Here is a 143090-nt window from a genome sequence, read left to right as displayed (position 1 = left end):
GTGTGTGTGCGTGTCTCCAGAATCTGCCAAACAGCATCATCCTCGGCTTCTGGAGGATCCAGTTTTTCTAGCAGCTGAATGACATCATCCCTCTCCACCCTCCTGTGACAGTGCCAGACAGACACTAAGACTGCCACCAATCTGACCTTTCTCTCTCTCTCTCTCTCTCTCTCTCTCTCTCTCTCTCTCTCTCTCTCTCTCTCTCTCTCTCTCTCTCTCTCTCTCTCTCTGTCACAGCTGACTGAGATCATGCAGCTGATGAATGCGTATTTCAGTGCCATCCGTCGCCAGCGAGGGAAAGGGGAAGATGCAGACATCACCAAAGCAGAAAGCACAGAGGTGGGATTCCATCACCTGGCCTCCACGCTGACGCCCACCCTCCTGGAGCTGCCCTCGCACCCCGTTTGAGTGGGACCCTCACCCAGACACCCCCAGCCCCCACCGCCCTCCTCCACGTGGCCCCTGCGAGGCCCAGCCCCGGTCCTCAGGACACCACGCCTCCTCCACTGGGAACGGCACGGCAGCCAAAACAAAGAGAGCGCTGTTTTCACTCCCCATCCGTGAAAATAAACCCTTGCTGAGCTTTCCAGCTGAAGGAGCTGGCCGAAGGAGGAGGGAGGCGGGGTGGGGAGGGGAGGGGACGGGAAGGGAAGGGGTTCTGTTTTGCAAGTGAGGCCAGAAACCCACAGAAACCAATGCGGTTGCTGATGAGCTGTCACACACCCTCCACCCCATCCTGTCACGCAACCACCTCTGTTACCCTACATGGCAGCAGCCCCCACCTCAGCCCAACCCCTCACCCCGCCCCCTCGACAATGTGAGACATCGGTGTGAGCTGCATCAGGGAGAGATAGCATCAAAAGAGTTCGGACTTATGCTAACAATAAGCTGTGGTACTCCCCTCGTGAAGGTATGACTCACTTCTCTCTCTAAGTGTGCCATATTTGTGCTGCCTTTCCTAGAAGGCAGCCGTCCCTCAAGCACTGCTGGAATAGTGTTGAGAACATTCAGTGACACACATACACACACACCCCTGTCATTGTCTCTCTCTTTCTCACACACACACTCACACTCATGCACACACACTCCCTCGCTCATGTGCCCTTATGCTGACATGTTCACCAGAGACAGTCAGTTTTGATAAGGTCCCCCGCCAGGCTTGCATTACCTGGAACTGTTGACGCAGTGAGCCATGTGAACTTGGAACTGGAAACAGATGTTGAACTCTGGATCTAAGTCACTTCGGCTGCCATATAGACTCTTACTATGGGATTATCTGTGTGTGTGTGTGCGTGTGTGTGTGTGTGTGTGTGTGTGTGTGTGTGTGTGTGGGCGGGCGGGCGGGTGCGTGCGTGCGTGCGTGCGTGCGTGCGCGTGCATGCACGATCAAGAAAACCATTTCCTGGATGACATTCAGGATCTGAGTTAATTGTGTTTCACATAAACCAAAGGATTTTGGAGCTGTTTCTACAATGTTTCCACCAAATGCTCTCATGCGTCCTTTGTTGTGCTGCTTGTCTTGGCTGTAATCCTTGACACGAAACTTGGTTAACACTTGACTGATTTAGATAATTTCGCTTATGTCAGTTATCACCCTAATGCAGCTCTACTCTGCTGAAAATAACAGGTGCTTCTCCGTTTAATTATTGTTATTTTCGTAATGTGTGCGTGTCTAAAGAAACTCGGAGTTCACACAAACCTCCCCAGTCTGTATCATTTAAGAAGAGACACCATGTTTGCCATGCAGATCCCAATCTGTCCCCTGCTGTTTAAACAGAAACCCTTTTAATCAGGCCATGGATGTTTTTGTAGTATTATTTATGCAAACTTTGTTTTTTTTTTACTGTTCTCTATGTCTTAAATGCAGACCCAGATGTGTTTTGATACAAGGTGAACCAGAAGCCGTAAATGCTTTTGGTTCTGCACCTTAAAGCAGTTCACGTGTAAATCCTGTGTAGCTCCTCCATTGTGTCCACTGTTTGACTTTTCTTGTGAAGCCAAAGTTTTGCCAAGTCATGGGTTTGAGCATGGACCAAAGATGTGTTTTGTTTTTTTTTAATAAGCTTTTATAAGAAGAAATTATCCCAAAGCAGACAGAACCCCAGATTTATATTTGACTGTTGTCACATTTACCCATTTTTCTTAAAACTTGAATGTCAGACAAATATGAAGACATCCGGTTGTACACCTTATGTTAATGTAGTAGACCTTTTAGGAGTCCGAGACCATAGGTAGGCTTTGTAAATATACGTTTAGAGTACTGTCTGCTGCACAACCCCATGCAATAACCAGCCTCAAGACTTAAATCCTCTCACCATGAAAGGCCTTGACGAGTCATTGCACAGTCAGCCCCGTCTCCTGCTCAGAAGCAGGTCGTTGCTTTTTCTACTGCAGCTGCAGGCAGCTCCGAGCTACATGTATGAAAAGAAAAAAAAAAATCAAACCGCGGATGATGTTGCTTTGTATTAAGCTTGTTTGTATGCTGCATGGTACCTTTTTATGTAATGTGTGTATAGTTAATTGCACTATTGTTTGTTTTTAACTAACTTGGAAGTGCAATAAAGACTATAAATACTGTATGTAATTAATAAAAACAGCACCATTTTACCATATTTAGACGTCGTCCAGCCTCAGAGCTCGTTTCCTTTGTTTCATTATCAGAAAATGGGCTTTCTTGTGTCTCGACTAGTGAAGCCGTCTAAGACTATTGTTTTCAACCAGGCACATTTTATAAAAGTCTGAAGTTTGGCGCCAGCAGCAGAGCTGAGAGCCTGACCTCCCCCGAAGCTTTTCTGGTTAAAAACAATAGCTGGTTGAGCAAGCGTTGCTAAGTGCCTTTACGTTCCCCTGCGGTAATGAGCCTTAACCGAGTTAGATGAACGGCCACCAGGACACAGAAGCTGCAGGTGAGAAAAAAAAATGGGTGTTTTATCATTTTGGAGAAGGGTTTGACAAATGGGAAGTTAAACGGCCTTTATATAAAACCTACCGAGTGTACCTTCAGATATCAAAATACACAATAATAGAAAATGTGTTTATTCATCATTTGAAACAGGTCCAACAAGCAAAGCAACAAGAAACAGTATATTCCTTTGAGACAACACAGAGAAGCAGCCATTCTTTAAAGGATATTTACAGGCATAGAGATGTTAAAACGAGATGTCGTCTGTGCAAACAGGTACTTTCTGTAGTGCTGTTAAAATGTCAATGCAGCGTCTACGGCAGGTATTTTGACATCATTTTTGGCTCAAGCCCAACTTCAACTCAACGTTCTTGCTGGCTATGTCAAGTGGAAACAAAGACGCGACGTGTGGCAGACAGTAAAAAGCACCACGTCAGAAATGTCTGGGATCTGAGAGCCTGCATTAACCATCATGCAACACGCCGTCAGTCCTCCTTCCATTATTCAAGGCCATCACGTCGTAGGCGGCGGATGATTTTACTGTAAATCAACTGCACAACAACTGAAGTACTGTACTCAGTATAAAAATAGACCAAAACAAGGCAACAGGTTGTCTTCAACTGCTGAAAAAATAGGCTACAGAGGGGGAAAGCTGAGTGTAGGAGAACGGAAAAAAACAACTCTTAACCGACATTTATAGATCGCTTTGTACAAGACTTATTGATGCTTTCTGCACAGCCCTGCAGGAAGTGCTCTTACTTTCACTTCACTGGACTATTAGGTAAGGATTGCTGTATTTAATCTCCAAGATGTGACACAGACCAGGAAAACACTGTCATTTTACCTTTTGGTTAATATAACAGTGGGCATTAACACTCGTCCTTCAGTCTCTTTTCAGCTCTGAGGCACAAACACTACTATTACATGCTATAACAAGCCAATAAATATTTTTTTTAGAGAAGCAGCTATAGCCAAATAACGGTCAGTTTTGGAGCACCTGTATGTAGGAGAAAGTATTTTGAAACAGGGGACATAAATTGGATTAGAATCAACTACTTAAGCATGAATGCTGACTGGTCTGAAGGTGAGACATGAGACAAAAAGTCCGGTCACTGTTCCTGCGTTCCCCAGGAAATATAGTCGGGCCGCGTGGCTGCGCTGTACTCGTCTACCAGCTGCTGGACCACTTCGCGAGAGTTGTCCAGCTCGTCAAAGTTGTCCTTGAATATGTCCTCTTTGCGGAACTGCTCCAGGAAGGCTTCGCGCTTACGCAGCTTGTCGTACTGCCGGCACGTCCGCTCGAACAGCTGTGGGGCGGCGACAGAGGGGGACGTCAAAACTAAATGTGACTCTCAGAATAAGAACCTGAAACTTGCACAGTCTGTTTCAATTTCTAAGTTATGAGAAAGGAAACTGAAATCTATGACTTCACTTCTTCAGATGACTAATTTCCACTTAAATTCAACACCTGAATAATAAGAAAAAAAGCTCGACTTGGGTATTGAAATATGACTGTCTGAGAAGATTATCAGATTAAGTCATTTCATGAGGATTTTCCCTCAACATCACAGCTCATGTTCTATTACCAGCAGAAGGCGGAAAAAAATATCATCCACGGTTTCAAAGAATTGTACCATTTGGGATGCTGATGACTCAAAACCTAATTTTTGTGGACTTTCCCTCAAACTGCTGCTGCGCTCCACTTTCGGATAATGCATATCCTCAAATATTGACTCGGAACAAACAGACACAGGTCTCTGCTGTATAAACACAGACTGGAGGAGGATGTAACTGAGCAGGCTGAGGCGACACTCGGAGAGGAGCACTTACAGAGGAGATACTGGTGTGGTTGGCCATCATCAGGCCGCTGACTCTGTGGGCCGAGGGCAGGTACGGGGACTTCCTGGACAAAGCCACCTGGATGCTGGCGGGACCCCAGGGGATGAAGCTGGCAAGTTTACGCTCCCGGATCCTTTGGAGGCTTTTGTGCACCTACAGCAGCGTCAGTCGAGACAAGTTTGAATACTCACTTAACATGACGGGACAATTGGTAAGCAGAAAGATGCTCTGCACTCGCACCTGCGTGGGGTCGACCTCTCCCTGGATGATGTTGAGGATGGCGATGTAGCAGTGGCTCGGCTGCCTCTCCCTTCCCGTCGACACCATCACGTTCTTGGGTTGCAGAAGCCTCCTCATCACATCCAGCACTGTGGTTTTCCTCACGCTAGCAACCTGAGACACAGTGCGTTTACTGATTCAAAGTCAACATTTTGGGGACACTTAACGTGAAGAAGACTTAAATCCACTGACGCTGGGTGAACATGAAAACAAGCTGCGCTGCTTCGCCTGAGCAGATTGACTGAAACGTCCCTCATTTTCACTTTATTTCATCCACCGGTCTGAACTCACCGACTGGTCCGTGGTAAGCGGTGTGTATCCAGTCATGAGGAAGTGGAGGCGGGGGGTGGGGATGAGGGACGCAATCAGGCCAATAAGGTCGTTGTTCATGTAGCCGGGGTAGCGCAGAGTGGTCGTGCTGGCAGACATGATGGTGGAAACCTGCGTGCACGAAGGTTCAGTTAGACGCAGAGCTTTATGTTAGACAGATTTCCATCCTATTTATGAGTGTTTTTGATTTTGCACGATGTGTACAATCATTATGAAAACTTTTATTACAACATGCACGAAAAGTTTCCTTTAAAAGCAACTTTTTGAGAGCTAGCAACATTAGCCGTCCTAAGTCAGGTGCACAAATAATGTAACTATTCATGTCACAATTTATGGGACCAATGACAGCTGTCACATGAGTGTGAAGTGAATTTAACCGTGGAAAAAAGACTGCACACTGCGCTGCTGTTTGTTGACAAAGTATTATCTGGTTACGGGAGTTGTAACAACAGTGCTCGACTGAAAAGATTCAACGCTGGCTCGCCAGCTGTCAGGCTACCATGTCGTCAAGAAATACAAACAGCAGGACGTGAATTGGTGTGCAGAGCTTTCTGCTTTGTGCTGATTATTAAACTGGACGCCTGCTCTCCACCTAGCTAACACTGACAGACTCTGGCTGTATGAGACCTGTATTTAGCATAATTACGACAGCCTTACACGCGGCGCAGGTCTTTCATTAGTCTTGCGTATAAATTCCTAAATCAAAAATCTCTAAGTGTGGCTCCTGTCAAGCCAGATGACACACCGTTTCGTGTTTGCAACCTTGCGTAACTCCTAAGAAAACTGAAATCCAGTTTGACGTGCAACTGACTGGCCAAACTCGTTTGTGAATCTTGTAATTTTCGTAGCAAGCGACGCGTGTCTCGCACCGTCTGTCTCGACGTTTGGCCCCGCAGGAGTACAGTCAGCTAAAACCTGCTGACTGACGAGCTGAGAAAACAACAGGAGGAGTTAGAGCCTTCAACTGAGTGATGCCTCTCACTCACCAGCTGATTGATCTGGGAGAACGAGGGGTTCTGGATATGCAGCCTGTCCGTGGCGATGCGATTTAGAGCCGTGTTATCCAACACCACCTGATAAACAACACACACGCAGACATCATTAGACAAATAAAGAGAAAACAGAAAAGAGGTTTCCTCGAGCATGACAACACAGCGAAAGTCAATACACAGGAAGAGTGTGAGGGCATCGGAGTCATGACGCAGTCAAGGAACCTCTTAAGGAGCAGCACAGTGTGCTGTTGTTAGGAGGGCTGAACATAAAAGACACACTGTACAGCTGCAACAGGGGCACCAGTTCTTGGGCAGATTCTATTAGCCCTCTGGCTAATTTAATCAACATGAGGGCCTTGTGCAAGATCCTGGAGGAAGTAGGTATTATAGAGGAAACACCATTAGACTGTCAGAGCATCTCAGACTAATACAATCACCAATTTAAGACAGAGGTTTATTAAGTTCGATTTGCAATGCCTCGATGCTGGCGCTGCAGTTTGCTTCTTTATTAGTCGGCTACACAAGCACTGACGCGGCCTAAAAAGTGAGATTTCCGACAAAAGAGCCGACAGCGTGACAACTACTTAGGCCAAAGTGTTGAGGATAAAGATGACTTTCAAAGCGTAACGCATGATATCGGTTCATTTAAAACAAGCGACAACTGGGCGGTCCCATTTCCAAACCGCACACTTCGGGGGAGAAGTAACAATTTCTGTCTTCATATTTGTGATTACGAGTTTCCTTTAATTGCTCAAAAACAACATTAAGTGCAGCCACAGCCGGGCCAGCGCAGTGTGGAGGTCTGTTGACAAAACCCAGTTTGTCACGGCACTGCGAGCGCAGGGTGTAACAGGCCTGCGAGACTTAATCAAATTTTATTCATGTACGAGTTCCACGTGTCTTTGATGTCTGAACACAGTTTGACTTGTGTACTAGCATTTACTTGCTTCGTTCTGACCCCTGCATTTACGTCAGAGCACACAAGGCCAAATGCGTTTAACAGTCTGACATCACGGCACAGTTTTATGGAGCTTTTTTAGTAAAAATGATTTTGTTTCCAGCTCATTGATAGTGGAAAAGTTTAGCTGCCATGTTGTATTTTGACTCGGGTTTGTACGCGGGCCACGGTTACCAGCGGGGTCGTTTTCATGCCATCTTGTGAGGTTATTTAGAGCCACGGCTGAAGCAAAGCGAGCCATGCGATGAATCAACATGCGTTCACGAGTGCTGCAGCTCACCACGCAGTCGGCGTTCTGGGTGAGCCTCTTCAGCGTGAGCAGCGAGTTGTACGGCTGAACGACCACGTCACTCATCTCATCCTGGTTTGGGAAAACCGAGTAAGTCTGCACCAGCTTCTTCGGGTACCTGGAGATCAGAAAAAGGACGGCGCATTTTACTCACACGACAACCGTTGATTGAAAATGTTTGGCAAAGCAAAAAGATCCCAACGAGCTGCATGTGTGTTTGTGGACCTGTCATTGAGCTTCTCCAGCAGATAGGATCCCAGTCCCGAGCCCGTCCCCCCAGCGATGGAGTGACACAGGACAAATCCCTGCAAAGACAAAGGGTTACTTATTCCACGAAGCTCTAATTTAGAGCTGCAGCGTGTGCCACGTGTGTAAAAAGCTTACTGTAAACTCTACTGATGCAGAAAGCTGGATGTGTGTGGGTGAGCAAATGCCTCTCTTCCTAGGCAGTTATATAAATGGGATTGCAGCCCCACCTCACAAATAGGCTCCCTCACCCCCCAAGACAGCCCTGTAATACCTGCCTTCTACGCTCGCCCGGCTATTATCACCAGACGTTCTACACGCCACACCCTGCCAACATACACATGCTCACGGCAGCTCGGCCCACCTTCCTATCCAACGCACACATGAGTGCACACACTAAATAATAATGTGGGGTCATAATGTGAATGAGTTACAGAAATTGCAGACCTTAGAGGGGAAATGCGAGTGTTATTTCATGGGAGGCTGGTAGCTGAAGAAAGTTCACTGAAAAAAAAGGAGGCTAAAAATAATAGTGAAGCACGGCTGGGGCTTTGCTAGTCTTAAGATGACAGACACTGGCCCAATCAAGTCACTCATTTCTGGATGCTTTTTACCACAACAAAGACTCAAGAGCCTGACTGAAAGTCACACAGGAGCACAATCAAAGTATTCCCTGATAGTATTCACTGTGGATGATTACTGACTGGGTCTAACGGCACAGGCTCGGGGGGCCACCTGAGCTTCGCCTGTATTATGTCACTGAAAGAGGCACAAAAAACACACCAAGAGACCCAGAAGATCACAAAGAGACAGACCAACCACAAAAAGACCACAAAGAGACCCAAAACGACTATGAGACACAAAGACATCAAAAAGATACACAAAATAACCACAAAAAGACAAAGTATGGTCGTTTAGTGTCTCTTCCAGTCTCAATCTGGCTCCTATGTGGGATGAGTGAGGGGCTTTAATGTATCCGTGTCCAGGGGCCTGTTGTCTTGTAATTTAGATGTAATCTGACTTTAACTTCAAACAGCTAATGACATTTTCTTGCATGTCTGAGGTTCAGGCTCCAGTTGCGAGCCGCTCTTGAGCAGTGTGTGAGGGTAGGTTGATTACGCTGTGTAATATTTCTACACACAGCAATATCACATTACTTTTAAATCTGTTTTTAAAATTCCACTTGGCCACAGCCCCGATCACTCCCAGCCCCAGGGACAGTCGGTATGTGATAAATGACACACTTGCCTCCAGACTGTCGCTGCCATCTGCCTCCCGGTCAATGATGTCAAAGATGTCTTCTTGGATTTTTTTGCCCTAGAGGAGCAGAATTTTAGATGGATTATTTATTTTCCTTTAATTTGTATTAAAGGCACAGGGTTAAAGAAACCAATTTCCTGTGATCACCTGCGAGTATCCGCTGGCCCAGTTGTTCCCAGCGCCCCCACCGTGCTCAGAGAGGTAGATGTTCTCTGGGTTGTACAGGTTTGCGTAAGGAGAGTTGAGGATGGAGTGGATCACCCTGGGCTCCAGATCCAGGAGCACTGCCCGGGGGATGTAGTGCTCGTCATCAGCCTGTGGAGATTTAAGGATAAGAGGGGGTTGATGCAGGGTCTGAGCTACTCCAGTTTACGCTACAACCACTCCACCTAGTGGCAGATAATGTTGTTGCACTTCAGCCACACACAAGCATCACCCGATAGAGCCTGAACATGCATTGTAAATATAATGTGCTGCAAATATTCGCCTTTTGCAGCTCATGGAGTGAGAGCTGGTGAAGTGAAGCAGTCAGTTACCTGATAGAAGAACACATCCTTTCTGTCGGTCCCTTCAGTGGCAAACTCCTCTACAATCCCCTCTGGGCTGATGCCATGCTCTGCACACAGCTGCTTCCAAAACTCAAAACCGACTGCAAACAGAGAGGAGCGGGTGAGCAAAACGTGAACGTTAGGTCAGGTTAATCAGCCGTGTGTGACATTACAAGCTCAGTGTTATTAAACAAACAGTAAACACGTCAACTACGATAAACAGCAGCGTTATCCGAATGACAGTACACATGTAACGTTAGCTAACGGTAATTTGTATTAGGTTGCATACGCTATGTTGGGACCACATTAGTTACAAGTCTGCTAAGATAGCCAAACCTGTCGCTGTTTGTTGTATTTTAACTAGATTTGATACTAGCACTTAGCTAACGTCGTAGCACAGCAGTAAGCTTGACAGACCATCTTAGCTAGCTAACTTGATGTTGGCTATCGTTTTAATGGTTCCGTATGAGCACAGGGACAGCACTGTCAACACTGACTTCGTCTTTCACGTACTTTGATTTCCACACTGTCCAAGCTGAAGCGTTATAATTTCCCGCGGCATGTTCAGGCTTTTCAGTTGGTCCTTATTTAGCTAGCCCGCTAGCTGCTTGCTAGCTAAATAATAGAAGAAAGTAGTCAGCTGCTCAAACCGCCTCTCCACAAGCCCGCTCCTTCCCGCTTGGTGCTGATGTGACGCTCAAGCGGACTTCTTCTTATAATTATTGACGGATATGCAAACCGGCATTAAAGGTCTATACCGCCACCTACTGTATCGGAGTGAGTCGAGTCATAAGGTAGGCTAAACGACACATTCAAAGAAGAAAAATCCTGGCGACATCAATTCCTCTCTTCTCTAAACGAAAATCACACGAATACCCCAATGTAGACACTCCTCTAGTTTGAGTTTGCTGTCTACCGTTATTTAATTTTTTTTATTTTGAACGTCTTCAAAGCCGGAAGTCTTAGTATGCTATTATTTCAGACTTGACATTCATTAGGCTGATGCTGTCTGATCATGAAAATTCAATGCCCTCCAGCGGTCACAATGCGTAACTACATGTATGTCAACAATTTGAAAGCTAAATTATTATTGTTGTTGACGTTGTTGTTGTTATATGAACTTTTTTATTTTCAATGTGTTCCTAGATATTTACCAGAGTGCTCTATTGTGCCTCAATACAAAAGAAGTTCGTTACTACATCATTCAGAATGGAAAAATAAATAAAAGCATATCACGTAAATAGGAATAATCATATAAGACAACATGTTAATTTATTAAAGGGACCGGATTTGGAGGGAGCTGAGTAGTTTTATGTTCTGCATTTGTGCTTTAATTGTGACATGCATAAACATCTGCAAATTTCTGCAGTAAGGTAATTTTTATATTGATTTTTATGTTGTTTAGAGTGTAATTCTTGATATGATCATGCTAATCTGCACCTGAACATATGCCTTTGTGTCGTCATTGCGCCAGTGCTGTATTTGTAGTTAAGAGTTTCTTGCCCTCTAGTGGTCACAGTCAGGTGTTACAATTGAAATCCCAGTAGTCAAGTCAGACGGAATAGCATGTTCTTTTTGTTCCGGTTAAGTCTTTAAAAATAAAACGTTATATTACGATATAGTTATACACTGTGCCCACCAGAGGGCACTGTAGATATATTTTAAAAATACTCTTAACCATCAACTGTCTTTTAACTTTAAGTCAGCTACCAAACCGAAAGGACGATGTACTATGACCGGTGAACACTCTATATCTCATACGTGTACAATCATTTCAAATAAGACAGTAACGATCTTTCATTGAAAGTCCTTGTGTAGTCAGTGCTCTGTTGCATTTAATGACTTGTGTTTCTAATTGACATTTTAAAGTGTCAGATTTAGGATACATAAAAAATAATGTATCACTCTCGTATTGCACATAAACCAACTATATACCAAACTGGAAAAGGACGGAACATTCAAACAAAAATTTATGTATAGTTTTCAACTTTATTTGTTTCGTGCAAAGGCATTCAAAACCACGGAGGATAAACAACAAAAAAAAGGAGAAAAAAAAAGAAAACTGAAACGTAAATATTTAGACCTAAAAGACTGAAGGCGTCAATGTTCCGTTGGCTTGCTGATTTGTTTGTCAATGTATTTTTAAAGTAAACAAAGTGAATGATTCCCATTCCACTGAACGCAGCACTGCACAGGGGCTCGTGCGGATTGTGATTGGGCTGCCGAGGGCTCAGAAAAACAAGTTACGCCATATTGTCAGTTTCCGAAGACAGCGCCACATTCCCGCAAAAATGACAAAATAGTAAGTGTCATATTATTGTCAAATGAAATATTTTCGTGTCGTCATTGATAACATGGTTGCTTCAGTTATGGGCAGATGTTTACTGTTAGACGCTGACACGATGATTCATCCGGGGTGGCTAGCTGATAGCTTAGTTCCGTTAGCATAGCGTTCGGTTAGTTAGTCGATGTTGTGAGCGGAGCTGCTCCGTGGCGCTGTGGTGCCCCTTACCGAGCGGTTTACCTGTTTCAACTCAAGTCTTTATTTCGCAGGCTTTCTTTACCGACGCTTGACGCTAAGATGGCGCACACTGGGGCGATGGAAGACGCATCCGTGGGGGATTGCTCTGCCAAACAGAGCACGAGTGTCTGCCTGCGAAGTCGACCCTGCTCCAGCGAGAGAGACGGTCAGGTACGGGCTGTCAAGGCTGCCCTTCAGTCCAGGTTGGGGCCCTACGAGCGCGTCCTGACCTACCTGCAGTCCGTCCTCGTCTGGGAAAGACCCTTTCAGTGTGTGCTTCTCTACACTGTGGTCAACGTTGTGTTTTGGTGAGTCTCAGCTGATGTTAGGTAAACTTAGTCACCTACACTTTGATGGCAAATTTCTGTTTTCTCTGGTTGTTTCAGTGTTAAAGCAGCCTTCATGCAGACAATACAGAGACTGTTTGGTCATTAGGGGAAAGCCAGCGTGACTGCAAGCAGCTGGCGCTTTTACACAATGCAACCTGTCAATTGAAGACACCACAGATGGCTGGCTAGTGGTGCTATTTATAGACAAACCCTGCAGACTCCTCTACCTTCACTCCCGTGTTGCTCCTAACCAAACTGTGTGTTTGTGTGGTATATATTTGGTTTCCAAATTTCATTGTTTCTGTGACTTTGGGAGGCTGCAAACTGAGGTTGAATCTGCACTTTATAGGTCATTGAGTTGTAAATGTGTCTGTTTGTACCAGGGCTGCAGCAAACCATTATTCACATGTTCAGTTTATCTGTTGGTTATTTTTTTCAATTGGTTGATTAGTTGCACAGGCTATAAAATTTTAGAAAATGGTGAAATATGTCCGTCGACAACCCAAAGATATTCAGGTTGTTGTCACAGAAGATTGATGAAACCAGATAATATATCATTACAAATTTAATAGTGGACAACTAATCGATTATTCCTTGCGGCTCTAATGTGTCCGTGGCTTTGGTGCAGCAAATAAGGCATCAAATTCAAAGCATGTGTCTGTTCACTGTTACATGCCTCAGTTTTACGACTTTAACATGAGGTTAAAGTCCCTAAACTAACAAAGTGGTTAAACAGGAAACACTAAAAACGAAGAACAGGAGAATTCAGTAGGAGAAAGTGTAGGACTGGGTCGGGTTTGGGGTAAATTAGGCGACCTTGATGTTGTTGTATGGGAAGAATCACTGACCTGGGACGCAGGCGGGGGCAGCCGGCCTGGCCAACCTGCTTTTGGAGCTCAGGCACTCAGCCTTCATTCGATTAGACCAGTGCGTTTGCTCGTCCGGCCTCCCTTTTACTTGTGCTTCAGCACACGCTCAGTGATGCAGGATAGTTTCTGCCCCAAGAGATGCATTCACAACCTATACTAATGCATGAGTGACAATGGCAAGTCACATGGAGGTGAGGAGGCAATATGAGCACCCCCCACCCCCACCCCCCCGACTGTGGGTCACTGAGGGTGTCTTGATTTTCCTTCTTAAAGCACCCAAAGGAAAACAGAACTGTTGTTGCTAATTGCACTGCTACCCCAAATACCAATATGCCCTGTTCTGCCAACAGAGTCTTTGTTAGGTTAATCTCTAACTGCTGATTGGCAGAATCCAGTAACATTGTCGTGGTCAACACATTTTGAAGTCTTGTGATCTGAAACATTATGGGATTGTGCAGGCCCTGGGAAGTGAGATCAGTTCGCGAACACACCTTCGAAGAGAGAAACCACCTGAAGCAACACCTGTGACAACACTTGCCTCATTTGTCAAGTCTACATTCTTTTTATATTACAGTAAATACCATCCGAGGGTGTAGCACACACCAAAGGGTGGGATAACTCTCTTTTTTCTGAGTTGTGACTAAAGGTTTTGTGGTGTCGCGAATTCTGGACTAAATTGCTGTATTGTATTATTTGTTTATCATCTTCTCCTGGGGTAACAGGCATTAGACGTACTGTCTGGTCATGTGTCTGCTGTGTTTTTATTCTCCTCCAGGTTCTTCGCCCTGACCTCGCTGCGCCTGCTGTTCCTGCTGGCTTCTGGTCTGGCTGTGCTTGTCTGTGTTGACACCTGGAGGAATAAGATCTGGCCGGAGATTAGAGGTGCTACAAGTTGCTTTTTATGGGGGCTTTTCCTCTACTTTTCTTTCTTTGTCGCATTAATTATACCTTGGGTCATTCCTCAGTTTATAGTGATTGCAACAAGTAATTTGTGAGTGGATCAGTCAGCGGCCATACACTCTTGACATTGCAAGTGATTTGTATTACACCTGAACGGTTAATCTCTCAAACCTGTTTGTGAACGTGTGTTACACACCAAGTGTACAAGGTCAAGCAGTAGAGACAAGCTTAAGAAGAATGTGCAACACAATTTGGACTCCTTTTTTCTGCATTATACACTCTGCATATGTGGCATTGACGTGTACTGTTTCTCAAACTGATGGATTTTCTTTCTCTCCACAGTCAGAAAGTTGGACGAAGCAGAAAATGAGAGGTTTGTTACTGTAACCGCCAGCCAGCATTCAGCAGTAATAAAGGTACAAGCAGAAAGCAGATGAAGGTGTTAATGATTTTCTGTTCTCTAGCTGGGGTCTGGTGCAGCCCGGCATCCTCAGCGTGCCTGAACTGTGCCACCACATGGCCGAGGCCTGGGTCAGTGCAGCAGTCCTCACATCCCGTGTGGTGCAGTACAAACGATGTAACCCTGGCAAGGTGAGGACCACGCACAGTATGAAATATACATGCATGTGATTTCCACATCCCATATTCTAATTATGGTGATTATTAGATTGATTGTTGTGACTTGATTCCCTGTGTGCTGTTGCTCTGTGTCAGTTTTGCATCCTGACCTGTGGAGTGTTCACCTGTTTGGCTGTGGTTGGACGCTACATTCCTGGATTGGTGCTCTCCTACTCTGCTGGTGAGTCCCAGAGGTGAAACCAGTTCTAAGTACAGATCCAGGTTCCTTAGCAGGACGTTGTTGGCAGGGAGACTCATCCTGACTGGTCCTAATTAAAAATGCATGGGTGGTGAAACCAGATCTGCGAGGCCTCAGTGCCACGGCCCGGGCTGTGAGGTGATTAAAGCCGCGATGAGGCACAAGGAAGGAGCGAAGGGAGCCAAGCAGAAAGCTAAGGCGGTCATACTGAGACCGAGCTAATCTCCTAACCTTCAGCCAGTGCAGCCTGGAGAGGCTGGCGGGGGGGGGGGGCCGCTGACGTCTGAGACAATCCACAGCAGCTTGTACTGTACATGTTAACTCCCTGCTGCTCCCTCTGCCTCACTGTGTGTGTAGCTCTACTGAAGCTAATCTGCACAGAGCACATACGAGCACAGCTTTTTTTCTTACCATAGGTCCTAAACAACCACACCAGAATCTCCTTCTTTTACAATGATGAGCACTCTTTTCCTCCCCTCCAGTGTTGGCTACTCTCCTGGCCCCTCTGGCAGCCTATCACAGGTGGTTTCAGCATGTGTACGTGAAGCTGGAGCCAGCCCTGCAGTGGCTGGACTTCAGCGGCTGTGGATACATGATGTCAAAGCCCATTGATAATCAGTGTAAGTAGTACAGCAAAAGTTAGTTTTCCCTCCTCTCCCAGTGAGTTTAGTAACCGACGATCTGCTCTGCAGTCCTGCGGAGGCCCATTGGTGGTGCAGCCTCAGGTGAAGCCAGTGACAGTGAGGAGGAGTTGGCTGCTTTCTGCCCAACTGTAAGTCTCTTTAACTTCAAAAGTTTCCCAGTATTTTAACGATTCTGTCACTAATTTTGTTGACATTGATGTTAATGACTATGGTCCAGTAGACATCAGGACCATAGTCACAAAATTCATGTGTGAACGCCTTTCTTCACATTGTGCTCTCACATAGTAGTGCTGCACTTAAGGCCCCTAAATCCAAAGTTAGTTCACATTTGTTCAGTGTGCACAATCAACGCCGATGATGATGATGATGATGTGTGTAGAGAGACATGTCTAAGCTTGTCTAAATTGTTTATTCTTTGAGGAAATGACTGTTGAGTACTCGCTGCAACTTAAAGTAAAACTCTCAGTCTGTAAGGTAGAAGTTAAAATATACCTATGAAAGCCGTAGGTGTATTTATTGTAGTATTTCAGCTCAGTGTTAGTTACGGTCGCACATCTGAGCCACTTCCTGTTGGGGTTAAGAACTTCACATGATGTGCTGCTCCCATCATGTGCTTCTTTATTTTTGCCTGTGTGTGTGTGTACGTGTAGTGAATCCACAGAAGGTTTGAGAGCAGAGAGAAAATATAACTACACAGAGAAAGTTTGCAGACAATAGTGAAAGTTTGTTCAAGTGAAAGTCAGATTTCCCCATGGAGATGATATCTTATCTACCTGAAAAGCTTTTGACACAACTTTTAACCTTTGAATCTGCCGTCTTTCGTAGTTTGATGATGCTGTTGTTGCGAAGGAACTCGCTCTGACTGACTCGGAGCACTCTGATGCTGAGGTGTCCTACACTGACAATGGAACATTTAACCTATCACGTGGCCAGACGCCGCTCACAGAGGGCTCTGAGGGTAAGCGTGCAGGTGTTGCAGATGTGCTTTTCTTTTCTAGCGCGTTCTCGTCTCTCACAGTGTCTCTCTCTGTATTTGGCTCAGATCTTGACAGACACAGTGACGCTGAGGAATCCTTTGCTCAAGACCTCCCAGACTTCCCCTCCATAAACCCCGATGCCACTCTGATGGACGATGACGATGATACGAGTATAGGTCTGCCCAGTCTGGGCCCATCCGGCCTAGCGAGTCACCGAGCTTCAGTGCTGGATGTAGATGCTCATCTGGACTCAGACCAGGAGGATCTGGATGCGGACCTCTCTCTCAGCGGCCTGCCACGTGCCTCTGATTTGACCGGAGACTTGGCCGGAGTCATCGCCAGCAACATGATCCAGGCGGCACTGATGGGGGCGATGCAACCTCGGCCTCCCGCTAGCCAGCGCAGAGAAGGCCCTCCCAGAGCCGGGGCCCACCGGAGCTACCGCAAGCAGTCCAGCTCCGAGCTGGACACAGACTTGGACGGAGAGGACTTTGAAATGCTGGATCAGTCTGAACTGAACCAGTTGGATCCCCTCGGAGGAGGAGGGGGTACTAGACGGGGAGAGAGCCAGGGGTCTAACTTCTTGTCTAGCCTGCTGGGTAAACCGCAGTAAGGTTTAAGTAAGTGTGTGTATGCGTGCGAGTGTGTGAGCGTAAGTCTGTGTGTGTGTGACAGAGATGATTTTAGGTTCCAGCAGCCCCGCTTCTGATTGGCATCAGTTTATCACTGTGAAGTATTTTATTTTTTCTATCTTTTCAAAGTTGTTTCTCCTGCACTTTGAAACCCCGATCATCCCGAAAACTTTTACTTTGTAGGCTGAGCAATAGGAAACGCAACAGTGAAAATAACACACATTCAGACATGAAATAAACCAGCATTATTGAGCCTTGTTGCAGTCTTGGGAGTTTATGCACCCGTAAGTTAAAGGGGTACTCGTTAGTGACTACACAAAGAACAGCAGTGCCCACACAATCTTTTCTACCTGGAGGTCGACACATACAGGGCTATTTAACATGGGACCAAATATGACATTCCTGTTGGTTGAGCTGAGCCATGTTGCTTTGATAACAACATTATAGAATAACATTACAGGTTCAAGTTCCTTTAGTTTTATGAGTAATCGTTTTTTCCGTCACAAGTAACGTGGCTGCGATCTGTCAGAGGATGATTTATTCAATGTTGCAGACATTAATGAACATTTTCCGGGCGCTTGTCCGCAGTTGTTGATTTGGACAGCAATTCTCTTCGATGATGAAGTTTCAGTTGTTTCTCTGTATGATTTTACTCCACTGCTGTTTAACATATGAAGACATTTTCATGCACATTTTGAAGCTTATTTTCTTTCAAGAATGTCACATTTCAGTCTTAAGATACCTGACCTGGAGGAACACTTGATGTTATGTTTGTTGCTCATTGTATTTATGAGAGTTTGCTCCAGGTTTGCCTGCTTTTTCCTGTGTGAGTAAGTTTAGGATCTTTTTCATTTTTCCTGCCCTTTAATACAGCTCAATAACATATTGTGTCCATGTTTAATACCTTGAATGAGCCCTCAGCTTTGTGTGTTTTCTTTTTCAAAAGTTATATTTAAACACATTTCTTCTTTTACCATCTTTGTATTTCATGTAGTTGACAGTCATGCTGAACTTTTTAAGAGAGAAAAATATTCTTCCATTCATGGATCTTTTACTATTTTCATGGGGAAACATGTTTACATGAAAATTGGGGGTAGAAAGTTATCCTTCTGTCCTTTTTTTAAAAAAAAAGTGTTAGTATATAATGATTTAAAGTGGCTTTTGCGTGCTGGTCGGCCTGATTTCCTTTCAATGGACAAACCATATCAGTATGTCACAACTTAACAGTGGAAATGGCACTTAAAACTTAAACGAGCAACAGTTGAGATTTATTAAAATCCATATATCAAAAAGTCTAAAAATGCGGGGGTTTTAATAGAGGAAGACACATTGCTCTCTTTAATTGTTATTTTGAGAGGAAAATCATAGCTGCAAAAGATTTAGCACAATAGAAAAAACTGCTGGATCCACGTTCATGGAGATGAAGAAGAAGAAATGTGCACTGGCAGGAAATCGCTGGGATTTTGAGGCTGTACGTAAGTTAGTCTCAACTGTTTGGCAACCTCAGTTTTACCAGAATGTTGTTCATTGCTGCTCCATGAAGAGTCAGTTCCTCAGTACGAGTGATCTGTAGTCAGATTGATTATATAATGTGCATATTAGTGTATTTTCTTCTCTGTACCTGGTTTTGATATGTTTTGATGTGCAAATCGTATTGAATAAAATGTTTGCAATGAAGTCTGTCCAGGTGTTATTTCATGTGAAAGGTGTACAGCAAAGAGATGGTCCTCTAACACGATTCTAAAGTCAATAAATTAATAAAACTTAAAGTAGGCCCATATGTAATGTGTGACCTTGCCTTTAATTTGAGCATTTATATCTTAATTTATTCTCTTCATGCTAGATAGAACATGCATAGACCATATGCAGGATCTGTCTTTTCTCTATCACTGTATAGATTATACTTGTTTGCATTTTATTTCCAAATAATTCCCGTAAATTTAGTATTTATTTTATTACCAACATGAACTACATTTTTGTATCATATCATAATGTTTTGGGCCAGGATCCGGAAGTAACTGTTGGCAGTTTGAGATCAGCCAAAAATACAGAGGTATCACTCAGCTCTTTTTGTCAAATATCGTAAATAAATTTTCCCAGACTGCGGCTCAGTCCTACTTTTTAAAATGTATTTACCCTAATTACCCTCTGGCTGTCAGAGGTATAAAAAAGAGTAATTAATTTTTTGGCCATTAGATACAGATCTGTTGAGCTTCTGTTATTGTGCGGAGACGGTTTTTGAGAGGTAATCAACGGAGAAAAGCTCATGTTCGAGGGTTGTCCACACCCATGTGTCAGAGCAAAGCAGATATTTCTACTACTGTGAAGCATCTTGATGCATAAACGATCTTTCCGGTGACGTATATTTCGCGCGAAACTCGGTTTGGGAAGCTAACGAACGAGTGGAAAAGTTAGAAATGAGTAAGAAAGACAACGGTAAGTGTTTAACTGTATGTCAGGGTGGGGTTTTTTGAATGTGGCGAGCTAGCTGCCGTATCTCACAGCGGCATCGAGCGACGGCGATCGTTTGATATCACAGATAAGTTAGAAAGTTTAGCTAAGAGGCTAACAACTAACGCTAGCTACATGGCTAGCATGGTAAGCTAGCTGATCTGAAGGCTATCAAACCTTTACGTTTACGTTACTCGACATTTAACGACTCGACATTTACACGTTTCATTTTGAATCATAGTATTGCATTAAGTTACACATAATATAACTGCATTGTTCACAAGTGATGAAAGTGTCTTAAGCTCACTGAGACCTAACATGTAAACAAAGACCATAACACTTAGCTATAGCACAATATCAGGGCACCATTAACCGTGAGGCACTGTAAAAGATTTGAAAGAAGACCTTAACAGTCTAGCTGTTGTTTCTGACTTAGTTTGAGGTATAACAAGTATAATGTTATATTAAAGTACCACTTAGAAATGTTTGAGTCAGCTCATATGATCAGACTCTCCTGCCGTCCCCCTCAGGCGCAGCACTCATCCTGGCCTATCTGAATGAGAAGAACCGGCCCTACAGCGCTCAGGATGTCTTCAGTAATTTACAAAAACAGCATGGATTGGGCAAAACAGTGAGACTAACGCTTATCCTTAACATGCAGTGGTGTGTGTGTGTGTGTGTGTCTGTCCTTCAATTCACAACTGACTGCATATTTCTGATTCACTAGGCAGTTGTCAAAGCCATGGAGCTGCTAGCTCTGGAGGGGAAGATAAAAGAGAAAATATATGGCAAGCAAAAGATTTATTTTGCTGATCAGGTTAGTCTGCTCATCTGAAATGTGTTGCTGTGGAACGTAGGCGCTGAAACCGTGTTTCAGTCGAAACTGATGGCTGCTAATCTCTCCCACAGGCTCAGTTCAAAGACGTGAACGATGCAGACCTGAAGGCCATGGACTCTCAGATCTCAGAGCTCAGTGCAGAGGTGCAGACCCTCACCCAGAGCTGCAGACAGCTGGATGCAGGTGAAGTGCACTGCTGATCTCTGCAAGTTCACATTGCACCAAAATATTAGAAGTCTGCACTGCTGTAGGCCGTCGGATGTTGCCGTCTCGCACAAACCTCCTGTAGACCGAAGGGGCCGTGCTTTTGTCATACTGTATTTCTTGGCGTGTTGTGTACATTTGTGGGTAATCTCCGCTCACAGAGCTGAAGGAGCTCAGCAGCTCCCTGACAACAGAGGAAATGGTGTCAGAGATCCAAGAGCTGAAAGCAGAGTGTTCTGGGTACAGAGCACGTCTGGAGAAGATAAAGTCAGCCACAAATCACGTCACGCCAGAAGAGAAAGAGAAGGTTGGTGATGCATTCATGCAGCAGACTGTCTTAGAGACATAGTGAAAATACGACTGTTGTGTTTTGTTGTCTATTTGCTGTACAGCGTGGTAGCACATTGCTCATAATATTTAAATTTACAGGTTTACAAAGAGCAGAGTGTCTACGTGAAAGAGTGGAAAAAGAGGAAGAGACTGGTAACGTATGCTGTATATATAGCTGCAGTGTCGGTAGTTGATTGATTGTATTACAAGCAGATGTTTTGAAAAAGCATCCATTGCATACAAAGACACAAAAATCTTAAACTTTGTTTCTTTCAGGCCTCAGACATGATCAATGCAATCCTGGAGGGGTATCCTAAGAGCAAAAAGGAGTTCCTGGTGAGTGAAAGGAGCTCATAAAATCGAACTTCATCTCCATCTGTGCGTGTTTTGCGCTACAGTACTAATGAATAATGTCCCCGGTGTCGTCCTCACAGGATGAAGCTGGAGTGGAGACTGATGAGGACTGTAAGGTGGTTGTTCCAAATACTTGAAGGACCACGTTCATCCTAATCAACGTGAGCCTCTGCAGTGCTGAGTACAGATGAAACATCAGGGCAGTCTGAGCCACAGCACGTTCTTTAGAAACAGCCTCTCTTTTGAACAGATAGTACATCATTACATTAAAAGTTAAATGGAAATGCAACTTCTGTCATTCAAAGTAAATTCATTCATTCAAAAAAAGCTGTCATTTGAAGAGCACTGAGGGATGCTCGTCGCCTCAGAGGCGGCATTGGTTCCCTTTCCCCCCTTTTTAAAGCCACAAAACTAATCCTGAGCCCATGATGAAAATGTGAATGGCTTTTTCATTGTAGCTTTAGAGGCTGTGCATTCTTTGTTATTCTTATTACATTCAAGTCCATCTTGCTTTTTCTTTTCTTTTTTTTTAACTGTACATAAAAGAACTGCAGTGTTTAAAGCATGGCCTATTATTCATGACCTTCAGGTGTTACGGGGGCGGTTGTCCTATTTTCCCCTCTCCTTTGTTCATCATCCTTTGTACTGTTTCTTCACGCCGTATTGGTGCCAAGTCATTAAATGTTCATGACAGTACTGTTTGATGCAGACACGCTAACACAATTTCTTCAACAAAAGTGGCAAACTGTTTCTCAGGTATCTTAAAACATTAGATTTTACAGGTTCATTAGCTGCACAGATGGGGACCACTGCCCGGCTATATTTGTCTTTTTCTGCTGTTGTCTCACCCACTTTATTTCACTTGGGGGAAATTAAACAGGACACACATTCAACATATTTCTTTACAGAGGTTGACGTCACTCTTTGGATGGTGATATACAGTCGACGGGTTTAATAAAAGAACTATCAAAAGGAAACACGTGAAGCAACAAGACAACATTTCCCTGTGATTAAAGCAACAACAGTAAAGCAACTCTGCCATCAGACAGATTAGCCATGTGTTTGACAGATCTGACCTGCTCGGATACTGGGAACAAAACTGTCACAAGTCAGCATAAAAATTTGCATTTTATCATTTGGTTATAAATCAAAGTATAAAAAAAACAAATCTCCCCGTGCATGTGGGTCTCAGCAGGAACCTGTGCATGCTGGGGGTACAGTGACTCATTTAATTTAAAGACTAAACTGCAACCTGAAAGGTTCATCACAACACTTTGCTTTTAACATCTCCAAATAAACACAACATGTATAACTGCCTGTATTTAACATTTAACACAATGTAATTATTGTCAAAGTCGAACTAAACAGTCAATCATAACTCTTACACCTTTATGCTGTCTGTACTGCACACCTGTCACCCGTGGGATTTCAGCAAACACCTACAGCTGCATTAAAGGAAACATTTTGTCCCACTACAGGTAGAAAAGTTTGTTTTAATCAGAGATAAAACACTGAAGCACCACAGAGCTTTCTCCTGGGGGGGGGTCACCCTGCAGTACTGTCCTTGTCTGCTGTGGTTCAGGAGTGGCATGGCTGACTCACAGTGTTTGTGCACTGAAGCTGAGCCGAGCCCTTTGGATCAGCATTAGGCTGCGAAGTTATGCCTGACGTCACGGAGGGGGAGGTGTGTGCTCAAGTGTTTTTCCATCACTGTGCTTTCTCTTCTCCGTTTCTGTTAAGTTGCAGGAGTAATAATAAACTCGATCTGTAAGAGGAGTCCTGGCTTTGATTTATCTCTACAGGGGCGACAGTTACTGCAAACAGAGACCACAAGTACATTCATTTGCAAACTCTTATTTTGACTTCTTAGCTTTTGTGTTCCCCCTGTATTTCTTAGCAGAACAACAGTAAGAAATCTCTACAGCAGAGGCTCAAAATTATCAGAGTGATCCTTCTTAAACATGCATCTGCTCAATTAGGGCTGGGCGGTATGCCAGTTCATAATTTTGCTATATGAATTTTTAATAAACCGCCACACCGGTGTATGTGATTACACGACATTCGCAGCGCGCCACACTCTTTCAAACGGGGCCGTTTTCAATGTTGCGCTTCTAAACACGCATGGTGCGAGGTGTGGTGAGGGTAAACTGTAGTGCTCTGGTGTTTTGTTACAGAGAAGATGGATGGGACAGACATTGAAAGATCCTAAATCGAAGCTGCAGAACTAGTAGAACATGATGACGCAGAAGAACTTGTGCCAAAAAGAGGAGCCGTGTCTGTTGTTTTTTTTTTTTTTCTGGTTTACAAAAAAAAAAAAAAAAAAAAAATCGAGCCAAATGTCACTTCAAGGCGCTTTTACTAGAGGGGCTCCCTACGACAGAAAAAGCAAACGGTGCATCGAGATTACAAACTCTAACACCAGCCATCTGGCCAAAGACATGGTCCCGTTTAACACTGTAGAAAAAGAAGGCTTCAGGCAGATGATCAAGACAGTGGATCCCAGGTATGAAATACTCAGCAGAAAATACTTCAGCCAAGTTTCAATCCCCAATTTGTACGAGCACCGCCTGGATGGGGGGCAGCATGAGATGCATGCAGTTCAGATGATCAATGCTCACGCTGGGAAGCACCAAGCCAAACTTTTAGCATACCAGAATGACGAGGAGAAACTCAGCTAAAAGCCTCTACCAAGCACTGCCACCCAAACGAAACATAAGTCATACAGCAATAAATTATATGCGCATGTAACAAAAAGACCAAAATAGCCAATGTCCAGTTCAGACCGTCTGCTCAGTTCACCACTTCACGCAAACCACACAAGCCCGGTATCACATGAAAGCAGAGAGTCTGCTGATGACAAGGATGTCTGCCTCCTCACTGTGCGACGGAAACTTGGCGAGCTAGCAGCCAAAGAGAAGCAGAAAAAACTTTGCCAAATCATAACGTGTCTTACGTGTCAAAAGTTATATTCCAGCTCTAAAAAACGCTGCTAATGTCTCCTCCAATGACTCTGCGTTAGTATGAGACCAATCACAAAGGTCCTGCTTGTTTACATAAAGAGGAGGGGGTTTCTAGAGAGGAGGGAGCGCTCTTCATGCGATAACCTATCTCTGGGGTTACTTCCTTCTGGATCGTCATTGGTGTTACTATTGTGGATTTGCCATCGAATCTCTTGACTCTGACTGGTTGATAGAGGTGTCGATCATCAAAATTGACCAATGGGTTGCTGCGCAGCCAGTTTCACCGCTCTGTCACATTTACGCATGAATAGGCAGAGCGCTCACAGAGGACTCTGCAAAACAGCCCGACGTGTTATTTTACTGTTTTATTTGCATTTCGTCCTTTTATGAGAGATAAGAACAACAGCAAGCGGAAAAAAGGCTGAAAAAGTGTTTTCAACAGAGGAGTTTCTCCATACGCTTGGACGAGATAACGGTACTCCGCCCAGATGAGCGCCTGGACATACCCGTGTTAAATCATCTGTCTTCCAGATGAAAGAAAAAAAAAACGTGAATAATTTATAATATATAATTTTGAAAAATACCATGGTTTACATTTTTGGTCATACCGCCCAGCACTATGCTCAATCCAATACAACTTTTCACCTCTGCCCTCCGTGTGGGTTGAAGTAATCCAACTGCAGCCAAGAAGTCGCTGATGAGCTGAAGTGTTTGTAAATACTGTAGAAGGCCTGAGGCTGACTGGAGTTTTTACTCCACCCTGAGAAGCCAGAGCAAGCCCAAAGTCAATTTCTGGGAGTTCAGTTTGGAGGTTTCAGTCAATAAAGCTGACCATTGAGCTGTCGGAGCACCCCAACAACAAACTCCCTCAGCGTCTGGGAAAGAACAGAAGAAGCACACAAACTCTAATTACCCCAGCGTTAACAAAGCAACACTGACCATCTTTAACGCTGCTGTCCACAAGGGTCAAGTATTTCTTACCTGTGGCTTGCAGTGCTCCTCGATCCAGCTGAAGACACAGGCGGAGAGTTCTTGGAAGCTGCTCACTGAAACCGAATTGCTGAAGGACTGGAACAGCGAGTCCATGATGCTCTGAAAGATGTTGAACTTCACCTGGTCAGACACCTGATCCTCTCCCTGCTGTGGGTTGTTCTGGTGGGCCTTCACTATGTGCTCATAGTTCCTAATAGGAAAGACAATCATCGTTCAGTGGCATTACAAAAAATACAATCAATATTTAAAGCTTTTAATTGGGGGCATTTTGTTCCATTTTCTGATTTTAGGACATTTACTTTATGCTGAGTAAGGGCAGCAATCAAAGCATTTCTGATTCAAGAGTTTTCTTTGCATTTCTTAAAAAATCTACATTGAAGTAGAGGTTTTTAGTTTGCCATTAATCAGAATCAGAATCAGAATTCCTTTATTGATCCCCGAGGGGAAATTGTTTTTTGTACAGTGCTCCACACAAAACAGAATTACAGATTAGAATAAAAAAGAGAGAAAGAACAAGAAGGAATAAATATAAAGGCAATATTAAGAAACAGAATATTAATACTAAAGATATATGTAAATAAGAAATATACAACACAAAATATGCAACACAATGAAATGTACAGTAATAAAAATAAGTAATATACTGAGTGAGTGGTAAGTAAGTAAGTGGGACTGCTGAGCAAATAAAGGAGAAAAATAGATTGGCTAAGGAAGTTGGTTATCTCACGTTTTCATGATCTTCAGGGCCATAACTTCTTTCCTCAGCACGGAAACTTCCTCCTCTTGCTTCTTCTTTTCTTTATGAAGAAAATGGATGTAGTCAATTGCTGCAAAAACAAAAACACAGAAATGCATGAGTCAGGGACTTCTTCGCACAGATTTAAGTCTACATCTTCCAGTAAAATCACGTCTTACTTTTCTGGAGTACTGTAGCCTTGCTGATCTTCTGTGCTCCAACTGCAAATTCAGACTGCTGCTGGCAGGTTGGCACTATGGACTGGAGGTCATCATAGCCTTTCTAAAGTAAGAAAAACAAGTCAATAATGATTACTGAGCAAATGAAAATTGAAGGTTGCGTGTGATGTATCTGCAGAAAGTCACAGCCTTACCTTGATAGCATCTCTACGCTTCTGCTCGGCCTGTGTGTGCGCTTGTCTCCGTCGATCTTTATACGAGTCTTTATATGACGTCTCGTGTCTGTAGTCGCTGTCTTCATCATCTATTCAAGAATGTGTTAACACTTACATTAAGAAGAAACATGCCAGCTGGAATACTGACAAATGCACTATGAATTATTTTGTTAAGTAAGACTTAACAGTGTAACAAAACAGGATTTTTCTCAGACTGGATTTAGACTTTAGTTTGCCTGACAAATTATGAATTTATAGATTTACTCACAATGTATAATCCTGGCATAAATCCTGAGTCTTTTTCTGTCTTGAGTTCTGTTTTGTTTTTTTCCTTTCACAGAAATTTAGCTAATGTTGGATCATTTTTGTTCTCAACAGGGTTCAGAGAAGCTGATTCATGCTTCAATCAAATTCTCTCGATCACTGTAATGCACTTTAAATTTGACTATGCAAGACATTATTCAACAGAGGCAACTGATAAAACCCTGCTGACAGTCTGAACAAAAGCCATAAAGCTGGAACACTGTTCTGCACACACTGCATTTTATTAAACGTATAATTATACAGTATATACTCCTCTAACTGGATTGTAAAGCTCTCTAAAATTGCTGTCCTTTTATATCCCATTCAAACTATGCGCCCTGTGATCTAAGTAGCAAGAAGAGTTTGCGATTTCCGAAGAAGCAGGAAGTAAAATAAAGGAAAGCAGGCTCTGCCTCAGCTTAACAATGTGCTTCTACTTTGAATGAGAGGTCTTTTATTATTAGAAATGCAATTTTACAGTACTGACAAAATTTAGACTACAATCTGTATTACAGGGAATGAGTCATTCAAAGTGAGACACAGTCAATGAAGCAAACATTCACGTCACAGTCCAAATGTGGCACAAATTCTCTCTTCAAACTGTCAACAATGTCAGATCCGCTCTGTTACAAACCCAATACCTGTATTTGGTACTGAAGAGGCACTTGTCGAGCCGATGCTGTTGGCCCTGGACACAACTGAACCCTTTCTGGCAGATTCAGCAAAGAAACCTACAGAGCAAGACAGCTGACGTCAAAGATCTTTCAAAGTGAGGCCAGAAACAGACTGACATGCACATTTCAGAGACCAGAAACACAAGGTCACCATCACAATGCCTAAATATGAAATGATATGACAACAACAGGATATGAAATGACTGAATACTCACTGGGGTCAAAGCCACTGTCACTGAAAGCACCGTCTGTCTGCCGAGCCATCACCAGACAACAGAAGATGGACAAGGGAGAAAATAGAGGCTTAGAGGCTGGAACAGCAAGGGCAAAATGCTCCCAAAAATACACTGACAATAGACCAATAGCTAGCCTGCCTGAAAGACCGTCAAAACCCCCACTGAGCATTGCCCTGATTTGTCAAATTTAAGCATGCAGGAGGGTAAAGAGCTGCACCAAATTACGACCTCAATCCCAGAACCATTGTTTGATCTAGGACACAACAACACAATGGTTTCCTTAATTTGTGGTTCCCTAAATCGGGTCCAATTTTTCTGAATGATTCCTGAGCACAAATCACAGAAAACCATGTTCATTTTCAACACTAAATCTTGAACGTTTACAGTGTTTGGCAATGTCTTTTCTAAGGTTTCACGATCTCTTCCGGAAACAGAATCTTATTAAAAGAGGATCCCTTACTAAAACCTAATATCAGAGGCTGTCCACCACAAGAGTTTCATATGTTTGTAAGTTTGTCAACAGCTTTATTAAGGGGTCCCTGACATGATCTCGTTTTAAAGACATCACATCACAAACGTGTTAATTACCACGACAACAGCTAAGTGAGAAATAGCTGCTTTTTCTACATTGGCACTTAGATTATCATCAGATACGACATTCATCCTTAGCTAAGTTTGACTAATGATTATACGCCGTCCTGAACAAGGCTTCGGTCAATACTTCTGATAAGAGAAAGTGGACCAAGTAATTTCCTGGTTAAAACCGGACTATTGTCTGAGGTTAGACCAGTGTTGTGGTGGGGCTGCAAATAACAATGAATTTGCAAGCTTACTAATGGTAGAGTTACCGCAACATTCAGGTGTTGAAATAAATTTAATTCTTCAACAAGTCTGCACCTCACTTTCACACTGCATGACGCTGTAATTTCAAGTGGGTGCAAATCTATTTTAAGCACATATTAATTCTACAAAAGGAACACAAGTTGCCCTCTTGTTTACTTAACAAGCTAACCGCTAACGTTATAGCTTTATGGCGTTAGCAAACGTCACCTAGCTAACGTTAGCTGCCAAGCTAACAAAGACCTGCTTCCCCATAGAATTTGCAAAACTTCAACTTTTAGGCAAAACAGTGTTTGCCGCGTATCACTGCTGACACGTGGCAGACGTGTGAGTCAATTCAGCAAAAAAGTTGAGATAAACTAACATCAGTTACTTACTTTCCAGTGGTCCTCTGGCGACGTTGTCGGGTCCGTCATTTTGGAATGCAAAATAACTACTAACGTTACCCATGCTGCATTCGCGTGGTCACCGTAAATTTCTTCTTCTTCTTAAAAAGGCTTCGGAAAAGTCAACTCATTCTTTCAAACATCCAAATACAAATTATTAAAGACTGCTTGTCGACGCAGATGTATTAGGTATAAAAGCTATGATTATTCTTGAACCTTTGATTCGATAACTTGTGTCCGCTGCTAACTTCATAATCATTCCCCGTATGAACGAATTCGTGCATCAAACACCCATGGAAGAATTTAAATTAAAAGTTAGCATTAGTTACTATTAATCTGTCTCTCCTTTGCTTCAGGGTCAATTAATATCCACTGCAACTGCAAACATCTTGAATGTCAAATGGATCTGTATGTTCTAAAATTTCCGAGGATACAAAAATGCGGCAACCTCACATGCAGTAGATGACTCTAAACACGGAGGGGCGCTGTTGGACAATCGTCGATCATCGCTATCTTGTCACTCAGGACTTGGCTAACTCTTACCTGACTGCCACATCAGTATGGCCTCATGTTGCGAGAAATAACCAAAACAAATGTTACTCAAGGGCCATGCAACAGCATGAACGTCTCGAGTGTAGTGACAGTGAATTCATGGTAAAGTTGGAGAAAGTTTCCTTTGCTTCTTGGTTTATTTTACATCTGCACCTGATTAGTTTGGGTGCTTCCTTAACCTTGGACACTCTTTCTGCTTTCTTTCATTCCTGTGCAACCTTATCTTAATAATCATTCACGTAATGCGTACAAGGTACGCCTAACAGTTACCATGTTTATCTTCCACCCTGTCCTCCACCCCAGGTTCTGTTGCTGTCATGCACAGGAAGTTACTCTTCTGCTTTTGTGCTGCTGTGGTTTCAGTCTGCGTTACCGAGTGTGTCACACTCCCTTCTCCTTCCTCTCACACACAGATCTCTGTACTTACCAGAGGGGTTATCAGTTAGTACAGAGAATAGTGAGCGACACTTAGGTGGCTCTTTTCTTCAAGCCTAGGAGGCCCCTACGAGGCTTATAACCTTATTCTCCAAGATACTTGTGGACAGAGAGGGATACATTGATGAGAGGACAGACATGAGGATAAATTTCCTTCTTTCATCATCCACCCTGTCCTCAGGACCAAGACGGATGGAATAGACCAGAGGCTTGATGTTCTTCTACATGAAGGCCCAAAGACTCGGTTTGATTTAGGCCTGCTTGTTCCTGTCATTTGGAGTGATCATATTTTGTCACTCTGTTTTGGAATACACTGATTTCTCAGGAGAAAGAGTTTGCGTAAAGCTGGATTACTTGTGGAGATTAGTTATGGGGAATGCGGCTGCAGGAGGCTTGGAGCAGGAGCCGAGTGAGGGCCGGGAGGCCAGGAACTCAGTTGGAGCAGCTTCTGGAATGAGTGACCCCACTCCAACCTTGCAGAAGAAGCAGCCGGCTCCCCCCAAACTGCCCATGCCTCCAGAGGAGGAGCTGGAGGAGCGCTTCAATGTGGTGCTGGTGAGTGGCAGCACAGGAGACAACAACGCACACACGCTTGCTACACATGAAAACAAAGATTATGCATTTGGTGTATTACCCATGGCAGCTTTGGTTTTGTGGTTGGGGCTATATGTAAAGGCTGGGATGATGCACACACACACACGTGATTCAGAGGCCACATTCAATTTATCATTCATCATTCAATTTATCAGCTGTAATTTAAAGTTGCCATACACTGAATGTCTTCTTTTGAACATTTATGCTCTGTGACTGATTTATGGCGCCAAAACCAATTTGAAGTCACAGACTGCACATGATGCAAGCCTTTTCTCATTTGTAGTCTCACAATCTTTCAGAATATCTAAATCCAGAGACCCGTTTGTCTGGTGGGTACAGAGAGCCAAACAAAATATCTGCTTTAAATGTTATCGCACAGAGAGTCGTTTGGGCTGTCATTTTGCGCAATCAGATTTGCGCAGAAGTCATCGACGACCACGCTGTCCGAAGAAAGGATTTCACAGTAAAAAGAGCGTTATCGACGTACTCCTTTCGCTGTTAGATTTGAAAATGTCAGACTCGGAATAGGGTGATTAGTGCATGCTAGGGCAGCTGGCCTCAAGGGGAAGTTGAGCAACACATTTACATGAGACCATAAGACCGGAAAGTAACTGTTTCACCATTCTTTCGACAGTCTTACAACAAGTTGGAAAACATAAAACCCTTTGATGAGTACTCTAAGCATTTGAGGCACCATAAAGAACAACATATCAAAACATATTGTTTAGTATCAGGTATGCTGAAGCACTTTAAATCTTTGATTCTGTTTGCTACGTACTTGTGGACGGGAAGAAAAAAGCTAATTCTTTTCAAGTGCAACATCTGACTTGTATTTCTTTTGCTGGTCTAACTGATGTCAGTGAGCATTAAAAAAAGCTGTAAAATTGAACCAAAGACAAATAAGACTATTAACTGTGATGGCACAGTGCAGCCTGCAGCAGCTCCATTAGCATCAATAATGAGCCTGACTTTATCAACCTTTACATTTGTCTCAATTTTTACACCCAAGTGGGCTTCATTTACTCCATGGTTAGAGCTATGCTCTCTGCTCAGTAGTAGTAACAAAAAAAAAAAATCTATCCCAGCTTTAAATTTCTGTGATGCTCCACTTAAGTGTGACATTGTGGGTGTGGGATGGAGCTAAATCCTTGTTTTTCCAGGTGAACAACAAGTGTCCAGGCTCTCTGCGGATGTATAAATGATGAGCAAACAGACGCTGGGATGTTAACATTAAACCAGTTTAATGTAGCCTTTGAAGGGCTTAAATTCTTATCTGCTAATGCCTTAAAAATAATAAATCTGAAACGGTAACATGCAAATATTCCTATGAAATTTATCTGAAAATGACTAAAACAGTAGGAAAAAAGCTCTGTGAAGGAGAGTCGTGATGACAGCGGAGCTGATGTGTACACAGTAAACATAAACACTGCCTTTATGTTAAAATTCAAGAGTGACTATTTCACAAAAGTTGTGTAAACTTCTTCCACAAATGGAAATGTTGATGTGTGATAAGACAGAGTGGAGTGAGGCTTTCGGGTTAAGTATTTCATAATATCTATGTGACATATTGTGCAGAACAAAGGTGCCATGTGCCATTTCATGCGTCCAACGCCCTCTCAGGCATGAAAAGTATGACCTCACTTCTTCTTTCGGCAAAATGTTTTCAGTCGTTTGCGTCGTGGACTCTAAAGGGAAACGAGAAAAGCGCTTTTTCTTCCACATTTTCTCTGAATGTAGGGAATTTACACTCACAGTGCATCATGTAATTTCGTGCAACTGTGCACATGTGTTTATGTAAGTCTTTTTTCAGTATGCATGGTATCATAAAACCCACAGCAGGACCCCTCCCTTTCCCCACCGAAGATGCGGCTTCGGCTCCCCAGAAGCGGCCATTTCCGTTTTTGCTTCTCTTTTTTTCCCCTAAGGTGTGACAAAGAAACTACAAGTGGCTGCTTGAATGTAAGATCAACACCCAGTGTCAGCCAAGATGATTTGGAGATCAGGTGCATAACCAGTGACACGGCTGAAGGAAAGCTGTACAGATAAATAAACTTAGAGCTGAAGAATGTAATATTCCACTGAGTCAGTGACCAAAGGGAGAGCATGAGCTCTGCCATTAAAGGCTTTTTATTTTATTTTAGTGATTGAGGACCATTCTTCTGTATATCTTTAATAACCTTTAGATTTCTGTCCCACACAAACTCCCCAATTAAGTTGTGAATCATTCATGAGACTTTAAATTAGTGTTCATTAAACCATTCACTTCTTAGATTATTTGAATAGGAGAATAACCTTTACAGCAGGAGTCATTTCGCTGTAGGCCGTGGGCGGTAACTCAAAGGGAAACTGCACTTTTTGGCCACAAATATGTCAGCTCCTCAGAGAGTTGAGTCAACCTGCAGCAGAGGGGTGTTTAGGTGGGGGGATTCGATCTGTGTAGAATCCTCCATGCAGCTGAGAGGATTATAGACAGTGTGTGATGGAAAGGTGTGTGAGAAAGTTTAACGTCTCATCTTGATAGAAAGTCTACACAAACAGTACTTATGGTCTGTGCTTAAACTTTGTGTAATTTAAATTAAAAAGTGACAAAAAGACAGATAAATAAAAGCAGCAGCAGAGAGGGTTTTCTTAATTTTCTACACGCAGTTTCATCTTCATTAAAGGTTGCGTTGTGGTGTAAAATTTGACAAAACATCATCGCACACAGAGGCTTGAAGGTTCGCAGAATAACTTCTGTGCTGTAACCAAAAATATTTCTCTTCTGACGTACAAGCTTCCTCCTGACGGCCATCGACACATGCATGTAAACACTGAGTCATCTTTGCTTCCGGCAGGTAGTCAACACCTTTCTGCTTTACATGGAAGCTACAAATATGTGGTTTGGGAGATTTGAATATTGTTGCAAAAGCAGGAAACATAAAGAAATGACGCTGGAGGCGTTAAGATGAAGTGCCCAACAGGAAGATTCTGGACTGACTGATATGAAACGGTGGTTTCTTTCTACCCACTCTTGCATGTAAAATTAATTCACATTTTTTTAGATTGAAACGCCTTCTCTCTCTTTTGATCTCTCTTTCAGAGCCACATGAACTTACCTCCAGATAAACTGAAGCTGTTGAGTCAGTATGACAATGAAAAGAAGTGGGAATTAGTCTGTGATCAGGTAAGATTATTTATTTTTTGGGTGATGAGCTGGTTTCTGAATTAAACCTCATCTAGCATCATGAAACTGAGCAGGATTTTTGCACCGGTGCCCTCCCTTGGACCGGGTTGACACAAAGTACATAAACACCCAAAATGGATGTGTGGTGAAGAGCTGAGTGCAGTGCGAAACGTTGCAGCACAGTTTCTGTGGTTGTAACCGATGAAGGCGTTAGCATGGCAACAGAGGGCGGTTTGTTTCTGTTGTGTTTACTAGCACAGCGTCACATGTTGTGTGCTGGTAAATGTGTCTCCAGTCCAGTCTTCTGTTGATAAAATTAAGTCAAACAGAGGCTACATTACTGAATAACTGTCCCCAGGAGCGTTTCCAAGTGAAGAGCCCCCCGTCCATTTACCTGACCAAGATCAAGAGCTTCTACCAGGATCAGGGAGGGGTGTCTCGCAGGGTCAGTGTTGAGCGTCGCTTTCCTTTCTTATCTGACTCGTCTGTAAGTTTCTGTCTGCGCAATCACGTCTTGATTCTCACCTCTTGTGCTTCTTTAGCTGAAGAAACGGATCCAAGAGGCCACCCAGGTCCTTAAAGATTTGGAGATATCCCTGCGCACCAATCACATTGGGTGAGCTTGTTGAGTTGGGCTGGGTCTCGCTTCATTATCTGCTGTTTAATGTGATTTTCTGTAGTTTTTGATGAGCCCTTTGATAACTTTTATTTTATAAACTTTTATTTATATTTTAGTCTTTTTGGAAATTTCAGTGTTTTTCATGTTATTCTTTTACATTTTGACTTTTTCTATATTTTGCTGTATTTTAGCTCATCCTGTCTGTAAAAGCACTTTAAATATACATAAAGCATTATTTAAAGGTTCCTAATTTGAGTTTTCTGCTCCGTGGTGCTACTAGTGGTCGAAACTCAACAGGGTACATTTAAGACAAATGCCAAAGAAATGACATTTCCAACTATTATTGTCATTATTATGACTCGGTTTCAGGTTGAGTTTGCTTTTACTGAACGTCAAGATCATTGTTAAAGTGAAAATGAAGTGTAACAGTTGAACATAAAGTCAGCAACCCGTCAGACAGTCACACAGCAATAACTATCTACAGTCTGCTAGCATTAGCCACCATAAGCTACTGCATCAGACTAAGCAAGGTTTAAACAGACAAACCCTTCAGTTCAACATTTCGTTCATGAGGGCAAGACTGTTTTTTTTCCTTCAAAAGTCACATAGTTTTGTTTGTGTTATCTGAGTGCAGAATATGTGATATATAATAGTAATAAAAAAAACATTTCTCTAATTGTATGAGTCTTTATTTCTTGTAGATGGGCCCAAGACTTTCTCAATGAGCAGAACAAAGGTTTGGATATCCTGGTGGAGTACCTGTCCCACGCGCAAAGCGACGCCTCGTGAGTACCAGCAGGGTGTGAACACTCCCTTGTGATGCTCTTACAGTGAATTTGTTTATCACCCTGCATGTTTATTGTGTTTAAACTCTTCAGGTTTGAAGTGGAGAGCTTTGAAAATGGTGGCACCCTGTCGGAAAGAGGAAAACCAGCAGAGAGGTCGATGGAAGACTTGACCAAGAGCTCCAGCAGCTCCCACTCACATGGGATGACCAGAGCTGCTCGTGCTTTGACTGTAAGGTAAGAAGCTCCACACGAAGGCTCACTGTGGTACAGCATGCATGAGAAACACAGACGTTCTGACACTTAAGTCAGTATATATATATATATATATGTGTGTGTGTATATATACATATATATGTGTGTGTGTGTGTGTGTGTGTGTGTGTGTATATATACATATATATGTGTGTGTGTGTGTGTGTGTGTGTGTGTGTGTGTGTGTGTGTGTGTGTGTGTGTGTGTGTGTGTGTGTGTGTGTGTATATATATACATATATATGTGTGTGTGTGTGTGTGTACAGGAGCACATATAGTTAGAAAGTAGGATCATGTGGGGGAGAAGTGGCGTGCTGGTGGCGTGCTGTCGTGCCACAGAGGCGACCAGATGCCATGGCATTTTGCTGAACTGTGTCAAACTGAACCTCATATGTTTCTGTCTGCAAATCGCTTTTTTTTTGTTGTTGTTTTTACATTTTACATATTTAGGTCCAAGTAACAAACAAACTGCATGGGATTTTTTTTATCTTTGTAAAATATGACACAAATAGTCTTGATAGCACTGTTTTTGTTTGCCCTCTGACTAAATGTCATGGCCATCTCATTGGTAGACAGCAGCTCCTCTTGAAACTGAGATGACAATCAACTCAATTTCTCACACCCTCATCCTCTCCTACCCTTTGCTCATTTGTTGACTATTTTATTCTCCATTTTTCTTTCCACCTGATGCCACATTTCAGCTGTCAGACAGACAGTCCACATCCAAAACAGTGCTGGAAGCGGCTCTATTTGTTATGATCGGCTAACATCTAACTGTGCTCTGGGCGTCAACTTCAAACCATTTGCACACACAGTAGCTTCTCTTTTCTTTAAGCGTTTATTTATGGGGCCATACGATTTCTCATCCCTCTACAGAATAAGCTCCACTCTGGGGAACAAGATGCACAGGAAGTCCCATTCCTCCAACCAGAGAGATGATGTGCATGTGTGCATCATGTGCCTGCGAGCCATCATGAACTACCAGGTAGAGCTTCAACATACTCTGCTTCCATTATGGTGCAAAAGCAGCCTGTCAGTAAAAATGTGCACATTTTTTACATTTATTTTATTATTTTATTTATTTTTTGCCTGTGAGTTGACATAATTCGCCCTTTCCCACTGCTGTTTCAGCTTCATGTTTTTTGCACTATATTTTTCTCCGATCAAACACACTTTTCCTGCATCTTTTAACACATGGGCTGTTGTTTGTTTGTTTGTTTTCAGTCTGGTTTTAACCTGGTGATGACTCACCCGCGCTGTGTGAACGAGATCACGCTCAGTCTCAACAGCAGGAATCCCAGGTGAGTGCATGTGTGTGTGAGAGCGGTGTGTGTGTGTTACCTGTCCGTCTGTATCCGTACCTAACCCCTCCGATGCTGCCACAGGACCAAAGCCCTCGTGTTGGAGTTGCTGGCTGCCGTGTGTCTTGTCAGAGGAGGACATGACATCATTCTCTCTGCTTTTGACAACTTCAAAGAGGTGAAATGAGTTCTTTATTAGTAATTTCACCACATTACAATGCTCCTGTTTGACTTTTGCCTGTTGCTCGTTCAGACATACCATTGTTCCAGACTTCCCCTATTTGGTTACTCATCTTATGACAGACACAATCCACCCCTCACATGCATGCATGAGGGCATAATTTTAGCACATGTAGGAGTCATGCATGTGTGTAAGATCAACTAGTCTCTGGAAAAGACTTACTTTGCATTTATGCCCCTCTTACGCCCCCTTTGGACAACAACTTTAATGCATATTCAGATAGGTTTCTATTTTTTCCTCAGGTGAGCAGAGAAAAGAACCGCTTTGAGAAGCTGATGGAGTACTTCATCAATGATGACAGCAACATTGACTTCATGGTAAGCCCACAAATGCAATACCTACATACAATGGATGACTGCTAGGCAAATCAAGGGATTTTTGACATTTAACTCTCATTGTGTCTGTCTCCAGGTGGCTTGCATGCAGTTCATAAACATTGTGGTCCATTCAGTGGAGAACATGAACTTCCGTGTTCATCTCCAGTACGAGTTCACTCACCTTGCTTTGGACAAGTATCTAGAGGTGAGTGTGCATAAGAATCTCAGTGGTCAGCGTAAACCAGGGTTTACCAGCAGTGTCTGCAGGTCAATCGTCATTGAGACTGAAAAGTCAAAGCTGCTGTAGTTGATTGTGAAATGTGAAAGGGGTCACAGACTCATTTTCTGCATGTCATTCAATGAGTTTGAAGTAACGTGTGGCGTCACTCAACCCTATCGCCCATCCTCTTCCTCATTTAGTAGGATGTGACTGCTGCATGTTCATCCAAATTCCCTTTCCTGTTTTGCTGATGACAACTTGTTTATAACACATAATAAATAAAAGAGCAATGCTCTCTCCATGTAAAAAAATCTATATGAATATGAAACAATTAGTTTTTTATTATTATTATTATGCCATGTGTATAGTATTACTTTAAAAATGCAACAATATATTATTCTATGTAATACTTATTAGAAGTTATGATTTCTCTCTATAATATGTCATTATTGTATGTGTTTGTGTTAGCGTCTGAAGCTAACAGAGAGCGAGAAGCTGCAGGTGCAGATCCAGGCGTACCTGGACAATGTGTTAGATGTAGGAGCCCTGCTGGAGGATGCTGAGAACAGAGGAGGGATGCTGGAGCATGTGGACGACCTACAGGATCACAACGCACAGGTCAGCCAAAAAGACAAACAAAAAAAGGACAACAGGAGTCTCTGTGAGAGGAAAGAGGCTGTTGTTGTGATGCTAAAGTGATGCTGTCTGTGTTGTAGCTGAATGCCCGGCTTGAGGAAATTGAGAATCGGACTGCAGAGAGAATATCTGAACTTGAGACTCAGCTCATGCAGGCCACCAAGGAGACCGAGCTGCTCAAAGTAAGTGCCGCTCCATGACATATGCAGTGTTTAATAAGATTAATCAGCCAAGCAAGGTGTGACATTCTCAAAGTGATTAGCTTTAATGAGGTCAAAAGAGTGGCAGTTCATTTTATTTTAGTAACCTTAATATGAAAGTAAAATCTAATCAACTTCAATATGAAATAAAAAGATGAGAGTATTTGCACTTGCGTAATAATCTGCATTTTAGCCATGTTAGCGACATGGGCTGTAGAGACGCCAATGCCAATATCTCAACAACTATTTGATAGATTGTCATGAGATTTTGTACAGACATTCATGTTTCCTTGAGGATGAATTGTAATAATTACGTGCAATTGTAACGGTGATTCTCTAACGTTTCGTCCAGGGCCAACACAAGGTCACAATTTTATTTTGTACTATACTATATTATAACCGTCACCTTTGGTTGTACTTTTGTCTTTTTTAAGAATATATCTCCTTTAAAACCTGAAGACTGAATTATATGTTCGTCGTGGAGATGTGCGTTTCTACATCTGTCTTTGTGTCAATAGGAAAGCCTGCGAGACTCCTGTTCCCAGGTTAGTACACTGCAGCAGAGAGAACGGGAGCGAGAGCTGGACAGGGAGAGGGAGAAGGACAGGGAGCGTCTGAGCACCTCCGCCCCTCAGACGTCGTCAGAGCTGGAGGAGAAGATCCAGGAGCTGAAGGAGAAGGGGCTGATCCGACTGGGTCGCAGCGCCTCCGGAGGTCTGGACATCCAGGTTGTGCCCGTCACCGTGGTTGAATACATCCAAGCTCCAGCCTCAGCCGCCCAGCCCAGCTCTCTGGACTCGGCCAATGATTCGGCTCCCCCACCATCCAGCCTTCCCGCCTCTGCCCCTCCACCACCTCCCCCTCCACCTCCCGGTGGTCCAGCGGAGGTTGCTTCTCCTCCTCCACCACCCCCTCCACCGCCTCCACCTCCCCCGGGAGGCTGTGGTGCTGTGCCACCACCTCCTCCTCCACCACCTTCCCCTCATCTTGGAGGAGGTCCATCACCTCCTCCTCCACCACCTCCCCCTCCTCTTGGAGGAGGTCCACCACCTCCTCCTCCTCCACCTGGTGCCGGACCCCCATGCCCACCTCCTCCACCTGGTGGTGGTGGACCCCCTCCTCCTCCTGGAGCACCAAACACTCAATCTGGTAAGGAGGTTGACGAAGAAAAGTAGTGAAAGCTGTCCTGAGTTTAGACCAACAGTAAATGTCTTATGTGTTTTATTATTTCTCGTGTTTTTCTGTTTCTTTAGGGCTTAAGAGCAAAAAGCCCATTCAGACCAAGTTCAGGATGCCGTTGTTAAACTGGCAGGCCTTGAAACCCAACCAGGTGACAGGCACGGTCTTCAACGAACTGGATGACGAGCAGGTCTTAGGGGTACGCATCATCCATTTTTCACTTCCACCGTTTATCCTGTCAGAAAACTGCAGTTTGAAAAGACTTTTTTATTGTGACTCTGTCTACATCAGGAGCTGAACATGGACATGTTTGAGGAACTGTTTAAGACCAGGGCCCAGGGTACTACAACAGACCTGTCCAACATCAAGAAGAAGGCAGTCCAGAAGGCCCCGAGCAAGACGTCCTTGATTGACCCCAACAAGGCCAAGAATCTGGCCATCACTTTACGCAAGGGGGGGATGAACCCATCTGCCATCTGCACTGCCATAGAGACGTATGCGCTTCATGGAAAATCTGTTGCATTGTTGACATTTTTTGAGCTATCCTCTGTTCTCTCTCTTGTATGCTAACTGGTGTGACTCTTTCCTACAGGTACGACCAGAAGTCTTTGTCCATAGACTTCCTGGAACTACTTGAGCACTTCATACCATCAGATTTTGAGAAGAAGCTGCTGGTTAACTATGAGAAGGATGGCCGCCCGCTGGAGGAGCTGACCAACGAGGACCAATTTATGTTACGCTTCGGGAAGATTCCTCGTCTGGGACAGCGAATCAACACTCTCACGTTCATGGGCAACTTCCCGGACACCGTCAAACGCCTGCAGCCGGTCAGTTTCTCAAATGCGTCATAACTTGGACTTAAACTCTGAACCAGGTGTGCTGATTTTATTTTTACTGCATCCACAGCAACTGAACTCCATCATTGCTGCATCCATGTCCATCAAGTCTTCAACCAAGCTGAAAAAGATCTTAGAAGTAAGTAAGGAGAATACGACTGATGCAGCGCTTGATGTAGCTTTCAAATTTGTGATACTGCATCGTCTCATGTGTTCCCTTCAGATTGTTCTCGCCTTTGGCAACTACATGAACAGCAGTAAGAGGGGCGCAGCCTACGGTTTTCGGCTGCAGAGTCTGGATCTTGTAAGTAGGCTTTGGTTGTACATTTAAAGCGCGATTATGTAACTTTGAAAGAATAAATTACATATTCTTCCAAATATCCACTTTACTCTTTACTCTTCAGCTGTTGGAGACCAAGTCAACTGATCGATCGCAGACGCTACTTCACTTCATCACCAATATCATCCAGGAAAAATACCCAGACTTGGTCAACTTCCACACTGAGCTACACTTTATAGACAAGGCAGCCCTCGGTACATCCACACAAAGAGTCAGGCTGTCCAGTGATGCAGCTTGTGATTTAAATTCGGAGTGGTATTAAAACTCAGTTCTGTTTCTTTGCCAGTATCACTGGACGGCATTCTTCAGGACATCCGCTCATTAGAACGAGGAATGGAAATGACCAAGAAGGAATTCCTGGTGCAGGATGACAGCCCGGTGTTGAAGGAATTCATCAAAGCCAACAGTGAGCAGCTGGAATCATTGATCAAAGACAGCAAGACAGCACAGGTTAGTGCTCACGTAATAGCAAGTGTACACACAACTCGGACCAACACCTTATTTCATGCTTTCAGACACACAATTCATGTTGTTGTCTCCCTCCAGGAGGCATACGGCTCTGTGGTGGAGTACTTTGGAGAGAACCCCAAAACCACGCAACCCTCCATGTTTTTCCCACAGTTTGGACGTTTTATAAAAGCCTATAAGGTGAGGATGTGTGGTAGATTTCTGACATTTATCCATCACAAGCGTCGCATTGCATGTTAATCCTTTTGCCCTTGATGGCGCACAGACGGCACAGCAAGACATTGAGCAGAAAAAGAAAATGGAGACTGAAAGCAGTGAGGTGAAAGAGCCAGCATCGCCCAACAAGGCTGGGGTACAAAAGGTGAGATATTAAAGGTTCAGTCAGAAATTATGTATCAGATATTGTTGTGTTTTTAATGATTTTACTTTGATATCAAATGCATGTATTTTTAATTTTTTTTTTTACTTTTGCTAGGGGCCTATGATGCCTAAGATGCCCCAGATGGACCTGATAGCTGAGCTGAAGAAGAGGCAGGTGAAGCCGCAGGTACGCGAAGGGAAGGACGGCGCCCTGGAGGACATCATCACAGGTACAGTAACGCTTCCTGGAGTCACATGGAGATATTTTAAGCGTGAGTGCTGCATGTTTGATGTTTACGCACTGCTGAACGTTGCTCCTCTTGTTGTTCTGCGTCAGATTTGAGGAACACGCCATACAGGCGGACAGATGGTCGACGGCCAGCGCAGCGCCAGGACACTTGAGCCACTTCTGGTCCAGCAGTTTTTACACATTTAACTGGAATCACACTCAAGCATACAAACAAAAGAACAAGCTTTAAAATGCTCTGTATATACCGTATATCAAAATATATAGTTAGCCATATGGCAGTCTGCATTGTTCTAATATTTTAGTGTGAATTTGCTGTGTAAATAGATTTTAAGTTGGAACTATCTGATATTTTTTAATGCAACAGTCCACGAATTTGACTCCAAAACAATTGTATTATTTCTGTGGCGCCTCATGGCCTTGTATTCTCTACATTTGCAGTGTTGCTCATTATCAAGTAATGAAAAAAAAAAAAGACTACATTATAAAATAAACGTATTTTTAGCCACCGTTTCTGCGTTTGCATTTTGTCCACAAAATGACATAAGCAGGTCATTACAAAGCAAGATCAGACGTCGCCACTGTACAAGAGAGCTGCACTTTATTGGACACACAATCACAGCAAATTATGTACAAAAGAAGGCAGGTTCAACTGCCTGCTGTCTTCTCACAGGAAAAACACACACATTTCTCACAGAATATCATGGCATCCACACTGATAAATTAGTATCTCCAGTATCAGTAGGCTTTTAAATTTATATATCATTATATTATAGATCTATTTTCTGTATTATTTTTGTTCTTATATCACACTACTCTACAAATGGGAGAATCACTCTGTGGAAAGAGTACACCATCACCGGTGACGTCTCTGCTTGGGGTGCGTTCAAGCATTCTGAATCCCTCTAGACATTCAACACTCTGCCACGATCGTCATCTTCATCGTCACATAACATCACAGTAAGACTGAACATGCCTGTGTCACAGATACCAAAATAACATCTCATTCTCCATGTTAGTAAACCTGTAACATACTGTAGAACCGCTGTTCTCCTTCCCTCTTTCTCATTTTTTTGAGAAAACATGTAGACAACATTTTTTTCGACTGCACCGTGCGATTGCTTGAGACTATACATGCATTGTTTTGTATATACCTTTGTACCCATCGTCATAGTTTATTAATAAAACATCTTTTGGACATAACAATTTGTTGAACTTGCTAGGAATGACTCGGCCTATTTACAAGTCAATTTTGTTTTTCTACTTTTGATGCCAAGATTTTTGAACATCCACACATTCATGTAAAAATCTCATATACATACTATAGAATGTAGGTTCATTATAAAAAAAGATATAATGGCAAAGGAAGAGATAAAACTTTAAATTCATACAGTTCCACACAATTCCCTTGCTGCTCCATCTTGGTGGTTTTAACAACCTTTGTGGTTTAGCTTGAATGCTACTTAAAGCAACTCGCTGCAAGCGCTGAAACTGAATAAGCAGCAAAATGTACTTCCACCAGTTGAACCTGTTGTCTCTGAACGCTTTCCCGCATTCACATTTCTACCGCTCTTGTTCACATGCAATCATGACACAAGGATAAATTTAAAGCCATTTAACTTACTTTTCTCGAAGCAGCGAGGCTCTATATGAAGCCTTTGGGCCCATAAACCGACCTCTCACAGTAGTTACCACAATATCTGTGTTTCCGACCATCGTCAACTCACTAATACCAGCTGAATCACAAATACAGGATGGGGTGAAACCAAAAAAACAGACCACAGGTACAGAAAACAACCCCCGAAAACAAAAAGATAGTAGCAAAATAAGCCCCTAAGCACAGGCACTGGTCCAGCCTCTTACACCTTAACAGTGACCCTTCACATGAGGAGGCGAAGGTGCAGACAAGCCGGACAAGCGTTTTCAGGGACAAGCTTTTCACAAATCAAAATTACATAAAATCTAACTCCGTGTTCGTAAAGAAAACCCTAGAATTTAAAAATGAACTTCAGTGTATATTACAGAGGCTAACTGTTATCTATACAGATATTTTTAAACAAATATAAAAATGTTCTGCGTATGAATAAATAATCTCAGTGTGAAATGTAATAATATCTCTTTCAATGAATTAAAAAAGAAAAATCTGTACAAAATGGTCACTAATATATAAAACTGAAGAGATGATGACATTTTACAGTATATAATTTAATCTAGGCCTATATATATATCACACTTTTCTTCACAATTATAATATCATACACAAACATCTCACTTAGATATATTTATATATGTATATTTCTTCTATGTTTGAGTTCAAGTTTGCATGAGTTTTTCTGATTGCCAGTGGCATCCTCTGTGAGTGTCTTCGACATGCCCTCGAAGCCTCCAGCCATGTTGAAATCACAGCCCACTAATACTTGTCTTGAAAAAATCATTCCAGAGAGCATTGTCACGCAATTCTGGGAGGTTTCATCTCAGACTTTACTTGGGGAAAGCGGCCAGGCGTGAATACTTCCTTCCCAGCGCTCACCAGACGCAAATGCAGCAAATTTACCTCTAAGAGTTATGGATTGGAGAGTGGAACAGCATGAGTAAGTGAATTTCTTTCATTTGACTGCACTCAATATGAAACCCAGGGCTTGAACCTGCCTGGCAGAGCTGCAGAGCACCCGGGGTGAGGCTTAATTCGCTGTGCTGTGAGCTTGCAGTTTTGCACATTGTTGGAGCTCGGGGAGTGTTTAGTCAAATGCCACCGCTGCAACCTGGCACACTCTGCATTTCAAGTGCTGTGTTCTTTCTTTTTCTGCGAAAAATTGGAACAAGACAATTCTCGCAGCCTCGTCTTTGGGTAAAAGTGTTATCCTGTTGCTGATCTAATACTGTAATGCAAGATCAACTGGGTATTTCCGGCATGAACAAAGTCTTAGAGGCACTGGGAAAAACATGGTAACAGGTCCTTGCAGACAAACAGGCCTTTCTCGAAGGCAAAGAGCACTGCTCTGGTGCTAATTACATACCGCACACACTGTTACTGGTCATGAATTGAGGCCCATCAAACTTTATCCTAAGATAAGCTCAACTGAGTGGTTTTCATTTCACAGACGCTCCACACCAAAGACAAAGCAAAGTGAAAGGGGCAGGGAGAGAACAGCCGCTTAATGACTCTCAAACCCTTCCTCTCATCTCTTTGGGTCTTTTATATCACAAGCACCCTCAATGGAGACAAGGCAAGTCAAAGCCAGCCTTATTAAAGTAGCCTTCAAACACATGTCCCCAAACTAATCCCCTCTCCTCAGGCTGCCTACTGTTTGACATGAGCCCCTTTGCACATGTTTTAATCTCAATGCCACCAAAAAGAAAAAAAAAATCGATTTCACACAGTCATTGTAGTGAATGACTGAAAAAAAAAAAATCACTTTGTCTGTGACTGTCCGTTCAACCTTGTCACCTCCCCAGTGGACAGCCTTAAGGCAATAACACAGAACAGGGAGCTTCACACTGGTTTCCTTGTGCAGGGTTTACACTGAGGGAATCACTGACAGGCCTTTGATGTGCTTTAAATAATGATAACTTCCACTACTGTCATTAAGGCACAGCAAAGGCCTAACATTCAGAAATGGTTCGTATTTCAGCATGCAGGTAATAAAACCAACTGAGGCAACAGCAGTATTGGTAACCTAACAGTATTTCAAATATTCAGGGAGGATTTTTTTTCATTATTCAAGAAACATGTGTAGCTTTGTGCTTGTCAGAGGTAACCAGATTCACAAGGTCAAAATCAGAGGAAAGGGTGTGAGAGGAAGCTGTGCTTGCTTTTTATTTCTGCATCCTCCTCTCAGAGTCGAGCTACATCTGATCTTAATATGTGCTGATTAACATTCTTCATCTTTCTAATCAAGAGTCGAAACAGTGTCACAGGCGCTGAAGTGCGATCAATTCACCGCAGTGAAAGATACATTTTGTTCTTCTCCAAAGAACGTATTATGTCCTACGCTAAGACCTGCAAATGGCTGAAAACTTTGTAAGCGGCTTCCCGGCAAAAAAAAACAAAAACTATTTGATCTGTCGCCCTGTAGATCAGGTTCCTTTAAAGGGTGAAATCATGTTATGATCGATGTGGCAAATTCTACCAGAGTGCTCTTTATCACCGGTGCGACAAGTGTGACTTTAAAGATGAATCATCGCACAAGATTTGCTGAAACAAAAGAGTGTGTGCTTCTACAAACAGCTTGGCTGCACAAGTGCGTGTGTGACAGAACATGTGTGTTATTCATCACTGTGTGTGCTTGAGTCTTTGGGAAGGTTTTTGATGTCAGGTGCTAAAATGCCACAGAGATGCTACAGTGGAAACATCCTGATTGTCATAATTAACTAGTCCATACACATATACAGAGATTCAACATATGTATACAATTCACCATCTGTATTTTTCCCTTCTGTTTGTGTCACTGTGACTCCTGGGTCTGTTTTAAACAGAAATGTGCTGTTATAACACTCCCCTACAATGTGCTTTAGTGAATACACTGTCAGTCGAAAATTACATTTTTTATTGAAATTTTTCTTTAATTGTTCCAAATTTTTTGATGCAAGAATTTCATTTTGCAGGGATGCATGTAAATGTTCGAACTGCGCAACATGAAATCAAAGACAGACAGTGGAATGTGCACTTGCAACAAAGCACAGGTCAACGATTGGAGAGCGAGGGCAATCATGTAAACTCTTTACACAGTGTGTACAAACGGAGGGGAAAATATAGCACCAGTTCAGAGTTTAAAACACAGGTGATGCAAGTAAATCCACAAATGGCCTTTGAACACAAAACAGCTTGAAACCACAATCATCACCTTGATCTATTTTTGATTTTTTTTTTTCTGAGCGAGCTCACACTCTGCCAGGTGACGCAGGTTAGTGAGAGCAATATTATCCTGAACACACACGATTACTGGACTCAATTGGTGATTATTGCAGCTCTATTTTCTATGATAAAAGTCACAGTCTAGAAATGATGCCTACTCCACTAACAACCCACTGAGTGAGGGTATATATGAGACTGCTACTGTCAGTACATCCATCCAGACCACATCAGCTTAAAGCAGGCAGCTGGTTGGAGGGGAGCCCCGTTTGTGCGCTCTCTATCTGGCAAACTGGCAGTATGAGTGCGTGGGAGGACTGCAGAGGAACTACGGAACAAAAGATAAGAGTAGGAAACTTATCCAAGAATCAGACTGTGACTCCATTTAGAGTACGGTAGTTCTTGCCATGGAAATATGAAGACTCTGCATACTGGAGTGAGGCCAAAAGTAGATAGGAAAAACAAGAAGAAAATGAAAGAAAATGACCCTAAAAAATGCTGGAATTTTCCATTATGTAGTTGTTTTCTCTTTATGGTTCATGATGTGATGGTGCTTGAATGCCTCCCATGTCCTCCTCCTCTTCATCACCGAGAGTTGCCGGGGGTGAAGTCCTTATTCACAGGCTCGCTGCCACCTTCCTTGCAGCTGTTGAGGCTGGAGCTGTCGAGGCTTCCAGCGCTGGACTTGAGAACCGCAGAGGAGAGGGTGAGGGAGCTCAAAGGGGTGGGAGAGGAGGGAGAGAGGGAGGGAGTCGGGGTGGTGGGTGAAGAGGAGGAGGAGGAGGAGGAGGTAGCGGGGGGAGTAGGGGAGGAGGACTGGCTGCTGGGTAGGGACAAGGAGGAGGCTCGCTGCTCTCGTAGAAGGCGGTGATGACGTAGGGTGGAGGAGAGGAGCAGGGCCTCGGCGCTCAGGCCGGAGGCAGACAGGCTCGCCAGGAGGGCCTTCGCTTGGCTGGAGGAGGCTGTCAAGGAAGGCATCGCCCCCTCCTGGGGGTACTTCCTCAGGCCAGGGACAAACGCTGCTGCAGGAGAGGGCACTCGGCCTGAGAAAATGCCCGTTTTGATGCCAGAGAGGTATGGCTCAATACTGCCACTGGTGCTGTTGGTGCGCAAGGCCTTCAGGTAGAGCAGGGAAACAGAAGACAGGAAGGGGGAGGGGATGTTTTCAGGGATCAAAGGGGAAATCATGTAAAATTAAAGTCTTAAAATTGGCTGGGCGCTGTCCCCTGCAGCACCTTCCCTTACCATTACAGTCAAGCATGCCCGTGCATGCATGCTTGCACACATACTCGCTCACACGCATCCACAACTGCACACAGATTGGGGTTCAGTGTAGAGTAAACACTGGAGATGTGAGAGAAGCTGATAAAGTGAAGGGGGCAGATGGATGTGTGTATCTCTCCAGTCAGGTGAACAGGAGGAGGAGGAAGCTGAAGAGGCTGGACACGGACAGGTCGCTCACTGCTGCAGGGACACACGTGCAGTAGGTGGGCAGGCCGTGGGGTGCAGGGCGGCACGGGTTCACACGGGGTGACGGGGTGGGTGAGGTTGACCGCAGAAGAAAAGTGTCGTGGAGGGGAGTAAGGGGTGGGGGTGTGGGAAAGGAAACAGAACAAGAGACAAACACAGGAGATTGTTATTCAGGTTGATATCAGCATGTGTGATGCAAGCCAAGTGACAGACTGCCATCTCCACATGATGACCAAACCACTGATAAACACACCTTCTGTCATAGGGTGCAACATTAAGTGACAATGTAAAATACACTGGTGTTGACCACCTTTATTTTGACACTTGTTTTAATGAAGGTTACTCATTAAAAAATGCAAAATATCCTGGTGGACAGACAGCGTCACACGATGTCCCTTCATGTAATGCTGAAAAGAGTCAGTAGATGGCACTGTTCCAACAGTATGAAGCTTGTGGGTAACACATTCCCAACAGGTATTTGTCTCTCTTTTGCAGGTGGAGCTAAGCTGAATGCATCTCAAAGAAACAGTTTATAAGTTTTCTGTGTAATGGACTAACTGAGCAAAACACACCAAAGCGGTGACAGGCTGAGATAAGAGCCAGAATCTGCTTTAAAGAGCCAAACCTTATTATTGCAAACAATTTTACACTCGAGGGAAGTTTTATTTTTTATGAGAAGCAACAGAAGTGAAGTTTTTCCTGTGGCTCTGAAAGTTCTGAAACGTGTTTGTTTATGGATTATGGGGATTAGTTCTATATGAAAGGAGAGCAGGTGCACTAGTCCAGACTCCGCTGCTGGGAGGCTTTCACCTGCTCTGTTATAGCTCCAGAGCCTGTGCTGCCAACCGTCCCCAGAGAGCGGGGCTGTTCCTTCTGCGTGAGGAACTCCTCTCAAGCCTGGCCGACACATTTATTCTGCTCTGTTAGTGCGGCAGAGCAACCGCCCTTCATCTCATGCACTCAGAGCTTCCTGCCAAACGACAGCCTCCCTGGATAGGTCTTCACAACCCCCACCTCATGCCCAGCACCTTTAACTAGCCTGTTTTACCGCCAGAAGTAATAAGAGGCCAAATGGGAAATGGAAATAGGGTTTTGCAGTGTGAAAGTGATTCACATTGTCATGCCCTCCTTGATCTGTGCCAAAGCAAACGGGGAGAAATTGTGGCTTTGAACTGTCTGTTCTTATCCAGCACATTGATTTGAGGGATCCTCATGCCTGGAATGCTCTAATACCTCTGAGTAAAGCTTTAGTGAGCATTCAGCCTGAGCACAGAGCACAGAGCGCTATCAGAAAGGCTCTGCTAATTTGAACGCTCATAATTAACACACGCTGATACCATCAGAGCCAAAACTAACAAAAGAACCTGATGCTGTTCAAAAACTTGAACATCAGTGTTACTTTTTTGCTCCAATGATCAAGTCTATTTAGACAACATCATTTGCATGGACAAGTCCAGGAGGGTTGCCAGGGGGGAGCCTTGAAATCTACCCTTTTGAGCTTCAAAGCCTGTAAAATCTGATTGGCCACCCCAATCAGCAAGATTTGGGATTCTGTAACCCCAAAACCCAAAATGATGATTAGCTGGATGGCACAACGTTCATTCGGCCAGCAAATTTCAATCTCAGAGAAAAAAAAAAACAACTTGAAATTGGCCATGCTAAATGCAGGACAGACATGAAACCAAAAAGTGGTGCCAGTGCATCATGTTTCCGCTGATTGCAGATGGTACACAGCGATGCCTTAAAATGCTTAACTGTCCCTCTGGCTGGCTTTCACAACATGTTGAGGTGCAGCAGCTGCCTTTCATCTGAACTGGTGGGACCTGTCATTGTCATTGTGTGAATGATGCTAAAGGTATTTATATACTTAGATCTATTCACCTACTAGCTGGGGTTGGCAGGCTGAGAGACTCCAAAGTGCTGTGCTCACGCCTTTGGTTTGTGCCCTGTTCAAAATGCCCTAGAAATGTCAATGATCATTTGGCCAGAGGAAACAAAAGAGGAAACACCAGTGGGAACTGGAGAGAGGGTAAAGGTTTGGGGTCATGTTGAGGGAATTATACCCAGGTGAGGTTTAAAAGAAGAAAACTTTTACCTTCATCTGTGGGCCAAGCAGAGAGGTCACCCAAGGAGGGCACGTCTGATAGTCAGAACAACAAGTCAGAAGTGTTATCAGCAGGCGTGAGTTTGAGGGTGAACTGTGCACTGCGGTGGTTCAAGTAGGGATCACTGTTTGTTTACAGCTCAATGCTGGATGACTGCTTTGACACATTATGTACAAATATATACCGCAAAAATAACCTGCTTACTTTTTAATGGTCAAAAAGTTGCAGCTCGTGTGTTTGTTCTTAGTGGCCATCATTAGGATTTCTCCTCAGACAGATCACAAATGTCAGTGACGGGTTAAAAAAACACCCGGTGAATTGAACACAGAGTCTGCAAAAGTTCTTAATCAGCTCTTAAAGGCTGTATGCAAGTGAGCCGGCCGCCTTGATAATTTGATGAGATGAGCTGCAGATAATCAGCGTGTTTTTCCAGAGTAGTCCGTGCTCAGCTGTTTCATCATTCTGAATTTAAAATGATTCAGTGGACAGATTTTGCTCCATCCATCTGTAGGCTAAATAATCAGGCTCTGTGCTGCTTTTCTTGCTTTGACATTAAAGACATCAGGAATCTGACCAAGAAAGCACGATTTCAAAGGTAACAACTCGTGGAAAGCAATGAAACAGCAGCAGATTCTCAGCATCGTGCTTCGTTAAGGTTTGAACAGGGTGCTAAAATATTTGTGCTCGTATTTTCCACCAAGTTCATGCTACAGCACACTGAACAGTTTGTACTTCAAGTTTATGAAACCCAAAAGTCCTCAATAATAAATAAATTAAAAAAACACATAAATTCATACGAATAAATAATACATGTTTTTCTAAAGTTATGTGGCGGTGTCCAAAAAAAGGCCCTTTATTATACTTACTTAGATAAATATCTATATTCATAGTTAGGCCATACATATTTACATTCAGCGTATCCATACTTATACTGAGGCTATATATCTTTATATTAAGGTCATTTACTACATTTTTCATTTCAAACCCTGCATAATATCCCTATTTGCACTGAATTCCTTGATTTTGCTGTATAATACACATTTAAGGAGCACATCCTCATTTTCAGAATTCCACTGGCTATAAGAAGCACCAGTCATCTGCACAATCGGTTGCAACTGGTTCGACCTTTACGCAGAAGAAGAGAACGAGGCACCTCCTTTCAGCGCAGACTCGGCTGTGGACTTCATATAGAAGATCCTAACTCATCGATCAGATGTCAATTGAAAGAGTCAGAGTCCAGTGGGCATCTTGAGACCAACATGTCGCCCTTGCGCACATCTGGAGTTAGAACAGAGTGTGTGCTTTATTTATGTTTACACAGCGTCCCAGCTCTTTTGGAACCAGGGTTGGACTTCAAAATGCAGTTCTGGGCCGTTCTGAAGACTGCCGCAGCTGACAGTTTAGTGTCTTGGTTTGTCAGCTGGTTCTTTGTTTCTCTCTGTTAGTAGTCATGCAGTTGTGGTATGCCACCCGAAACAGCTTGGAAACAACCTCCCACGCTGACAATTACTGTCCACTGTCCCTCTGAGGATAGCGCTTTCACACATACAGCTTCTTTTCACAGTGACTGTTTTGAACAGTTTGCGGACAAAGAGAGCGCGCCGTGTGTGTCGCACTCAAATAATGGGATTAATTTTGCTTTCACTACGCAAGTGTAGGAATCCACTCTGCTTCCAACTCACAGGGAACAAGAGGCTGACAGGGGAGGAGTGAATAGGAAAAAGGGCCAGGGTGCGTAAATTGCGGAGTACAGAAAGCGGAAGAAGGAAAGAGACATAAAGAAGAGGAAATGTGAAAGACTTAATGGTGGGGAAAAGAGAACTGTCCTCTTCATATTGAATAATCAGTGATTGCCTGTGACTCAAGGGGCGATTATTACATTGCACTGCAGAGATTCCTCCCAATCTTCTCTCGGTTTGAGGCAGCCAAAGCTTCATTACTCTCCCCATCTCTCCAATCTCTCTCTCTCGGCCTAACACATTCATTTGTCTGCAGTCTTCAACACTGAATTTGTGTCTGAATGCTCTGTCAAATTCTGTGGGGTACGGAGGTTTATGTTCACTTCACTGCTCCTGTTATTTTGCAAATTACATTGACATTAAGCTTTTTTCCCTGTGCACCGGGATGGCGCAAAAATCTTCTCTTGGCTTTACTGGCCGGACATGCTTCAACAGTTCAATTTCCTTGCCTCCAGAGGCCATCTAGCATCCTTACATCCAGTACTGTACCTTAATTCATAACGCTGAACTGATAGCAAATTTATAGGAAAAAAAAATGTTGAGCCAGCCATCAGGCTACAACAACAAATGTATAGATAAAGGCTTCAGGAGGAAGTTTGCAAGTTTTATTAAATTAAACTTAAGTCATTTTAAGTTTTTAATGCTTGTAGACTTAAACATAGAAGGCCACACACTCCAGCTATACACTGTATACTGATTTCTCATCTAATCAGTCTATTATGATGAGACATAATGTTAAGTAACTGTGTTTTTTATAACTTTTAATGTGTTTAGACACTACAATTAGAGATAGTTTAAGATTTTCAGGCATAAAAACAGCACTAATCCTCCACTACTGTAACCTGTGTGACACACGTCTCACTGTGGGACAAAACACCTGCAGGGGATCCTTTGATCTATGTATATCATGTATATCATTAACTAAAGTGGTTTTAAATTTAGTCGTGGAGCTGACTTTTAGATGATATATTTTAAAATGACATCGTGCAATTGACGTGCAATTGTTCTGTGGGGCAAGGACGAGTGGAGGTGAGGAGTGATGGTAATTTATGCTTGATCTGGTGTGTAACATACAGAGGGGCTGCATGGCTTTTCTGGAGACTGTCAGCGTGCAGAGGTCAGGAATTCAAACACTCCTGTTGGAGCGGCGTGAAGGTCACCCCCTTCATAACAAATCATGTTTCTATATGAAGAACAAGGTCAAATTTCCTTGTATACTGTATGTGAAAGAAAACTTAAAAGCTCTTCCACATCCAAAGAATTTTCTGTCCCATTTTTCTTGATTTATAGCCAGCACAGATCATTGCCTCTGCCCCAGTTTCAGAGGGCATGGTAGAACACTTTTATGACTCTTATACCTCTAATCTGTGCAAGTCTTTTTTAATGTGAAAAACCGTAATGGCATTGGTTGCCACCACCAAAAAAGAAAACGAATACTGAGAGTGTCTGGAAAGTACTGCACAGTCCCGTCTGCACAGGCTCTGCAAGATGAAGCATGCATTGGCCCTGACAGTGCTAAATATATATATATATATATATTACCTGCTGCTGGTCCTGGAACTTCAGGAAGTCCTCTCTTTTGCCACTTTTAGTCTTGTCTGTGCTATTCTGCTGCAGGTGCTTCAGTTTGGAGGCAGCTGAGGAGTGGAGAGCCTTGCCAACACTAGAAATATTCCCTCCCTGAGAGGAGAGAAGAGGAGAAGGGGAGGAGAAGTGTGAATCAGACCATGGACACACAGTGCATGGTCGCGTATTTCATTTTTCCTCTTCAGTGTCTTTGGTTTACGCTTCAGACACACATCAACTCCGTACAGTTTGATTCCAGCAAGCTAGTCTGCCTCCTGAGACCAATGAGGTTTTCGAGATCAGAGCTCGTAGCTGATATAACTGAACAATCCACTTTAGTGAGGTTCACCATCTATCAGTAAAAAACGACAAAGAGAAAAATAAAGAAATGCAGCATCAAAACTGACGTTGCATAGCCTCGTCTCACCGCAGAATCCATGAGACATGTGCTTAATGATCCTTCCCACTGAGTTACTTTGTCGACTGTCTCTAATACATACAAAAATAAATACTTATTGAGTCAAATTCCCATCCAACTGTGCCTCTTGTGCATACAGAGACGTTAGCTGAAAAGAAAACTAATAAAAGATTAACTGCGGTAGCGTCAAACAGTCAATATTTCTCCGCTAGAGTAATCCAAGGAAGAGACACCTGGAAACTGCCAGTCTTCCTCGTAAGCCCTTTCTTCTCTTCATGTGAATTTTTGAAATGCAGACATAAAATACACAGTATATTTAACGCTTGAGGCTACATCCATATTCTAATGTGCTAATTAAATGCTGCAATGTGATGGGGCTGGAGAGCAGATCGCGTGTCAGTCTGAATTTGGTGCGTACATGGGCAAACGTTGGACAAGAGTAGGAAGAGGGGTCATGTTGAAATGATGAACGTGGTTGGAGTTGGAGTGATGAAATAATGTGTGAAGACTCTGTAATCCTCAGCCAGGCCCACGGGAAGGCTCCCTGGTGCTGCTTGAGAGGGCTGAAACTCACCATGACAGTGTGACTGTCAAATATTGCAGCCTTGCCCTGAGTGGGAGACTACGCTCAGAGCAACGGGGAATACTACGCAAGCTGTCAAGGCACCTCACTGAAGTGGCAGCTGACACAGAAACGCAATAAGGCTTTTGATTATCACTAATCTTTTGTTGTGTCACGGTCATCTGGAGGTAAGTTGAAAGCAGGATACTCGCAATGTCTGGTAATAGAGTTCAACACGTGGTCATCAGATATTAACAAGAACTGTATTAGAAGTGATATTTGGCTTTGTTATAGGAGACAGATTTCTGTCCTCATACAGGTTCTGAGTAGGAAAATTGATACTGAAATTGCTTGCTGCTTTTATGTCTTCCTGTGTTCACCAAATCCCAATCCACCAGGTAACTTTCAGTGTGTGCAATTGTAATGTGACAGAGTACATAAAATATGCTTTTAGGTTTGTTACTATCATTTTGATTAAAAGCATTTCTGAAGGAAACAGTTGGTTTCCAGACAGAACAAACAGGAAGACATTAACATGGCAGAGGTGACAAGTAAAGAGGAGGGAAAAAGAAGAGGAACTTAGATATTCTTGTATTATCTATGCATATATTTTTATTGCATGTTTGGTGTAACAAAAGTTTAACTAGATTAACAGACAGAAAATTGATGTTGGACAGATCGATAAATAAACAATTAACGACAAAGGGATAGCACCTCCAGCACTAATCACTGACCAGACAAGTAGGAAGGAAGTCTGCTGTCTGTCCCCAACGACACATTTTCGATTTCAATCACAATTAGATGCCGATTTAGTCAGGGAGCAGACATCAGACGCTTGAAAGTGAAATTCCAACAGTCACCCTGAGAGAAGCAGCGAGGAAAGAAAATAGAGCATGATGCTTCAGAGCAGGAATCTGCACAGCAGGTGTGAGAACTGAACCTGGATCAACGCTGGACTCAAAGAGGACGGCTTGGGTGGGACTGATGGCTTCTTCTTCTCTGAGGTCGGGCTGCCTGTCATCTGCACAGGGCTGCTTTTGGTGCTTGTCTCAGTGTAGAGCGGATCTGCGGCTGGATGGCCACTGATCTCTATCAAGGTGTTCTCCAGCTCCCGAATCGTCTCCTCCAAGCTGTCCAGCCTCCTGTAGGTGCTGTGTCGGATATCTTCTATCGTTTTCCTCTGGCTCTGGTTGGACAGACTGTCAAATGAACTAGCTGACCCACTGGACTTAATAGTAGTGTTCACTGGATTCTGCTGCACCTCTGAAATCGTCTTAATTTCAGTGCTGGGCTGAAGTGTCAGCACTCTATCCCCTGTCTCTATCCCTCTCCTTAGAGCCTCCACCAGAGAGCTCTGCTGGACTGAGCAAAGGGAGGATTTCATTCTGGGCTTAGGCATCGGCTTCGATGACTCCAAAAGGGAATGCAGCCGCCTGTAGGCCTCCCTGACTGTTTCTTCCTCCCTGAGGAGCACTAGGAGAGGTCGGTCACTCAGCTGGACCTCAGAGACTTCTTTGGTCTGTGGTGAGATGGACAGAGTGTGCAGAGCTTCACCTGAAGTCCAGCTGAACTCCTGGGCCTCAGCAGGGGACACCACCCTCACCTCCAGCTCTGTCAGCAGCAGGGCAACTCTCTGTTTTAACTCCACATCCTCTTTATCGTGACACTGCTCTCGCTGAGGAGGGCTTCCAAGTGAATCCCTTTCTTTTGAAATCTGAGTCTGGTAGACAGCGTAATGACCAGGCCAACCCTGTGATGGACCCTCATCTCCAGGGTGATTTGCGATATCTCTGACAGGATCCTCTGAGGCAGCGGGTGAAGCGGGCAAGCACTCTGTCAACACGATCTGGGGAACGGGAGACGAGCGTCTTCCCTATAAATGAGGAAAGCACTTGAGGTTTAAAATTAAACACACTGAAGTGGTCTTAGCTTTAGCACAATCCAACAACTGCTGCGTGAGATCACTGCATAATTAGACCACCAACCAGATGACTAAAAAGGCAAAGAAAAGAGCCATTTTATCAACTTGAGTGTAATGTATGTCTACATAACTTCCTCTTAACATAGAAAGAGAATATAACAACTGTTAACCCACGACAGAAAACACTCCATCCGTCCTGTGAGGGACTGATGCATTTATAAGCTGCAAAGGAAATAAATGTGCATATCTGGTTTGTGTTTAACTGACTAAATTAGCAATAAGCTAATCAAGAAAACTGAGTAACTAGCAAACTTAGCTGCTAGGTTTGCTAGGTGAGAACATTCTTACATTTATCGAGCGGACAGAAACATAACTCCAAATGAATGCTAATGTTGCTCCTTGTCTGTCGGATGTGTACGCAGGCAACTGTCCGCTAATGTTAGAACAAATTTATAAGGCAGCAATATGGTGGTGGCTAAATATGTCAGCTAGTTTTAATGTTTTGCTGCCACCCAGAGGCTAAAAAATGATTCAACTGATGACATTTTATTGCTCCAGACAGTTGAAGCCACATAATCCAATTACGAAAGTGCAAAGTTGATTACCAGCAAGCTTGTGTTCTGCATATCTGTGGTTGGGATTCTTTAAACACAGCATGTATACACATTAACAATTGGTGAGAAATACTATCTGGCGAAGGGAGATTGTGGTAGTTTGAGCTTGAAGAGGTGGGAGGAGGGCATGAGTGGATGTGACTGGAGGCCAAGCAGTAGCTGGTGTTTTCTGTGCGTGGTAGAGGGGTTAAGAGCAACAGAGACAGAGGCTTAAGAAGGCAGCAATCCACAGCACTCAGACAGAGTGTTACCTCAGTGCCTGGGGCCTCAGATGGCCACAGGTCCAGTCTGCAGGGAGGTACACTTTTCCTGCAGCGAGCTAATGGGCTAACGGGTGGGGGAAGGGAAGGGGAAGGGGGTAGGGAGAGCCTGAGCGGGACTCTCTCAAACAGCTGGGGAGGGAAAAGGGAGGTTCAGATGCTGTCATAAATAGTCTGTTAAACACACAACAGCGACTGAATAATAGAAATCAGTTCTTGTTGACTGCGCGTTCCATCAAATTTCAGGCAGGCCATCTCAAACACAGTCCAAGCAGCCATCAGGGTCCATCTGTCTGGCTGTGATCTGTGAGCCCTGGGTGATGATGTGTGTGACTGAGCAGTATGTGATCTTTGGGCTCTCCCAGTGCCAGGGGCAGGGGGACATATGGCACCTGCTGCTTGAACATGTGGTAATGATGGTGAGCATGTCTGCTTGTGAGAGCGTGCGCATAAAAGCCAGTGGCAGACTGCGGACGTAACATAAATGATAAAGAGAGTGCAGTTTTCCCGCCTGTTGAGGATAAAATCAACACGCTACACAAACCATGTTTAAGTTTACCTCCAATGCTGCAGCAATTTTCTCCTCCTCTCTTTCCTCTTTGTCCCCAGAGGCGAGCGTAGGGGGCGTAGACGCAGGACGAGGGTTTTCAGACACGGCCCTCCTCAGTTTCACGTGAGGCTTCTGGCCTTCAGTCTCTTCAGATTCAGACTTCTACAAATCACAAATGCAAAAAAGCCAGCGTCAGCAGCCTGAATGTTTTATTGATAAGCGCACAATGTTTTGATCTCAAAGAATATTCCTTAGGTTTGCAAAACAATCGAGTGGCACAGATTATCTTCTCTCTTTGTGATGTTTGATGTTGATACGGTATGTAATCTGAGGAAGATCCTTGTGCAATTAAAACACTGTCTATTTGTCAATTAAGTCTTTTAAACACACGTGACGACTTGAATTTTCTCTGTCTCACCTTGATGCTTTTCCCAGGAATTAGTGGCTCTCCACTGCGGGTGGTTATGCCTGGAGAGGACGGGAAACTGCGTCTCGGCGGCGGGGGAGGAGGAGACTTGGAGGGTTTCTCTGTGCGATACCGTGGTACTGTCAGCTCATCTGGGGAAGGAATTAATTCAGGCAAAAAAGGAGTCACACTTGCATAATACATTCATAGTGATTTCAGAGCAGGCTATGAGGCATTTGCAGGCATTATGTGTAGTGTGTATAACCTGCTTTACTCAATATTGAATGCTATGTTGAGTGACTTACTGGTTTCATAAAACTGACTAACTTTCTTAAAATTCATACCGCATCTCCAGTTTTTCATATTTTATGTCAGTTTAGGGAACATTTTCTTGAGAAAATCTGCTGACCTGCAGGGCTTGTGAACCTATTAAAACTAATTGGATTAATTTTAAAATGCATGGTGGTTGCCCTGAAAACAAAGCCGTTTTTCTTAAGTCTTGAAAAACTGACAATTTGAAGAGGTAAGGTTTTCCCTCGACAATGATGCACGATAATGATGCAGACTGAAGCACTGAACGCTCCATCTTACCAGAGCCACGCCTGGAACCTCCCTCTTTCCCAGAGAGCTTGTGCTGGGGCTTGCTGACACGGTGCTCTGGGGTTCCTGCCCCACTTTGGGCAACTTGTGAGGATGGTGTATTGGAGGAGGGCTTGATCTGTGTGGCAGCAAAGTCCAGGTCTGGAATAGCTTTCATTAACTCAGCCTGGGTCTCCTCCAGCAACCGGTTGATGTCCTGGGCGCTGTACTGTGTCAGACTGGCCCGCTTCTCCTCCCAGTCCCGCTCTGCTGCCTGTGAAGTGGAGAGAGGGAAACACGCAGCCAATACGGCGTTGCAGCACTGGTTGTAAATATGTAGTGATGTGATTTGTAATGCAGACTATGTGAGGTGTGAAAACAAAGAAGATGAAGGTGGAAAACACCAGAAATTATTCCTACCAGCCGGACCTCCACGGACAAAGCTTTATCAGCAGCAGCACGGCGTTCCAGCTCCTCCAAGGCCTTGCCCTTGTGGGGAACAGGAGGATGATTGTCCTTGTGTGGCCCAGATGGGTTTCCGTGGCCACGGCTGAGGCTGGTGTGGGGGCTCCAGTTGGACAGGCTGTTGCCTCCCCCAAGGTCATTGATGGTGAGTGGTGGGCTGGTGGGGATTTCAAAGTCTGCAAATTTTCGCAAGTCGTCGTTGTGCTTTGACGAAGGGCTGGAGAAGTCCTCCTGCTTCTTCCACACCCCCTCATTCGCTTGTCTGGTAACACATGGAAGACGAATTCATTAATCAACCCTCTGCAATGTAACACAAACCAAAACATGAATAATGCATGACTCGAAGTGAAAACAATTGTTGGGGGAAGCCAAAAACATCCCAAAAGCTAAAAACATGGTGAAGGGTGCAAGCCATCGCCACTACTGAATAATTTTCCAACTCCCTTTTACCCACAAAGATGACAGAGAAAAACAAATTTGATGAGTTGTTTTGATCAGTGAGGTTAATTAAACCAGAAAGTGAGGTGCTTTTTTGAGGTAAGGCTGATTGGATAGATAAATGACAGAATGCTGAAGGGCACATTTTAAAATAGTCTTTATTCATGTGAGTGAAAAGGGCCTTCATCACAATGTCACATTGATACCAGCTGCTTGAATGAACGCTTCAGGACACCTTTTTTTTCTACATAGCCTATGATTTTAAATAATCTCTCGGTCTCTGCCAGTTTTAAGAGCTTTGGCATGAAACAATAAATGTTTAATGGCGGAAATCTCTGATCTGAATCATCAACATCGAATCAATTTTCCCCGGTCCAAGGCCTGTGTGTCCACCACGTTTTATGAAAATCCATCATGTTCTGCTGACATATAAACAAAGAGGGCCGAAAACATAATCTCACTGGCAGAGGCACAAATGGAAAAGCCTTGAATTGATTAAAAATGGGCAAGTTTTCATGTCAGCTAATGCTGGACATATTTCACTCTGTCCCTATTTCCTTCAGTATTTATAGGATTCAATCTATACAAGGACAGTTCATCAGAATTCTGCTTCTTTAATTTAACACAAATTCTTTAACTGCCATGTAAAGTACAAAGGTGTTCTGTTACTCTCAGGCGTCATACCTGCGCATGGTGGCAAGGGTGTCCGTTATAGTCTTGCAACGTTTTAACAGGGCATCAAGCCTGTGTGGCTCTTCTTTCAAGAATTTGACAGCCTCCACCTCCACCCTGAGCACCACCCGCATCTTACTCTGCAGGCCTGGGAACTGATCTGCAGGAGAAAGCAGAGAAGTAACACAACCATGCTCCCCTAAACAAATTAATTCTGCTTGTCAAAGACGCTGAAAGCCATTTGTGGTAATCAAACAAAACATTTTTGAACTACTGTAAATGGTCAGGCAGTTCATTAAGACAATGAGCAATCTGAGCAATCTGAGACTGATTAAATGTTTGACAGACTGGCTGTGGGTGACTAAAAGATAATCAGTGCCTTGGTGAGTAATTAGCGCATTATAAACTGTCTGCCAGAGCAAAAGACTGTTTTCTGTTTTGTGCCTGTGCGCAGAATGTGAAATGTGCCAGCATGACTCACTTTTCAGTTCTGTGAGTGTTTCTCCCAGCTTTCTCAGAACAGTGGCCTTCTCCTCCAGCTCCTGCACTGTCACCAGCTTGTGGTTGACAGACGACTCCTTCTGGATCTCCTCCACTGACTTCTCCAGGTCGCTGAGATGGAACAGACAGCAGGCTGAACACCAGGGATTCCTCTGCTACACTTAAATTTGACTGAATATTTATCCCAGAGTTATGCTATTTGAATTTCCGTAAAACGTCTGCCAATAAACTGTCTCTCAATCAAGTGGCAGCTAGAGCAACAGTTCTGGACAGCTGAACTGGAGGAGTACGAACGGGTATCTAAAAGTTTCATGCAACAAATGAGGGAAAAAGTGGAACAGAGAATCTATACCAATGTGAGTTTGTTCAGCTAATATTGAGTGTGTGTCTGGTCTGGTCAGACTTATGTCACATAAATCTGCCTTAAGTTATGTAATAAATCAAAGTTCCGTGTATAATTAACCAAAATAAATTGGCCATTAGCCAGACTGAATAAGACGCATTGATTAGCGGAGATCATCTAACAGTTCAGCTAATTGGTCTGCAATCAAAATGCCGCTCCGAGTGATTCAGGAACTCTTCTGCCGCTCACAGACAGATCCACGAATCATTATCACAGTGAACATTTCCACATATGAGACAGAGGCAACTTATCTGATTATTAAATCTCAAGGTAGCTCTCAGCTCTGGTTTTGTAGTCGCTTCAATTAGCTGCTGGACCGTCTCATACCTCAGATCTTAATAAGCATCTTGCTTGATGCCGGGCTTAATTACAGTTACAATTTCATCACATCACCACGTCACTCTGTAAGTCATCTAATTATAAAACAGATATGTAATTTTTCATGTTTAAAGCAATAATGAAATGATAAAGTTCATCTTAAACCAGATAACTAGCATCTTATATATCCAATACACTAACCAAAGTCACTTATTTTGGTACAAATGCATGTATTTTATGGTATTTTATGCTACGCTGTCACTGACTGGAGCTGCTGGATGATGAGCTCCTCCTCGTTGAGGTACTTCAGTCTCTCTTCCTCCACCAGGAGGCGCTGTCTTTGCAGAGGATCTTCCTGCTTCCTCAGGGCATCTGCCACACGCACGTTCAGCTCCGCTTCAGTCCGCTTCAACAGAGTTCGCACCGAGTCCTGGTTCTCCAGCTGCACGCGCACACACACATTCAGACATGTTAGAGATAACATTGCTCAAACTTCAGCAGGACATGCTGTTCACTGAGAGAGTGTTTGGAAATGAACTGTATCAATGTTAACCCAATATCCTCATGAGAATAGCTTGTTGTAGTTATGAAATCACAACAACAGCACAACATGGAGGAGAACTGACGCCTGAGGCTTTTCAAGACAGTGTTTCAGTCTGTTTTGTCTTATCCTCGAGAGGGCAGACTGTGGCCTCTCGTTTCACTGCACGACCTTCTCTGCCTAATTATGCCAGAAAAACATTTTGCTCATCCTTTACTGATTATATGCTTTTCAGTCATCGCTTTTAATTTTTTTCGCCTGGTAGATGCAGCCTGTAGTTCCATCTGTGGTGTGTGTGCGTGTATCAGCATGTGTATACAGTATAATATTCCCCCTAATACAGAAAGATGCCCCGAGGAGAACCAAGGATGTCCATGACAGAAGCACTGAGTGTGAACTCGGCTCCCTCTCAGTGTCATGAATGGAATATTCTACAGAACTTCTGCATGTAATACAACTCCCTGAGATGAAAGCACCTGGTAAGCAAGAAAAATTAATAATTGATCAGCCTTATGTTCCAGGCAGTGAAACAAGGCAACAAAACCACCATTATTTAAAATTACCAAGCTTCTCCATTATATTGCAGCAGGTCAAACACAGGGAATATGATAATATACTTAAAAATATTTATATATCCAGTAAAATAATTGAGATTTTTTTTTTTATCTTTCAGCACTGTGCTCCCTCTCTCCCAGTTGCCCGTCTCTGCTGCACGCTCGCTCTGTATAATTCATAAGCCACATGTAAAATTTAAGCTGCTGGCCATTGCCACGGGCAGCAATATGGGTCCAGGTGCAGAGGTCACACTTGAGTACACAGACAGGTAAACAGCAAACTGTACTCTGTGCGTACAGCGCAGCCTCGGCTGTTTGGCCGTCTCAACGCTGCTTTGCCAGTTCAAGAAGCCCCTGTGACTGCTGTCAGAGAAGAAATAAAGCACTGCATGCCCATCATCTGTCACTCCTATTTCTCTTCCTTTCCCTCTCCCCCCCTGCAAGAGACCTGAATCCTCTCCCCTGCCGCTGAAAGCATTTAACTCAGCATCTCTTCCTGACTCCTCCTACAGTAACCATGGCATCGCTTGCATCAGAGATAAATGGAATAAATGAGGGCCTCGTCTCCATGCTTCTGTGAAGCCTTCCTCTTCATTTGGTTCTGCATATACAATGGCATTCTGTATCTCTATGAAATATCATGCAGCGTGAACTCAGCTTTTATCTTTCACACGTTCAATTTCATTATTAATCTTCAAAAGATACAATGTCCTCAATGTGTCATCGGTACAGCTACGTGTGCAGGCGTTATTTACTGTAGGTACAGTTTTGAAGTGAAGATCAAATAAACATCAAAGCCACTGCTCCTGCACACGTGCGTGCTTAAATACTGTAATACAGTATACACTCTGCATCACAAAAACATGAGATAACATACAGAAATATTAAAATATTGGGGACTGCTTTCGCCGTTTTCTGTAACTAACAATGTGTGAACCTCAAAGCAAAGCACATATAGAGCGCATAATGTGGTCTTACACCATATTCTGTCTTCATTTGCATATCAACAGTGATATATAGGGGACCCTGCAAAGAACCGTTCTTACAGTTATCCTACTTTATTCACTAAAAAAGACTGGATTCATCGCAACCTGTTGGTTACTCTGGACCATCCGCTGAACATGCAGTCAACAGTTTTCACAGGGAGCACTAGTGACTCACAGTTAATGCTCAGTCTGTGGATTATGCAGAGCAATCATTGTTTCTGAAAGGACACACTGCTGAGGAGTGAAGGAGGCCATTTATGTAAAATATAGAGAAACCATCTCTCAAGAAAGGAGGAGGTCTACGGCATCACTTATCCCCCACCTACAACACTGTCCCTCATCCTTTAACAACTTTTCTCAGCTGGCCTCATGTGACAACTTTAACGGCCACACCCACCACGATAAAGACCCTGCTGGGGTTAAATCTGAGACTCCCCAACAGCAAATTAGAGCAGAAGAAGCCCCACATTAAGGTCCAGTAGCCCTTGATTCAACCCTCCTTAGATGTGCATGACTCAGAAAACTGAAAATCTTTGATAAATGCACTTTTTCAATGATGATTTGAGCACCATAAACAAAACTACATTCACCTCTACTTGATCAGTGTGGAGCAAGAAATCTATGGAAAGCCTATCATTAGTCCATAATTTTGTCTCGCTTTCCCTGCTGTTCGATGTGTTGTACCTCTTGTAATATAGCTCCATTATCACCATCTGGTGTTCATAAATGTTGCAAATGGCGGTCTGCATTTACAAACGCTGCTCGCAGTGACTGTCATATGGCTTCTGTTCTGAGAATAAAACTATGGAAACAATTTGCAGTATGACGGCACGTTAGTCCAACATTTCTTTACATCAATTGTGACAACCACGGTTTTATTTTCTTATTTTAATCATCCTTTGTTGGGTATTTACATTTACTATGTTCTGCTGCCCATATTGTGGCTTTTCACAGTATATGAACTTAAATCACTTAACTTCTTTGCCTCTACTGACACAAAGGATCATGGGATACAGGAGGAGTAGAGGTGCCAATGTAAATGATATGCAATCGATATGTAAATCTACATTTCCTTACATTTCACCAGAGTAAAGAGACACACACAGGAATGAATAAACAGCAGTTGGCAACAAGTATCACTGAACACCTTCTGCCAGCACGTGTGCAGGTGCAAAATAACTGTTGTTCGCAGCAGCGTTTATAAAAGCCAGCTGGTGATATAAAATTATATTAAAAGAGGTTTAAAATATGGAACAGCAGAGGAAAAAAAACATCTATCAGCATGATTCTGGGAGGAAAGACTCTTTGAGAAACATCAGATTAATGGATTTCATGGATGGATACACCGTATACCTGCGTCTTGCGTAGCTGGGTGAGCTGTTTGCGCAGGTCTGTGGCGTTTTGCTGGAGGCCGTGCAGGTGGAGCTGCATCTGCAAGCGGCCGATGCTGTTCACCTGGCTTGTGTTAGAAGGTGGCGGCGGCATCAGAGCTAGAGGTGCTGATGGTGTATTAGCTGCCAATCACAAAGTAGGACACGGGGGGTCAGCAGGACATCTTTCGGAAACAAATTGGTTAGTTTGCTGGGCTGTGCTCCGGTGAGGTTTGCAGTCGGCCAGCATGACACAAGGTACAAAAGGTAACACACACACACACGCCCACAGCATAAACGGCCAAAGAAATTTACATATACAGAAAATCTGGACACAAACACACACTGGAACAAATACAGTGTGTGAGTGTGAAAAAGAAAAAAGTGCCATATTCACAAAACTCTAATAGCCCACTGGGAGAAATGTGAGCTCATGCTATTAGTAACCCATATAGAAGTGCAATTAGTCTATTCAGTAGTGACACACAGGGGAATAACCATGCTCTTATCTTACAGGGCTTTGTGAGTATGGCCATTGACTCCCCAACTGTTCTGCCACACATATATGCCTCCTGAACACACACACACACACAGGAGTGCCTAGTCTGTGACAAAACAGCCTTCTGAAATTCCCAAAGAAAAAAAAACAAGCAGAAATTCAAAAAGTAGAGACATGACGAAGGGGGATCCGCACTCCAGGAAACCAACCGGGAAGAAAACGTGAGGATAGACACCGCCAGCTACCCAGCAACAGCACACACCCATACAGAGAGCAGAGAGCCATGGGAGATGTCTGATAGGAGAAATAAAAAGGGAAGAAGGAGATGGCAACTACCTTTCTTCTTCAGCCGTCCAGCTGGAATATAGAAAGAGTGAGCCAGTTACAGAGAGATTAATGAGAGGGTGATAGAGAGACAACGAGGGAGAGGAAAGTCTTAACAGTTAATTTTTACAGAATGATGATCATTTTTATTGACTACAGCAGAGGAAACGACTCTGGTGATGGCTTGGTCTTTTGGCAGCGCATCAGTTTGTGAGGAAGTTTCAACTATGTCCTTGCGCTGGCCTTGCGAAGGTCTGGCCACAGAAAAGGTTTGTTTGTGCCAAAATGCTGCTGCAAAATTATGGACGGGAGGGAAAAAAAAGGACAGGAACAAGGATGAGAGGATTAAAAGGAGAGCAGGGAGGTAAATGGTTTATTCAGAAATGCGTCAGTATGTATAGGCTGCACCTGTTGAAAGGTACTATGATGAGCAATGTTTTGTCAGAAGTGAAAGTCTGTGTACATCCAGTACAGAGACAGTCAAAAGTGAAAAAATAAACCCTCCAAATACTTCAAAGCTGGCTGTCTTATTACCTCGCTAAGAAGGTTATGTTAACCGTCTTGTACGTTTGTTTGTTTCTATAACACCTTTCAACAGCTCAAAGCCGCTAGATGCTATATTTTTTTCATTTTTGACAGAGCCCCCCCCCCCCCCCCCCCCCTCCTGTATTTCTGCCTAGTGAGGCTAAAACTGTCTCCTCACTGGACAAATTGATCAAATGAATACTTTTCTCATCTGACTGAGCAGGACAATACTCAAGTGTTTTTGTTTTTCGAAGCATGCTTTAAAGTCACGTTTTTTAGTTTGAGTCATTTGAAATGAAACTCCTCAGCCTCAGTAGCTGGAGAAAGACAAAGACAGCAAAAAGAAAGAAAGATGAAAAAGGCGTGTGATCACACCGAACCTGATTGGTTCAGTTAAAATGAACTCTGGTGTTTTTGCCTGTTTACTCGAGTTTGTTTGGGCTGGTGTGAATGGTCGATTTGTAATCTAATAATGCTCGCGATCAGTTATTTCTTCATTAGCTTTATGTGACAGCAGAGAACATAAACATACACTTCAGAGGAATTTAACATGCCATCAGTCACCAGAATTTGATTCCACACGATGGAGGACCACACTCGCCAAAACTGTCCAATCAATGAGTTACCTGTGAGTCTGTATTACTGCATGTTTACAGCTTTTGGTTCATTATTTAAAAATCAATGAACTGGTCCAGAACTTAAAGGCAATAACATTTATTTTCCTCTGGTTTGGACCAAATGACCAACTCCTTAACTTTTAACTAAACCAATGATGTGATAAAGGCCGCAGCTTCCTGGACTGATGACATGTCGTCCTCCCTCCCATCATGAGAGCATTGTCAGGTAAATCTGTCATAAAGCAGGAGCTCACACCACTGCCTTGTGTCCATTATCCTGTATAAATTCCAGTGCATAGATTAGCATGGCAGCAGTGTTAGTAAGAAGAAGGCTTGTGAGAAACCGGATCACAGTTACGCCGCTGTACTCACTTCCAGTGGCGGAGCCGTCGCTGTTGGTTTCGGTCTTCTCGCTGGAAGAGAAAGGTAATGGCCGTGAGAACTCCGTCCCTTGGTCCGGAGGGCAGCCCGCCATCATGCAGAGACGCAGCAGGCCACATCTGAGGATCAACGGCCACAGGGCAAGGCAATTACAGTGCTAACGCTAACAGCACTACTCCTGGACACTATCAGACTGATTGCATTAACAAGTAATCTTCTTGTTAATGAGCCCCTATTGTGTTCATGAGGGTGACGTGCTAACAAAGCTCAATGCAAATGAGAAACTCTGCTGAGCTATCTTACTATCTTACACATCTCTATGTATCAATACATAAATCAATAGCACCGTGCCCTGCAGCTAACGTTTACTGCTCTGTACTTGTGCTGTGCTCACACAAAGTAATGTAGCACTTGCTATGGAGCTGATAATGACTCTGATAATAGCCTGCTGCTGTTCCTGTCGATAATGCTGCCTACATGTCTGAGCTGAAGCTGTGTCTGTGAGTTTTAGAGGTTTAATGGGGTATAATGGAGAGTCTTACGTGCTGTCACTGTCTGGTGCTCTGGTCAGCACACTCTGGACGAGACCAGTAAGGCTGGCTATCTGCTTCTCCATTGCCTCCATACGCTCCAGACGGTGATCCCTGCCAAAGCAAGGACCACATGTCACCAAACTCTGAACATTTTAAGGTAAAGGCAGATGAACACTTGGATTATGTGAAAATTGCATTCAAATTTTCTTTGTAAAATTAAATATGCACCATCAAGTAAGTCACAATAAAGCTTAAGTGAAAAAAAATCTGATGATCCTCCAAATTAGGATTGCATGAGTGTGGTTTTGTCAAATTTCATATAGCAACAAAACAGATTTGAAACTGCACATGGCAATCAACTTCCCAAAATAGCTCTGCCCACTTAAAACCAGCAAGAACAAAACAGCCAAAACACAAAATAACCAGCATTTTAAGTAGATAATGTTGTGATTATGGAGGATTCTACTGATCAGAGGCTAGTTAAGGAAAAAAAGTTTTCAGGACCGTCTTTAAACAACACAACACACCTTAATGAAATTCACCACACAGACTTACACTGACCTGCTGCTGTCATCTTGTCCAGACATCGAAGAACCAAAGCCAGGCGTAGCCCGGCCGCCCTCCCCAGGCCCGGCTGTCAGACACAGAGGCTCTGAACTGGAGCTTGGCCTTGACTTTGGGCTCTCCACAAACACAGAGGAGGAGGCCGAGTCCTTGCGGAAGGTCTGCCTGACAGGTGAGGCTCTGCTGGGTGAGCTGGAATATGAGTCCCTGTCTCTCAGCTGCATGTCTGGGATTTTCTGAGGGGACGAGGGCGGCATGCGAAAACCCATGCCCAGTGTGGCTGAGTATGTGTCAGAGTAGAGTGAACCTCCAGGCTTGTAGAGGGAGTCTTCCAGGTCCCCCTGAAGAGCAGCAGCTGAGTAGGTGCTGAGTGAGCGCACAGAGCCACGCCGGTACAGGCCACTTGAAACAGGGAAGCTAAAGGGGTCTCCGATGGCAGCTAACGACTGGGTGGAGGCGATGCTGAGGCGGCCCTCGTGCATCAGGCTGTAGGGATCTGCGTACAGCCCCTCGTTCTTCATCAGGGCCATGTTTTTCGCCGAAACTTCCTCATCAGGCTTGACATCACGGCGCTCCAGGATGGCGCTGGGCGATGGAGACAGGCCAGCATTGGCTACGTGGCCAGCCGCGGGATGGTGGGGATGTCGAGGCTGTTCATGCTGGGGATGGGACCCGGCGAAGGAAGGAGGACGACCCCCGCTGTAGGAGAGGCGCGAGCGGGATGGAGAGCCGGAGGACGCTGAGGCCGTAGAGGAGGGGAGGGTGTTGAGGCGGCGAGTTGGGGAGGAGTCACGAGAGGAGTACACCATCTCCCTCTGAAACGAACGAGCAGGGAGGAGGGTTACCATGGAGACCTACGGATGAGAGCACCGTGTTTCCAATGTGTCAGCTTGACGACTGAGATCTGGCTGAAACTCGACAGCCTGGGACAGTCAGCAGATGCCAAAAGGAGATGAGGAATTTCTCATAAGACCAATTATTTGTCCAATCGCAGAATTTTGTCTCTTAAATCTTATTTGGTGCTGATTGTGCTATTATTTCGCCAGGTCACACATCCCTAATTGTAACATTGGTGTACTGTACTCCTTCTCCTTCTCTTATCAAAAGTTACTGGCTCATAATTACATTACAACATCTGGGTATTCAGTACAATCTCAATCTCAAGTACGACTGACGTCTGCTTCTGGTTTCCACCTTTTGTGACTTTTCTTGTTTGTGCAGCTTTCAAAAGCCGAATACTCTGTTTTCTTTTGTCTCATAACTTTTGTTGCCTAACTCATCTCTGTTTTTCTTCTTTTCACTGGTTTCTCAGCATCCCGGCTATCCTTGTCATGCGGAACAATGTAATACACAGAAAAAGCTGGAGCGTGACAAAGGAATTTGTGCTGCTTGTGCCCAGAGACAAACTCACATACATATTGTATATTCACACAGCTATACGAGGTGGTTTGGTATGTATGAACTATATGGACACAATTCAAACAAGCAACAAAAGGGATAACAATATAGCTTAAACCCAAGCTGCTCCATAGGGCAGCATTCAGACACACAACGAGCACAGAGAAAAAGAAAGGCAACATGCTTGTTAAAATACAGCCGTTTTTTTTGGTCTCCAGCAGTGATAAAGAAGAGATGGGCTGTGCAGCTCATGCTTGATCGGCAACTTTGATGATTCTTGGTTTTGCCCAGTAAAAGTATTCCTCAACATCATGCCTTTAGGATTTCTGGGTAACAAACTCAGTCTGAGGGTGTATGTGCAGGTCAGCGGTGTTTTTACATCTTTTTCCTTTTATGTTTCTTGTATACACAGACACAAGCGAGCATGTAAGCATGCGCAAACACACAAAACATACAGCTCAGCACCTGCACACAGTGTACACAGGCAAAACTGACATTTTTCACTACCTGTTTGCATGGTTAATAGCAGTTGTATTCTCAGTATTGTGTGAATAATGCAGATGGTAAGTAGGGTTTTGTCTAAAATAATTAGAAAAAAGGTCTCCCTCAGGCTTCCTTGATCTTCACTGAAGCAGAAATAGCTTCGGATGTTAAAATATGCTCATTTCACAGAGGAACATTGTTCTCTGGTGTCTGCACAGCAACAGATGGCCTACTTGAAGATAAGAAAATACATTTCCAGGAGGAATACCTGTTAAATTACTAACCCACATACACGGCAACTACCTGTCAAAGTTACCATGAAATATTAAAAAAAACGCTATTAACTTGTCAAAGGAGCACACTGCTCCTCTTCATGTAGAGGCGCAGACTTTAGTAGCTTTCACTGACAGCTCAGTTGTCAAACATCAAACTAGCAGAAGATCAGACAGCATTCTTTCTCTAAAACAACCCAGTTTGCCCTCTTAACCCCCCCATGCTCCCAGGTCCCTTCTCCTCACCCTCAGGTCTCCGTTAGCCAGGTGTGCAGCAGCAGGGTAGGAAGCGTAGATTGGCTCTTTGCGGTAAATCTTGATGATGCTGCGGTCCTGGATGTCCCGGACATCCTCCAGTTCGTAGAAGACATTGCGCGCCTCGTCCTTGATCAAGATGGCCGTGTTGGGTGACTTCAACATACCTGCCGTCAACTTCTGGGGGAACATGTGCACGATGAGAGCGTGCAGCGTGTCCAAGCTGCTCAGCTCGTGGGTGATGTGCACCCGACGGGTCTCATCTCCATACTGCAGGAACAGCACGCCTAAAAGAGAGGGATAAGGGAGAGATGGTTGAGTCGATAGCTTTAATCCTGTCAAATCTTTTTTTTTTGCCATTTTCAAAGATATAGTTTGACTTTTGTCATACGCAATCCAGAAGATGATTTTTGTAATCAGAAATCAGCAGGAATGATCGCTGACAAGAGTAAACACCAGTTCTTTCTTTATGAATGTGAAAAGAGGGTTGTGGAAGCTGTGTGGGAATTCACAGCTAAGAAAAACAACCTTGTAAAGGTTCAATTTTTACCACTACTTTTAAAAAAAATAAAATGTTTATCTCTACAAAATATCAATAATGGATATCAAATTACCCCCAAATAGCCCCAGTTCATGGAAAACTTTGTCAGATGCTGTAACCCTTGATTTTATAGGTAAAGATGAGTCTGACGCCTGACTAACCTGAATATTCATCTTCATACACCGTGGGACAAACAAAAAGAACAAACAAAGCAAAGAAAGACCAGTCATTAAAAATACTGCACACGAGTTGGGGAGAGAAGAAAACAGATTGGTTAGTAAAGAGACATGGAGAGGAGAGACTGGCGATTAGCTGTTCTACTTATGTCTGAACTCATCAGTCACTTCAGCCACTGTCACTTTAGTTTTACAGTCGCTTCTTTTTTAATCTCACTGTACCTGACGTAACACTACACCTTGGTCTTTATGAGTCTGGACCAGCCTCACAGTAATCCGCTCTACACTCCCAAGGCCCTTTTGTAGTAAACCTGTCCTCGACTCTGTTTACTCTTGCAGCTGCACAAAAACAAACCCTGACTCCTGTATTAATTAACGCAGGCGTGTTAGCAGCACTACAGTAAAATAAAACCACCAAAAGAATTCCTAAGCAAAATAGTCAGCTTTGAATATAATAAACTATGCTTTAAAGCTCACAATACACCATGAAACAAGGTTTGCTGACACATTCTGCATGAATTTATTAGGAACATACAAGATTGTGTCTGCACTGAAAGAAGATCAACTTATCATAAGTTCTCTGGCCATTTAAGGATGTTGTGTTATCTGAGGAGTCACTACTCTCCAATTCTCTGTAGCAGAGTAATTAGACCAAACTAAAACTGTTACGGTAAATGAGGTGAGAGTGTAGCACTCCATCCCATTCTTTGCGAGCTCAGCGGTTCACATCAGCAGCTACATGAAGTAAACAGACAGCTGCAAATCTGCCTTGAGTCCGAGCAGCATGTTGTGACAGAGCCTGCCAGCAGTGCTTCAGATCTTAACCTGGAGATCGTAGCTTATTCTGGCTGGCAGAGCGGGACAGCGGCAGGCTCTGGCGAAATCGGTTCATCCGGTTGAACCCAAGGGGGATGTCGGCTTCTGACATGGTCTCCAAGGATTCGGCGGAGGCAAAGGAGAGCTTGGCGGCCTGGTCGGCAAGCCCAGACTGGGTAGACTGGGAATGCCGTGGACTGCGGCTCTGCGGGAAGAGAGGACACATGTAGGCACAATCATTTAGAGGCGACATCAAGGCGGAAAGAATGGATTGGACAGGGCCAATGAAGTAAGACCAACCGGAAAAGAAACAGTGAGCAGACAATGAGAAATCACACAATGAACCACATAACAGGATTAACAAGACCTTGACAATGCTTCAGCCACCAGCCATTCACTAAAATTTACTAGTGCCTCAGTATCTGACATCAATTGAATACTGCAGCAGGAAAACACACGATGGTTCTCAAAAAGCACTCCAGGGCGTCAGCCTTCATGAATCACCTATAGTGGGTAAGGAGCAAAATTCAGCCAGAAATTGTGCTGCAGCTTAGCATAAGTTATGCCGTGTTTGCGCTGCACACCTCCCACACGCCCTCATCCAAACTCTTGTCCCTGTGTTTCTGCAGAATTTAAACGAGTGCTTGTGGGATGGGAGGAGAAGCTCATGCAAATCCTGGGCTGTCACTGTGGGTTTATCCCGCCGGCCTATGCCCAGGCGTCTCTCGCTGAAAGACTGTTAGTGCAGCTGGGGCTGAGCTCACTGAACTGGCTCCCTGATCCCCCACCGCTGTAGCGTCTCTCCCAGCTCAGAGGCTGCTGTAATGAGCTCCCAGAGTGCTGTCTGCTGATTGTTTGGATGGCAGAGGCAGACACATCCTTAGCCACAGTACAGTAGCTTTGCCTGTCTCCTCCTCCTTGCACCACGAGCACCCCAGTTTTCCACCCTCTCCAAGCTTTTCCCTCTCTACCTGAGTCAAACTGCAGCATGGCTTGACTGTAGCTTTCACTAATGTAGTACTTCATTAATGTGACAGCCTGCCAGAAGCTACACAAAGGGCCACCTCTGTGCTCAGCTGCTCTCAACAGAACCACACAGAACACAATCATACACTCATATGTAATTCTGCTAATTGGGCAATAAGACAGGAGGCCATACTGCACAGTAAACTGGGGCTGCAACTACAGATTACTTTCATATAAACTTTCTTTTTTGACAGAAATCAGAAAAGTAGCAAATAGTCACACTGAACAAACTGAATCTAGCGGTTTCTTTCTTTACTGCATTACAAAATTACACAAAACACTTTTTTATTTTCCATATCTTCTATGTGCAATTCAAATATTCAAGGAAATATTATTTTTATACTCTTGTGTATAATGTACATTTCTATAAGGTTAATTTCAATTTTGTATTCTGTTTCATTGTCTATTTGTTCTTTTTCAACACCACCTTTTTATTCTTGTTATTCTTCCTGTCTGTAACATCTTAATTTCCCCAGTGTGGGATCAATAAAGTTATATATCTCTTCTTTTAAACCTGCAACCAGCATGACCCTATGGAAGGCGATGCCAGTCTGTTGGTCCACCATTTTGGTCAAAAATCTCAACTATTAGATGGATTGCAATGAAAATTTGCACAGTTTCCTGGTTGGCCGACGTTAGCATTTAGCTCAGAGCACCACTGAAGTCGACTGAGACCTGACTGACACTCGGCAGCCTCTCACAGTCAGCAGATGCCAAAAGAACATGAGGAATTTCTCAGAAGACCAATTATTTGTCAAATTGCAGAATATTGTCTCTAAAAATCTTCTTTGGTGCTGATTTTTTTCTAATTAGGCCAATGACAGAAAGAAAATGGACCGTGTCGGGCTTAAATGAAAAGATTTCTTGAGCTCACACATCCTTTATTCCAACAGTGGGGTCCTTCTCCTATCCACATGTTATTGGCTTATCATTACATTACTGCAGGTGGGTATTCAGGACAATCTCAAATCCAAACATATGCACTGATTCTATTAAGTACTAAGTACTGACAGGATGCAGGAGACAAAGCTTCCCTTTTAAACAGTGAGAACAACTGTATATATCTTCATCAACCACTTTTGTCTTTTGTTGTCCTCCACCTGCTGCAGAGCATCACTGCTATTGTTAAACACCCTCTGCGATTAAACTTCTGCCAATCAATCAATCAATCAACTAGTTCTTGCTGCACTACAGTGAGCTAAACTAAATGTGCTGTAGCAGCATGGAACTATTGCTGTCATTGGTGATTTGTTCTTTAAATTGCCTGCTTTGCAATTGCATGTGTGTTTACAAGGCAAGTTACAAATCCCCATCAGCACTCAGAGGCGGAACAATCCTTTCTATAATGTACGCTCCTTCTGTCGCTATCTTGCATAATTCAGTCACACACACACACACACACACACACACACACACACACACACACTCACTCACAAAATGATAGTGGCGGTGTCCAGTGATAGTGGTGGCAGACAGTGTCTGGGCACGCAGAGAGAGATGGTGATGCTGACAGATAACCCCCACCGTGTTTTCTAAGAGGGTCATTTATCAAGCTGTGACCACACTGAACAAAAACACAGGCAACAGCACCACAGAGGAGTGGCACACATTGCAGTGTGTCATATTCTGGCCAGCTACAGCGAAATATGAAAGGCATTACAGGGGCATATACAGTACTACAAAGCTGGGGGTTTCAACCTAGTACTAAATCCTCTTAATGATTCTTTGAATTCCCTGTTTTCATTCTCTTTAGGTTTCAAGATAAAGTTCTGAATGCAGTAACAATACAGTAGCAGCAACAAGAGTGATACCACTTTCTTGCCTGCATAGCAAATATGAAGCTACCACGAGCAGCCTGTTAGCTTAGCTTAGCAAAAAGACTGGAGGCACGGGGGTGACAGCTAGCTTGGCTCTGTACAAATCTAAAAAACTGACCATTTCCTGACTCTGAGCAGTGGGCAGGCAACCAGTTGAGACTCCAGGAAGTTACTGGTCAGAATCAAGGACCAGTCCAACCCTTACACCAGTACAAAAGAGCTAAGAGCTGGGTTTTTACAAGGATTAAATAAACAGGATGTGACGTGCTAATTAGTGAGCTTCAGAGGTGTTGCTTTTGTTACCTTTGGACACAATTAATTGTTTTCTTCCTGTTTCCAGTCAAGATGCTAAGCTAAGCTATCTGGCTGCTCATGCTAGCTTCATATTTACTGTACAGTGAGTGGGACTGGTATCTATATTCTCATTTAACTTTCAGCAAAAAAAAAAAAAAAAAAAATTTAACTACGCAAACTTCCTGAGGTGTCAAATTATTCCTGCAAAAACTAAAACTCAATTTTTCCTTCATAGTCAGCAGACTACACATCACACTGTCAATGCTAAGAAAAAGGTAGCTGATAAAAGATTTCCCTGGATACCTTATTATTCAGGAGAAATAACACCCAGAAATAGATGTGGCATAGAAATGTGCGATAATAACTTTGAGCATGAATGGGAACAGCTGAAAAGACCACCAGGTCTAACACATACCGCGAGTATCTGTTCATGTTTTTTCTGCACGGCTGAGAGAGAAACACAGAACAACTCTGCGAGTGCATGAAATAAAGAATATCATTTCAAGGATAAACAACCTAGCTGGAGCTTTCTATGAAAAAGGGAATTGAGAATTTGGTCCTGCAAGACTGTGCTCGCTTCTCACAATGTTGGCAAACTCAAATCTTAAAATTCTGAACCAGTGGAAAAAAATGTTGGGAAAATGAGCGACGCTCTTCTCCGATCAACTGCTATGAACGTGCTGCTGAACAAGACAATGAAACCACAATTTATGTACATGTATAAGCTTACCGCAGCTGTCGTTATATATGCACTTAGTCAGCGTGCCTTGTTACAACAGGCTCCAAGCATTGACTTCCATATTGGTGGTTTATGTGATATGAAAACTGAAAATATATCTCTGCAGTAATTTTACATTGTAAACATTATATGTGAACTCACCATCTGGTCATGCATCTGGTCCTGCTAGTCATGCCAGTGTAATGCATGATGGTGTTCAGTCTGCTTTGAGGGAAACTGGTTCTGCCTCCTTCTTATTTTCCTCTTCAGTCCTCCCTCCACACCTCCCTCCCGCTCACCCTCCACCTCCACCTTTTCTTTTAGAGCGATCCAGACTTTTTCCAACAGCACTCAATTACTGTTGAGAACTCTACACTGTTATAAGGGCACGGCGGAAAAGAGGAACAAGTAGGGAACAGGATGATCTTACACGGCACAGAAGCGAATGGAGTGGAAAGCGGGACACGGCAGCCTGACAGCGGACCTTAGGCTACAAACTGCATTAAAGTCAACCCAGGCTCCCACCATGTTGTTTCTTGTTACACACAAACACACACATAGACACAAATACGGATGCTCTGCTTTAAGGTCAAGTGATGGTAGCCTCGGTATACGGCTTTTTATGTTTGGGAACATCTCATCAAAATTATTCTGACACTTGAACAAGAGGCAGCTGAGACTTTCTAAGCTTCTCTTCGGTATAAACTTAAAAATTGATTTGCAGTTCATCCGCAGAACGTCTTGGGGGGAAAAATGCAGAGGAATACCAGGGGAACCAGTTTACAGTTTACATGCTGTACTGCCTCTTGGCCAGTTAAATGTAAATGTATCTGCAAACTTTAGAAAAGATGTTAGGTGGTTTTCTAAGAATGACGTATTTTACCTATAAAGCCAGACAGCATATCATGCACAAAGAGGACCAGAGGAGCAAACGCGTACCGCCATAAAAGTATGCAAGCAAGTCTGTAACTGTCTAGACTGTGTTTTGGTAGTTGGTGTTAAATGTGACAGCTACATCCTGAAGTCCAAAGGTATGCTGATCACATAATCTCTGCGAGGCTATTCGTTCTGATTTTTCCCCTGAATGGCATTTTGCTGGACTTGAGCAAAGAGAGAATATGTCAGCCAGAAATGTCGAAGACAGCAAGACGCGTGTGAAATGACAATGAAGTGACTGGCTCCTGGGTATTACTGAAGAGACAGGTGTTAAATGGTTAATATCACAGCCCTCACGCCTTAACAGTATCTCTTCTCCTTCTAATGATATCTGTTGTCTGATGTCTGTCTTTGCCTCCAGTTGTCTGTCTTCCTCTCCTTACTACGACGCATTTATCCCCTGTCACTCATTTGTCCTCTCCCACCCCTCCCAAAGCTTACTTCTCTGAGCTGCTTTACGTCAACATCTCTGCCTCCGCCTCGGTCTCTAGCGGCGGAGGCCAAAGCCGCATCCAGATGCCACGCTTGTGCTGTTGCTGTCTGCATTGGAGGATGTTGAATTTTCTCCCTCTCCCCATAAACTGGCTCTTTTTCAACATAAAAAAAAAGCTCACAGCTCTCACTTTTAGAAAATGGAGAGAGAAAACAGCTCCCTCATATCGACCCATCTCTCACATCCGTTTGTCTCTTCCCCCACTATCATTATTTCTCTCCATCTTTCCCAACTCTCAGGGCAATCTTCTGCCTGGACACACAGTCCCCAAACCCCAACACCCCCCCGAGGCCTGTCTTTTTAAAATACCAGGCGTCATCAATGCATGGAACAAATTGCTCTGCCAAATTGCTGTGAATTGTGCGCAGATGAAATCGGTTTGTTCGGAAGGAGAAGGAACAAAATAGCGTTCTCTTCCGGAGGGGAGATGATAGCCGAGATTACTGGGAGAGATTCTCTGTTCTGATAAGAGCAACAGTGGCCTCGAAACAAGGTGAGGAACCGCATGTTCCAGATGTCTTTAGATACACACCTAACTGTGCGTAGTTCCACGTCCAACACCTGTAACTGTCATCACTGAGGTTCAAAAAGTGTGTGCATGTATGACGCTGTGACATACGTATTTTTCCACAGGTTAAAAAAACAAAAGTGTAGCGCAGTCCTGGTAGCAGTTTCATTTAGTGTCTATTTTCGGCAGGCAGGAGAACCCCCAGTCGAGCTTAGACTAGCGCTGGTGAGACGAGGGAGTGGGACGAGGCTTTCAGAGGCTTTAGTGTGAAATGAAGAAAATTGAGCAGGATGAGGTGTCAACATAAAAGGTGTCCACAACAGAGTGTGTTCTGAAAGCAAATACTTTCAGATCTTTCACCACGTGGACCATTTTGGTTGTTTCAGTCTACATTTTATTACCGCTGCAGCAACTCGTGGGGCCAATAAATAAATTCTAACTCTCTCTGCGCGGTGATTAAACAACACCTGATGCATTTTTGGCTGCCGAAGAGAAACAACGAGTGATTAATAGAACAGCAACTCCGTGTACTTACAAGTGCAAGCTTACCAAAATAGGAAACTATTGTTTTGAGTCTTGCAGCAATTAGTCCAGCAGTTGATTAGTTGTTGCGGCAAAGAATTAATTAGCAATTATTCTGACAAACACTTAATTATTTCAGTCAATTCTAAAGCAAGAAAATTTCAGGTTCCAGCCTCAAAAGTGTGAATATTTGCTACTTTTCACTGTGTTTTAATGATTGTAGACTGAACAGCTTTGAGCTTCGGACAGCTGGTCGGACAAAACAAGACTTCAGAAAAAATAATCGTTAGCTGCAGCTCTGCTATTTTTAAGCTTGGCATTTCACATTGTCAGTATAGAAATGCTTTTTCAGGTCTGGTTCTCATAACAACAACAGCATCAGAAAGTAACTGATGTTTAGAGTTTCACTTTACCTGCAAACAATGTTTTGCAGACCACCTGAACGTTGTGTCATAGATTTATGTGACGGGACTCTAAATTCTATTTCATATCACTCTCGTTTGAGGTTACAGTACTTGTGGGAGTGAGGGATGAATTGCTTGGCCTTCCCCATGGGTCAGGGCATATGGCTATTGATATTCAGTGACATTTCCACCCTGTCCAAATGATATTGTGAGCAGGGATTCAGGGAAGACTACAGCACAGATAAGCCCTGGGCTCTTCCCTCTCTCTCTCTCAAACACACACACATCAATACATTCTTCTTTCTGTTTGGATAGCATACCTCCCTGTCCGCCACTGTGAGGTGTAACGCCACAACAAAGCGATAGCACAATGCATACCATCCAGAGTGCAGCTCAGGCACTCATGCTTCCCTGTCTACACCCGACCTAACTCTGAGAGAGCGGTGATCGAGAACGACCTGAACCCGTCAGGCATTCTGCTTTTCACGTCCAAACCTGACCCGAGCCCAAACGCAGCTGATGTAAGCTGAAGCGCCGAGTTTGTCACACGATTGTTGTTAGTCAGCCTGCATCCTGGAAACGCCCCGTCCACGTGTCGCTGCGAGGCTGAATTCCCAGCCTTCTTGGTTCTTGCTGTCATATCTCATCGGAGCCACACGTTTTACATTTTACATAACCGACTGCTTCGTTATCATCTGCACTGAGGACTAAATCAAAAGGCCTCCGTGTCGTTGATTTTCCTGTCTCCACAATAGGCTATTTACTGCTTGAAATAGCCTATTTATTGTGTTCATGTATTGTCACGTAAATAATGTAGTCAACACAGACGTTCAAAGAATCAGGCTAGCCCAGCCGACGTGACCCAACCCGAACCCGAAAATCATTTCTAAATGAGCCCGACACGTCACGTTCCGACGTGTCCCATCAGGCTCGGGTCTGGGATCCACACTCTAATACCAGCTAAGAAATAGGCTCAACTCTTTAAATGCAGTATAAGTGATATACACTTTCAAAATGTCTTTATTCTGGCCTTCTCTAGTATATACAACCCATATTTCCTCTCTGCAACCTGCGGATAAACCACATTCAGCAGGCCAGCCGTGACTCGAGCCTCTGTGCTAATGTCAAAGCATTATTTCAGTAATGCCTCAGCAGCACGTCTGAAATGTCTTCTTAATGTCTCAGTCAGTCTGAGTAATACTTCAGCAAGGTCACATGGCTTCTAGCCATTAATGCTAGCTGACTGAGGTATCATAAATCCCGAGAGAATCGTCTTCTGCAGATTAAATGGAGCTGGAGAAGTTTAAGCTGTCGCCACCCCTGACACCTCTGCCACCACAACCCTATGCACACACCACAAACACACACATGCGTGCGCACACACCCACACACACAATGCCCTTAGAGCTGAGAGATGCCAAGTGAGCTGGGTGTTGGATGAGCCAGAGGAGTGAGGAGATAGGCTGGTGATGCTCGAGGAGTCTGACGTGATCCCACAGCAGAGCACACACGCAGACAAACAAACACACACGCACACACACACACACACACACACACACACACACACACACACACACACACACACACACACACACACACACACACACACACACACACACACAACAGACAGGAGAATAACAAACGCACAGGGACACTTAGACACGCAGCACTGACCTTAAAGCTCCAGTAGTTGGGCTGTTGCTGTGGAGTTCATGAAGGACAAAAGAAGGAAGGGAGGAAGACAGACAGAGAAAAGTTAGATACTTACTTCTCTTATAATGCCTGAAGTTCACAGACAGAAAGAAAACATTGGAAGTAGAACAAGCTGGACCAGAGAGTCTGAGTGCAGGTGTCTGACACAAAAATATAATGCATCCTCCATAAAATAAAAAGCATTATTAGCTGCATTTCCTGAATTGTTTCTTTTCCGACAGGCCATTTATAAAACTCATTAATATTGTTGACAGCTTCATGACTATATAAACCACAATCATTAAGTTTGATTGGTGTTAATATAGTGGGTGGCTGTGCTTTGCAGGCGTCGGGTTACAGCGCACCTGAAACAAGATCATGCTGTTGGCTGTAACGGGCGAAGGGGAGGAAATGAAAAGAGTGAAATCGAATCAAACAGCAGCCCACTCAGTTGCTGCGACGTTGGCCTCTCTCCCAGACTTCTGCACCACAGGCAAAGCAACCGCTTCGTCTCCTCCTCGCTCGCTGCCGACTCTTTCGCTCTCGATGCACCTGCCGTAATGTTTCTATCTGAACCTCGCCATCTCACCTGCTTATTTTCGCCAGCCCCTGCTGTATCTCTCGTCTGACCGCTACCCTTCCTGCGGCTCTGCCACGTATGAAAAGCTGCCCGCATGTTGGACCGAGGCCTCAGGAAGTGAGCTTTCCATTAAAACATAATTACCTAACAGTCAAAACCAGGCCAAGCCACTGATGGCCCAGAAATACCTCAAAATGACATGGAAAATTAAAAAAAGATTGCACAGAGTTCATGAATTTTAATTCTAATCCAAACTCTTATTCTAGTTCTTATTCTTATCTGCAGGCAATTTTCAGTCCATTCAGCCTCCGTTCTGCAGGACCCGCATTACTCTCCTGGCGCGTGGATGAAAAAAAAAAAAAAAAGTGACAGCCGAGTTTTGATTTATGATAGTTGGTGGTTTTTCATTATACGCTTTCCATTTTAATACTGTCTCAACAAAACCTTAGATTATTTCAGTAAACACCAGCATCAGACGGAGCGTTTTCAACTGATCATTACCTTATTGTAATCTAATCTCTCACTTTACGTTGCCTCATTTGGCCCTGATGCCTCTCTGACAGCCTCTTTCACTTAATGCTCTTCTCCCGCTCTCGATGTCTTTCTTTTTTTTTTAATTCATGTATTGTGGTGAAACGCCTTGCTTGGTTTTGATACAATATTCAGCGTTATAATTACACTAATCCAAAGGCTTTCCTTACCAAGAAGAAACAGAGCCATCATTACTGGTCTAACACTGTGTAACCATTTACAGACTGCATACAGGGTACAGCTGTGCCTCAGTTCCATATTACACATAGTATGCTGCATGTAGTACTTAATAATTGCTGGCAGTTAATATGCAAGAAATCAATGATTTTGCAGTTTTGCAGACTGGAATGACACTTTCTGTCTGAGCTGTGGGCGGCTCCTCTTTTTACACCAGCCATTACATCATGGGAGAACAGTGCACAGTACATTAGCAGGATGCTCACAAATCAAGACTTTTGAATACGCTTTGCCACTTTTCTAGTGTGAACACACTACAACAACCTCCAAACCTGCCAGATTAGTAGAGTAACAGTAAGGGAAAGGAATGCAGTACAGTCGTAGTAGTAGTGGTCGGACACAATAACAGGAACATAATGCAACCCATTACAACTCTAATGAGTTGAATTAATAGTTGTGTGAAACTGCGACCAGCAAAGCTGGCTAAGAGCTATTCCAAGTCATTTTATCACCTCCGCTGAGGAGGTTATGTTTTGTTTGTTTGTTTCACAGTTTACCAGCAGGATTACACAAGAACTACCAGCCCAGTTTTCATGAAACTCGGTGGAAGGGTGTAGCATGGGCCAAGGAGGAACCCTTAAAATTTTGGAGTGGATCCGAATCACGTTTGTTAACACTGTTAGATAGATAAACCCAGCAGATGGTGGTAAAGTTCAACAGTGACAAAATATCGCCAGTTCTAGAAATATGATGAGTCCATATCACAATACACATTCACGGGTATCAGTAATCCTCTGTGGAGTCATTATGGAGCACTCAGGGACAGCGTTTTCATTGGATAAGCAGCACAACTGTGACATCACCTCAACTGTAACAACACTTTTTTTCTACTAACTAAGGAAATGTAAATACACACATATCACGCGACTAACTGTACTCTGTACTGTTTGCTATGAACTCCACCAGAGACGTTAAGGAAAAATGTTTGAACTTAACGCTCCATGAGAACGAATAATGGACCATGAAGTTTGTGTTTGCAGATTTGCATACCACAGAAGAGTGGACCACTGGCCTGTTATTCTGTCCGCCAAGTAATGTCTGGCTGGTGGAAATTCTAAATGTTAAAAACCAGCGGGAGCGCCTCGCCTCGCCTCGCTGGCACTGAGACAAGTGGGACACTCAAAATGATATGGAGCATAATCTCAACCCACACATCCTTTTCCCCGTAGCATATGAATTTCTACCAATGTATGTCAATGCAATTATTATTAAAGACAACTCTTTGATCTGACGTTGTGAATTTCTGTCTCCCAGCGAGCTCTTCTTTTTTATTTAATGCCATATATTGTTGCTGTCCTGTGAAAACCACGTATGTCTAAAGTGTAAAGGAATCAATTCTCCACAATAAGTTAATTTAATAATAATACATACCTGTGATAATCTCAAAAATGCACCATCACATTGTTTAAAACAAGGCTGTTTATCTGACTTCAAGGGACAGTGAGATCTGAAACTATAAAACTCTGCATGTCCTCTGTCAGAAAGCTCATTCTCAGGCACACAGGGGTCATGGGTAATCTGGGTTTCTTTCAGGGATAATACAGGTTTTTTCTGGTTGGACTCACACTGGCCTTGACCACCTGATCATATGTCAGTCATTTATTCTGTGTAGCCAGCCAGTAAAGCATCGCCCTTGACAATCTGTTGAACCGGCAGCGGCTCAGGGGCACTATTGGTGCGTCATAAATAATTGCTGTTCACTTGTTCAGACAACATTAATGATTTTATTTTCCCACAAAGCTAAATGACTCTGAGGGCCGGCTTTAATGGTGCAGAAGTGATTTGTGGTTGTGTGTGTCTGCATCTGCCAGTGTTTCTCTGTTTGTTGCTTTAATGAGGCTTACTCACAGTTGCCAGGTAAAGTAAACACATTCATTTCAACACCGCCTCGTGTTGTTTTAACTGTTCCTCCGCAGATACACTGAGTCTGGACTTTGAGTTGCAAATACTGCACTGAGAGGGTGTGAGAGCAAACTAAAGGGGGGCTGTTTCAACATATGTTATTACCCTTTCACAATTCTCCATCCTGACAATCATCACTGTAATCAATGCATTCATTCTAAGCAGAAATTGTATTCAAGACACTGTTTTATCCTGTCAGTCGTTATCATCTGAACTCGTTTAGCCATAATCCCAGATGACAGACAAAACTCTTAACTGAGGCTCTACTACTTAGATCAAATGTACATCATTTCTAACCTCCTGTTGAATTAAATATGCTGTGAGCCGCAAGGAGACAGTTTTACTGATGTATGTTTGAAATGTCAGCTTAAACTTGGGACTGAGGGGCTGAATGCACTCCTGACTGACAACTAAAGACACCCATGTATACACTTACACACAGGCGTGCATGTGCACTCATTGGAGTTGGCCACAGAGCTCCAACAGAAGGACGTAGCCTCGCAGAGTGGAGCGCTACATTACCTGACCTGCATGTAAAGCAGGCTGCACTCACACCACCCCTCCTCCACCTCTCTCTTTCTCATGTCGTCATCCTCTCTGCACCCCCCGCCCCCCCATCTCAATCATTCTTACTCTTTCCCCCTTGATCCGCCTCCGGTCTTGTTTGGTGTCTTGATGTTACCGCAGCCTCTCTCACTTTCTCTCTCGGATTTAAAAACATCTGCACAGAAAACGAACGCTCACCCAAACACACGCACAAAAGGCTCCGTGTGCAGTTTCCAGAATCGTCCACTCAGCCTTCGTCTAGCCTGGGCTCCTGCCTGCTGAGCATATGCACACCGTCACCACAACAACCACAACAAACACAACAGGCGTGGAATCTAATCCCAGCTGGCACATCTTCATCCCACACACACACCTCTTTACAACAGCCTCCGGCTTCCAGTTTCAAGCTTCCAGTCCCATCTCACCTGCAGTGCACCTGTGCCTGTCCACCACTCCAGTCATCCCAGGCTGTCCGTCAGGTGCAGCGAATCCTCATCGCATTTTTGCCAGTCTCTCCCTCCCTCTGCTTTTCTAACCCTCCCTCCTTTACTCAATCTCCCTCTCTCTCCCCGCCTCGCTCTCCAGTAGCACATGCGGCGGAAACTCTTTATTTAATTCATTACAACACCAGCCGATTAACTCTTTCGCAGATGGGTGGCTGGCTCCTGCTGGTGCTGGCTAATTGAGCAGTGGGCTGCTTGACTGGCTGCTGCGCTCCTCTTCAGCTCCTCCCCACCCCCCTCCCTCCTTGCTCGCTGTCCATGCGCTGCACATCCACGAGACGACACGGATTCCTGGGCTCTGCTGCTTCCTCTCCCATGCGGTGAAAATGCCCTGTCACTTCAGGATCTGTCCACTCTCCTGGCTCCTGCTTCAAATCTTTTTTCTGCCTTCCACTCGTTGCTGTCTCCTCTCTGTCTTCATTATTGTACAATTCCTCCTTCTCTACACAACCTGACCTTTGCAATGCGATATCCCTTCTTGCCATTTATGGGAGAGGTTGCCACGGCAACTATGGACTCCACCTGTCTTTCACCCGCCCACCCTCGCTCATTCGCTCTCTCTCCCTCTCTCTCTCTCTCCCTTTCATTTTCTCCCCTGTTCCCTTTTGTGAATCTGTCACGTCATCACACCGAATTTCCCCCCTTTTTTTCACACACACACACACACACACACACACACACACACACACACACACACACACACACACACACACACACACACACACACACACACGTACAGCAGTGGCGCTCACACAAAGAGTGTGTGTGTGTACAGTACAGTATATGCATGTGTGTGCGTGTGAGTGAAACAGAAAAGATGGACAGAAAGCTACAGAGGTGGTGAAACTGGTCAAAGCATAAACATTTCCAGAGGGAGAAGAACTAATAAAATGAGCAAAACAAGAACATTATCCCCCTGGTGTTCAGAGAACTGCATTAGCATGTGTGCAGTCAATACATATGTGTGTCTCTTCCTCCTCAACAGCGCCAATCTTTATAAAGTTCTGCAGGTTCTAGCAGCAGAGAAACAAAGAAAAGCTTGGCCATGACAAACCTCTACTAACACAGATACAAAGAACACCTGACAGCCTCGCCTTCCAGTACTTATTTCTCTCCCTCAATTACAATGTGTAGCATTGTGCTGCTTTCACTCTGGAGCTGACAGGAGTTTTTTTGTTGCCTGACGATATGTGTGACACCAGCCAAACTTTTAAGTGATACGTGATGTGCTTTTCTGTCATCATGTTAGCATTACTGACCAGTTTTATTACCAAAAGAAACATGTACTGAGCACAGAAGGGAGCGTCATACACGTCTCCAAATAGTGATAAAGCAGACAGATTAAATGCATTAGTATTGCAAATCAACATTGATTTGACAGCTGGGCTGATTTATTGTCCTAATATGAGGAGAATTACATACCTGTTCTCGTGCAGACCGCTCTGATGTACCCCTCATGCTGGCGTGGGAGGGTGAGGGCGATGGAGGGTTGTGGTGTGGGCTGTGGTGCGGATGCTGCAGCTGCTGCTGCTGCTGATACTTGCTCTTCAGGTGATCCATGAAGGCGTCCCGCTTGCGTTCCATGTCAGCCTTATGCAGGTTGGTCAGGGCCTCCAGGCTCTGGGCGGCGCTGACGGTGTGGCGGTGCTCTGATGTATGCACCAGGCCCACATTGGAGAAGCGCCGGGCGCTGTTCCCCAGCGTCCGGTACTCCCGCGGATACTCCAAGTCATCTGTGGAGATCATGTGACTGCCACCACGCTCGGGATCTGAGGGACGAGGACAGAAGAAAGGAAGGGAGGATGAAGGAAAAGAGAAAGGAAGGGGTGGAAAGTGTGCAAGACAGAGGTGAATCACCACCCACACAAACATGCAGAGAGAGTTCAGGGTGGAGACGTACATACACGCAGAGCAAGCACACACAGGTGGAAACAAATGGAGCAGAGAGGAGGAGAGTGGAAAAAATAAGGCACAGAGGACGAGAGAGAGAGAGAGAGAAGGAGAGAGAGAAAGAAATGGGATGGGATGTTAGACTATTTGCCACCAGGACAGAGCGGTTCCCTGCAGAATTATTGATTTCAAGTTCTGAAGGGAAGAAAAATGAGAAAAGTAAAATGCTTCTACAATAGATCAAAGGCAGAGGCTCAGACTGAATTTGTTTTGCTGGATATTCCATTGTGATATGCCTGCTTGTCATCTTAAGTAGTTTGCATTGTTTTCTTCGGAAACAGAGAACAACAAAATACCGAAAACTGAAGTGACTGAAAGTCAGATGGGAACACGAAGGAACATTTCTTTCATAACTGCCCTTGTTCTTGCTCTTCCTCGCCAACTCCCGTCCATCTCTCTGAACTTTCCCTCCATCCCTTGACACCCACTGACACTTTCTCTACATATTCTCACTGTCTCTTGTCTGGAGGTTACTCGTTCTGGTGTCCGTTTTTAAGGAGGCGCCTCACTCTTGACAGCCCCTGGCCTTTTATCAGAGCTGTAACTGACAGACACCACAGCCTGAGGTGGAAGCCATACAGGAAGGGAAGGAAGACAGCCAGGAGGAGACGGTATGGTGACACAAAAAATATGAGAGTGGAAAAACAAATGAACTTAAAGCGTGATTAAAGAGCAGGGAGCCATTTGCCCGGTGAGTTACCTTGCTTAGGAAAACAGGCCCCGGCGTTGGCTAGAAGAGAAACATGCCAAGGGTTAATTTGTGTGTTTGTGCACAGGTGTGCAAGCAAACGCACCAGAACACGTCAGATGACCATCAGAAAAGAGCTATTGTGGGGAGGATAGCTCTTTCTCTGAATTACAATTACTTAATGCATTATATATGCATTATTATGTATTCATAAGGGTTAACACATGGGAAAATGGTTTTCTATGAATACTAATAGTGTCTTACAATAAACCGCAGAATGGTAAATGAATATTGTACATCATGCACACAGAAATAATTCAGAGATAATGTTTGTTAAAATCACAAGACATTTACTCATTTTCGACCACATAGCAAATTGACTGTGGGAGAGAAATAATCAGTTCAGATATGGATAATAATAATAAAAAAAAAACACACTGGTTAAACTAATAGCATAAAAAGTGCTGAGGCTTAATAGGTCTGAATGAAGTGGACCATCTGTACATTAAAGGCTCATCAGCAGCATTAGGACGAACTGAGCAAGTAAGCAGCAGAGGGAGGCTCCTCGGGGCAGGAGCAACAAATGGACTGTTAATGAACGCAGAGGAAGACAAGAGGAAGTTGGCCAGATGGAGGCCCAGCAGAGCTGTAACGCTCTCCAGTGGACAAACCTTAACACAGAGGAAGCCTGTTAAGGGCAGAAGGTCCACGATCATTTAAACACAGCGGCAATCAAACTGCGCGCTCGTTGCAAACCCATTTCTCACTCTGTTCATTTTCTGAGAGATATCACACTCAAGTGCGATCTGCTGTTTCAACACCGTGCCCTTACATCCAACACATTATGAAGTGCTGATAAACTGAGCAGGGGTGAACCGAAATGAACTGACCTCCTGGCTAATAGCATTAGCATTGAGCTCTCTGTCGTGCACCAAGGCCACCGGCCATTTTCATCTGGCCTCGTCACAGCCTCCCAGATCTGTGGTTTACACTTCATTAGGCTGGAGCTTATTGTGCATCAGCTAACAAGGACCTGACTCAAGGGCCCCATTACAATGGCTGGCAAAGCTGAACATATGTACTACGGCTTATTATTCTGAGAGAGCATCCAGAACGACAGTGAAAAGCTGAGTTGGCTATGCGGCCTAAAGCTGCAAAGCGAATGAAAAAACAGTATCAGTAACATTTATAGGTGTCAGTGTAAGAAAGTTTAAGTCCCAACAGAAGTTAAAATACTAAACAAGTTAATGGCTTCCAAACACCTGCCAAAAAAAATGAACTCCATGCAAATCTTTGTACCAAGGGTTTGGAATAAAGCCCAAAAACTTTCCAAACCGCCGTTGGTGGATCCAGATCCAGTGCAGGGTATACAAAGCTCTCATCCTGAACACAGCAGGAGTAAAAGTTGTGTGGGTTGGAGAGTAAGAATAGGAAATGGGAACAGGTTATTCATCTTTACTTTCGTCATTCACAGTCAAGATATTTCCACATAAGCTGCCAGACAATAACCCTGACAGCCAAAACAATCTGTGCAAGCCCACGCAATGCCAGCATCATTTAAACCTACATAAAAGAGCCTTGATGGGTGGGTTTCTGGTAAACGCTTTATCACGAGAATGCAACGTGCCTGTCAGCAAGTGTGGGTCTGCTGCAGACCAAATTGCAACTGCAAAGACACCGAGCCTCCAGGAAAAGGTGCAGCATGTTGGTCAACGAAATAATAGAAGACCTGAATGACAAGGGGAGTCCGTAATCACGGCCGATAAAATCTGTGAGCCCAGCCAATGAGGCCTGGGCTGCACTGCCCAGATAGGGAGCACAGTCAAGAGCATTAACCTGCCTAAATAAAAAGAGCCCGCTGCAGTGGGCAATGAGAGATAAGACAAGGCAAACAGGCAAGGAGAAATCACCTGTGCAGAGAAAAAGATACTGCAAGACAAAACAAAAAACTGCTTTTAACAGCCAATACAGCCTGATGAAGCAGTTCAACTCCATTTGTGGATTTATGCAAAAAAGATTAAGCCTCAAACATCCTTCCACAAGAGCAGGTTGGTCAACGGATTGAAGTTGAATTTAGTTTTGTCATATACTGTAATTATTTCCCCCTCACAGTTAATGGAGATCTGTCCTGCATTTCCCTGAGCCACAGTCTCAACTTTTCACTTTTTGAGTCACCCGGCTCCACTGCCTTCACTAGGTTATTCATATATGTAGGGAAATTCAGTCCGTGACATGGGGTATTTGCCAAACCACCCACAACAGCCATCAACACATATATAATAATATTCAATATCACTTTTTTTTTCTCCTCTTCAGGCACCTGCTGAACCAGACTTTCTAACTCAGGAAGGGAAGTCGCTGCTTATCATAAGCATGGACATATGGAACGGAGAATCAGCAGGTCAGAGGGAAAAGTGGATTGGGTGTGCTTTGATGGACTTGGAAGAGGCAGGCGCTGTAGCTTTATATTTTGGGCATGTTAAACAAGTGGGTCAGAGGGAGTGGAGGGGGTAAGAGAGGCGTCACAGAAGGGAAAGAAAGCTGCAGACTATGCAAACAGAGCTCTGGATTCTTTAACAGCTAAATCAAAATTCACAGGAACTTCAAACACTTTGCACTTATGGTCACATACAGCTACAGCTGGAGGTTGCATGAGTCACCCCAGTATTAACGCTACAGTGGACGTGCATGTAAATGTTGTTTAGGAGGCAAATATGCATGTACTTTCTGCTGTGAAATTAAGTGGGAAATCATCATTTACATTATCGATTAATCTTCAGATAATTAACTCTCTCAGCATTATTTATTTGGTTTATTTGGTCTTAGGAGATGTCTTCAAATCTGTTTTTATTCAACCAACAGTCCAAAACAAAAAGTGACTCAATGTTTCAGCTCTGACATCTATAAAAACTTGAAAAAAGGTTTGTAAAAGCAGTTTCTCAGAAACCAAACAGATTGTTATTGAGGGCTTTGTGACTGCAAAATTAATTACCTATGCGTTTCATTTCAAATGTAGCTCTCTGAATAGTGTCTGGCTCACCTCTGTGGCACATACAAGGTCTTCTCTAGCTGTGATTTGAATAGTCTCGACAGTATACTGTTCGACGTCGAGGAAAAGAAGCGGCGTGACTGTATAAATAACTAAGAGGGTAATACACTGAAAAGCGTAACACCAGTTAAAAGAAGTCCCTGAAACAGAACTCTCTGTCCAGAACATCATGTCAAGACAGCTATGAGGACAACTAATTATCAATCAATAATGTTTAGTAATGCCATTACTGCTTTCCTGTTTTTATGTACTTTACTGTGTTGTGTCTCACAGCTCTTGTAGAGATGTTCTCATCACTCTTTAAATTAATGTAGCAGCATCTGACATGAATAAAATACACGTGTTTATTTATTCATATAGAGAGGAAATATGGTGCCCACTGCCTTTAGCCTCTGTGTGTGGTTCTGTTGCTGATTTTGTACCCAATCATCTTATCTGAGCATATATTTTCATTACTTTTCTTTTGTCTGTTAGCTCATTTCTATCAGATCACCCCACAATGGCCTTTAATGTTTCACTGTTAAGCACAATTAAACCAAGCATTCAATCATCTATCCTTCCAGTCATCTCTCTGTGCTGTCATATTTATGGTTTTTTTCCTCTGCAAAGGAATTATTCTTGTGATTACTCTTTTATTCTTCCATGTTGAGTCGTGTTATTAAATGGAGCCAGGTCTTTTTTTAAAAGTTCCTCTGATAGTGCAGTGTCCTCCGTGGAAGGTCTGTCGTTATGCAGATGGTTTGGGAAGGCAAGGCGAGCTCTTCCCTCTGATACACAGCCTAATTTACTGCAAGCGTGGCAGGGCTCATTGTGGGATGCCGGCTGTGACAGCACAGGGTGGATAGACCGGCTGAATAATAACCAGCAAAGAAGGATGGAAGAGGTAAAATCGAGCCGAAGCAGGTGAAAACAGCAAATTTGGCACCAGGCTATTAAGGCTACAGGCAACAGGAAATAAGCCAATCAGTAATGCCTGCAGCTGTTGGCAATTGTAAGTCTGTACGCTCCAGTGGGAACAGTTAAGACAAATAACTAGCAGGAGAGAGGGGCGTGGCTGGATTAAATAACACCATGTGGAAAAACAACCAATCGGGCCTCTAAAAAGCCTGCAGGTCACCACTCAAGAACCAACTGGGGGGCTGCAGTTCAACATGTATTAAACTTTAAAATGACAGCCGAGGGCCATATTACCTGCAGCCATGAGGACAGTTAGAAAACCTGTAAGGTTAACACACTGACAGCATTTCATGTGCAGGCTATCTATGATGTCCCTGCTATACAATTACTAATCCTGCAAAAAGAACAAGTCGCTGACAAGTGACTCTCTCTGTATTCACGACAAGCTGTCAAACAACCCTTGAAATGTGCTATCACAGATGTATTAAGGCAGACATTTGGATTTCAATGAATAGCCAGCAAAAAAAGTGACTGAACTTGAAAAAGGAACTTTTGTTTCTATCTCTATTATCTCGCTCTTTCAGCATTCTCACTGGTTATGCGTGCTCTTCACTTAAAACGATGAGACTCCGGGTATAAAGACACATAACCCAGCGGGCATGTGCACTTCACTTTTTTCTCTCCATTAAGGCAATCTCTGAAAGCTCCGAGGCAGTGCTGTGTGAGGAGCGGAGAGTTAAAAGGGGTGAAATTGACGGCCGGGCGGCGAGAGCAAGCCATCAGAAGAAGGTCAGCCTGAATGTCTGTGCTGCTGGACGCAGGAACAGGCCGAGACAATCACAAGGCTCCAGGCTGCCTCGTGTAAAACTGACACAGACAACTGCAATCTGCTGCCCTGCACACGCTGATGGGAACGCCCTCTTGATCATTAAAAATGTACAACAAGACATGACGCGCCCATCTTTTCACCTATTGCTCTCCTCTGTCTATCCATCATCAGCCTCTCACCCACCAACCCTCCCACCTCCAAACTGAGCTTCCCTGAGCAGCACTGGGGAATACTGTGGAGGCAGCCAAGTTTAAATTGCAGCAGTAATATGGATCCAGCAAAGCACCTGTTAATACACAATGGCACGCACTCAGACAATTAGAGCGTGCTACGGCTCCACTGCAACATCTCTGGGGCCCTCTGTAGCTGAAAACAACAAGTGTGTGTGCACTCAACTGAAGGATAAATGCAAGAGATGATATATAAATGTGACGAACAGAGAGGGAGCGAAGGGGAGGTACGGGTGGAGGTAGCAGGCATAATGCACCTCTGTTTCGCTTGTCAGCCTGGTAAAAGCTGCCTGTCTTTTTCTGGAATAACAGCAGGCTAGCAGCAGGTGAAAGAGCCTCTTAATTACAGCCTGTTCTCGAACCAAGTTAGTCAGCACATGACCACCACCACCGCTGGGTGTGAGGAAGAAGACGCTCCAGCCACACCTCATTACATCAGTGCTGCTCAGTTTACCTCACTGGGGAGGCCGATGCTACCCTCAATAAGATGCTAGACGGAGACAGGCAGAAGTAATAGAGTTTAAGAGATGGCAAAGTGAAAATAAGATGTTTGGAGAGAGCGGAGACTCCATGCCTGCCTGTATACAGAGAACCTTCACCTCGTCTGAGAGTGGTGCCTGGACCTCTGACCTGCAGGGAGCAACACTGATGGGTAGTCACAGGCAGAAGATGCCTCAGTCAAAGACCTAAACAGCACTGCATGGAGAGGGAAGCGGTGCATGAATCATGACTCAACCTTCAGCTGTTTCACTCCTTAAAGCACAACACCAGTGTTTTTACATTGTTGACAACAAAGCACACACACTTACAACAGTCACTGTTGTTATTTCAAGTAATTTCATCATGTAATAAAAATAAATATGCAGTTATACAGTGTCGTACAGTTTGATTTGAAGTCTGCACCCAAAAAAATGACCAAACTTTGGCATTATGACGAATTACTGATCCACAGAAGGTTCTCAAAACAACACACACAAAACAAAGCTTGGTCCATAGTTGCTTATATTACAGCCCATAAACACAGGTGGGGGCGTCAGACACCCAGTATGAATGGCAGAGACAGAGGACTCCAGGCCTGAGTCATCATAACATCACGACAAGGCTGCTGCTGACAATACAACCACATACAGGACAATGTAATAAGCCAGGCCCGCTGCCATATATATGTAAATATCGACCATAAACAAACACACACACACAGAAAATTACGCACACATACAAAGCTTGGTGCAGATGGAAGATAAGAAATGTGCAGACCTGTCAAATATTTCCTGAACTACTTTCATATGTACATGCTAAATGACCATCCATTATTATTGCTGTTATGTGATACCTTATTGATCAGTGCTGGAAATGTCTCTTCCTGCCCTCGTGGAGATCAGAGCACAGTGCCAGCTACAGAACAGTCTCTAGAGATGTTAAGTTATTCAGCATCGACAGGGCTGAAACAAACGCTCAAATCCAGGTCCTCAAATGTATGCCTCTGTCCTTTTGTGTGCAGTATTACTGTACCATCTCCTGTATGCAGAGTGAAACGCAGCAAGGCCGAAGACACAGCAGCAGGAGGACAACAAGACTGGTTTGATAGATGGGATGCTGCATTTATTTATTTCATCCTCTGTTACTTTACAATCTACATGCACCACTTTAAACCCAAATTGGACTTGTTGCCTTTTCATACACCCCCCAAAACACTCACAGTGGGACACGCGGAAACAACACATGTCTATCTGTACATGTTAAATTCATCCTGCAGCTGTCAGAGATGGTTCTGCTTCCGTATGAGAGCAGCGGCTGGAGAGCTTTCAAGTTAATCTCAATGGATTCAGCAGAGCAGCACGATGCAGCGCACTGCTGAGCCAGTGATGAAAGCAGCAACAAAACAAAGCATAAAAGACCGATTTTGCAGTTGGGATACGCCGTCACCTGTGGTACCATCCAATTGTTTTTTCTTGTCCTACAAGATGTACACAGTGAACTCTGACAAGCATGGACGGTGTTTTATAAATACAGACTTTCATTTAGACATTTCTTGTGATTTGAAATAATCGTTTTAATTATTAATGCTGTTTTTTTCAACTGTTGTCAGGAGTTTTTCCCCATCGCTACATTTGCTATTTAGAAGAGCTTAACAGTCCCTTTCTCAAGTATAAAAAAAACACTAATTTAGCATGCCCAAACAAAACAGCCAACAAGCAGCTGTTTATTATAATGAAATAATTACCGCAGGTGAGAAAACAAGTAAATGTGGCAACAGAAAAAGAGACTTCAGGTGAAAGAGAGGGGACGGAGGCAGAAGGAGGATGAAAAAGCCAGACTTTCCTGAGGGGCTGACTGTGACTGTTTATCATGCAAACAGGCCAGTTCTGGTTGAGGCAGGTGGATAAAAACACTTGTCCAATCAGAATCTGCCAGCTGTTCTTTTATCTTGCTCACACATCGCCACAAATCTCCCTCAGAGCAGACATGAACCAAAGGCAAAGCACTGACTCTTGAAAGAAAAGGTGCACACACTGAAGGCATTCGAACAACTGTTGTGCACCACCTCGCCTGACAGACAGGGGGAGCCACAGTCGATTTAAAAAAAAAACAAAGTGGGCCGAAAGAGACTCAGGTGGAGGTCACTCCACCTGAGTACTCCTGTTATGACTGCAAAAGACTCCATAGTGATTCGCTCAAGTCCAGTAGGTCACTACTAGTCCCACAGGGCCTACAATGTTAACAACAAACCACATGCAAACCTACATACACACATGCACACACACGCACACAGACACCCAGATGCGTGTAGGAGCATAAAATTCTGCAAAGCGGCCGCTAACTGAAATACGACTGACGGGGTGAAATTTGGTCGAGCCGCTTAAGCAGAATAGAAAATCTTGGGACATAAATGGAAGATTTAAGAAGCCGTCTCTATCTGAGCTGATACACAGAGGGTCTGCATATTCATGAGATGAGCAGGGTTATTATGAAGGCGGGGGCAACGGCGGAGGAAGAAGGCAGTGAGGGAGCTATAAATCTTCTCACAATGGTGTTTCTGCCTTGTGTGTACAGTATGACGCAGAATCTTGCTTGAAATGCATACTATATTGGTGTGAAAATGACATAAAAAGTCTTTAAAATGAATACTTACAGCTCTTCTACAGTAATCTATGTTTTTTAATGGCAATGAATCAAAAACTACATATAATGTGAAACGGGTAACTTGCAGTGAGGAACCAATTGAGAGCTACAGCCCACCGAATGCTAATTTTTCTCCTCGTCTCCACAATGTGAAAAATCGGCAATTGTTCAATTACACATTAGGCATTTGTAGCAAGTCTCCACACAAGAGATGTGAACTCGGACGCAAGACAAAGAGGCAAAGCGGTTGAGAGCAATCAATCATTGACTTGTTAAGAGTTCAAAGCAGAGTTTGGCAGCAGGCAATCAGTCAGCAGGCAACAACAGGAAGCGAGGTGGACTGCTAAGACTGAGAGAGACAATCTGGCAAACACCTGGGGAAAGAGGGTTGGTGTATATGCAGGGGAGATAATGAGGAAATGAGACTGGCGTGCTGATGGGTGAGGGGATCAGGCGGCTGAGACTGGTGGATCCCAACAACAGGGCAGGTGGGGAATGGTAACTATCTGAAATGAGTGGAAAAGAAAAAGAGCAAAAATGTGCACAGTGACTAAGCAGAAACATTCAAACTCCATAATGAGATGTCAGGGCCGTGTGTCTGTCAGCATGTTCTTCTAGTAGCACTATGACGCCACGTGTTTTGCATACACGTTGAAGCCAATGGTTTCACATTATTCTTCCGCTCTGCAGCACAGGTGGCAGTGAGGCACCGAGGTCAAGGACAAAAGGCAGGGAGGAAAAGGACTGCTCGCAAATAAACATGGATGGGAACAATGCTGATGCAAAATGTTTAAAAAAGAAAAAAAAAAAAAAAATCTTGTGAAAATGTTTTATGAGGAAGGAAAGAGACAGCTACATGTTTGTAGGATACACACAATGTGGTTAGGTGAATGAAACTGAATGTTCAAAGACACTGGTTACAGAAGCAGTCCACGGGCACTTTTAGGGCAAAGCAAATACACCTTGGTAGTAATATCGCCCGCCAGCGAAATCAAGACCAATCACAGTTATTGTTTACGAATATAATAAACTGAGACGGTGCTCTGTAACTTCAAGAGCTCAATAATCGGCCTGCTTGAGATGGCTTTCACAGAGCCTGCACACTGTCTGCTGTCTGTTTTATTAATGTATCTGCCAGTCCCTGTTACTTTCTGTCATTTCATTAAACTGTTAAGGGGGCGTTGCTGCCCAGCAGACGTGGTCTGTATACATAAAACAAATAAAGTTTAAACACTAATAGAGTAAAAACATTACATTTCCTTTCAAAATGTAATGAAACAATAAAACAAAGAACAAAAAAATCATTTGAAAGGGAACGCCTGAGCAAAGCACAAAGTGCATTTTGGTGCAGTTAGACAGTATTTCTTGTTACTGTACATCACCCACTGCAGGTTCGTTAAGGCGGCTCTGGACAGGTCAGAACCTCTTACTGTTTCCTGCCTCTAGAGGCCAACATACTGACAGCATCCGGCTGATTATACAACAATATTTTGCAAGAATGCTGCAAAGACTGTTGATAGGAAACCAAAGTGTCAAAACTTCCAGACTGCATGTGCACGAATGAGAGCTATAGGATGGCTTTTTAATGGTACAGCAGGAACCAACTTTCAAGTTCAAAATCGCTTAAAACGCTCCTCTGGGCAAACCCAGCGAATACATAATGAGAGGTGGGAAATAAGAGACGTAACATGAAAACTCGGGATCGAAGCGTTAAGTATTTTTCTTCTTCTGGGAAGAAAAGTCAGCTTATTTTGCTGCGACGACCAGACAGGGTGGATAATAGATGAAACATCCCATCCCATCCCATGAGACATCCCATCCAATAACAACTGTGGACGTGTCCAATCTTAATGTGAGGCTGCCACTCGACCAACACTGAAGACCTGACACACTTTGGTCTATTATTTACTTGTTTGTTTATTTACTATTGAATTAACCCCTATTAACTAGCAGGTTCAAAAGCCAAAGACACAAACACAGCACTCCATTACAAATGCAAGGTAATTGCAAATGTCATCTTTTTCTTTTTTTTTGCTCTTGTATCTAATTAAACACCAAGCATCAAAACAAGATTATTATTATTCTAATATCATTTCGGCAGAGTGAAAGCCAAAACCTGATTTGTGCTGCTCAGATTGGGAGCCTAAGGTTTTCTAATGATCGTGTAATGATGTGTAATTTGCAGTAAATCTTGTCATTGCTGCTGGTTAAATAAGGGGATCTCAGCTGCTGGTGTAGCAGCGCAGTTAAGGTTACTTCTTTTACGGGGCAGGATTACTGAGCTGGCTCTGACATGTAGCTTGTTGCCTCCACTCCCGGCAGACCTGCTGCCAAGCCTCTTGTAGTATTAGCACGCTGCCATTCTCATTCCAGACAGAGCCAATGGGCTAACCTAACAAGCGCTCTCCCACAGGAACACATCTGCTGTCAGATTAGTTAGGCTCTGGCCACGGGTTATCAATCAAAGTGGCGAATTACATTACATACCGAAATTCATTCATCACTTACATCAGCTGATTAAACGATTTACCTGAACAGATGCGGGCAGGAGCGACGGGGAGGTGCAGAAAAACAAGGGAAACGTTAAAGAGAGGACACCTTCAGCTCCACGAGCCAAACAGGAGCGACCGTGGGCAGCGAAACCGTGAAAAATGAGTTTGGAGTTCATCTGCCGCTGTGACAAAAGCACTGCTGGCACAGACTTCGGCTGCATTTCACTCAGCTGCATTATCATTTAATGGGATTATAACATTTGCAAGTGCCATTGTACTTGATATGATATTAAATCGAAGCACCAGCCTGTATATTTGACTTTTAAAACAGACAAATGTGCGGTAGCTGCTTATGACAGCTCTCGCAGTTGACTAATAGGCATAGAGCGTCTTTTGGTGGCGTGTTTGCTGCCGACAGGTGTGCGGAGGTATGTAGCTCGGCGCCAAGTGATTAGACCTTTAAACTGTGCAGCAACAGCTAAGATCCTTCAAACAAGGCGAGTGAAATGGGGAGAGTGGTAAAGGTTAAACTGAAGAGCACAAATTGGGATGGTACTTGGTGAAGACACGGACAATGAATGACCTTAATAGCCTCAGAACACGCCTCAACTGCTAGAAGCAAAACACAGCCCCTCCAGCAGTTGTCCTTATCTGTGCAGGGTTTTCTGACCCTGGGAAAGAAGCGGGGATCATACCATTATCTCTCTGGGCTCATACCTGGCGCAGGAGACAGGCACAGTAACAGAAGTGCTGCCTTTCTTCAAATAATAAGGAGCAATTGTCCTCTTTGGCGGGAATTACCCCGACAGCGTAATTGGAATAAAACTGCCAGAAATCAAAAGAGCAAGCGCCAAAAAATTACCGAAAAGAAACTTAAAAAGAAATAAATGGGATCAATCAAAACAGCCAGTCATTAGCCGAAGCAAGTATGACAGCCGCCGTCACTGCAGATCGGTCGCCTTGACAACAGGTCAGCTGTTTTACAAAGCTGTCTGCAGTTAGCCTGCCCCCACCCACACACACACACACTAATATGTATCTGACAAGCATGCAGTGCAAGGTTGCGCAAGCATGTTGGTGAGAGACACAGCCAGTGACAGATGTGGCACAAGCAGGGCAGCAGAGATTACAAGTTGTCGAGTCAACATGGCACAGATCTGTGTTATGATGCTGATAGTCATGTGCCACAGTACAAACTGCTCTCTGTCAGCTGGCATCAGATCAGAGAAAAGACAAATGGAGAATCAGAGGATGGGAGGTAGGTGGTGGATTTTCCTAAGGCTGCCTTGAAGGAAATGGCTTTTCCTGCAGAGGGCTGTGAAGTTAACAGAATCCAAATTAAACTCCACTCGCTTTTCTCTGCCAATCATGTTTGGAAAACCCCGATCAGAAAATACACATGTTGAAATAGAGTCACAAATACAAAGATGCTACATATATTTGAAGTAAAGGCACAGATCTGTGATGAAATCCCATATCTGGCATTCCGGCCTGTTTTGTCACGCCTCTTGTGATCTCAAAACGAGTAGGGAGACGAGCGGCACACAGCAGTCCCTAGTGGGGTGTTGGAGTAATTGCTTGTTTCACCAGTCCCAGGAGGATATCACAGAGTGGGCTACAGAAGAGCTCGTCTAAGCTCTGCAAAACAACTGCTCCACCTCCCTGCCACCTGCCTGTTCGTCTCCGTCAGAGAGGAGAAAGGAGAAAATGACGCTACCTGACAGACGTTACCTTTTACTTCACCATGTGACCCCGAGCAGAGTCAGAATGTCAGCCTCTAAAAATAGAAATTAGATTATAGCCACTGCCAGAACATTATTGAGAAACACGGTGAGTGAAAAGAGTTTACTTTGCTGCTTTCTGATTATGACAAATCTGCAGACTACAGGTGCAAATTTGGAAGTTTTAGACATTATTGCAGATTCTGCATGAACATCCCTGAGATTAGTGATGACGAGTGATTTATTTTTCAAACAAACTGCAGCAAAATATTCGTGATTCTCAATGCAAATTATTCCCGATGTATAAGGAAAGATGGTCTGTCGATGTTCGCTACAAACCGAAATTGAAAACACGAGTTTCCCCTGATAAATATTTGTGTGTTGTTTTACTCAGTTGCAGCATTGTGCTGTGATAACGGCACATTTTCCACCATCATTCCCTGTCCTTGTGCTTTTGAAATGTCTTGAGTACTGTGCTGTCGTATAACCTTGACCTGACTTAACTCCATTTGTACGTCCTGCTCATCCATTACTGCTCCACCTCTTGTGTGTGTCATTGACTCGCTGTCCTTCTATTCACATAAGTCCAGTAATATATGCCGGCATGCCATGTGTGCATCTATGTTTGGATGCTGGTTTTTCCATTCAGTCATCACAGTCCATTGATCTTTGCGCAGACTATTCAAAAGGTATCAGCTCATTTGTTGTCTGCTTAAAGGCAGCTCTGCGGTCTCATCCTCCTCCTCCTCCCTGTCATGCCTCTTTCCCTCGTCTCCGAGGGTGCTGCATGTGTTTTGAGCCTCTGATTTGGGTTGATGTGCGCAGGGATGAAGGGGCGGGGCAGCCGTACAGATAGATGCGTGGGCTTCTATGTCGATGTGGTGTAGGTGAGCGGGGACGAGCAACCAGCTGGCACGAAAGAGGAGGAGGAGATGACGAGTTAGACGTTAACAAGCTGTCACTGCCAACACAACACAGCGCCCACTGCAACAAACAAAAACAGCACAGACAGCCCCCTGACGGGCCCGGTGTTATAAACAACCACCAAACAGGCGTACACTGGTTCCACCCACAGAGGAGAGGTACAAAGCGCAGGTCAGGCTTGAACAAGTTACATGAAACCGAATGCATTGAGACGAAAATGAAACCTATGAATGGATCAATAGAGGTTTCTGCTGGAAATTGCAGTTTCACTTGGTGAAAGTCAGAAAAACAGCAGCAAAGTTTCCGTCCCCTTCAAACACGCCTCGATGTCTCACTCCCAAATGTCTTACCACAGTAGGACAAGGATTAGCGAATGTCACCATGGCTGCTTCAGAACTTTCCTTCAGCGGTCAAGGTAGATGAAAGCAAAAAAAGAGGGAAGTTCAAAGGTATCCTGAGGCAACTTTGCTTTGTTTTTGAGTACAGCGATACTGTCAGGAAATCAGCAAATCACTTAACACGAGCTTTCCCTTTCCCGTGGCTGATTTATCTTTACAGGAGACCCATAAAAGCACTCAAACATCAAGAAAGGTTTGATCAAAATGCACTTTTTGCTTCCTTAAGTCATGAATGATGCATCGCTTTTAATCTCTAAATGCTCCCACAATGTTCCTGCTTGTATATTTTTAGTTATTGTATGATGTGATCAACGGCTGTGGGGCTTTGATGCACGCATGCTAACATTTCCACTTCACAGATACTCAGAGCGCCAAGTAACATTTACCCAAGTTAAAATGGCATCTATGATGAGTCCTACGGGAAATCTGATTGGATGTTTTCCTTCATGTTTTTCCTTCAGGCCCCATGCTGTCAGTCACATCTGCGGGAGGGCTGCCTCCCCGGACACACAGTCACAGACCGACTATCACGCCTTAGGAGCTAAAGCGGGACTGCTTCGGAGGGCTAAAACTCTTTAACAATGAGAATACGGCACCATTTAACATAAATGGAGACATCAAGAAACCTCTCTGTTTCAGTGATACTTCCTCCCCTTTCTTCTTGCCACCTACCGGCTGAATGAAACTGAAATCTGACAATTGTTAAGTGTTCTGCCCCACAGCCCCAGAGCACTTGGCAGAGGAGCCCATGGCTAATCCAGTAAGCACTAGCACTGACTCACAACTAGCTGAGAGACAGAGAGAGATTGAGATTGACAGAAAGGGAGACTGAGAGACAAAGGCGGCTACTGAAGGAGAGAGGCTGAGAATAGACTTAGACGAAAATGGGAATACAGACGCTGGCAGAAAGAGGCTGGTGAAGGGGAGACAAATTGATGCTTTAAGGGGAGTACTGAAAACAAGTCAAAACTGGAGGAAGAATGGGGAGAAGTGGGGCACGAGGACGTTTGGACACAGGGAATCAGGGTGAAAGGGAAGGAATTAAAGAAGAAGTTGGCATCGGGGCCAGGGGCTGGATGACTGATGGGGGAGGAGGGAGCAGAGTGAAGGAAGCTGGTGCGCAAGGTGTTCTCCAAAACCATTTGTCACCCTGAGACTCATTAGTGTTTGTGAGTGGGCGTCTGGTTATAAATAGGCTTTGGGGCGTGTGTTTGACAGGACGGAGTCTAGGATTTGATGGCAGGACATTAATCTCAGCGGAGAACTCCCGGAAGACGGACGGACTGACAAACAGATGGATCTCCCAAAAACAAGCACTATTTTATCAGTCAGCCTCCCCATCTACTATCTCTCACTCCAGCCTCTTTGACTCTTCCTTATGCACACCCAACACTTCCACCAAAATGACCTTGAGTCATCCTCTGAAAAACATGGCTGTTTTTAAGCGCTGAAAAGCAAAACCTCCCTCCACTCTGTCTTTCCTTCCCTGCTCCTTTTTGGCCGCCTTTCCGCTTTCTCTCCGAGTTCTGACTTTAGAGCTGTTCATGCTTCGCTAGACGCTTTTGAGATATTTCCAGTTACTGCTTAAAAGCTTGTGAGTCACTCACGGCATGTTCTCCGACTTCTTTGTCCCTATTAGACTTGCTCTGCTCGTATTTGCATCCCTTCCTTACAGCCCTTAAAAATGCAACACTCTCACTGCCTTTAATGAGAAAAAAACTCCCTCACAGCTCACATCTCCAGCTGACATCTGGTGATATTCTGTTTCTGACCTGCTGTTCCTCTCACCCCGTGGCCAGTTGGAGCAGATGTGCACAAATGCTCCATTTTCTCCGTCTGTAGATGGCGCCTCTAGCTACGGCTTGGCCCTCATGTCAACCCCTTACGACCACCTTCTGCCACACACAAAGTATTTCAAGCCCCACAAAGCCAGTCTATCCAAGCATGAGCACAGATCAGCCAAAACCTATCTCCCCCAGGTGCCCCTCCCGTGACCTCAGCAAGGCCCTTTGGCCCGGCTACACTGTGGATCACTGGGACATAAAGCTGTCGCTGAATGAATAAGGAGGCTCAGAGCCACAGCTCAATCATGATCTGAAGCCATCGGCAAACAGCTACCCCAAGCTGCTTTAAAAGGACTGATCATTACCAATGACTGGGTTAATGATTCAGTCTGGTCCCCTCAGTCCTCACTGCCACCCAGTCTACCGATAACTGATTACAGTAACATAACTCACATCAACACTGACAAATTTCCACCCACAAAAACACCAGTGACAGAAACAACAGTGGTATATACAACCATTATCACAACAAGAGTAACTTGTTCGGCTGCAGATCAAGGTGTTAAAGATCCTTGACACTTACAGCGGCAGCAATCTATATTTTTTAATGCATCACATAACAGCGTGAAATCAATGTGGCGATGTGAAAGGATTAGCTCGTAGCGTGCAGCCAGTCATCACTTGAATCTATAGTGAGTTTTAACTCATTTAACTGTCGGCTGCGACTTCGCTGTTTTGTTTCACTCTCGCTGCTCTCGTAGTGTCAATTTCTGCCACAGCAGGCAGGTGTTTTCAGTGGAACGCCTCTAAAAATCCACCGCACGTTACCTCCTGCTCATTACTAGACAGACGTAGCTGAGCAGGTGGACAGGTGTTTTTTTTAATCGCTATATTGGCATGCATGGTAATTTCCAGTGAGAGACACATGGTGCAACAACAATCACCTGCAGGTCAATATCACATAAACCAGTGAGCCTGTGGTGGACTTTGACCTTCTGGATATAAAATGTCATCACTTCATCATTTTCCCTTATTGGACGTTTGTTTGTTGAGTCTTCAGAGGACAAAGTTTTGTTGATTTGTGTGTTTTGCTGCAAATCTGAGGATGGAAGTCCTTCTTATTGAGGCTATCATACCATATGTTTTAGCTAAACAAATAATCTAAATTCTCATAATTCCCTCTTTGAGAAAGGCTGGTTTTGCTTCGACATGATTTAGACACTTTCAGTCTAACAGCTTGTAGCAAACACACCCTTGTGTGTGTTCATGGACAGAAGAGAGACACAGTGAGATGAAAGCCTGTCCTTTAACTAGAGGACCTGGGTTTGAGCTCCACTGCTGGACAATATTCAGCTTCACAACTACAAGCTTCAGCCATGTTGCCCTGTGGCTAAAGCTGACCTCTGTCCTCCTCGTGGAGGACGGGCAAAAGACTTCCTAACGCAGATCAATGAAGTATCATGTGAGTGCTGCGAAAAATACATAAACATGATGTTGTTATAATAAAAACGCAGGCACGAGGACATTTCCATGCTTTGGAGGTAAAACAACAACTGCCACTGCTGATATATTGGAAATGCAGCATGAACACTCGTGGTGAGAACACATCCCCACTGAGAGCGAGCGCCAGAGGTCGACTGTTCGTGTCGTGTCAATGTGACTGCGCAGGAAAAGGGAAATATATCAAAAGGGAAACATCACTTTGAGGGTAAGATGGAACTCTCAGAAATACTGCCACAGCCCTTCATCTCCTCTCTCCCCTCTCCTCTCTCTTCACGGCCAATTTCACCCGCACATCTCGCTGCTCCTCTCTACGGTTGTGACAAACAGTGCAGATCCGGAGTTTCAAGTTCAACCCTCGCCTGCAGAGAAGCGAGCCCGAGCAAGGATGCATCATTTATTACTCGGTACCACACAAATAATCATTTAGGCTATTCACATTCTGCAATTTATGAAGGAACAATCCAAACCATTCACTGTTTCAATGTCAGAAAATGCTGCTTTGCTCCATTTTTTATCCTGGCAGACAGAATGTATTTGTATTTTCACCTGTTGTCGGACAAAACAAGCAATATGAAGACATCACTTTGGGATCTGGGATCAGACAATTTATAGACTAGAACAAGTAATTCACTCTAAATTTGCTCCTTTTTCTCTGTGCTTTAAATGAGTTTTGTGTTTATTGTAAAGCACGTATAACTGTTTTGAAAAGTGCTATATAAGTAATTCACAGAGCAACTCCTGAGGAAAACAATCAGCCACAGTGGTACAGTAAATGTTTACTATAAGTTAAAGTAGGTAGGGGGTAGTCACAAAATAAGGAGCCCCACAAGCTTCCTCCGTCACACCTACACCAACATATCCACAGAGCGCGAATGAACAATTAACACACTAAAGAAATCCCAGCACAAACGCAAGTGTCAGCTGCTCACTTTTGATCTCCCACTGCATTTTCTCTGGCTGTCTCGAATCTTTTAAACTCATTTTATGAAGACAACAGAGTGCAGGTGTGTTGAAAAGAGGTGGATGAGGAAATCCATTTCTGAAGAGAGACTTGGCCTTGTTTTAATCTCTGAAGCCGCTGCTTTGCTAAAAGCGTACGCCTCTAAGTGTGTGTCTTGGATGGTCTGACTCTGTGCACCCTGCACCCCTCTGGCATTGATCTTACATGCACACACATACACACACACGTATTAACTCCCTATTCAGTGATGAGACTGAACTGAGGGCATGATGAATAAATAATGACTTAAACTCTGGAGGTTCACTCGACTAATTAACAAGGGAAAAGATTCTTCTGGAGACGCAACAATACAAGAGAGCCAGAAAAGGCCAAGTAGTAAATCAAGGATCACTGCACAGGCTTCATACACACTGATACATGCACACTTGAAATATATATACACACTATGAACACACACATACACACATACACATACACATACACACACACACACACACACACACACACACACACACACACACTCGCACATCCTAATTTGCGATTCAGTGCTGTGAAGAGAAAGACAAAAGAAGAGAGGAGAGGTGTTGGCCTCTATTGACTCAAAACCCTGTGGGCTAATGAGAACCACAACACACACACACACACACACGCACACACACACACACACACACACACACACACACACACACACACACACACACACACACACACACACACACACACACACACACACAAAAACACCCTCAACACACACCCATTACTGTCATATCTCTGTGTCGGAGTGTGAAGGTGGTGCGTTAGCGTCTCACCACAGTCTTCTTCATGCAAGTTTATCATGAAGGGATATCTAGCGAGAGACATCCCTGTTGCTCATCGGTGTCCCTGTCGCCCTGTGAGCATCGTCACCCGACCACGCACTCACACACACACACACACATGCTGTCAGTCAGGTCATTAGAGTGGTATAATTATGAAGAATAACCAGTCTAGCTGGCCCAGCTGTCCTGCTAACCTCATCCAACTAGTTCCCCCCAGATCATACACTGTCACTAAATATGAGCAGACAGCAGAGGGACAGGGAAATGAAAATGAGGCATAGTTGGAAAATGGAGTGACTGACTGAGGGCTTTTATTTTATCATGCTGACATCTCCTTGGAAACAGACATGTTCGATATACGAGGGGTAGCTGGAGCCCTCACAGAGGAGCTAAACAGTAAATCCAAATATGCTTCAACAGCGACAAAAACATTTCCGCTCTCGCAATCGTGCAAATATGAATCAGCGTGGCAGCAGAAGCAGCAACAATAGAAATCAGATGAACTAAAACTGACTGGCTACAAATGACTTAAAAAGTCCCAAAGGGTGCACAGGAAGCCATGACACAGTTTGTGAAGAAGCCTGTCATGAACGAGGCAGCGGCGGCGGCAGCAGCTTGAGTCCTGGAGGAGCCACCGAGCTCCACAGCCTTTGAACATACAGGAGGCAGGCAGAAGCAGACAGCAGAGCTACGTGACTCTCATGACAACAACCACAATCACACAAATACACAAACACACTGTCACACACATGCAGAGAGTCCCTCAATGCTGCAGGTTATCAAGATTAAATGCCACAAGCATCCAAGCAAATGCACCAACTCAAAGGATGCCTTGAACACAGAGTGAGAGGGGAGAAGGAGACAGAAAATGGAGTGAAAAGACAAAAGCGAACAGGATTGGGACGCACAAAAGAGGGAAGAGGAGAGAGGGGACCACTCCGAGCGCCCACCTGAGGGTTTCCCAGCATTCTCCATCCGTGCTCCTCTATCCCTCTTTATTCGTCTAGGTCATTCCATCCCTATACCCATCTCCCTGCCGTCACCACCTCACTGGGACACTGGCTTAGGCAGAATATTGTGTGTAAAAAAAGAAGAAGAAAAAAAAATCAAAGAGAGGGAAGGCAGGGAGGGACAAAAGGATTGTGAAAGAGGTGGGAGAGAGGAGGAGTATGGGAAGAAACACAGCGAGGGAGAGAGATACAGAGAGCGGGAGGGCGAGAGAGAGAGAGAAGTAAGGCTGCCAGTTCTGAACATTGTCTCTTTTCTCTCTTTCTGATTGTGTGTCCCTGGCTGTCTGTCTTGCTGGCTCTCTCTCTCTCTCTCTCTCTCTCTCTCTCTCTCTCTCTCTCTCTCTCCCGCTCTTTCTCTCCATTTCCCTCATTATGTCCATCTGAGTGGTCGTGCCAAGCTAGCAGGGCAGCAGGAAAAAAACATGGCTCACTGTGGCCTTCAAACACCTTGCAGACTGGTCACCTCCTGCTGGCAACCTCCCGCAGACCTGTGTGCACTGGTTGTGTGCTGGGGGCCCTTGAAGAAGTATGTGTGTGCACCTGTGTGTGTGTGTGTGTGTGTGTGTGTGTGTGTGTGTGTGTGTGTGTGTGTGTGTGTGTGTGTGTGTGTGTGTGTGCATTTTTTTGACTGTCATGTCAGCCAGCCAGAGCAGCAGATTACTGACGCTCCACTGGCACGTCCCACTTCATCCTTCTCTCCTGTCACCCCAGCAAACACCTCCGCTCCCTGCCCGCTTCCCCCCAGTCCTCCGCTCATCAACCTCCCCTCCTCCCCCTTTCTCCACCATCTGCCTCCGCTTCGCCCTCCCCACCTCCTTCCTTCACTCACTCGACGTAACCTGAGAAAGACTCTTTAAATTTAATTTCATCCATCTCTGAAATCCATAACAGCAGAGCTAGTGCCACGCAGCCCACAGGAATGGAAAAGATCTCGTCAATCTCTGCGTCTCGATCTGCTCTAATGAAAAGAGCCCCATCAAAGTGATGTACATATATACACACACAGGCCCCGGGGTGCTTCCTTGCTCAGATAAAGATAGCCAATCACAGGCTGGGGAGGCGAGAAGAGTGCTGTGGTAATTAACACCAGTGGGCCTGTGCTTACGTCTATGTCAAGACTCGGCGGAGCTCAGAAGCTTCACTGACCAACAAGCACGGTTAAAATCAGAGGTGTATGAGGGTGGAGGCTTTGCTTTCTGCTCCGCAGAGATAGCTACGATGTTTAATTAACATGTTAGATTCAGTCCGGATCTGCACCTGAGAGCCCTTCATAAAAAGCAGGGAGAGGTCAGAGCAGCCCTCAAGATGAAGACTCCCTACGGATCGCATCGCAGGAACTAATCTCTGCAGTGAGACAGGATCTGCTTTGAGTGAGTGAGTGTCTGTGAGGTTAGGGTCACGCTTAATGCTCAACTGTGACTTTTTGCCAGTCTGTGAGACTGTGATGAGAGTGAGAGAGTGTCACAACTTTGATCAGACAAACTCTTCACATGCAAAATGTAAAATTCAGAGAATCACTGACTGAAAGATAAAACCGAAGTCATGAAATGAAACAACTGACGTCACTGTTTCACACTAACAAGGTGCACTGTGGAGAAGTTACATTACATCCTGTAAACATTTTGTGTATCACTGAGGCCCGATAAACATGAATGAATTTCATTCATCATAATCATTACAGAGCTGCTATATAAAGAATTCAGTATCCTGCATTGCTTCACGCTGGCTGCCTGCACATGCACAACGCAACCAAAACTCCAAAAGGTTCCTTTAAAGCTGAATGGATGCCTGCTGCAAGTTCATGACAAAAAATAGTAAAGAGGATCACACCAAATGTGTCACTGATGCTGAACTCTGTCCGCCGAACACCACATTTTTTCACCGTCATCACAAAAATCTGTCATTAGCTGCGGTCTAACCACAGCGTGAGAGTGTGTGATCGTGAGACAAAGGCCACTTTGACTGTACAGTAAACCAGAGAGCAGAGGATGACACCCACAGATATCTTACCCTATGCAGAGCTGCACACGCTGAGCAGTGCAAGGTTAACAATGGCCACATAGGGCTTGACAACTGCTGAACACGCAGTTTCACTCCCCACAGAGTTCACACACATGCACACACACACACCCCTATTAAGCATTTACTCCATATCAGCCTTTGCACATGCATGCGTCTTGAGGTGTGTTGGCGTGCACGCTGTCTAAGATTGTGCCTGTGTGGATAAGTGACACACAGAGAGCGTGTTAAGCTAAAGCAGTGTGCTTATTCCTCACAAGGACAAGCAAACAACAAGTAAACAAAACAGCGTATCCTCTACCTTTGAAAAACAACCCTCTACCCACCAAGCAATTTAGCACCTACAAATACATACAGATGAGATATTAATGGCTTACTGTGTCCTCTTTGACCTTTTAATTATTCTGATTTGTGTACAGAGCAAGCGTGCCGTAATTGCATTAGCATCTCTGCAGGTTTACTTAATGTTCCAGTAGAGAGGGGACTGCGATTCAGCAAGCAGATAGGGTAACACCCATTCTTTTTGTGCTCACTAAATGATCCACTGTGAGTGTGTGTGGCTGCATGCGTGCGTGCCCGTGTGCTTGCAGTAAATCATCTGAGATTTATTAGTTCAGTTACCACTAGTCAAACCCTGTGACGTGCAATTATGCTCTATCAGCAAATAAATGATTTGGCCATTACGTGCCATAATTGGTTATAGAACAAAGGGTACAATATATTGTGCGTCTCTTTGCAGCCTTTTAGCACCCTATCTGGTCTTCGTGGTTGTATTACTAGAGAACTCTACTTGCCCCCAGTTTGCCCCCTCTTCCTATTCCCCACTTCCTCTTCTCCCTCCTCGAGCATGTCCCTCGAGAGGACCACTGCTCCTTCTTTCCCTTAATCTTTCGAGCGAGGCATCTGGAAAACAGGCTCTGTCTCCGCCGCTCTCTATCACATTCAATCATCCCCATGTTTATTCAGCTCTCCGCCCTTTCCACCATCCCTCCACCTCCCTTTCTCCCACCTCCTGTCCCACCCGCCTTCCCCTCCACGCTTACTATGTCTCAGCTCTGAACCACAGCATCGCTTATCACCGTCCTGCATCTTTCCATTTCTCTTTATCTCTCGCCAATTGTTTTCCTCCCCACCATCTTGCCCCTGCTTGACGCTTTTTCCTCTTACATTTCCTCTCTGCCAAGTGTTTTTGTACCTGAAGATGCTGAACCATTTGTACTGTATGAGGATGGAGGATGCAAAGGCAAATCTGTGCATCTTCCCTCATGCATCATATATGATGTAGGAAAGTTTAAAGGCATCTACACCCATTTCTACAGGACTGTAGTGATTGTATTGTAGTGGTGACTCAGCAATAAAGACAGAAAGAACAGGAGAAAAGCTACTCAATGGCTCACTTTGAACCTTTCAATGCACAAACCTAATTGAATTTTCACACCGCATTTGCATGTTTAAGTCTGAGTTGAACTTGTTAACTGTTTATTGGATCCATAGCATGCTTCCCATCACTTTCTGCAAATGGTGGTGTATACCAGCTGAAACTAAGCACATACATGTCTAGTGGACATTCCTGCTCATTGATTTGCAAGACTGTAGTATCCCACAATAGCCTCAGACACCCTGGGACGCTTAAAGGATCGCTACCACATTATAAACGATAAAGCAAAAACAACTGTAGACAAGTCTACATTGTCTAATGGTATAAACTGGAATAATACCCAGCACTAAATACAAGAACGTCACATAAACATGCAAATGATTTTCTTTCTTTTGTTATTGTTTTCTGACTGTGGACAAATTGTACCACAGTTCAACTGGAAACACCTTTTTCAGGTGGTACACTTTACTGGTCTGCTCCACAGTTTGTTAAATGTATTCATATTCCTCAATCTTTCAGACAACCCACTCCAAGATTCAGTCTCTACTGCCAGTGTGACAGGGTCTGAAATCCAGATATCGGGGTCAGAGCGAAGGCAGCATCGGTAGGCTGGTCCGTGGAGGCAAAGATGAGATAAAATGCCAATCAGACGTGGGTGAGGGTGATTGGTGCCTAGCTACAGGCTAAGTAGGAGGAGATGTGCCTGCCTATTGCTCCCACTCTGCAGCTAATTAACGCTGGCTTGTTCTGGTTCAACAATCTCTGTGCTACTGTCTTCCACGGGGGCATCCTGAGATGAGACAGAGAGGGAGTGTGAGGCAGAGAGAAACTGTAATGTCAAGCCAGCAAAAACAAGTGTGACCTTTGGGCCAGATCTTATTTTGACACTGCACATAAACAGTCTGTCCCACACAGAGATACAGCGTTGGTGGAGGAGGGATAAAGCTAGTATCTCTGTGCGAGAGGGTGGCTGAGCACCTGTGTCATTATATCCTGGCTTGGCCGCACAGGACAACTCTCTACCCCACCGGGCTGAGGTACGCTGCAGATAAGAGGAAGCTGAAGAAAACGTTGAGCCGATAAGAACTGGTCTTAGAAAACGCAGACACTGACAAAATGGAAGAAGAGCTTGACAGAGGTGAAGGGGGAAAGAGAGCTAAAAGAGCTGAGAGAGAGGATGGATGGATCTGCTGTGTAAATGGCTGCGAGCTAATCATGATGCTAACAGTAATGGATAGGCAGGGCCGTCCAGATTGCCTCATTTAAGGACACTTGAATATCATTTAGGTAATCTCTCACTATGGATGTGAGCCACAGAGACAGGGTGGTCTGCCCTGAGACAAATGATAAAAACAAATAGCTTTTCCAACTTCTGTATTCAGTGCAAAAAGTCGTGAAACAAGAAATTCCACCTTTTTGTTTACTATACTCTGCAATAGTAGTCAAAAAACTTGACCTTAGGTCTGCACCCGGGTAGCTGACTATGTGAGCGGTGTGGAAATACTTGATCCATCTGTGGGTGAGCTGACACGGAGTGAAAGCAGCACACAAAATCCAAAGAAACTCCAGAAGTGTGTTTCCAGAGTTTGGCCCTCCTTTGATCCACAGCTGGAGGCAGACCACAGGAAAAAACATCAGTGACACTGAACAACCTTCACTGAGATTTTCACTCAACTATTCACACGCACAAAACACCATTACCGTTTGGCCTTGGGCATGGCCGTTCGCACTATGCTACGCTTTTAAGCAGAGGACTCCTCTATGTCAGCAGTTACTTCTTGTGTTTCTGGTATCCCATCGCTCAATGACTTTGCCTCTCTTCTGTATTTTCCACTAATCTGTTTTTTATCCCCCCCCATCCTTGACGGCACCGAGCTTTTGTTTCTACCCTTCTTCCCTCAGTGCCTCTCAAAGGATCCCTCAGAGGTGCTGTTGACAGTACTGAAGCCCACACTGCAGTAATCCAATGTTATTGGGGGTGCTATAACTCAGTTTTATGTGATCAGGAGCCCCACAGCCCCGGCTGCTGCACCTCGTGACAAACGACACAAGTCAGACGTGGCATCAATGAGTCAGCCGCACTGAAAGGCTGTGATGAGACCAACTTTTTAAAACCTTTTGTATTTCTGGTTCTTCCAGGCTGAGTGTTGAATGTGCGTCAGTCAGTGTTCGTCGCTGTGTGGGTGAGTTTCTCCATCAGTGAAGAGTTGCTGCTGCAGAGTAACATTAACATTACATGTGATCAGTCCACCAGGGATCCAGAACAGACAGCAGAGCCATGTTGGGACGGGAGCTTTTTACCGTACTACAATGTTAGACTTCGAGTGAATCACAGAGCTGTCTGTTTATTCTACTGTCACAGTAAGGAAACTCCCGACAGCTTTTCCTCTCACTTAACTAAGGGCTCCTACAACCGAAAGCAAACGAAGGACGCTACTCAAAAGCTGCGTGTCATTGCTCGCTCTTATACTAAGCCGAGGGTAAAAAGGTCTAGGTTTTTGTTTATTACTCTGTCTTAGCCTCATAAACCATTCTCTGAGAGTCAAGCAAGCAGCAGCTGTAAAGAGATTTGGAAAAACGCAATGTGCTAATACCATTTATAAACAACTGGAGCACATTATTTGATCCTGGATGCATCATTAAGAGAATCAATCAGCATGAATCAATCTGTATGTGGACGGAGGGCCGCCTTAGATTATCCCTGTTTGCTTCAGTTTGTTACTTTAAAAGAAGCTGTGGGTCTGACAGTCTTCAGATGAGACACTGCAGACCTGTCATGATGTTCTGCAGCAGAGAGAATAATTAACTAATCCTACACTGACTCACAAAACAAAATCTGTATCTTACATACTGTGCTTTACATGATTAAGGCCTACTGATTTCAGTTTCTACCAGCGTTCACCACAAACTACCACGACTTTTTCCAATGAACACATTTTAAACAGATCCTTAAGCCATTTTTTTATGTCTCCGTACAACTACTACCTATTCCAAAAGGACTCAGGACCACCGCAGTCTACAATAAAAGAGGTCCTCCTGCAACGTTGAAAAAATACTCCGCTAATAGAAGGAGAAAAAGGGGGAGAAAATAGGCTACAAATGAGCTGCTGATTATGCACCACACTGGCTCTAAGTAAGTGAAAAACAAACTGTTTTACTAAGGAGTGTTTGCACTGCAAATGGTATTTTTAAAATGCTATTTCCAGAGCTTTGTATGAGTCATTTCTTTCTACATCTTTTGCCAGCTTTTTAACTGTAAAATACTAATAAATTCCTGGATGTTATTCTTTCAGCAGAAATGAGCAATAAACATGCCGCATTAAGGAAGGGAACCTTACTTCCACCATACAAAGGAACTCAATTCCACCATTGTTACATAGGCTTCCAAATACAGACAGGGCTTTACATTAATCATGTTGCTGTACTACGTCAGCAGTTCTGTGAAGCTGCCCTCTCAAGGTCTATCCATCAATCCTCCATCCCTGATGACCACCCAGTACTATGACGAGAAAGAGGGCAGTCTTCACCCTTCAAAAAAACAGAGAAAGGCTTGAATAGTGGATGGTCGCCCGGATAGAGCCGTCATTGTGTTTTCTACAGCGTGGAAGAGGCAAAGCTTCTTTTTGCAGTTTACTGAGAAAGCTGAATTATCCACATTTGTCACAAATCCTGAATGAAACCCCACAGATGCATTAAAGTTTATTAATTATGTAGATTTTGTTGTACGAAGGACAAAAAAACACTCATCCAAATTAGCATCAATGAGGTTAGGAGAGAGAAATAATGGAGTGCAGCATTCTGTGGTGCTCTAAACAGCTTTTTAGAGACTGTTAGACAATGAACATGAGCCCCTGGCACAGTGGACGAATTAGCATTCAGCACCGGACAACACCAAGACTCAGTCAGGTCTGAAGGAGATCCAAAGGGAGTAGGCCGGCTCTTTCAACGGGATGTTGGACAGCACTGTGTGACATATCGATCGGCTATTGGCTACGCAGTACTGCACAGTGGGCTCCATCACCGTCACGGCTACACTCTGTCACTCCCTCTTTTCAGCTGTTAATTTGTGGTACTCTGGATCTCACATTCTGCCCTACGCTCCAGCAGCCATCACATTCAGGAGAGGACCACTACATCAAACGCTGCAATGACGACAGGAATTTTAACTACTGGGGGGGGGGGGGGGGTCAAATCAACACTAATGCCTTTGTGCGTAAATGTGTGTGTACCTTCACTTCCACACTGTACGTCTGAAATCTGTCCTTCTACGTCACCTTCTTGCTCTGTTAATAATGTCATACTTGAACACAATGATCCTCGCCTTAGCCTACACCCTGATATTGATGTGCTGCATTACAGTATTAATATTTCCAGAGTGGCAAATTATGAGCGCTTCCTATTTAAGAGGCTTTCCGGCTTCAGCAAGCAGCTTTTTAACTGTTCTACTCAACCTTATCAGCGCAAATCCAGACGTCCTTGTAAGAAAAGAAAAAAAAACAAGGTTCTGCTGACAATAAGGTACCAGAAGAGAGTTTCACATTGTGAAAAGTTTCTGTTCAGTCTTTGTCCACACAGATGTTGACTTGGATAATCTGTGTGCACTGAAAGACACTGTATCGCTAATGAATCCACTAATTGGCTCTGTAATTGGCTGCAGTTAGAGACATCTGTATCAAACAGCAAGTTAAAATATCAGCAGTAATGAACTACCATATCTAAAAATGTAAAATACCACATAAGAGAGCATTGAGGTTATCACAGAGGGGCAAGGGGACGGAGAGGATGAGATAATAAAGGGGGGAAATGCCTGATGGTGGTCAAACAGGCAAAAATACACAGGGGCATAAAACTGAACCACCACTTGCGTACTTTATATTGACAAATTTCTCACCGTATTGTGTCTATGAGGACAGAAATGTGTGTTTTATGGAGGTTATTGGAGGCTTTATGCTCTGCTCAACAGGGCAGCCTCGGGTCTTCTGGGGGCCCTTGATTAAATTTAATTTGTGTTCTTCATTGCTGGCTCTGTGTGAACCATCAACACCCCCACAACTGTGTATCTACAAAGCATCAGTCAGTTTCATTAAAACACACAGTGGATATCAAGGAAAAAAAATAACACCAGAATAAGCTGTGACAACAAAGCAGTTATTGTTCAAAAATGTCATGTTTTTAAATGAAGTTAATCTTGTACGCCCAATTTGTTATCTTAATCAACACAGCCTGCTCTATGATTAAATTAGCTCTAAAAAATTCAGCTTTTAATCAAATTTCTTACTCAATGGCTTAATAAAAACGGCAAGCAGTGGCACTGGGTTGACCATATTGCACCATAATGTACCATAATAGATGTTAAACAGGGACAACTTAATGAATGTCCAGGTAGTCCAAACAGTCTTGCTTCTTTGTCTTGTTCTAGAGGACATAACAAACTACGTATTTTGCCATTTAATGTCGAGGACTTGTGAGGCAGAGATCCTTTAAATAACAGAAAAGAGCAGATTGAGAGAGAGAATGAGGAAAAACAGAATCAATGTCATTAATACTGCATCTCTGACTGATATATGGTGTGCATATGTGTGTGTGAGAGCATGCATGCATGTGTGTGTGTGTTGGTGTGGACAAGCAGGTCAGGTCTGCTGTTGCAGAAAGCCATGAGTGTGGGTGGAGAGTTTGTCTCCTGAGCTCATGGCTGTCTGAAAGTACGGCCATCTGGGAGAGAAATCTGCATAGTCTCACTGCAGCAGAGTGCAGCTTGCAATTAAGAAGTGACAAAAAGTTTTTCAGATTTCAGTGCTGCAGTTTTTTTTTTTTCTGTTACAAAATGGACCAAAACCACAAGAGGAAAATCTTCCGCTGGAAAAAGCGTGTGTGCGTCTGTCACTGCAGCCTTTGCAGTGCCCTCTGATGGCTGCAGAGAGTCAGAGGAAGATGATCTGCATGGGCGCCAACAGAGGTTCACCCCTCTGCTCTGCTGTGGATTTGGCAGGACTGACAGGGTTAAAAGTGAAATATTATTACTACGACTGCTGTCAAGCGGCTTACTTGTTCCAGCTGCCCTGCCGTAGAAGACTACTGTGAACTGATTCATAGCTTAAGGCTCCCTTTGGAGCATTGTTTTTATGTGTGGGTCCCCATACACGCAGGACGCCAGTGGTTTCCCACTGACCAACAAGTGGCATTAACATGTGAAGAAACACAGCAATGTGGCAACAGAAACAGTGAAGAAGAAGAAGACTGCACGCTTGTGTACATGGATGTAGAGTACATGTATGTTTCGAACTCTTGAGGAAGAAAATGCATCATTCCTATTCAGCTCTCTGACGAAGGAAATCTGAACCATTACCTTTCAGGGTAGCACTTATCGAGGAGGGAAGAAAACAGTTCCTTTACTTATTCAGCTGTTTACAAATGCATGCACGCACACACACATGCACAAACACTCTTACATACACAGATATAACTAGGAAACCTTGGCTCTTAGACGTGTTGTGTCCCAGGGGGTTTCCAGAGCTGCCGTCTCAGCTACAAATAGAGTAACTTCATGTGCAATGATCACGATCATTTGATCTTACGCGTCATGAAAGTGAACCATATTATTTTATATAGATACACAACTGAAACCTGTTATCCCTCGACAGCAGAGCAAACCAAATCAAACTCCCCTGTTAACAGGTGGGTACAGAACAAGTAATACTGAGCCTCTGTCAAGGGAGGTGTGTGGATTTATTACTTTAAGCCTCACAGATCCAAGAAGAACTCCCAGCCTTTACCTAAAAACCCTACTTTCAGCCTTAGCCTAACCTGGAATAAAGGTAATCATTTGCATTCCTTAAGCCTGAACACCTATGGTGACTCAGCGCAGTTCAAGAGAGCCACTGGTGTTTTCAACTCAGAACTTAGTGGTTCAAACTGAAACAACAAAGAGGATTACCTGTCATTCATTTTGTTTAACAAACCAAAACAAAGGGCTCTAGAAAACATTTGAAAATGAACTGCGCTGTGCCTCCACATCAGCCATCATTTAGAGCAGCTTCAAGGATGTTTTGTCTGTTTGAAGCAGACAATGAGAGCACAAAGAATGACTCACACTGAATCCCTATAAAGGCTGCAGAAAGGTCATGTTTTGGTACCTTGCTGCTAACACGACATTTTAACATGAGCGCATCTAAAGGTTCATTGTCATTTGACCATCGAGATGTTCAGGGAGTAAGATTTAATGGACTCCAATCAAATGCTACCATCTATCCTGATTAATCCTCCTCTCTGGTGCTGAGATTCCTCATCTGTCTCCATACAGCCCATTGGTCACCACGGGACTCTGCTGAACCCTGATAGGCTCGCTCACCTTACTGAATATCAAACAGTAGATCTGATTCCCACGTTGCTGCAGAGAGGATACTGCCATGAGACGGACGAGACTCGTGCATATGATTAGGGCACGTTCAAGAACATGGAAGCACACAACATTAGCCTGTGCATGTGAGAGTTTGTGTTTCACCTGGACCACTAAAAGCAGGTATAATCAACTCCCAATTGTTCAGGTCACAGGAAAGGCTTGACATTTGCTTTGTTTGTCTCTTCTACCTGACTGCACATCAGTGTCAGTGGCAGAACAAATCAGGGCGCATGCAGAGTGAGCCGAGTGTGAATAATGACTGAGTGAGTGAAACAGAGGGAGGGGTAAAATGCGAGACATTTACCGGGGTTGAAGAGAAATGAAGATGGAATCTAAGGAAAAAGTGACAGATTTGAGAAATTAAAAAAAGGACGAAGATGTGAACACTGAGGGAAAGAACTGAGGGAAACAGGGAGGCGAGGCTAGGTCTGACCCCTGTCGTCTGTTGACAGTCTAGAAATAGAGGGGGGGCGCCTGCCCTTGTCATCCCAGCATCACGATGATGACAGCCCGTGTAGTGAACCACAGAATCGGTACAAGTCAAGGCTATTAGAGTGGGAATGGGACAAATGAGAGCCTGCACTTCCTAAACCTTACGAAGACCCGGTTCCAACAGGGATGAAAACGAAGACATCATACACTCATCGCCTGACTGACTCCCCTGGCTCAGTGCTGTGATCTTATTATGTGTGCATATCTGCATTTACTCCTCTACTTTCAGGGTTGTGTCAAAAGGAGGCAGGACCAGAGACCCATGGGGCGAACGTCAAATCCTGTTGCTCTTCCAAAGGGAGAACAGGAGGAAAGCACTCTGTCCTTTTCCTCTCAATGGACCCCTCCTCTCTACCCTCCCAGCACTTTCCAGCTCTTGGCCTTTCCCTTTTGTGTGTCTGAGTGGTGATAATGGCAGGCTGTCCATCACGCAAGGCCTGACCCAGATTCACTCGATGAGAGGGAAGATGACGGCGGGGTGGGGCGATGGGGATATCGCAACGCTTCACCATGGGACCCATCCTCCCCAATCACAACCACTCGCCTCCCAGACGAGCTTCCAGACGAGGAGGGAGCAAAGCCAAGGGCACAGGCTAGCCTGCATCTTCAGCCCGCACCACTGCAGGGAAAAATAAAGCCACTGAGACATAGCTAACTTGCTTACTGGTGTGTGCCAGGCAAAAAACATCTTGTAACAGACAGTCTTGAAGTACGCAGTCAAATGTGATTCTGGATCAAAAACGCCAACCTCTGTGCCAATCAGCGGCAATCTCCTGTGGCCCTGCCCACACTGTGCTGCATAGATACGGTTACCAAGTAAGGCAAGAAGAAGCAGAGAGAAAGGCGCTGAGTGGGGAAGGAGGATGGGTGGAGACACGGAGGAAGAATTGAGAAAAAACAAGAGTAAAATCAAAGATCAGCATAGGGGGACCATACGGCTGTAATGCTTATCAAACACCAGAAAAGAAAATGTTTGAATGGAAAATGAGACGACACTAGCGGGGTGAATAAATCTAACATTAGAGCCGAGGATGGTGCCTGAGGAAAGGCTATGGTGTTATGTGAGTAAAGAGGTGTTATTGTCTGTACCGGGGCCATTTTGCCACATCCAAAACGCAGCTTGTCATGCTCAGCTCTGTATTGTCAGGATCGACTTTCAGGAGTCAAAGCAGTGCTGAATCAGGCTCAAGTGCACTCAAATATGCAAGCGCTGAATCTTCAAGGGTGACCCTAACCTAACCTGCACAAGTAGGAAAAGATTAAAAATTGCAGTTTTTTCTTACTATCAAATTGAAGTCAAGGCATTTTTTACTTTGAGTTTGATGTTCATCTCAACAGTTATCCAGTCTCCGATAAAGTCGGGGGGGGGGGGGGCTCATTAATCAGCTATTACTTTCTTCCTGGTCCAAACTACCGTGACTATACTGGCCTTTAAAAATCCACTTCGGGTCAATCTCTTTGGATCTCAGAGAGCACATGCAGGTGGTGGACAAACAAATATAAAACAGGCTTCAACACACAAGTGTATGAGTCAAGTACAGCAGCAAAGACAAGTACTATCATATGAAAACCAATTAGAAATATGGTTCAGCTAAAGTCAAGGTCTGAGGAAATCTAAACATCAAACAGACGTTCTAACAGATTCTCACCTTTTTTATCTCTCAAAGAACTGAAGGCTCTCCATCTGAAAGAAAGGTCCAACATCACTACACCTACAGCAAAGCACTTGTTTGAGGAGTCAATCTGTTCTCAAAGCAGACCAAGGTCATCTTTCTTACAAAGTATTTTCATATTATGCTTTGTCCATACCCTCCAGTGTGGCACGCAAAATTATTGGGCCGTTACCAACCACAGCATCCATCAGTATGTACAGTAGGATTTATTCAAAAGCTAGCGTTAAGCACTTTCCTTCATTTCTTTAAAAAGAGAAAGGTATTACTTTTCAATTTGTCCTTTAAAATGAGCAATAACAGGCTTTTATGTGAGTTACAGTACTATCATTCATCGCGGGAAAAGGTCTGTCTTTTCCCGTCGCTCGCTCAGTCTAAACGCTCGCCGCCACGGAAGGTGCAGCCATCCGCTCTCTCTCCGTGTCCTTCACATGTCCTTGCGTGACAGTGCAACTGCGGAGTGCTTCAGCGTTTCTGTGGGAGGTATCTCTGGGATCCCAGTGTGTGGGAGAGGACTTCTGCCTGGCTCCCCATCTTTCTGTCGCTTATCTCAATCATGCACACGCCTGCCCCCCCCCCCCCACCGTCTCCCAATCTCTCTCTCTCTGCTGTCACACAGCAAAATATCACTCTTTCATTTAGCTCTGCCCTGACTCACTTTGTTTTTCGAAACAAAGGGACAGTCTGTCACCCAGATGATGACTGACGGGGAATTGAGGCATTTGTTGTCTTAATTCTTCTCAAATCTTTCTGAAAATGTATCCTGGCTGTGTCGAGGACAGGCCGCATCTGCATTTGATGCCTTAATGTCGCTTTGTCATGGAAATAAAGGTTTTTGTCATCGCTATGAAAGCACTGTCATCAAAGTGGCGGGCAGGTTACTCAGGTTAACCTGTGAAACCCTGTTTCCTCTCTCAGGATGTCCTCTCACATCAACCTTTCCAGCTACATTAATTACAATGAAATAAAGGATTTTTAAATACCTAGGTCATTAATATAAACTGCTGAAAGTGAAGGAAAAATATCCTCCTCAAACCATCACAGCTGATAATCATGAATAACAACTGTCATAATCACAATCACGCACACAAACATGTGCGCATGCATGTATACACACCGGGACTTTCTCCATCACAGCTCACAGTTGCAGAGAATTTCTCCTGATTGAGAGTGCTAGAGTGCCAGAACTAATTAACAGCATTTGATTGTCTTGCCGCAGAGGTGGAAGTCATTACCATCATATTTCCAAGTGCAGGCAGAATGTAGTGGTGAAAAACTCGAGCAGATGTTTGCTTTGCGAAGGCACTGTGGGTGAATTTAAGGCACATATATATTCTGCTCCTATTGATCGCTGGAGCTGATCATGCATTCAGAGACAAAGTGATATTTGTTGCTGACATTTTGTCTTTCCTTCCTACCTATTTATGACAGTTTTCACATTCACTGTTATGATAGTGGAGGGAGATACAATCGCTTCTCGTTTTTCTACCGGATATCTGACTCTTTATTCAAACCACAGTTTTTTCATTCACTTCAAAGTCTTTTGAACATTTTGAATGGGATCCAGCACGATAATTAGCCTCCCTGTACAGTCCTGGCCTTTGAAAAGGAGGGAGGCGGTCACTAATTTTAAAAGGAAAAGGAGGAAAACAGGAAGTTGTGGATCCCTTTCCCATTCCTTCCCCGATGATCAGTCACAGCTCAGATTTCTACAGCATCTTCTCCATTCACCCCTCGAGCTCCAGCCTCAAACTATTCTCGTGGACATCAAATGAGCTCCATAGCAAACACGCAAAAAGCTGCCAGAACATAAAAGACCACAGCAAATTTACACACACACAAACACACGGTAATGAAAGTGAGAAGTATGAATGCACAGAACCCAAAAGGAAAAACGGTTTCACACTGTCGTGTACGATGTTCTCTCAGGCTCCACTTGGCAGACAACGCAGGCCTAAATGATTTATGAGAGGCAACAAAGCTTGCCAGTTGTTTGTTTTAGATAAATGCTACGCAAAGCAAAAACTAACAAATGCGATGATGGCAAACAAAGAAAGATGAAAGTTTTTGCCCCCCCACCCAAAAAAAAAAACCCAAAGCACCTAGTTTTTCTGAGCTCTGCATTGACATTTCAGGAGCAGCCCAAAGTTCAGACCTGGAGGCTGTAAAAACTTTGGTGCATTTAGAGGTTTCTGTCTCTCTAAGAGATTTTAAAAAGCTTTTCAAAAGCTGTGATTGCTGTTGAATCTTCAGTGGAAAGGATCCCTGCTTACCTCCTGCGGCAGGATCCCTGCGTCCCAACACCAACACCTGGCCGACTGCCCGCCCATCAGATGTGAACACCTGGTAGTCCTCACCAAACATCCCCTCCCCCTACACTGCCAGCAAATACCCTCTATCTATCCAGTGAACCTGCACAGCTTTACTGAGCTCAGCACAGCAAAACCTCCACAGCCAACTCAGTGATGCATCACAGCACTGTACTCTACTGTAATCTACTGTATTGAAACTGTACAACCGGATTCTCCCACGGCAACATCACGCTCCAGTGATTATGTTTATAAGACACTCTGAAGTTAGAGTACAGCAGAGGCCTAAAGAGGCTGGCTGGCATATTACACGGTGAACACACACACAATGAGAGAGCTCCACAAACTGCACCCCTTGCTCCTGTTTTCTTCTTCACACACATACACACACGCTACTATGCATTCTTTCAACATCTACACTCTTCATCAGCGGCATGCTTATTCACTGTCAGAATTGAAGGGGAGCGCTCGGGGCTGCAGAAGCACTTCCCTTCTCCTTTCCTCTGCACTCTCTCTCTCTCTCCCCCTTGATCTCCCTCTTTCCATCTTTCTCTTTCTCCGTCTGAAAGGTTTCTGTGAAAGGCCCGAGATGAAAGGCTGCCCTCAATGGGAGCGTGATTGCAGAGACAGCGCTGGCGGCCCAAGGTGCTAGCAGAATTGCTCACTCAGAGCTGCTCCACCCGACAAAGATGCGCACGGCCATTGTCCACAGTTTGTGCATGTGCGACACCAGAAAGATGCTCAGTTCAACAGTCTCTTTCTCGCACAGATTTATATTCCGACGGCGTGCGGCAAGCACTTTTGAGCAGGAAATCACACAAATATGAACGTCACATCACATGGAGATGATGTAAGGTGTAATGACACTCACTAAGGAAACACAATCAGATGCATGGTTTGCTAAAATGTGGATACGCCAGGTGCACAACACCTGTTTTTTTGTGACAATTAATTTTAGCATATTCACACAAACAGCAATCAAGCACACACACAGACACAAACACTTTTTTGCTATGATGAACTGCTTTTCTGTCCTGATAGCAAAAGGCCTGGAGACTGGCCTGCTTATATAAAGTTGAGTCCTTGGAGAAAGCAGGACAAATCAGGCGATGGACACTCAACTGACAAAACTGCCAAGAGGATGAGATTTATAATCTGAAAATGGCCAGAGCCCCGGACAGTAAAAATCTATATCTACCTCTTCCTGCTGTGAGTGGAAAAGTTCTTGAGAAATCAAGGATCACTTTAGCTTTTGTGGGTAAAAGCCACCAGAAAAGCAGAGTTTGAAATCAATGTGAAGGGCACCGTGATCTGTGACTGTACAGCTGGCCTGCTGCTGTCAACAGATCAGACACTGCGCACTGTTTGCTGCTTTGGCACAGGACTGATAATGACAGACGTGTCACAGAAAACATGCAAATCAAGAAAGAAATTCATCAGGAACGCTCTTTTCACTTCCTTTTACTGTTAAATCCGAGGCTGAGGATGAAACAGCTGTAACAAGTAGCTTTTTTCAGCCACGCTGAGTCTTAACAAATCAGAGACACAGCGATGTTAAATCACACTTTACAAGTGGTTCTCCTCAACCTGATGTGAGCAGTGTAGCTCTGGCTTTTCTCTGAGACTTGAGAGACTAAAGCTGAAGGGTGAATAGAAATATTGAAAAGCAAAGATTCAATTATGTCCTTCAGTCATATAATAGAACTGCACAGATGCAAAAGGAGCCCACCTTGATATTTTTTGCTTGTAATCACAGCGCATCTGCGAGGCTGCAGATCGATAATGCAGAGCGATGCTGCTGTAATGTAACCACAAACCTACTTTTCTTCAAGCGCCGGGGTGAATACAATAAACTGATATCTGCCAAAGATGAGACAGCAAAGGTGATCAAAATCAACCAGGTGTGACTGAAATGATTTACAGGACGTGTGATGGCGTCAATGTGACACAAGTTGTAGTGAAATGTCACTGGCAGGCGTTAAGAAGCGAGAAATATCCCCAGCTTGGCCACATTATTCTGCATATGCACAAAATGGCCACAGCAAAAGACTGCTGTCAAATGTGCAGAGAGACAGACAATAACTCCTCCTAATTCAAAAGATAAAATGCAAACACAGACACACAGACATGACCCGAAACCTATTCCTATATTTGGAGAAACAGAGGATTTTCAGCCCAATTCTGCCAAATGCCTCCTTTATCTGCTATCAATTACAAAACTGCCTGTTTTTTAGGCTCGGTCCAATTAAAGCGATTATGTGTCAGAGAAGGAAGCGTAATGTGATGATTACGATAATGACAGCAAAAACCGGATCTCTTTGTGAATGAGGCGCAGGTGCAGAGCTCGACCCAGGCAGCTCCATCCCGAGCAGAGGATCTGACACACAGGAGCCAGGAATATGTTACTGTGCAGGACAAAGAGACGGGATATAAAAGCCAACCCTTGAACTCCCAGAGACAGTAATACACACTCAGCACGGAAAGGAGATACAGGTGTCACAGCCCGATATCTCTTAATTGCTCTTAGGCTGATTTACAACAGAAGCTGTGGGAACTGGCGCCAGCAGCTTCCATTTAAGTGGTCTGCAGGGTTTGAACACCGCCTGGAATTCATTATGACGGTTGACTGGTGTGATGAAAAATTCAAGCAAAGCCGGAAAAGTTAATGGTATGTTAAGTGAGCGGACTTTACCGGTGAAATCAGCATGCGGTAGAATCAACTGCTGTTGTCGTGGCATTGAAAATGATTATTTTAAACACAGCTTTATCCGTCCGTCTGTAGAATTTCATTATAAATTCCCAACATAATTTCTTAGGCCCCAACGTGTCGAGTGACAGCCCTAACAAATGCAGATACTGCATATTTGAGGCTGATATAGATATGTGAGTGTTTCATACCACTGCTGATCTTCATCTAAACACATAACATGCACAAACACTTCTGACAAGGACCTCAATACATACGAATATTTGCTTTGACATTAAGCTTGTCAGTATCCTCTGGTGGACAAACTATGTCATAAATTCCCTAAAACATATCTTTGGTATCTGCGCCGCAATGTGTTGTTACTTGTCAGGTGACATACAGGTAGATATGATAAAGCAGCAATAAGTTCATATCAGACAGGGCTGATTTATAGGTCTTACACAGTTAGGACTGCAAAGAAAATCAATGGTGCCAACGTTTGCAGGTCCAGAGTCAGAAAACAGGAAACATGCACATTCTTAACATGTACATATCAACACATGCTGTCATTGTCAACATAAATCCTGCATGCATGTACATTTCTGTGCAAGTACATTGAGAGCCATGAAAAACCACGAATGTGTGCACATGAGACCAATAAAGCCAAATCTCACTCTGATTAAACCCAACGATAACGAATTTACAAAGCGAAAAAGGAGGAATTTTGGGATGGGCCAGCAAGTGTTGAGCATTGTGAATGACAACTGATTACCAAAATTGTTGCTATTTAATATAATCGTTTTCTGTCGATTGACATGACGAATCAATTAATTCTGTAATCATTGCAGAACAATAAAATCCACGTATGAAAAAAGCAAAAATACATTTGCTGGGAGCTCGAAATCAGTAATTTTGCTTCATTTGAAGCAGAAAATACAGATTTTTCAAGTATTAACAGAACTAGAGCAATGAATGGCCGGGGAGGATTTATCTGCCAGTACTAGCATGTCGCACATATGTATACAGTGTCTGAATTACGGAGTTTGTTCCCTATGGAGCACCGACAAATTAACCAAATTCCTCACGCCACACAGTTCTGTGTATAAACAGTGTCCGCCTGCATATGTTGCTCGCCACAGCTGCCAACAGTCTCCGTCTTACAGTGCTGGTGATTGCTTATCCTGGCTTAAAGCAGTAAACAGCACATTATAGGTACTCTTAGCTCTAATCTCAACGCAAGTAACTATATCGACAGTGATTTTAAACTTCATTAGTCCACTGTTGAATTTCCACATTTTCAAGCTGTTTAATATACATGGGTTTCCAAGGCGCTGTGGAATCAATCAGTGGGATGTTTTCTTCAGCGTTTAAAGAATCTGCTGAGATTTCAGTGAATCCTGCGGCTCAGGTGGAAAGTCACGCGCCGCCTGTGGGCTCCAGACTGTGACCCCACCGAGGCCAGCATTCAGAGGGTGTCATGTGGGCGGCACACAGAGACGGGGCATTTTGTGATGTATGAAGAGGCTGGACCAGGGTGAGGACATGGAAAAGGAACAAAGGGCCACAATAAAGCCCCGTGTGTCCCTGAACTCCTGCGTCAAACACCCACCGACAGAGCAGAGAGAGGAGAAATCAATACCGACTCATGCTATGCCCAGGCAGCATCAGGTATATTCGACCGTGAAGACAAAACAAGAAAAGACGAGAGAGAGAGAGAGAGAGAGAGAGAGAGAGAGAGAGAGAGAGAGAGAGAGAGAGCACGGGAGATGAGGAGAGGAAGGGAGCGATGAAGAACATTTGAAGGCTAACACTGCTCCCCGTTATTAGACAGCTCCCTAGACTCCCTCCGATGCACAATGCTGATGTTCTCTCTATCCGTGACCTTCTTCTGTTAGATCTTGTTGTACTCTCTTCCCAAACAACTCATCTATTGCAGAGCGACTGCGGATATGATTAATCTGTTTCAATCCGGGCTTCATATTGCTTTCAATCACGTACGCATTATGCAAGTGTCAAAAATTACCATAACAACACACAAAGTTAGAAAGGTTAAATTAAGTCTGCAAATAGGAAATTAAGAATTTGCTGCATCAGTTGGCATTTTCCATGAGGCCTCTGTATGTCGGGAGCCGTGAGAGCGAGATGTGCAGGTGACCAACGCGCCTGAGGGTGGAGTGACACCTAAAGGGCACAGCTTGGCTTCTCCAAGACATCTGCGGCACGTCTCATTAGTATTCAGCTATGAATCATTCAAACACAGCCGGCTGTCATTATCAGCAGAAGAGGAAGGGGACACTCGCACTTGGGGGCACGCGCAAAAAAATGTACCAGAAAATACGGAAATAAAAATACAAAGAAGGAGGAAAAGTATGGCGCTGAAATGACTCGTCCATCAGCAGAAAAGTAGTCGTCTTGAGTCATTTATGGAGCAGAAATGGCACACGATCACTGGTTTCAGCTTATCGAGGAAGGGGTGAGGATTTGCTGGGTGTTTTAGGGTAGCTCGTTGGACATCTCATGGGCATTCTGCGCGATTTACTGATATTTTAGAGACAAAACAATCTATAAAATAAAACGGTCAATAATGGGAGCTGCAGCCAAGGCTGCAACAGATGATTATTATCAATTCATCTCTCAATTAATTTCACAATTAATTGTTTGATCTCTAAAACCACCAGAAAATATTGAAAATGTCCCTTCGCGATTTTCTAGAGGCGAAGCCAACAAATATCTTGTTTTTTGTGACCAACAATCCAAAGATATTCAATTTAATACCATGTAAGATAAGGAAAAGCAATTATCACAAGTGAGAAGCTCAAACCATCAAATGTTTGGCATTTTTCTTGAATAATTACTTAATGAGTAACCAATAATCAAAATAGTAGCGGAGGAATTTTCTGTCAATCCACTAATTGCAGCGCCAGTCTTCAGATGTGTTGTTTTGTTCAACCTACAGTCGTTCCAGGAAAGCCCACTCCGCTGCGTGCTACTCCTTCCAAAACACATGTAGGCCTATACCTCATTGTCATTCCTGTTTGGAGCCAATAAACACATTTTTAGAGTCTATAACATACCGGTGTGCAATGAAAACGCCCATAAAAAGCTCTTTGTTTGCTTGCGCAAGGTGAGACCTCTCTCCTACAGAGCCCCATCTGCATGCTGCGCGACGACTGTTTGTGGTTAACGTGCGTACACGCAGACTACTGATGCGGGAAGGATCAACTTCAAATAAAGATACTCCTCTCCATCTCTCTGTGAGTTTGTCTGTGCACATGCTCAGTGGAGGCGAGAGCCACAAAGGCAGAACAACTTTGTGTCCTCCGCATTTCATCACCATACTTGGCATCGATTGTCTATAGCATTGAGCTGTGACAAACAGCAGGACAGTCAATGATAACCCAGCCAGCTACAACATATTTGTCAATTTGTTCTGAACTCAGCTAGGAGTCAGCATTTATTAACAGCGTCACATCTAATGTCTACTGAGGGCTCTATTCACTTTAAAACACTGCAATAGCAGATGTGCTTAGGTGCCAATATCTGCAATGTAAAGAGTGTTACTGTTGTTTTAGTGGAATAAACACACACACACACACACACACACACACACACACACACACACACACACACACACACACACACACACACACACACACACACACACTTCATATGTTGATGTCAACATGAACGCACATAAGTATCTTTTCTCCCAGCAACACTTTAAACTGTATCCATGGTTGATTTCCTCCACTCCAAATGTGGTTTCACTGTTCTCAAGTTGCACTCGACACATCGCAGGAGGTGGGAAAGAGACAACGTAAGCAGCTGTCCAATTTCAAAGACAACACAGGGGAAGACACAAAGCAATAAGGAGAAGTCTACGGTGGCTTCAGCAACCTTTTTCTGGCATTTTCCAAAGCCGAGAAACGGAACGTCTTAATGAAACCAGTAAAACACAAACTCCCCACAGAGCGCATGATACATTAATAATTGAATATTTGAAGCTTTGTTTCAGAGTGAGAGTGGAAGAAGTGAGTGACGGACGTTGGTAAACATCCATCACTCGTGGAGATGATGGTCAGATATTGCCTGCATAACCCAAATTAGCAGCAGATATGGACAGGGAATCTCATAGGGAACAAATGGACAATAAATACCTCGTTCAATGGCCTTCAGAAACCCAGCAACAACCCCATTTAGAAATGATTTTCCTGCATGGGTGGATTACTGAATGGGCCTTCCCGACACAGGCCAGGGAACCTGCAAAGCACCACTGAGAGACATGCAAAATGACCACGAAGAGACACAAAATGACCACAAAGAGATGCAAAATGACTAAAAAAAAGACTGAAGAAGAGGCACGAGACAACCATGAAGAAACGCAAAAAAACAACCTGGTACATCAGCTGATATTAGCTCACTGCAGATATATTTGTATCGGAATAAACAACAAGAAATTAAGCTGTGTAGAGGGTTAGGGTTATTAATATATTAATTATAAGCTTTCAAATATCAATCAGTATCAGCCTCACAAACCCTGTATTGGTCAGGCTATAAAAAACAACCACAACAAGATGCAAAACATCCACAAAGAGACACAAATGTCTGGAAAAGGGACAACCACAAATGACACAGCTTGCTCTCAAGTTGGAGGGGTGGGGGGCCTTTTACATGCCCAGGGGCCCATTGTCCCCATACTCAGTCCATGCATTCCTAGCAATACTTAACTCAATGAACAAATATCATGAAGGTCTGAATAATAGGCAGCAACCCATCTGTGTGCACTCCTCCATCTTCAAAGCATCTGTTTGGCGGTGGGAGGGAGTGGGCTGGGCTGGATAAGTCCTGCTGCCAAACCCTGGCGCCTCTAACTGCAGCCCCACAGCCGTCGGTGCAACATTCCTGCTGCCATGTAGAAGGTGGAGCTGATATTTTACTCTGATGGCCTTTGGCAACCTGGTGTGCCAAGAGGATGCAAAAGAAAGGAGACAAAGCTGCAACGCTGGACAAATAGCCAAACCCCTGAGTTCCTGGCCAAGCAAGAATACATCTGCCAAACCAAAAGCAGCAGGCTGAAGGAGCCACAGTGCCACACCCACCGCTCTGCAGAGAGTGAAATCATAGAGCTGGGGCACAAGCATCTTGTACTAGAAGCACCTGTACTAGAACAAAATAAAGAGAGGCAAATGCACAAATACACATGCATTATACAGATAAACATGCACATCCTTGAGGGCGTGCACAGAGACAGAGATTGTAAGGTCAGGATTGCAGCACCATGTTTCTTAACACCTGCTGGAAGATCAGTCGCTTGATGTATGGCTGGCTGACACGGCATGAATGCACAATGAGGTTAATCCTTTGTTTATCGGTGTGAAAGAACTGGTAAGTGGGGTCGTTGGGATGCGGATGCATTCATCACATGAGATAGCATGAATCCACAATGTCAGACAATGTAAAGGTGTGTTTTGGGGGACAAATTTAAGCAAATACAAGAAAACACACGGGGTGACTGCAGAGTTTGAGAGCTGGGGAAGTGAAGGAGATCACACGTGAGCTCGTGTACCTGCGATGATATCTATTCAGTGTCAGCGAGCGAAGCTTGAGCGTCAAACAAAGAGTGCAGCACGTGCACAGGTGTCAGCATGCTGATGACAGTGATTTTTGAAACGTATACAGCATCTGGCATGTATACAGCATTTAACCTCAGTCTCATCTCTCATAATCAAGTTACCCCCCTGCTGCCGGTCTTCACTGCACCTCCACAGCCTCAGCAGCCGCCTCTGTGAGCCTCTTGTTTCCTAGTAACTGTGGGTGGAACATAGGGCTTGGGGAAGAGAAGCGCCTTTCTATTCATGTCTGTCAGTCGTGTGCATTCATGCATTGATATCCAAATGATTACATATGTATGTGTGTATACATATGATGTGCACACATACCCCCACGAACGTTATTCAGGTTATGTTGACACTGTTTTATGGACAACAAAGGGTTTTTATCCTTCTCCGCTCTAAAAAAAAAAATCTGACGCACCGTCAAGAGCACTCCAAACCAACTTTCTGGCCAATCAGAAGCCTGAAAAAAGTTATTACCAGTAGGCCACCTGCAACTAGATGTCTGACCACTGTCGTCCAAAACTGGCAACGCTGGCTGCTGACTCTGTGTCGGGGAGTGCGGGATTATGTAGCGGTGACCTTCGCCGTGCATTCACACATGCCTCAGTTGCTCAGTACAGTGGAGGAGTAGCTGTACGTTTAAAAAGCCCTATCAAGGTTAGCGCCAGCTCTACTTTGGCCACATCCATCATTACCCTAAAATTTTGTAGATGAAAGGCCAAAATACATAGAAAAAAAGCTTAAAAAATACCTGTGTACATGTGAACTGGGCATTCATTTTGGCAGATGCTCTTGTAGTGCTGTTGAATTACACCATGTTATACTTTGAAGTGTTACTAACACTGTATTCTGAAGACTAAATATTAGAAACACCTCTCTGTATGTTGCAAAACAGTCCCACAGCGCAACACCTCTAAAACAGACACAGAGGAACTGCACATTACACGCTTCACGAGGGGACGATTTACTGCAAACCTGTTGTATTAGACTGCATTTGATTTAGCTCGTTATCCCCAAGAACCTGCCAAGTAGTTTAAGTCATTCGTCAAACAAATTAGCCACATGGTTCCAGCTTCCCGAATGTGAGGATTTGTTGTATTTCTATGCTTCATTGTGAACTCTGGGCTTTAGGCTGGAAAAAACAAGCCAAGTTGGGCTCTGAGATTTTTTTAATTAATCAAATAAAGGACAAAATAATGGTTAGTTGCAGCTCTAAGAAATGTTTTAAAACACACTGAACAGAGACTAAACCCAAATGAAGGAACACATCCACACCGTGACAACCTTCAAACACCCTTGTTATAACCTACAGGCTGAGCTTGGGCTTCAGCAGTGATTACCTCTGTGTGCAGCCCTCAACAGAGCTCTAGTTATTGAACAAGGTCAAACATTAGAAGGCGACTCCTTGCTGCTGAAATCATGACCACTGAGTGACTCACTTCCACCGGCAACAATAACCAGGATCGGCAAAAAACCAAACACATCGTCATATTCAGCACAGCCATTTTCCTCCCTCTGTCTTTTTCTCACCCACTGCTCTCTAGTCACAGAGCCAATCCATCTCAACAGTTTCTCTGCTCATCATCTAAGAAAACCTCAGCACAGCGCTCACATCTCTCTTGCCTGTTATGTATTTCAGTTTCAAAAATGCAGCGCTCTATGTTAAAGCCCTTGCTTTCCAGCTAACGCCTCGGACTGAGGAGATGGATGCCACCCAGCTAATCGATTCACAGACACAAAACACAGGCAGCAACGAGGGATGCAGGTCTGTCTCAGGTGAATACAGAGCTGACCTTTTCCTACTCCCTGCTCTAATACTTTGTGACAGTGAGTTTGGGCTCATCCATTGATTTCACATGCAATGTTTATGACGCCGGTGGTCCCTGCTACAGAAAATCTGTCTATTAAGCTTGGCCGGACTGCCAGATAATACAAGTCCGTATCTGCTTCCCAGCCAGTTACAAGTCATTACATGTATATTAGTGGGCGATAACGTGGGAATTGGTTTCCTTGTCAGAAGGGTCGCTAGTGGGGAAAATGAGGAGGGAAATGAAAAGTGATCCACAGGGCTGCTGCAGAGTATAGTCTTTCCTACCGCAGAGACTTGCGATGGCATGAAGAGGCGCAGCACAGCGTACACACACAGGAATATGAGCACATTGAAATGAATGAGTGATTTAAGACATTGAGACTGGTACACAACTGGCAGTAAATGCGATGGAGGTTTTAAATGTTGACTGGGACAGCGCAAAGATGGAAATCTAAATTGCTGCTGAGCCCCGAGGCAGCGCAGACATATTTGATGCTTCAATTCGCAAAGCGATACTAAGTCTCTCGTTAGAGTTTGATAAATCAACCTTTAGCCTGAACGTGGAGTGTCAAGCGGAGAGGACGGGCGAAGAGGGAGATGGTGAAGGAGTCTATTGAGACGGAGACCAGAATGAGATGAGGGATATTTGGATCCAGTCAGGAGCAGAAGGAGGCTAATCTGCCCAAAATCATCAGAGCCTGCGCTGCCTGCTTTGTATTCATGCCTGAGCATCTTGGGAATGAAAATCAGAAGTGATGGGAGGAGAACGTAGGAGGAAACGGTCTGAGTGAGAAGAAAGAAGACTATTACTGCTTCTTCTAGCACCTCACTAACACCACCATCTTCATTTCCTCTAACGCTCCCCGTTTCTTCCGTCCTCTCTTTCTGCTGGGGAAGTTTTAGGGACTGTTTCCATCTTTCAGGCTTCTCAGTCGCTTCACAGTTCAGCACCCTTTGTGAAGCAACACAGATGCCAGAAATGGGTCTTTAGCCCAAAGGTATCCGAATCGTAAGCTAAATCAGGCTCTCCCTGATATGAAATGCACTCCAACCTACACTCCGACATGTTCGCAAGTGATTCAGCTCAACTCTCTCTGAACCCTTTTTAAGCTTTCACCTGGCTTTAAATGTTTAATAATAACCACAAAAAACATGTCCACAAAACAAAACACAACCTTGTGGGAAGGAGAACAGTGCGACATGATCTGCAGCTCCTATGTTTAGACTAATGCCGTCCCGTGCAGGGAGGAAGCACATGCGTTCGGATCTGACACGGTGTGCCCCATTTCCACTGAATATTAAAAGCAGAGCGTATGCACGCTGCTATTTCAGGTGACACCAGGTGAGGCTCAAATGGATGTTAGATCTCTTTGTTCCAAAAGAAGAGGAGCCATTTGGTTCAGGAGGTGTGAAAGTTGTACTAATATGTACGGCTGCATGCAGAAAGATGCTTCCTGGTACACAAAGCTCGTCAGTGGACTCATTTTTCTACCTGGTCTCCTATTTCTTTTTTGCAGTCTACAAAGGAAAACCATTTAAAAAAAATCTTTAAAATAACTACACTTCTGTATACACTTTGTCCACTTTTTACAGGTACACTTGTAAGACAATTCAATACAACAGCTCAGCCATAACTTCTAGTTTTACAAAGACAACAATGTTCAGTTTTGATTGACACTGTCAGGTATTATAATTACCTCCATATTGATTATTGAGGTTGTGCAGCAGTTTATAGTGGAGTTGAACTGGACAAAATTTTACTGGGAGGAGCTTCTGATATTTTGCCCACCACAGATCTGTTGTGTTGATTGCATTAATTCGCAAAGAGTCCAATGCAGTGTTTAAAGAACTCATATGCTGTAAAACTGCCCTGGGATTGTTGTTAATTTTCCCATCTTCAATTGTCTGTGTATGAGTGAAGATGAAGCAAGAGAGAAGGTCATTGTTGTAACGCGGTTGTGGCAGAAATCACTATTAGCAAAAGCTGTGTTGAAGCAAGAATTCAACACGAGAAATGCATTTACGAAATAACTCTTGCTGAAAGTTAGATGAGAAGATTGATACCACTCTCATGTCGGTGCGGTAAATGTGTTTCTTGAGCCAGCAGCCGGTTAGCATAGCTTAGCATAAAAACTGGACCCCTGAAAAACAGTTTTATACTTAACAGTTTTTGTACGGATAATGTTTAGAGGTGGTCGGAGGCAGATTTTGTTACCTTTGGACAGAACCATGCTAGCTATTTCCCCGTGTCAATTCTTAAGCTAAGCTATTAGGCTGCTAACCGCAGCGTGGAGAAACTGTATTGCCAAACCTTCCTCAGTAGGGAATCAAATAAGCGCATTTCCCAAAACATCATGCTAGTCCTTTAACCTGGATGAAGCTAAATTATTGAGTTCATTCATCATTCAAAATTATAATACACTGAAAACTAAATTTAGACACATACACACAGTCTTCAATGATCTGTAAGCCGGTTCTTAGACCGCCACCAGCAGGTCTTATAAGTTGATGCAAAAGTACACTGTGTTAACATAAATGAGTAAGATGTCACCATCCTGAAAATGCCGACAGTGGGATTATTGCGCACGCTGTCAATCATCTGTGTGCCGAGCGCCACGGGCTGGGTGGGCCGAGGAGGGAGAGGGGAAACGTACATATTCTATAATTAACCAAAATGAGAATGTTGTCATTATCTACTCCGGCTCACACTCTGGTGAAGCCTACATTTCAACATAAAATGCAGCTATTTGCTGTTTAACTGATGCAGCACAACTGCAGAGAGTTCAAAGATGCAAAAAGGGCAAAAAGTGACTATTAATCAAAGCAGAAAAAAGTTCTGAACCTATACAACCTCCTTGTGCCTACCATATCTGAATATTTATCTCATTATCTCCTGGATTTTCACAAATTGATCTGCACTGTACCAACTGTGACTAAAGCAGAAACAGATGCTGCCTTCAAATGCTGCCTGAACTATTGCAATTACTGGTAGGGTACATTTTAACAAACTAATTAACTGTCAAATAATGAACAAATGGAAGAATTGGATTTCACATCCTTAATATGCTAAGATGTGTTGTCGTCATTAGATGAGTAATGTTTTGTCATTATGGATGACACCTTTTACAAAGGTGGATCTTCTTCTGTTCTTTGTGCTGCTGCAGTACAAAGCAGCCCTGTACCACTCGGTCGCTCAAACAGTCAGCAGAAAGCTACTTTTGATTTAGGGTCCATTTTGTAACGTCTCACTGCAGAACACCTTAATACACGACAAGTTGTTTTTATGACTCACAGGCTGGAGCTTTTAAGGTGCACATTAGGCCAGCAAGACTTTTCCAACAGATCACTGTGGACCAACTAAAGCTTTGTGAGCCGGGACAAGCTCGAGGATAATGAAGTAAATATTGGCCTCCTGGACCCACAGTGCAATCGCCTCAGGATCGTGTTATACAAGCTGCTGTGGAGTCATTTCATTGTTATTTTCTGCCCTTTTTGGAAGTCTAACCAACAAGCTGAACACCTTAGCTGTTTTAAAAGAGGGCAGAGTAGAAGCTGCACCACCTCACTCGACCAGGTGACAGGAAGTGATTGTATCTGACTGCAATGGACGGCAGCAGGAGGAAAGCTCCATATTTTATGTTACAATAAGTGACAAATGTTACAAATAGGTCATCTTAACCACAATCATGATGTTTCCTTAAGCCTAACAAAGTCTTTTTTTGTATGTGAGCCAAACCAAACCAAAAAAAGAGCTGCACTTTTAGTGGTCGTACATTGATGGTGCGCAAACGCTCGAAGGGATTGCGTTGCCATTTTGTGGCTGCCAGCTGCAGCGATACTGAGAAATCCGTTTTCTCCATTCTGAGGGCCATAATCAGATAATCAGTGACGAGGATTTCTCCCATTTGTCTGGGACACTGTCATCCTCAGGTGCAGGTGGAACGACAGCAGTTGGAAACTCCAGCTGACACAAGCAAATAACTAACTCAACATGGTTTAGGTCATCATTTAATGTATTTATTTTGTCATCATTTAATGTATTTATTTTGTAATGTGAAGGTATGTAGATTTTTTAAAAGACATGGTTATGTTGAAATAATACAATACTAGTAAGTCCTTTGTTGTACTGACTTGTCCAAAAATAGATATTTGAATGGTTCAAACCTGTCTGTTAGTAATTCTTTGGTAATCATAAACAAGTGTGATTTCAAAGCAAATGCAACAATGTGCATGCTGGTTCCCAGTTCACAACAGTGGCTCCCTGACTGTCTACACAGGAACACACCAACAGATTCTGATTATCTGCACCAACCCGTTACCACTGCCTTCTTTTTCCGAGTGTAAAATCTGTAAAATCTCACAGCACGGAGCTCACAAGGAATGATTTTTATGTGAGATAACACGAGGACAAGCACTGCTGTGACAGTAAAACCTCAGTCTGCTGCCCATGAAGTGAATGTAACTGATGGCAGAAACACAGCATTATATCACAACTTTGATAAAGAAATTGTATTTATAATGTGGACTGATCACGTCACGGCCAATCACCGAGCTTTGCCATCTTTTCAGTTACATTCTTAAGTACACCTGCCCGATTGTTGGAGGTCAAATTGTTCACATATGGGCACAAAAAAACTGGTCAACAAAGAAACTGAAATGCTCAAATATGAAGTACCATCTGATTGAGATTTTTAAGAGTAATTTATCTAAGCATGACACGTTTGACTTGATATTATTTAAGATAGATAAGAGGGAAAATGACTCTAACATTTAACAGAGTGACCAGTGCGCTTTTAGAAAACAGAAGGTCAGAGGACTTCCTGGTAGCAAGTCACTGCTCAATATCTCTCTTTTCTTTTCAATTTTCTCTGAAAAGGTCAAAATTAAATGAAACCAGAGTAGGTTTTTCCCAATTCTATCAACTAAAAAACACCTTCTGAAAGAAGACGTAACATGGTTGGCTCAAAGTCTTCAGTCCATCATCATGCACACGTGTAAATGCAGCCTTTAATAAATGTATGTAATACTTAAACCTCTTGAATCATTAATGACGTTGAGAGCTAGCTAGTGTGCTTAACAGTGCAGCTGTGAGAGGCTCATCATACTGGCCACACACCCCTGGTGTAAAAGCACAGACCATTCACAAAGACTTTTGACTTGCAACCTCAGCTCACGCTAACGACTCCCACCCAAGTATGCAACCGGAAAAGTGCAAAGACTCCTTAATGAGATGTGAAGACAGTTCCAGCTCTGCCGTGATTTTTTTTTTTTCCACAGAACTATTACATTCAGCTGAAGCACACCTTGATCATTTTACTCCTAAAACGCCCGAACTCTGCGTTATACCATCGCTCCTCTGAGCACAAAGCACATACTGTATATGCTCACATGCATGCGGGTGCACATATGTGAGCTCAAGCCCTGGTGCATTAACAGCTCGCTGTGACAAAGACACTGCATGAGGCAAACCTAACATAAGGGCCAGCTTATTGCTTTGGCATTTTCCCATCACACAATCATGATGCACTCAAGCCCTTTTATGGATGCGAGGTTGTGCCCCAAAATGCGTGGAGCCTGTATATCATGTTAATATTTTGTTTAGCAGATTTGCTCTAACATCAGTACAACTCCGGCAGCACTATTCCCGGCGGGGTCAATTACCTCGGAAATACCCTCCAAACATGCAGCTCCTCTGCCATGCTACATTGCATCATCGTCAGCCAATCACAAGGCGGCATTCATGGGGCTTTGTGTGGCACAGACCTAGGGAATAAGCAGGTGCATAAGTACAAAACAGTGACTGTACAAACACACTGGGATCCACACATGGCTGCATGCTGCTGTCAATAGCAGATGCTTAAGAGGTTTGATCAGCTGTGGGTTTGGTAGTTACTTGATCCACGTTTAAATAGACTCCAACAAAGGAAAGGATATAATGTGATTCAATCGAGGTTGTGTCCTTGCAGGTTAGATAAATATCTGGCAGGTACATGATGACCTGGTACAGTCCACCTGTCTATTGCCTCCAGTATTGTCCTCTGAAATGAAAAGAAGGTAAAGCAGCAGAGCTCACCTGGTTTTAAAACACAATCTATCACACAGAAAAGCATTTATCTGCTTCTTTTCCTTAATGCTAGCTTTGTCTAGCTTACATCAGCTTAAGTCCAGTGATGTAAATATGATTCAACAAAGTCAGACCGAAATACGACTGAACTCGCTGAACAAAGTCGACAAATGTTTATCCTCCTTCATCCACACTCCGACAGCGCATCCATCCGCAGTATTGAGTGTGTCATCATGTTGCCAACATGTCTGCGCCAATATCAACACAAAATCCTAATTTCAGATTCGAACATATCAGAGAGAATACAGCAGGCTACTGTGGCACAAGATGCCATCACATTACCGCACACTTTCAGCCTTAGTACAAACAGTGCTGGACAGAATTTATGTCCGGCAAATCACAGCATGTTACCATCCAAACACATCTTATTCTTCATCACAGATCATCGACACCCACGCCATGTTTTTGTCTTTGCCAGCATTCTCCCTTCATCCAGTATAACATCACTTCAACATGCAGTATAACAGCATCTCAGGCACTGCGGCCACCCCTCGCCGCCTCCGACACAGTTCTGGCTTTGCCTCACTGGAGAGGATCAGCAGATAGACAGACATGTGTGTTGACATAAACCTCAGCTGAACATACTAGGTATAACATGGAGGCATAAAGCTACCAGGATCTGCCGTCTCTGCACAATGGCAACGTTACGATAAGCATTAGCTCTCCAGCAAGCTAATACTGGGCTTAATGCTTGACTCTGCTTAATCTATTCTTTACGGTTCAGCCTAGCACTGTGAACTGGTATAACTCTAATGGGCTTATAAAGATGCTTCTATTTGCCACGATAGGCAGTGGTTAAACTGTGACGACCGAATGAAAATGGTCCACTTCTTTACTGGTCAAAGCTAAGCCTGATGTGGTAAACTGCTGGCTGACTGGTGGCCTGAATGCACAGCTCAAACATTACGATAGCTTAAGGCAGTAGATTTAGGATGCTTTAAGTTAAATTAGTACCTTGAATTGCCACCAACAGCAATGTCAGTCCTGACTATTGCACATCCATGCAGCTCGAAATCTTTTGTTCCAGCACATAATTAAAAACTGGTGCGCTTCTATAGGAAAATAAACTCAATGCTTTAACATTCAGCCAACTCAATTCTCCATTTTTAGGAAAAAAAAAAAAAAAAAAGACACTCGTGGCTCTGTATTCAACCTAATCCATGTCAATCCCTCTAAAATACACACTGACTACAGACAGAACTCCAAGGACGAGCTTTACAGTGATAACTGAAAAAAATCCAATAGACACACAGACCTCTGGCCAGCATAAAAGGGCTCATGACACTGCAGCTCGTGTCTGCCTTCACCTGAGCCTCAAACCGCTTTCCTCTGCCTTTAAATAGACTGATGAGAACGTCTGACAAGAGGATTCAAATATCAACTTGGAGAAATGAGAAATGAAACCTTTCAAAGGTCATCCGGCAGCAAGGCGAAGCGCAGCAGCCAAAAACTGACCGGACAAGGTGAGGGCATCAATATTCTCCACCAAGCACATGTGAGAGGAAGCTCAACAGGCAAACAGATTTAAAGAGCTGTTTACTATTCCACTGTTGAGCCCAAGCAATCATCCAAGTAATGACCTCATTTAGACACTCAACACTGTTGGAGACAATTACATTGCCTTTAGCACCCACAAGACCTCGACATCTGACTTACCTGTCCATCTACGCACCAGCCCTTTTTTTGCCTTTTGTTCTTTCAAACTTCCCTTCATTCTTTCCCCGTCTTTCATATCCACCGTCTCTTGTCTCGCTCCCCCCTTCTACCCGCTAGCTACCAGACTGTCCCTTGGTGAGAGGCATGCAAGGGATGAAGAGGAGGGGAGGAAGAAAGGAGGGAGAAATAGGTGAGGGAGAATGAAGAGGGAAATGAAGGTGGATGAATTCCTTGAGCTGTTCCGTGCTGCCCTTTTCTCTGAAAAGTGAACGTTTGCCCCTTTCCCCTCTCCTTCTCTATATTTCTTTGCAGCTTGATGGGGGTCACTTTTCCTCTGTTGCCTCTCAGTGAAGCCTTTCAATACCAGGATGCTTTCAACGTGCATTCAGTGATTCTTCCCCCATTCTGTCTCACTTTAACCCCCGCACCTTTTGCACACTTTCATACTGTTTTTCCTTCGATTTACAATCCCTCTACCTGAAACGCAGGTGTCACACATGGATGCAAATGCAAATACAGAGTACACTGCATGCAGAAATGTAGCTTACACACACACAAACATGTCTAGAGGCAGATATGCCTGCCTCTCACCAGGAATCAGAGATCGTTTTCAAGCACAGCATTTTCAGGCTGCAAAGTGTGCAACTGGTATTTCACCAAAGGGACTGTAGAAGAGAGGGAAATGGAGAGATTAAAAGATAAAGATAAAGGAGATTAGAAGAAGGAAAAGAGAGACAGAGTCCCAAAGGAAAAAGAGAGAGCATCACATGAAGGAGTTGACCCACCCGATCATCTATTTATACCATCCCCCATTCACTTACTGTAAGGCAAAGCTGCTTCGTCCCCTCATTAAGATATCAATACATCCACCAATTCTTTTATTAGTCAAATCAATATTTGTTTTTTCTGTATCTTATTGTCTTACACACACACACACACACACACACCCCTTGGGGCGCTTTGCTTCCCAGAGGTCATCCATGTGGTTGACAGCAGTACTTGAAACCACATCGACACACACACACACGAACACACACACACAAGCACAATCACACTTTCACACTTTGTGCTCAACTACACACATGACAAAATCTCTCTCACGAGTCACCTCCCTCTCGCTTACACACACACACACCCACCAGCACCACCTGCTCCACTGATGGTACTTCTGCTCTACAACAGCCCCCTCCCATATCTTGCTGCTCCCACAAATGGTGCCTCCACCCAGTTTTTCTAGCGCCTCATCCTCGTATTCAACAACCCTGCGAGCGTTTCCCCAGGCACCTCACTCCTACCTTACTACCCATTAACTGATGCTACCTTACGGCATCACTCTCCTCAAGCGATGCCGCGCTCCACGAGCCCTCAGCCCAACCCCCCATCCCCTGCTTTCACAGAGTGGGACAGGAGGACAGCCAGCTGGTTGGACAGCACAACACGCAGAATCAAAAAGATACCTGCTACACAAGTATGCATGGAGATAGGGTTGACATGCCTTGGGATGGTGCATTGCCCATGCTGCGACACGGACCGCTGCAGCTGAAAGTGATCGCGTTTCCTGTTCCCCCTCCTCTTTTTTCCTCTCTCCTCCTCCCTCCTCCTCCTGTCCCTCGCTTTCTGTTCTTCACAAAGCGCTGGGTCTCTGCTTCCTTGTGCCGGTCCCCGCGCTCCTATTCGCTCCTCTCCTTCTACCGTCCTCCTTCCCTTTGTCTCGCGCTCGCTCCGGCTTTCTCTTCCCTCCGCTGGAACCTCCTTTGCGAGATGGCTGTGGTCCAGCAGCGGCGCTCCTGACAGCACTGCGCGTGTGTGACTGCAAGCACGTGTGTGTGTATGTGTGTGTGAGGATGAGGCTGAGTGGGAGAGCCTGAGAGAGTGTGTTTGTGTGTGTGTGTGTGTGTGTGTGTGTATGTGTGTGTAAGAGAGAGAGGAAGAGAGAGAGGGAGGGAGAGAGAGAGAGAGAGAGAGAGGGGCGTACTCTTCAGCAGTATGAGCCTTGGGAGACTGTGCATGCCGGTGCAGGGATGCTCAGCACACAGCCAAGAATGAAACACAAATTTTGCCCATGATAAATTCACACTCCCTCAACCAATCTCTCTCACTTGCTCGCTCCATGCCTTATTTCCTCCCCATTACACATTATACTCTCTCTCTCTCTCTTAAAGACACAGGCGGCACGCTGCATTGCTACACGCCTACGGCAAATCTCATGATATGGTAATAAAGGGGAGTCCAGGGACATGGTCCTGTGTGGGGCTCAGCAGCTGAGCTAGCAGGGGGGCGGGTGGAGAAATGCTTGAAGCGTCTGCTGTATCAGGAATGGGGGAGGATGGGGGAGGGTGGTGGTGATGCAAGGAAGGGAGAGAGAGTGGAAGGGGGAGACAAGAGTGAGCACTTG

The 143090-nt window shown here is 44.0% G+C and overlaps 8 protein-coding genes across 16 annotated transcripts in view; 4 read left to right on the top strand and 4 right to left on the bottom strand.

The window, feature by feature from the left end:
- The window catches only part of plekhh3 (pleckstrin homology, MyTH4 and FERM domain containing H3), a 31912-nt gene extending 29300 nt beyond the window's left edge, over positions 1 to 2612 (top strand). For both annotated transcript variants that reach the window (XM_070982053.1, XM_070982052.1), the window contains exon 13: positions 238 to 2612. In XM_070982053.1, the coding sequence (XP_070838154.1) occupies positions 238 to 408 (171 nt within the window). In that variant the 3' untranslated portion in view covers positions 409 to 2612. The remainder of the gene's footprint in view (positions 1 to 237) is intronic.
- A 401-nt stretch (positions 2613 to 3013) lies between these two features.
- tubg1 (tubulin, gamma 1) lies at positions 3014 to 10358 on the bottom strand. Its single transcript, XM_070980947.1, has 11 exons — positions 10157 to 10358; positions 9632 to 9744; positions 9243 to 9410; positions 9084 to 9152; positions 7815 to 7894; positions 7581 to 7707; positions 6337 to 6423; positions 5312 to 5461; positions 4982 to 5134; positions 4733 to 4894; positions 3014 to 4209 (listed from the first exon to the last, which is right to left on the bottom strand). The coding sequence occupies exons 1-11, from the start codon at positions 10203 to 10205 to the stop codon at positions 4012 to 4014; spliced, it is 1356 nt and encodes a 451-aa protein (XP_070837048.1). The 5' UTR covers positions 10206 to 10358; the 3' UTR covers positions 3014 to 4011.
- Positions 10359 to 11820: 1462 nt separating this feature from the next.
- Positions 11821 to 19009, top strand: retreg3 (reticulophagy regulator family member 3). The gene is made up of 10 exons (XM_070980945.1): positions 11821 to 11945; positions 12197 to 12472; positions 14138 to 14244; positions 14605 to 14635; positions 14727 to 14853; positions 14977 to 15061; positions 15562 to 15699; positions 15772 to 15851; positions 16549 to 16681; positions 16766 to 19009. The coding sequence occupies exons 2-10, from the start codon at positions 12225 to 12227 to the stop codon at positions 17311 to 17313; spliced, it is 1497 nt and encodes a 498-aa protein (XP_070837046.1). The 5' UTR covers positions 11821 to 11945; positions 12197 to 12224; the 3' UTR covers positions 17314 to 19009.
- A 707-nt stretch (positions 19010 to 19716) lies between these two features.
- Positions 19717 to 22103, top strand: psmc3ip (PSMC3 interacting protein). Its single transcript, XM_070982085.1, has 8 exons — positions 19717 to 19768; positions 20314 to 20414; positions 20511 to 20600; positions 20693 to 20804; positions 20987 to 21132; positions 21255 to 21308; positions 21432 to 21491; positions 21590 to 22103. The coding sequence occupies exons 1-8, from the start codon at positions 19750 to 19752 to the stop codon at positions 21644 to 21646; spliced, it is 639 nt and encodes a 212-aa protein (XP_070838186.1). The 5' UTR covers positions 19717 to 19749; the 3' UTR covers positions 21647 to 22103.
- A 224-nt stretch (positions 22104 to 22327) lies between these two features.
- On the bottom strand, positions 22328 to 29374 carry mlx (MAX dimerization protein MLX). The gene is made up of 8 exons (XM_070982083.1): positions 29023 to 29374; positions 27785 to 27821; positions 27537 to 27626; positions 26572 to 26681; positions 26378 to 26480; positions 26190 to 26289; positions 25451 to 25652; positions 22328 to 25344 (listed from the first exon to the last, which is right to left on the bottom strand). Exons 1-8 carry the CDS (start codon positions 29059 to 29061, stop codon positions 25288 to 25290), a joined length of 738 nt encoding a protein of 245 aa, XP_070838184.1. The 5' UTR covers positions 29062 to 29374; the 3' UTR covers positions 22328 to 25287.
- Positions 29375 to 29978: 604 nt separating this feature from the next.
- On the top strand, positions 29979 to 42287 carry fmnl1a (formin-like 1a). The gene is made up of 25 exons (XM_070980944.1): positions 29979 to 30573; positions 33692 to 33775; positions 34134 to 34220; positions 34318 to 34391; positions 35096 to 35179; positions 35273 to 35416; positions 36309 to 36417; positions 36657 to 36733; positions 36818 to 36911; positions 37217 to 37291; positions 37386 to 37496; positions 37980 to 38129; positions 38228 to 38329; positions 38866 to 39496; positions 39601 to 39725; positions 39818 to 40020; positions 40119 to 40353; positions 40433 to 40501; positions 40586 to 40666; positions 40767 to 40896; positions 40989 to 41152; positions 41249 to 41350; positions 41436 to 41531; positions 41646 to 41760; positions 41868 to 42287. Exons 1-25 carry the CDS (start codon positions 30388 to 30390, stop codon positions 41930 to 41932), a joined length of 3393 nt encoding a protein of 1130 aa, XP_070837045.1. The 5' UTR covers positions 29979 to 30387; the 3' UTR covers positions 41933 to 42287.
- Positions 42288 to 46648: 4361 nt separating this feature from the next.
- On the bottom strand, positions 46649 to 142634 carry srcin1a (SRC kinase signaling inhibitor 1a). Of its 8 annotated transcripts, XM_070980943.1 has the most exons (22): positions 107478 to 108054; positions 87811 to 87840; positions 86583 to 86929; positions 80844 to 80870; positions 72461 to 72656; positions 70910 to 71205; positions 68508 to 69325; positions 67956 to 68057; positions 67405 to 67532; positions 65903 to 65923; positions 65051 to 65211; positions 61883 to 62058; positions 60876 to 61006; positions 60407 to 60554; positions 59240 to 59546; positions 58832 to 59093; positions 58253 to 58392; positions 57844 to 57996; positions 57276 to 57416; positions 55430 to 56362; positions 53486 to 53623; positions 47968 to 48093 (listed from the first exon to the last, which is right to left on the bottom strand). In XM_070980943.1, exons 1-22 carry the CDS (start codon positions 107500 to 107502, stop codon positions 48088 to 48090), a joined length of 4686 nt encoding a protein of 1561 aa, XP_070837044.1. In that variant the 5' UTR covers positions 107503 to 108054; the 3' UTR covers positions 47968 to 48087. The 8 variants fall into 8 exon arrangements, with proteins under 8 accessions (XP_070837037.1, XP_070837036.1, XP_070837042.1 ...); XM_070980936.1 differs by lacking the exons at positions 55430 to 56362; positions 57276 to 57416; positions 107478 to 108054 and adding an exon at positions 142191 to 142634 and having other exon boundaries at positions 46649 to 48093; XM_070980935.1 differs by lacking the exons at positions 55430 to 56362; positions 57276 to 57416 and having other exon boundaries at positions 46649 to 48093; positions 107478 to 108050.
- Positions 47215 to 47817, bottom strand: LOC139343347 (uncharacterized). Its single transcript, XM_070980946.1, has one exon. The coding sequence runs from the start codon at positions 47815 to 47817 to the stop codon at positions 47215 to 47217; it is 603 nt and encodes a 200-aa protein (XP_070837047.1).
- Positions 142635 to 143090: the final 456 nt, after the last annotated feature.

This window comes from Chaetodon trifascialis, chromosome 15 (assembly GCF_039877785.1).
Source record: "Chaetodon trifascialis isolate fChaTrf1 chromosome 15, fChaTrf1.hap1, whole genome shotgun sequence".
NCBI lineage: Eukaryota > Metazoa > Chordata > Actinopteri > Chaetodontiformes > Chaetodontidae > Chaetodon > Chaetodon trifascialis.
The sequence above is the reverse complement of the archived record's forward strand: the minus strand, read 5'-3'. Positions and strand labels throughout refer to the sequence as shown.

Bases quoted from the DNA above. Each gene is read 5' to 3' on its own strand.
- tubg1 (XM_070980947.1), bottom strand. From the start codon at position 10,205: ATGCCGCGGGAAATTATAACGCTTCAGCTTGGACAGTGTGGAAATCAA. The intron at 7,708-7,814 runs GTCCACAAACAC...TCTGATCTCCAG, and splicing joins CTGGAGAAGCTCAATGACAG to GTACCCGAAGAAGCTGGTGC. The intron at 5,135-5,311 runs GTGAGTTCAGAC...ACTGTGTCTCAG, and splicing joins CGCTTACCACGGACCAGTCG to GTTGCTAGCGTGAGGAAAAC.
- retreg3 (XM_070980945.1), top strand. From the start codon at position 12,225: ATGGCGCACACTGGGGCGATGGAAGACGCATCCGTGGGGGATTGCTCT. The intron at 12,473-14,137 runs GTGAGTCTCAGC...ATTCTCCTCCAG, and splicing joins GTGGTCAACGTTGTGTTTTG to GTTCTTCGCCCTGACCTCGC. The intron at 15,062-15,561 runs GTGAGTCCCAGA...CCTCCCCTCCAG, and splicing joins GGTGCTCTCCTACTCTGCTG to TGTTGGCTACTCTCCTGGCC.
- psmc3ip (XM_070982085.1), top strand. The intron at 20,805-20,986 runs GTGAAGTGCACT...CTCCGCTCACAG, and splicing joins CTGCAGACAGCTGGATGCAG to AGCTGAAGGAGCTCAGCAGC. The intron at 21,492-21,589 runs GTGAGTGAAAGG...TCGTCCTCACAG, and splicing joins AGAGCAAAAAGGAGTTCCTG to GATGAAGCTGGAGTGGAGAC.
- mlx (XM_070982083.1), bottom strand. From the start codon at position 29,061: ATGACGGACCCGACAACGTCGCCAGAGGACCACTGGAAA. The intron at 26,682-27,536 runs GTATTGGGTTTG...ATTCTTGAATAG, and splicing joins CTCTTCAGTACCAAATACAG to ATGATGAAGACAGCGACTAC. The intron at 26,481-26,571 runs GTAAGGCTGTGA...TTCTTACTTTAG, and splicing joins AGCGTAGAGATGCTATCAAG to AAAGGCTATGATGACCTCCA.
- fmnl1a (XM_070980944.1), top strand. From the start codon at position 30,388: ATGGGGAATGCGGCTGCAGGAGGCTTGGAGCAGGAGCCGAGTGAGGGC. The intron at 40,021-40,118 runs GTATGCGCTTCA...TCTTTCCTACAG, and splicing joins ATCTGCACTGCCATAGAGAC to GTACGACCAGAAGTCTTTGT. The intron at 40,897-40,988 runs GTACATCCACAC...TTTCTTTGCCAG, and splicing joins TATAGACAAGGCAGCCCTCG to TATCACTGGACGGCATTCTT.
- LOC139343347 (XM_070980946.1), bottom strand. From the start codon at position 47,817: ATGATTTCCCCTTTGATCCCTGAAAACATCCCCTCCCCCTTCCTGTCT.
- srcin1a (XM_070980943.1), bottom strand. From the start codon at position 107,502: ATGGAGAATGCTGGGAAACCCTCAG. The intron at 67,533-67,955 runs GTAAGACTCTCC...GTTGATCCTCAG, and splicing joins GCACCAGACAGTGACAGCAC to ATGTGGCCTGCTGCGTCTCT. The intron at 56,363-57,275 runs GTAACACTCTGT...CCTCATTTATAG, and splicing joins CTGAGGCCCCAGGCACTGAG to GGAAGACGCTCGTCTCCCGT.